Raw genomic sequence first — 110776 nt, 5'->3', positions numbered from 1 at the left:
GCTAGTAGTTTGGTTGCAACCATAAGAGGGGATCAGAGATGCTTGCAGTGCCAGGCACAACAAGCTTTTCTACACAATAACACTGTTGTCACGAGCAGATTGCAAACAACTTTCAATTTGCTTTCTACCGTTAGTATGTAGCCTATGTCTTAACACATTGCTCTGTTAGGCTTACACTTTTATTGTGTATTTCTTCAAGTAAAAGACAAAGGTCATAGTTTTCTGAGGAGGGGAAACATGACCATGTTGCTCTAAAGATCAGCGTTTTGCTAGATTGATGAATGCAGTCAACATTAATGGCACGTATAATTGCGAAACTGTAAAGCACTTAAAATGTTTGGTTACTTTAATAGGTTATTAAACTATAAAGAATATGTTATTGCAAAATGTTGACAATTACATAGTTGTTGTAATAACAAAATGTTGTAATAACATATTGTGAATTATTTTGTCAGAAATGTATTAAAATAGTAATATGTTATTTCACAGTGACTTTTCTACCGAAACCAAGTTGTGGAATGCAGTCAGTTGTAGTTTTAATTATATAATCCCAAAACAAAACGTGTGTAATTTGGTAAACTGGTTGGTAAAAGGGGCCATATGTAACATATTTACTGTACTAATAGCAGAAATACAAGCGTAAATGACCAGAAGACATCTGCAGTTCAATGACTCAAGTTAATGTTTCAAATATGTATTCTTACACATTGTCTGGAGTGCCTGAGATATTCCCCATTTAACCTTTCTTACTGTTCTGTCTATCAGTTTGCATTAACATGCAGTGTCCTCATACTTGGTTCATTCCCCGCCCCCTAAACCACCCTGGTACTAAAACGATTCTGGTTTTGTTCGGTACAGGAAGTGGAGGGAACAAGTTGTGTTATTGTTTAAATTCAGTCTTGTAAATGTTAGGCAGTATTCTACTCTGTATTGATCAGTGCTGGTGCTTTTTGAAGTGTCATCAGCTGCTCTGTCATTAATAAAGCCTTGCTTTTTAATTCTAGGGTCCATGACTGTAGCTTCCTTTAGCAGTGAGTTTTTTATCAGAGGACCAAATCTCACCATTCCTAAGCACAGTAAATCTGCCCTCTACCAAGTCTTGTTATTACAATGACCTTTGCTGCGATGAAAATGTATACATAACATAAACAGTATAAATGTGGGTATAGCATGACAAAGCATGTCAATAAGGGAGTAATATTAATTATGATAATATTTATTGTTTCTATAATTATATTTACCTTACCACTCTCACTTCAACTGTGGCTTTCTCAAGAGGGCAGCGCACAACACGTCTCAGAGATGATCTTCCATTCCTCAGTTGGTCAAGGATTCTAAGGTGGGACTGGCCAAAGCCAGAGTAGTGATGATTGCATCCTTCATGTCAAAGCATCTTTTCAACGTTTGACGAATTCCATATCTGGCAACAACTTGCTTTGTGTGGAGCTGTCACTGAGTGGCTGCCTGTTTCTTATACTTTTGTTTAATACTCTTAAATTCCCATCACTTTTTCAATAGTGGGTTTGAGGGGTCTGAGGGCATCTTCAATCGGAAGGTGAAGGATGTTACAGGTAGGTTTATACCCTGTAAGCTTTATTGCTGCAACAATGGCATTATCACTTGCTACTTCTTCCACTTTGTTCGTGATCCCATGCTCTGATGCGAGACATGTCAGCTCATGTGCAAGAATTTCTGCTTTATGTCTCTCATGAATGTCAAAACAATCAAAAAGATGTGAAGTCAGGGTGAAATCCTCCAAAAAATGGCTTATGAAAGATATGTAACTGATATTGGAGTTCAATGTCAAGCAGTCAGATGTGATTTACATTTATGCATTCTACATATTTTCCTCCACACATGCTCTTGTTTCCTCATATAATCTGGTAACATGTGTGCATGGTAGAGTTCACTGGAAGGATGTAGAAAGGCTCTTTTCACCTGCTCTGGTAGCTTGACCAAGCAAAGATAACAAATAGTTAATCGTGCAAACCAGTAGTGCGAATAGTGGACATTACAAAGCTAAAACGTTCACAATCTTGTCAGTCGGTGCTGAGGCTATAAAAAAAGGGGGCAGGAATAGGCAACTTTGATCACATTTGGTAAAATGGGCTGTACACATTCAAATGAGGGCAGGAAGTGAAAATATATAAAGCATATCATTCAATGTATTAAAATGAGACGACGACGTGACCTCAGGTCTTCCAATCAAAATCAAAACAGAGTGATTCAGACTGAAGTGTCTAACTGAGAGACAAACAAAAAAATAGACAAGATAAGTTCTGACAGCTTTATCACAAATTCAAAATGTACTGCTTGATTAAATTTAGAAAATATTTCCCAACTGTGAATTTTTAAATAACTGCAGTTTTGGAATAGTTTTTGGAATAATACATTTATGGTTGTGTCCTTTCTATTATAAAATTGATTTGGAAAATGCCTTAGAATATGCTGCAATCCCCACTGAAGGCAGGTGCCAGGTTGGAAAAGACAAAATACTATTTGTTGACTATTAAATGCAATGTTATTAATATTCTGGCACATGGCCAGACAACATTTGGCTGGCACAGGTAGCTGCTGAATTAGCATGTTTCATTTCAACATTTTGGCTCTCTTGTCAATGAGATTCAAGCTAAAAAGTAGCTATAAAAACAAAACAATAAAAAATGTAATGAATTAGTTTCAACTGACTTTATGGCTAGTCTTGTATTTATCCAGTTCAGAATCATTACAGTCCTCTTCATCTGAATAAAAGCTCATTTCTCTACTGAAGGTTTTTCAGTCACATCATTGCCCTGGCCTGTTACTGGCAGGGATTCAATATGCTTGGATAACTGTTACTGTGCAGCACTCGCATGACTCATAATGATTAACATTTACTTTTTCAATTCAGATGCTAACCCACATCCCATATCCTAAACCAGTGCCAAGTAACCTGAAAAGGGCTCTCTGTCCTTGTTCCGACATCTGTTTGGCTTTCACTGCCTCTTTCCAGCTTCATATGAAGAAAATAAAATATGAAGTATAATTCCTCCCTTTCTCAGTTACTCTTGTGCTGTTGGAAAATCCCAGCTGCCCCAGGTATGGTATTTGCACAGGAGGCATCACTCAGCTATATTCAGACTCAGACATGTTCACACAGGTTTGTCACTTCATAACTATGCTATGGAAATGTTTCTCATAGCAATAAAACCAACAGCTTACTAATTATTAAGTCTTCTGTATGTCAAATTAAACTTTGAACTGAATTGTTTCCAAAAGTAAATATGAAATAAGGACAGTGATACCAGTCAGCCACAAACTACTGGCAAGAGAGTTTATTTCTGAGATGGTGGAGGAAAACACCCCCCCCAACTCACTCATTTTTTCTGTTTTAGTGGAAGTCAGTTAAATAAGTAGACCAAACCCAGCTGCTATCCCAATGGTGTCCATTCCTATTGAGAAAGTGGAGAAAGGTAAACAGTGTAATTAATTCACTTAATTAATTCAAACTAATTATCATATTAAATTATTTTATATTAGAGAATAAAAGTGAAAACTGAAAATAAAACCATCTGTCTTCTGTTTGCTGCAGAGTAGAATATTTATTATGGGTGAAGCAGGTGGGCTGAAATATATTCTCCTGCTCTGCAGAAAGGGGATATTATGCTTTGTTTTGTGAGACCTCCAAACAAAACCCATAGGTGTAATTGTATGTTTTCAATATAGTGCCAGACTCAATTTCATTAAATAGAGTAAAAAGGCATATAACTCAGGCTAGGCCAAATAATATGATTGGAGTACTGAGCACAATAACTGTGTTTTGATATATTCTCTCTCACACCTCGTAGGCCACCCAGGAAATACTATCAAATTCTCTGGGTCACGTTATATCCTTTTCAGATAGAAATTCCGGGTTTGTTCCAGCATTTTGCACATTTTATACAAGCAGAAAACTGGATTTCTGACAAGCAAGCGTTTACAGAAATGTTGGGTTACAGTGATGTAACTCTGCTTTTGCGGCTCTTAATTTTGGCAGACATTAGTTTTCTTGCTAATAACATATATTGTTATACAGTTTGGGATAAACTGTTGAATTAAAAAAAATATTGGGGGCCTTTCGTGAAGACAAAAAGTCGGCATATGAGTCAAATTTTGGTCAAACTGGCAGCATTCATGCTTGGTCTGAATATTAATTTATTTGTACTTTAACAGAAAAAGTCATATTGAGGCTGGGGTTTCATTTTCAAGTGATCCCTACAATACAGACACCACAACCAAGAAGTATAAAAAAAAATACAGAATAAAAAAACCAATTGAAATTAAGAAAAATATATATTTATCATAACTAAGATCACAAATCAGCAAGGTAATGTGACAGTAGTGTTATCACTTGACCATAGGCTCTCCACATAACCACAAAGTTCTAAGTATACATGTTAAATTTTGTGTTAACCCAATTTCCACAAAGACAGTGGGATCCCACATGGAAATAACCTATATAAACATATATGTTTAAATATAGGTTTTGATATATGTTTTTAATATATGTGACATATATAAAATTGGCCGTTTTCCTATATTATATGTACATATATACACATATATGTACATATATGGGTACATATATGTACCTATATAGGTACATATATGCACGTATATATGTGTGCATATATGTACACATATATGCACATATGTGTACATATATACGGGCTTATATGTACCTATATAGGTACATATATGCACGTATATATGTACCCATATATGCACATATGTGTACATATATGGGTACATATATACGTGCATACATGTACCTATATAGGTACATATATGCAAGTATATATGGGTGCATATATGCATGTATATATGCACCTATATGTTTACCTATATATTAGTAAAATTATTAAAATCCATAGCTACTATGCAAAATAAATAAAAGCCCAAAATGTAGAAATGTACATTTATTTATTTACTTAAGAACAATCAAATAGAACAAGAACAAAAACAAGACAAAAAACTGAATAGAAAAAAAAAACTATTTATCTTGTTGATCTTCTCAGCTCCGTGAGCTTTGAATTGATAGATATGCCTATCTGCCCTCGGCTGGCTGCCGGCCACTTCTTCAATGTAGCTTCTAGAGAAGACAAAAATAATTAGACAGTATAATAATAATATAGTGCTTCATCAGGAACCCAAAGTGCTTACAGTACAGCTGCGACTGGAGACATATTTTGGATAAAGGGCTGACCATAATAAAAAATGTGTCATGTAAACACGTCAATTGGAAGATTCTGATTGGATTCTGCTAAATCTGAAAGAAATTCTGATTGGAAACATCACCCCCCCTTTTTGGGGGGGGGGCATTGTTCTTTCATATGCACACGTCCGTCATGGGAACTGCATTGTTAACAGTCACACAGTCAATCATGTGCATCCAAAGCAGAGAAAATTCATGGATAGGAAAAATGTTCCACTCTCGAGTTTTTTGTTTAGCTTAAAACACAGGTGAAGTACAACTTCTGCAGTTGTTTTATGGAAATTAAGACCGCTCTGCGGATGTCAAAATGCTATTATTCTGAATAAGGCTTGGTGCATGTTTATGCACGTCATGATTAGATTATTTGTTTCCATGTAAACAGATTCAGATATTCTAATCCCTCAAATTTTTTATCTGATGTAAGAAACTTTGCACATGTAAACATATCTAGTTGTCAATGGGCTGCACTTTTATAGCATTTTCCTGCACCCCCAAAATACATTACAATGTCCTCCCATTGACCCATTCACACACACATTCCACCCGCGAGCTGCCATGCTAGGTTTACTCGAAGTGCAATAAGATCAAGCAATAAAATCAAGCAAATCAATAACCGGTATAGACAAAATAAGGCACAAACACAGGACAGAGGGGATTAAGGTGAAGGAGGGGTGAATATGATTATTTAAGAACACTTCAGACGACAACAATATGCCATGAGGTTATTTGCAACACTATATGTTCTACAAAATAGAGGACTACACACCTTACAGTGCAATACCCCAGCAATGTGGCTTTAGAAGAGGAAAGGTAGGATCAAGAAGTCAGAAAGCGATGAATTAGTATTAAAGGTGCCAAGCAGATACAGTAACAATAATTGGTGCTCTACTTTATGCAGTCTCCATTGATGCCTAATAAATTTTGTTACAAGTAGGCTATGGTTAAAGTGGTGAACTTATAAAGTCTTAAAAGTTTGGTTTTCCCTTCTCAATGCATTATGCATTTACTCACCAATAATGGCTGCCTTTTTAATTTGGTCAAGTGCGACCAGCTGGTCCCCATCCCCTCTGGTTGGCTTCCCACCTTAAAGTAATATTTCAAAATTATTATGAAAGGGGTGTAAAATGAAGGTGGAGAAAGCAAGAGTTTTTTTTATATACACATCATGTTTTCTTGAGGTGCAAGGAAATACAAAAATGCCAAGTAAAAAAGCGATGGTATGCCCGCACACACATAATTTATTCCACAGAATATGACTGTTTTTTTTTTTCAAGGACAGAAGAGATTAGGAACATGTTGTTTTGTACCATTCAGGTTGCTTTTCAGCAAAGTCTCCAAATCAAAGGTGCCCAGCAGGAGATTCCGCACCATGGCAGTAGCAGAGGGGGCAAGGCGGGCTGCTTTCCACGCTTCTGCCTGGCAAAACACCCCAGAGCCCTTTATAACTTCCATCTGAAAAATAATTTCACATCACAATATACATTTATTGGCAATTTTTAGAAACTTTTTCATGTTTCATATTGATTCTTATGCTTAGCTTCCCAATAGTTAATAGGTTTTTATGTATAAATGCAGATTAATGATATGTATAAATGCAGATGAATGATAAAGAAATGAAACAAATTAATCACTGCCCAAAACGTTATTAAAGGAGAGAAGGAGGAGGACAGGGTGGGGGGAAAGGAGGAGGTTGGATGGAGAGTAGGGAAGGAGAAAAGACAGTGGGTGGAGAGGAGTGAAGGGGGGCAGGAGGAGAGGATGATTGTCACTTATAACACTAATTGGCTCCTACAAAGCACACAGTTTATACCCATCCTTACTACATAATATGTTATTCACCTGTGTTTTCGCTGAGGTCTCAGCTGTTGCTGCAGTCTTGTTAGAGAAGAAAAACATTGTTAAACTCTTCAACAATTTTATAAATATGGGGCAAGTAAATTACATATTACCACTAACTATCCCAACATAAAAATCCCTATAGCTCAGTTGGAGCCTTAAGTAAAATCTGAGGTATAAAAGGGTTACACACACCTGTGGTGTCTCTCGAAAGCGCTCAGTCACCATGGGACTCTCTTTAAAGGGCTCGGTGTCCTCTGGGCTCTGTCTCCTCTCTGGAGTCTTAGAGAAGAAAGAAACATAGTCAAACTCAACAATTTCTATTCATCCAAGCAAGCCACTATAGATTCTTATTTACAGGGGGGGGCTTGAAAAACATTAAACATGCCAATAAATTAAAGTTACATGCAAAAGTAATCAGCCAAACATAATAAAAATCCATATAGCTCTGTTTGAGTAACAAGTAAAATAAATAAATAAATAAAAATGCAAGGGGGTTACTCACCGGTTGCATTTCTCCAAAAGTCGAGAAGGAGGAATCTAGATCCTCCACAGGAGTCCTTCCAGTCTTCTTCATAGAAGAAAAATATAGTTATTCTCTTAAATAAATTAAAGTGTAAATACATAAAAAATTAACACTATCAATCAGCCCAACATCACAAGTCTCTCCAGTTCTGCTTGAGAAACAATTTTAAAAAGCAATGAAAATCAGAGGAACTTACCTTTTGAGCAATAATGGCGATGTCACTTTTCATTTGAGGGATTTCTAGAAAGAGGTTATATAAATAAAAAACTATAATTACAACCACTAGATCAAAATAGCACCCAGCAACTCAGTGCCCTTACTCTTCGAAAGACATTTCCTGCAGGTGTGAACTCAAGCTAAAACCCTCCAAAGCCCATTGATAAGGCTCTGCATAGGAAACCTGGTTGTGAACGCAATTTTCTTTCTCCAATTTCTCCCAAATTCTAATTCCCCAGGGTTTTTTTCTGGAGCCGATTGCCTTCTTGAGCCGTTGAAGGCAGAAAAGCATCATTTATTCTCATGAACTGTATGTTCTCTAGGCCATGACTTTTGTTAACCCTCTACAAATTCCTCCAGAAAGAGACAAATAAATATAAATCTAATTTGAATCTTATCAACGGCTATATGAGCACACACACTACCTCACCAGCTAACAACATATTTTGCCAAACACGTGTTTCAGCCCATAACATTTCTAAGTTTACACTTCTCTGCCACCGCAATATCCATCTCCAGAAAAAACCTTGCTAATAAATATAAAAATTAGGAATACTTACGATTGATGATAATGTCTTTCAGACGTGCATTTTCATTTTTAAGAGAATGGACTTCATTTCTCAACTCCTGCAAATTTCTTTGCATTTGGTCAAGTTTCCTTCTCTCCCACATCTGTTCATCCAGGTGTTTTCTAAATTCAGCAGCTGTCTACGAGAAAGAGACAGAGAGAAGAACAACAGCTAATTGTTATATAACTTATTTTGTAAATGGTTGATTCTGATTGGCTGGGAGGATGTCACGAGAGGTGTAAGAGGAAGGTGGCAAGAAGTCTAGGGCAGAAGTCCCTCCACTTGGCTATATGTAACTGGTTGTCTGGCCTCCTGGTGGTTATTCCTTACTTAAAACATGAAACTTCCTCATCTTGTATGTCATGTAATGTATGTATGTAATACACCACACAATGGATGTCATCATTTAGGCTACCTTTTTCTTAGAGGGTGGTACTATGTCCTCTTCATCCCCAATACGCTCCTCCTCTTCGCTGGCCCGCTGGGAGGGAGAGAGAAAGTGAGAGGACAAAGTTGCCTACTGTGCCGGTGTCATACCTTGTTACAGCTACTGGTAATGCACTTTATTATAAAAGTCTTACTTATCTTTACTGTATTGCAATGTAACAACACACACTGGATGCAGACTGGTAGTGTACCTTGTTCTTTGAAGGCCTGTCATGATGCGCCTCATCCTCCTCCTCCTCCTTCTCCTCCTCCTCCTCGTGGTTGTATTTTGAAGGACATCTCTTTTTATTGTCAACCTTGACAGAGAGAAACAGACTGACTTTTAGCCCAACTCTTATTAACTTACGTTACACCACCTTGCACATACATCTTGTCAACAAAGCACATGAAATCATCATAGATGACACAATTACAAACCTACACACATGCCTACACATTAAGAAACAAGAGAGAGAGGGGGAGATCATTTAAGTAAAGCACCAATTGGTGCAGTCAGTTACCCTTTTCTTTGAAGCCTTCTCAGTCTGCCCCTGATCACGGTACTCCATCTCGATCCCACGCAGTTTAATTTGGAGAGTTTTTTCAAATTCTGGTGCAATAAAATTAAAATGTTATCATGAACTGCAAACGTTTGTCTAATCATGCTTAACGTTACCAAATCTAACATTAGTCCCAATTGGACTTCGCTTACATTAGCAAATTATGTAGCTAACATGAGCCAGAAAGCGAAGCTATTGCTAACCAGGGACCTAGCAAGATCCATTTTAGACTTCTTTAAGAGCGAGAAAAAACATTAAATGTGGTATGTAACTACATAACGTCAGATAACGTTAGCATGTAACATACTTGCCACGTCAATAATTCTTGCTCGGTGCACCGGCCAGGGTTGGCGGCCTTTTCGCCATTCCACCAGCTTCTCGTTTTTTTCAGTCCTTTCAAGAAATGTTTTTACTGAAAAATTCCGGACACAGTCGAGAGCCAAAATACTATGGGCCCCTCTATCCTCACCCTCAGTCCATTCAAGTAGGACATAGCGGATCTCCAACGCTGATATCGCCATTTTTACGCCCAGCCGTTATCTTTCGGCGCGAAAGATAGTGTGCTGGGCCGCATGCGGATGACGTCATCAACTACGCGACGCTGTAGCGGCTGATCGGTGGCAGCAGAGTGGAGAAATGCAATTTAGACGCAATTAAAGAAAAGCAATAGATATGGATCCAGTACGTTACAAAAGGTACCTCGTTGACGACGAAGCACCCGTTCCAGAAAGAACAAAGAGAAGACGTAAACGAAAGTAAGTCTTGTAACAAAACGTACTAGAAGCTAGCTAGCTAAATTAGCCAGCTAACAAAGCTACCAGCTACAGATCATTTCCTATATCATGTAAACGCATGTGGCATAATTCCCCTTAATGTATGTTAAGTATGTTTGTATAAAGGTAAAATGTATCTTTCCATGTCCACTGTACCTTTCCATGTCCAAAGTAAATAAATAAAGAAAACTGTTCAAGTTGGAACTCTAGCCAGGAAAATATTTCACTTTGTGTGTTTTGAATCTACAGTCTTAAAGGTTTCACCTCATGAATGGAATTTACCTGCTTGGACTTAATCAATCAGTCATATCAATCCTATTATATTGAGTGATGCATGAAGTGTTTTAACATTACCACAACATTTTTGTTAGGGACATTTCTGAAGATATGGGTGATGATGAAGAAGCTGTGGCCTCTTCTTCTACAACTCAGTAAGTAGAAAACACGCACACCAAATTAAATACCAAATAAAAAAACCTACATATTTCTTGCTGAATGATTTTTATTTTTATTTTAGGTATCTCACCCAAGAGGACAACCAAGATGACCCGGTGTCTACTGCTTCTGATGACACAGTAAGTGGCTAAAAATGGCAAAAATATTAAAGTTAGGTGTTTTTTGTTTTGTTCGTGCATGTGCATGCACACTAGTTAATGTAAATCATCATAGATAATTCCACAACCCAATTCTTCCTGATGTTGCTTAAAGTGTCAGAAAAATATACATGTGGACAAAAGGGGGCATAAAATTAATTTGGAGAAGACTGTTAAAAAAAATAAACAAAGACACTTGAGCCTTCAAATGCAAGTGGTTACCAACCACATGAAATGGTACATTTGTATGAGTCTGTGCAAATTTGGGATTGCTAATCCAATGTTTTAAATTCACAGATGAACCAACCCATACCTGGCCCTAGCTCTTCACCTGGGGAGCCAGTAGAGGAACATCTAGAAGACCCCACAAGTCCAACTTTAGACCAGAAACCAACAAAAGAACAGGTGGAACTCCTGCTGCTGGCATTAAAACTCAAACATGGATTAACAAATAGAGCCTTGGAGGACATCATGCATCTTATCAACTTTATTGCTGGTCCTGGTGGGGAATTGGTTAGTGGCTCAAAGTACCTTTTCTACAAAGCATTTGATTCAGTGAAAGACATATTAGAAGTACATTATGTGTGCAAGAGTTGCAAGGTAAGCATGCAGGAAGGTCCCTTTAATGTCAAGTGCCCAGTCTGTGACCAGGACACATCAAAAGCGCATGCACAAAAAGACCAGTGTTTTTTGTACTTGCCACTAAAATACCAAATTAAAAAACTGCTTGAGGACCACCAATTAGGGAAACACCTGAAACACCGCTTTGAGAAGAAGGATGCCTCCATCAAAGATATATATGATGGACATTTATACAAAAAACGATCACCCCTTGCATCACCAGACAGCATATCACTGACTTTCAACTGTGATGGAGTGCCAGTGCACAAATCAAACACAAAAAGTTTGTGGCCAATTTTGTGTACTATTAATGAACTGCCAATACAGCTACGTGCAAAACATGTTATGCTTTGTGGCCTGTGGTTTGGTCAAAACAAACCAAATATGAACACTTACATGAAACCATTTGTCGATGAATGCATAGAGTTGTACTCTAATGGTCTTATATGGGAAAGTGAAAGTGGGGAAATTGTCACAAGTAAAGTACTGCTTACTACCATGGTGGCAGATTCAGTTGCTCGGCCACTGATTCAGAACTTTAAACAGTTTAATGGTGAGTTTGGGTGTTCTTTTTGTATGCAGAAAGGAACAAGTGTGCTAAAACGCAGGGGGCGTGTAAGGGCTTATCCCTATGAAAAAGCAGAGTTGAGGAATCCCTCCCAGACTGATGATCTGGTGGAAGAGGCTCTTGCTGGAAACCCCACTAAGGGAGTGAAAGGGCCTAGTATTTTGTCTTGTCTACCTGATTTTAATATCATTGATGGCTGTGTTCCAGATTATATGCACAGTGTGCTGCTGGGTGTAGCAAGAAGCATCACCACGCTGTGGTTTCATTCTGAAAACAACCAATCGCCATGGTATATCGGACACTCAACAGAACAGATTGATGACATTTGAACTTCTATTAAACCCCCCTGTAATGTTTCCCGTGTCCCTCGCTCAGTGAAAGAGAAAAAGTTCTGGAAGGCACACGAGTGGAACATGTGGTTGTTTTATTACAGCATACCAACATTGAAAGGGGTCTTACCTGAAAAATATCTGAAGCACTGGTTTAAGTTGGTAAAGGGGGTTTCTCTTCTACTCGGTGAGAATATATCACCACTGCACATATCAGAATCTGAGGGGTTGCTAACAGAGTTTGTTCAGGAAATGGAGACCCTTTATGGGATCAATAATGTCACTTTCAATGTACATTTGTGCCTTCATCTGCCCAATACTGTGAGGAACTGGGGTCCCCTCTGGGCACAGTCTGCATTTGTGTTTGAGTCATACAATGGGATCATTTTAGATATGATAAAGAGCAGCCAGGGAGTTTCTCTGCAGATAATGAAAACAGTTTGGCTACAGGTTGCATTTCCATCATTTTCCCAAAAAACCATGGTGGCAGCTTCTGATGATTACTTAGCTCTCTTAGAGTCTTTTTCAGTTGAGAAAAAAATGGTGCAGGAAGTAAGTCGCTGTCATGGTGTTACATCTCTGGGTAGGCCTAAAATTTGTATGATCAGAAATGATGATTTTCTGGCCTTGAACAGCATCAGCAACCTTGAAAATAGAGTCACTGTGAAGTATTTTTGCAGAGTAGTGGTTAATCTTGAAATAGTTCATTCACAAAACTACTCGCGTACTTTTCGGAGAAACTCGTACACTGTCATTCTTTCTGATCGAGAGGAAAGTATTTTCTCTGTGAAGACATTCATTGTCTGTGATCTGGGGCAGGGGGAGACATGTTATGCAGTGGGGAAGTACTACCAAAAAGTGAAACAGGACATCTGCGGTCAATTTAAGAATCCTTGTTATTACGTCCCTGTAAGGAAATGTCTGGGGCCTTTAGTTGCTATACAAGCATCTCAGATAAAAGAAAAGTGTCTGTTTGTTAAAACTGTGAACAGAAATGTTGACATTGTCTTCAAATTCATTAACCACAGTGAAATGCTCAGATAGATGTGGGATGATGATGATTACCTGAATGTATATTCTATGTACTTTTCTTTTGTTAGTTTTTTTGCTACATTCAGACTGTAATGACCTTTCAGCCATATTCTGGAAAATGCATTAAGACAATACAGAAAACATTGCATTTGGTGGATGTAACGGTGAATGTGTGGATGTGTATGAGCTGTAATGTGAATCTGGAAGAGACTTGAAATTGGAAAAAAGGCTTGATTGACAAAAATAAAAAAAACACAAACCATTTTGTTATACATTTCCTTCTTTTCCACTATTGACCTTGTAAATGTTTCAGGAAAACGTGTAGACATCATAGCTTTCCATCTCCTCTCACTTAAGTGCCATAGTTAAATTCCATAACATGCCAATTAGATGTGATACCCATTTCACGTGTTCGCACATACATAAGTTCTAGCATAATTTTTTTTAGTTATTTCTTAGTTATTGCCTTGATAATAGAAAATATGAGCTAGGCATCATGTATGACAGTTTCCAAAGTGAGATATGAGCTACAAAATGACCAGATCTTGCCATGAGCTAGGAGACGTATCTTGTATGTACATATAGGGCTTATATGTGGATATAAAGAAGCAATACAGGAGACCTATATGGCCTGTATATGCACATATATGCACCTCAATTTTGCCTATATGTGGCATATACACGCATATATGCAGCATATATATTATCATATATGTGCATATATGCAGCATATATGCAGCATATATGTGCATATAGACTGCATATAGGTTACATATATGCGCATATATCCTCATATAGGTTCTTTCCATGTGGGATAGGGCATTTGAGAAACATTTTTTATGACATTAATTCATTAATTTACAAAGGGTGCTTAGAAGTCCTCCAAAATCGAAATGTAATTCTATCATAGATTGCAAACATGCAGTAATATGTACACCCGCAATTCTATTTGAACTGAGCATTAGTAAATTATATATTGCACTTGATTGTTAGATGTGTTTGAGGAATTCATGTGCAGGTAACCTCCTGCCTTATGAGGACAGGAGAGAAAGGCTTGGCTCACCAGTTGATCATGTTTGATAAAAGCCCTGACAAACCCAGATTATGTGTCTCAGCCCAGAGGAAGTGTCTGACTCATTCCAACGTAGAAGAAAGTTGATCTGGTGGGAAATAGGAGGGGCCGTGCCTGAAGGCATTACTTTCGTAAGTCGACGATCCACTGGTAACTATAAAACCAGCTACACAAAACCAGTCCTCCATCTTCAGTTACACTCTATTTTGAGGGTTCTAATTTCCATCTGAAGATGTTTTATAGATACTATCAACAAAATGTAAACAAACTTTCAACAAACTATCTGTTAATAAACAACTGCTTGCTAAGGTTAGGGTTAGGTTTAGAATAAGTTTTACTGTAAAGGTCAAAGTTAGGGTTAGGATAAAGGTTAAGGTTAGGGTAAGATTTAGGGTTATGAGATAGTTAGTTAATTAAACTTTTACTGATAGTCAGTAGATATTCTGTACAGAATCTACAGACACTTTTGCGACTCAGAATGTAGTGTAACCTTACATTCTATTCCCCAACCACACCCATACCATCAGACTATAATTGCTAAAATCAAGCTTCTTTTCACAGGTTTCATCCAGTCCTCTTCTTTCAGCCATTAAGGATTTTTGCTAAAATATATTTTACCAGCAAACCTGGACAGTTGCACAAGATAAATGACAAAATATAACAGAATCCATTAGTGTGGGGATCCACGCTAATGGTTATCTTAAAGGTGTGTAATGTAACAGAAGAAAGTACAGTGTCTTGGATTCTCTCTACATGCATTTAACTTAATTAAAAAGGAATTAGTCCAGGTACAAAAATAAGTAAGTAAATAAGTAAACCCCCAAGTTGCATTGGTTAATTCAAGTAGGTAAGTAGAATCAGATGTGTAAATAATTGGGTACCAAATGAAAGGATGGATCCTAGGAAGAGAGTTTGAGGCTATGTAAATAAAACAAGAAACCCAGACATTTTGATGTTACCCATACTGATCAATGCAAAACACACCATGCTGAGAGTAAAGGAGAGGACTTCAGGAAGAGGGTGGTGTCAGCACATCATTCTGGGGAAGGTTTCTTCTCCCAAACAAATCTCCCTAAAAAAATATTCTCTTCAAAAAAACATAATATGCTAACCAATATTTTTTTACAATGTGCCCTTAATACGTTTCCCATTATCATCATATATTATCATTAAAAAAAAAATAACATGAATCCAACCTCAGTCCTGATGAGAAGACATTGTATTGCGTAAAGTTACATAGCTATCTAGCCCTCTGCCGAGCGTAAAAATAAAGGAATATGAACATTTGCCACGGTAGGGGTGAGGGCAAAATGACCCAGAGCAGGAAGCACTGCCCCTCCAGAGTTGCAATCTTTTAGATTATGAGAATATATATATATATATATTTTCCTATTCCTTTAATAATTGTTCTGATGTACTAGGTGTTGGTTTGCGTGCCAATCCCATTTACATGCTATTTCTGGGCAATAATGTGTAATACAAATCTTGTTCCTTTCTCTTTCTTTCTGTGATGTGCAAAAGCTAAGTTCATTTTTTCACTTTGAGCACAAGACCATATCAATGATAAGCATGAAGGGAAGCAAAGAGATGGGACAAGCAGAAAGTATAATGTGATAGTCAGAGAGTGACAGGCCTTGCCCTATGCTAACCCTAAATGTCAGTTCTATCCCACTGAACACAGAGGGCTCTGGGGATCTGTCAAACATAGACATTGCACAGACAAGAGTCTAACCCAGCAGAGACGTCAGCTTTAAGAGCAGGGGAAAGGTATGTATACTCCCTGCAAGTAGATGTGTTAATGAACTTAGTATGATGTTAAAGATTCTATGCTATACTGCCTTCTTTATCCTTTTGTTTTGAAAATGTTTAAATCAAACATTCTTAAAAAAAAAAAAAACTCTACTATGCAAGAACTAGCTAAAACCAAAGTCACAAAGGACACAGTATGATAACATTTAAACATTTTTAGGATAAAAACATGTTTCTCAATAATTCACAACCCATCGTTTTCTGTAAAGAGCTACTTAATGAAAGGATATTGTGTTGCTTATAACAGCCAGCCAAGCATTAACATAAAAGTAATGTAATTTGCTCTACTAGAAAATAGCTACTAATGTTATGTACTAATGTAACCAGCTATGCATTTATAAAACTTGTCTTTTCAAGCCATTCACAACTAGCAAAACGGATTCAGCCATAAGGTTGTTTTGCATTTGAGTTCTAGATTTGGTTATTGGATGATTAGCTTAGCCATGGTCATGTGCTTGCCATGAAACAAAAACTGAATATGGCATGGCAACTAGGTACGGCATATGGTAATATGGTAATGTTTTATTAGCAGAGTTATACAAATAGATAGCTAGCTTTGTGTGTGTTTTACAATAATGTAAGCCTACTGTAGACAGACTTCAAGCATGGAGCAGCATGCATAGATGTCAGAAATTCCAGTGAAGTGGGTTTTTGGAGCAGTAAAATGTTCTTCACTGATACCATGACCATTAAACCATAAAGGGAACCCTTATTGGGGACCCTTAAAGGGAACCCTTATACTACACATTTTAAAGTAATACGTTTGCTTTCCAGAAAGCCAAAATATTAGCCAGTAGGAAAAGATCTTTAAGCCTGCCTAACTGCTAGTAACATTGAAGTGTGCTCAGCACTGGCATAACTGTTTAAATAAGGCCATGATTTGTTGGCACAAACATATAACAAAAGATCCATAGACCTACTCTTCAACAATCAATAGGTATATGATAATTACATTTGTATACATCAGAATGTCACTAATTACTTTTTTTTAACTGGGTGGAAATGACACATTTGCTGAAATTACACAAACTTTAAAGAGAAAGAGTAAATATTTATTCACACAAAGGTAATCACTCTACAAAGACGAACCTGTACGTGGTAACTAGTATGCAATGTGCATTATTTAGTGCACATCAAACCACACCAAGACCTAAATTAGAAAAACATTTAAACTGGGAAAACCATAAGACGCATTATTGTCATTGATATGGACACCACCATACTGAGCCATTGTTAAACATTGCCTTCAGGCATTTGCTACTATAGCAGCCTGACTGCCTTCTCAAAGTTTTCCCCCTCTATGCCATCCCTCTCCTTTATAGACAGCACTGTTGTGTGAAAGTCAGCTGGGCCAACAACTGTGCTTTGCCTCTCCTTCAAATATAAAATATGGACAACAAACACATTTTTTTACTATCCATATAATACATGGTTTAGTTTCTGGCATAACAAAGGACCACGATGCTGTTCTTAGGTACAGCAATTACAGCAATTTGAAACATGTCCAAAAGAAGATCAATGAAGACCTATGCTTGGCTGACAGCCAACTGGCAGACTGGTGCCAGTCAGTAGAAACATGCAGACTATGGGGTAACACAGTGGTGTTTGACTTCAATGGAAATGAGGCATAACAGCTCTTATAGGGGAAGTTCCCCAGCACATTGGAAAGAGCACATACAAACAGCTTATTACACATCCAGGCCATAACTTGTAGGTTTTACCTTTTTTATTTTTTATTTACAAAGGTTCCAAACTGCATTTTTAAATTGAATTATCAATGTTGCAATTTACATGAAATTAAGTATATTTAAATTAGGGCTGTCAAAGTTAATTTAAAATACTTAACGCTGTTAATATTTTTATCGCCGTTAATGCCTTTTTCATTTTTAACCCCCTGCGCCATCCAGTGAGTGCTTGACTTTAGTGAGAGCTGACAGGATCGCTCTACTCACACGTTTATTGTTTATCAGTAACTTTTTGGCGGTTGACTTGACCTTTTTTCAATATATAATTGGAGTGTTTGATGTCGTGAATAGTGTTTACTTGGCACTAGTTTTAACAACAACAGGCTAAAAACTCGTTAGTAGGCTACACGTGCGTTTGTGCAATGTATGTGAGGAAATTAGAATTTCTCTCCTCGCGGCCCGCACCCCAGTCTCACTACAAAAACCGAGAATGCTAGCCATGGTTCCCCTAGCTCTGTTGGATGAATCCACTTGCTAACACTTTTCTTGTATAACATGGTAAGTTTAAAGTTTTTGCTACTCTTTGATAAGCGTTAATTTTTCCACCAAAGCATATTCTCATAGTGAAATTATCAAAAAACTGTGCTCCCCGTGAATTACAGATGTACCCTGATTTAATGTTTGTAAAACATCTCTAGCTACCATGACTAACTTACGCTATTGCCTATTCATGTAGCATACCTCATGCATTTGGCTGAATTTGGGAAAAATGTAATAGATACTTTATGAAGTTTTTGATTGTGGCTAACATCTTTCAGGAAATCTAATGTTTACAGGCATTCACCTGAACCCCATTCTAACCACATTGCAGCCTAAACATCAAAGGACAATAACTTGACCAGCTTAGGTGTGATTCAATGGGTTAAATGCCTGCACCCCATATAGCTGCCCAGATAAGAAGGGCTGATATGTGTTCTATCCAAGTCAAGCACAGTCCATAACTTGCAATAAAACAAAGTATGTCTTTACCAAAATGAACTGGTTTTTAAACAGAAAAGAGTGTATTAAGGGCAAAATTTGAACAATTCTAAAATTGCGATTAATCGCGATTAACTACAGAAGATTATTTTCAAGATTATTCCAATTATTTTAATCGTTTGACAGCACTAATTTAAATAGATGTATAGCATTTGTTTTAAGTATGGAAATTGGCATCCTCCTCAACACATGCTGTAGTATATGGAAGCTGTCTCGAATTGATACTCATGAGCTCCTGCATTGTCCTGTTCCTTTTAGTTTACCTTTACCCCTCATGTACCACTTTCCCTTCTACCCATCATATGCATTGACAACCCCCTTCACCGGTTGCCAGTTCTTTCTTTTGTTGAAGCTTTAATAACCAAAAGCCCTACAAGATTGACTCTAAATTGAAACTGATTAAAGATGTTTGATTGACAACGCATCTCCTCTTTGGGGAGTATGCAATGTAAAGGTCAGGTCATCTTTCAATCCTAACATGTTACAAAGTGTGGGCAATAATGGAGGATTTATGAATCTTGAAAACTAGGTGGAATAAATAAAGTTGGTTTTAGCGCATTTGTTTGGATGCTATTTCAACACTGTAAAGTTGAAATAACACTCTGAGATGGTTCACGTCATGATCGGCTCCACACCAGGTAGATAGCCTGTACACCAGGTAGATAGCCTGTACACCAGGTAGATAGCCTGTACACCAGGTAGATAGCCTCTACACCAGGTAGAAAGCCTCTAGGCCAGGTACATTTGCGTTGAAGAAATATGTTTCAACAGGGCGGAAGGCCAATGTAAATCTTGCAACAAGTCAAACCAAACAAATGTCTTGCTTTGGTGGAGCTTCAAAAAGTACTCAGAAAGCAGGCTTCATCATTTCTCTGAGAAAACAAAAGTTCCAGGAAGATTATAGTGTGCAGTACTATACTACAGCAATTTTCTCATCCTTCATCTCATTTTCACCTACATATACAGCTGTAATCCTTTAGGCATGCCAAAACATCTCTTTTCTTCAGTGTTTAAACAGACAAGTTGTATTAGCTTCATTCGATTTTGTGAATAGAGCAAACACTTCTCTCTTCTTTTCTTTTATGTTCATGATTTTGTCTATTTTCTTCAATGTTGTAAACTAACATGAAAAAACTGCAAAATGTTTCCTATCCAGTCAGAAAAAGTAGTGATTAACAAACAGAACACCTAGCACACATTCAAGGCTTTTGTTGGGGGAGGTTTCTTGAAAAGTTACTTCCAGTCAAAATCTTAACGATGGAAGCTAGTGGACCATTCAAACAATTTTTGAAATACAAAAGACCTCCAAAGAGGCATGACAATTTTGAAGTATGGCCTCACAAGACTAACATGATAATAATAACACAGTCATCACCTCTAGGCTGGTCAAAAAACTCCATGACCTAGGGATCAGCCCCTCTCTCTGCAACTGGACTTTGGACTTCCAAACCAACAGACCCCAGTCTGTCAGGTTAGACAACTTCACCTCCTCCACCCTGATACTGAACACTGGTGTTCCACAAGGCTGCTTGCTGAGCCCCTTCCCATACTCCCTCTTCACCTCTGCGTTCCTGTACACAGTTCCAACATCATTGTCAAGTTTGCAAGACAACACCACGTTGGTAGGCCTGATCAGTGACAATGACGAGTCAGCCTAAAGGGAGGAGGTCAAGTGCCTGGCGGCATGATGCACTGACAACAACCTGGCCGTCAATGCAAAGAAAACCAAAGAGCTAATTGTGGATTACAGGAAGTCAAAAGGCTGCAGTCACGCCCCAGTTCTCATTGATGGCACTGAGGTTGAGCGGGTGCCCAGCTTAAAATTCCTGGGTGTCCACATCTCCGAGGACCTCTCCTGGTCCCTCAACACCTCAGCCCTGGTCAAAAAGGCACGGCAGCGCCTGTACTTTTTGAGGAGGCTGAAGAAGGCCTGTCTGTCTTCAAAGGTCCTTGTGAACTTCTACCGCTGCACACTCGAGGGCATTCTGACTAACTGCACCACTGTGTGGTTAGGTGGCTGCACCATAGCTGACCCGAAGGCCCTGCAACGAGTGGTGAAAACAACCCAGCACATCACGGGTACCCAGCTCCCAGCCATCGTAGACCTCCAGCGCAAGCGGTGTCTGCACAGTGAGCGCGGCGTCACCAGGGAACCTTCGCATCCATGCCACAAACTGTTTGCACTCCTTCCTCTCATTTCTCACACCAGCAGGCTCAGGAATATACTTAATACTTGTAAATTTTCTGCCCTCTTCTATTTGCACTTCTGGTTAGACGTAAACTGCATTTTGTTGTACTGTACTTGCTCAATGACAGTAAAGTTTAATCTAATCTAAATCTTATCTAATGTCCATTAAAAAAGGCCAGGAATTTTAGTTTTTTCTTGCGAGATAATTACACAAAAATATAAGTAGGAGGACAAAGAGAGCTGGTGTCAGCCAGACAATCCACTAATTATCAGAAAATACATTTATGACAACAGACTAAGTCAGCATGAGTTATTTATATTACACACTTCTGGAATGCAAGATATCGGTCTCGTTGCTCCTGCCACATGGAATGAACGTTTCTGCACCACATGCTGTCATTACTGGTGTCCCACAGGACTTGGTTGAAGGCAGTTCCTTTTCCTTTCTACACCAACTAATTTGCCTCTCTGACATTAATGACAACTCCTTTACTCCTCTTCCACATCTGACAAAAGTGTCTACTCTTCCTCCCAAGAAAGGCTGGATTTTTCCAATACCTTTCATGATCGACGAGTCCATGGTATCCCCTCCATTAGTGCAGAGAACCTTGCATGTCAGTAGAACAGAGTTTCTCAGACTTTTTGTGCCAGGGACCATAAATGCATGGTCTTCTTCCTCTGGGAACCACTTATTAAAAAAAACATTTTGACCAGGAAAGGAATAGAGATAGATTCTCATTTTCATGCAGCTTTTGTTGCTCAGGATGCAGTTAAAATTAATGACTCTGGACAATGCTAATAATGCTAATTCTAGGCAGGGACGGAGTTAAATAATGGGTTGTTGTAAAAAATGACTCCATGGGCCAACTCAGGGTAAGCAACATTTCACCCAAATTTAAATCTAGGTTGAACTATGATTTTAATTGTATGTGAACAATAAAATACTACCATTGAAAATAGGTCCTAATTAAAATACATCAGCCATGATTGTTGTAATAATACTGTAGAAAGTTGACATGTCTTGTCCAAGCCAGCAGGTTATACAGAAATATAAAAATACCAATATACAGATTACATGGATTAGAGTATATACATTTTTTAGGTTCCACTATTTTGTGGTAAACAATTTGCCATGTTCAGTCTACGTTTAAACTTTTAATGTTTAAAAGAAGCTTCCCACCAGATACCATCATGAAAGCCCTCTGAACTGCACCATGTCCATAGTATTTATATCATCACAATTACGTGTATACTGAACAATCTAATCTTGTGCCACACCATTAGCTGTCTCCCACATAATTTCTGTGAATTGACAGTATGTCCAAGCAGCCCCTCAGCTGCAACATCAACGGAGACCACCCCGACGTCTCATTAAGCTGAGCAATCATTCAACTGAAGAATTTCTGCACAAACTATCTGAAAGCATCTCAGGGAAGAGCATTTCTATTCTTATTCTCACCATCTTTGTAACAGATTAGTCAAATGATCACCTTTTCTCGATGGCAGTTCTAATGCAGAGATGAGAACCACCTGGCCAGATAGGCAGCTCCACACTGACTCTCAGCACTGGTGTCTCACTGGGCTGTGCTCAGTCCCATCCTCTACTCCCGGTTCACACACTACTCCAACATCATTAAGTTAGTTGACGACACCACCTGCATTGGCCTCATCTCCGATAATGACGAGACAGCCTATAGAGGTGAGAACCCTGTCATCATGGTGTCGGGATAACAACCTCGAGCTCAAAGTCAGCAAAACGAAGGATCTGATTGTTGACTACATGAAGAGAGGACAAGCCAAGCCCCTATCCACATCCATGGGTTTTCAGTGGAGTCAGCAGCATCAGGCTCCTTGGGGTCAACATTGACGACGATTGGTCCTGCTCTCCCAATTCTTGTCAGCGCCGACTAAAGAGGTTTGACTTGGACTCCAGGATACTCACCAAAATCTACAGGTGCACCATCAGGTGTATCCCTGACTGGCTGTATTACAGTCTGGTATGGCAATTGCACTTCCCTTGACTGATGCTCAACAGAGGGTGGTCAAGACTGACCTGCCAGCTCTGTAGGACTTGTACACTCAGTTGTAGAAGGAAGGCCCTGTGCTTCATCAGTGAACTCAGTCAAACAAGCCATGAACTGTAATCACTCAGTCGATCTGGCAGGAAGTCCAGGAGCATCAGGTCCACAACAAAAACGTTCCCGGGACTGCTTCTACCCCCAGGCCGTAAGACTGACAGATTTTTGAGCATCCTCCCACCTCCCGATTCCAATACTCATCAAAATAGGCCACTACATTTGCTCCCATTTACTTGGACTACACACCGGTCCCATTACACTTGGTACCTTATACTTACTCCCCTAGTCACCTTACACTTACCCAGGATCAATGAACTTGATATTCTGGTTGGTGCCATTATGTACACAATCATTGTACTGAATCTATTGCACATGAAACCTCATTTATTACAATGGTTAAGTTGCACCATTGCACAGTAAAATTGTACAATTGTTATTATATACATATTATAATGTACTACTGCACAAGAGGAAATGCCATTACCTGCTGAATACTGAAATCTGCAAAAGTCAGACAGTATTACCACTTATCTTTTTGTATTACTTGTTTATCTTCTAAGACAATTTTTTTATTCCCTGTATTTCTTGCATCTTGATTACTTACAGTATTGAGGAGGTTTTTGTAAATCAAGAATTTAATTACCAGTAACACTGTTGTTAATGTGTAATGACAAATAAACTTGAACTTTACCCATTGTTGTGTTATTGATCCACCACAGTCCCCTCATGTCCCCCAATGTTGCAAAGATCTTAATAGAAATCATGGAAGTTAAAAATGTCCCAATTCTTCCATGGCCTATATATTCACAATACATGTCACCAACTTATGTTTGGCATGTTCTGGATCAACAGACCTCCTTTGGCCATCAGAAACAGCCCAGGCATTTTTATGAACGTTAAACTGTGTCCGTATATGTCAAATGTAGACATTCATAATTCAGTTCTACTACACAGTCAAAGGATACAATCCTGGAGCTCATACATCAAACAGAAACCTATTTGTTCTTGCATTGTTCCAGGTTTCTCATTAGCATTACAGGTAGTATGAAACTCTTGTTCAAGTGACCCAAGCAGTAAAAGCTTAAAGCAGGAACCCAGAGGAGAATGAGGATATTAGGGGATGTGGAGGCTGATGAACTCTTGACACCCAGCCAAACCAAGCCATTCACACTGCAGTAAATGACATGTTTATGGCTGCCCATGACTGCACTAGCAGACATTTCTTCCAATGTCAACAAGGCTTTTGTATATTTAAAATTGCTCACAGCAACATGTACAAAATGGGTAGGATATTAAAGTGGCCCACATTTTCACTGTAAACACAATTCATAGCACAAAGAAAATCTAGATTTATGGACCTGTTTATTAAGTTATTTTAAAATCTGAAAGCAGCTTTAATTATAAATGTTGTTCTATAGAATTGTATTTAATGTAATCCTTTTACAATGATATACAGTACGTACTCTGCAAACCTTTATCAGAAGATCCCTGAACACAAATGGGCCTCTTGTTACGGGAGAGGATCAGTTAATTACATGACAGAGGCATGCACAAAGAAAGTGCATGGTGTTTTCTGAAGCATATCATCCTGGTTCATTTATATAAGCATAGCTAACAACTAGAAATATTTAGATTGGGGATCATGCTTCAAATAAACAACTGATCCTGAATAAGGAGAGGTACATAAATGACTGGCTTAACACATGCACACAAACTGCATGGATTATTATATTTTTTACATTTCTGACTCCATACACAACTAGGAATAACATTGCATTGCAGGTAATATCACAAAAAACATTTGTATCTGAAAGAAATGACAGGAAAGAAAAATACAATTAATGTTTTCATTAATGGATAAGCATTTCAGTAATTAAAGGGGAAAGCAAAGCTGACAATTGAGAATCCGTAAAAATTGGCCAGGTAATATTCAATACAATTAAAATGTAATTTCATGTAGCACTCCCAGTATAGATTATATGCACATCGATCAAACATTAGCATCATTGTACAAAAAAAAAATCTGGTAAAAACAAGAGCACTTTGCAAATATATATTCATATTTATACAATTCTAACTGTATTTACAAACGAGTTGTTTGAGTAAATTAACTGACTGAACCAACATAAACATTACATACAAGGTAGGAATATCCCTTGGTAATCTGTGGATTTGGTCTAAAAAGCTAAATGCTTTCATTTGTTGTGGATGGAACATTGTAAAAATACAGACATGATTCTAACTCCAATACATCCAATGAATAATTCATTTCAGCTCAGTCCTGTCTGTTTCTCTCATTCCCTTTGAAATGCCCATATTGGAGACATAAGTCTTTCCTTTGCTTGCGCAGATTGGGACATACAAAGACAATCCCAGCCATACAAAGTTCCCCAAAAATATTACATTTCCCACCTCAACCTCAAGTCAAGAGAACTGATCCAGACCTGACCCTTGACGCCTTTTAGTTTCAAAAGTCAGTCATGTATACAACGTCACTGATGTGTTGCTTAGTCTCTAGGAGAGTGGGAAGTGTCATTACCGGGACAGTGGATGACAGTCATCTGAGGGTAGTGAGGTATCAACGCTTTTTCAGGGCCACCCCGTTGGAGTGGGGAGGGAACTTTGGCAGGCAGGGCTCCTCAGCCCCTGCATCGTGGGAGAAAACAGAGTCCTCGCCCGAGGAGCAGGTGGAGCTGCGAGTGTCCGGGTAGTTGGGGGAATACTGGTCTAGAGGCACAAACAGCTCCAAGTACTCCTGCAAACACGATATGAAGGCATTCATGGGAGAAGACAGGACAAACGGGCCAGAACACTCATATCTGGCTTCACATTTTGCACTGAAATACAGATAGTTGGCTTTTCGAAACCTTCAGTGTAAAGTCCTTACAGTAGCACATGGATGTGAGTGTGTTAGTTCTGTTAACAGTTGACATGTTACCAGTTCAGTGGTGGGGCTCACCTGGTTGGACGTCATGGCCAGGGTGCGGTCCAAGTCTTCCACCAGCTGCTTGAATGTGGGGCGGTGGGAGGGAACAGCATGCCAGCAGTCCCTCATCATCATGTATCTGTGGGAGTAGAAAGAGACAGTACTTAGACCACAGAGAAGAGTTATGAGAACAAAAAAGGTAGTCAGATAATTCTGCTGGCTTGTCTGTCTTTCAGTTATTAAAGAACAATATCTTGGCTGATGCTGCATTCCTGAGGTCTGTGATAGACCTACAGTATCCAGTCTAATGCTAGAACACTGAGGAAGGAGGCTTACAATTCATGAGTGCAGGTGGATGGCTTGTCCATACGGTGGCCCTCCTTTAGCAGCTTAAACAGCTCTTCCACAGGGACTCCTGGGTATGGAGAGCCCCCCAGGGTGAAGATCTCCCACAGCAGCACCCCAAAAGACCATCTGCAGAGAAAGTGGTACGGAACCCGTCCCATAAGTCAACACATATGGCACATCTTTCCAGGCAAGTGCCCAATTTCTGCCCATTTCAACTAATGGTGTATTTAAAAAAAGTTAGCGATCCACACTCACACATCACTTTGGTGGGTGTATATCCGGTCAAATAGAGCTTCTGGGGCCATCCACTTGACTGGTAAACGACCCTGTGGGTTAAACGTGTTAATTTCCTAACATGCATTTGCTACATCGGTGATCGAATAGGGTAATTATAGTCCATTATAATATTGAATCGGTATGGCTCATGTATAGTGGGGTGAGAAAAAGATTTTGAAACTAGCATTTTCTGTATATTAACACAAATGTTACTTAAAATGTGATCTGATCCGGTTAGATCGCGTGCTAAACCTTTACATTACATTAGCTCATAAACCCTTTTGTTTGGAAAACGACTACAACTAAGTAACCTTCTATTGCACCTTCAGCAGCATAACATTTTTGAAACCTACTGTAAAAGCTGCAAGTAAAGACGCCTGGTGATAGGCCTGAATATCACAGGCAAAAAGACCCCAGAATAGACCTGGACTGCCAGAATACTAGCAGAATATGACAATGCTGAGGCCCTAGAGCACAGGTGTCGAACCGGTTCCACAAAGGGCCGAGTGTCTGCAGGTTTTTGGTTTTTCCTATAAATTGGTTCCTAGTTCATACCTACACAACCAGGTGAGGGTAGAAACTAACCAATCAGTGACCTAATTAACCAATCAAGTACAAGGAGAGAGCAAAAACCTGCAGCCACTCGGCCCTCCGTGGAACCGGTTTGACACCTCTGCCCTAGAGCAACTATGCGCAGCAATCACAGACCAAGTCAGTGACTGTCGAGACAGCTCACTTTGCTGAATGCAAAGGGATTTGCTTAAACATACTGTGCATTTCCAACAGATCTCTGAAGTAGAAACTGAATTCGTTTTTTTGCTAAATGTATATGGGCTTGGGTGTTCATTGAGAGAAATGGCTTACATTTTGTCACTCTACACCAAAAAAAACATTATAAATTAGGAGTATTACAATGACATGCCTCAATGTAAGGTTGTCTAAAATCTGTTATACAACGTTTTATGTTCAAACACTGCTCAGTAGGCCTACCTTATCAGGAAGCGTGACACTAACATAATGCACTGGTTTTTAAATGTTTTTAATTTGGAGCAACTTCTAAAATGTGATTAATTGTGATTGTATAAATCCAAACAGCTGCAATACAGGGCCACATTTTTTTTTTTTAAAGTGTCACTGCACTTCAAAACTCATGGTTCCATGTAGATCACTTGATAAGATCATAGAGCTTGCAACACCAGGGTGGGTGACAAGTAGGAACATTTATGCATTCAGTGCTGTAAGTTGCTTTAGATAAGACTGTCTTGCCCAAGGGCTTAAATGCTTTTTTTAAATGTACTATTGAAAGGTTGATGCTCATGGTTGAACATTTGCTTTGCAGCTAAAAACTGAGAGGGAATTTAGAGAGGCCTATTAACAAACATTGATAGCGGAATTGCTTGAAGCACTGTGGTAAATATGTTCATTACCAGTTTGATATGATGCTGATTAACTGATTAGACATGAGGTTCACATTCGATTTATTTTTAGGAAAAAGTATGCTGAATTTCCTCATTAAATAAATAAATAACGAATGCTTGTGTAATTGTGAAATACAGATATAAAGGGTTTACAAACGTTAACTCTTTCTTACCACTACAGGTAATTAGTGGCATACTTACATTGGTAGTCTTTTTATAATAGTCAATATGGTGGATATCTCTGGCCAGGCCAAAGTCTGCAATCTTCATTACATTGTCTTCCGTCACTAGCACGTTACGGGCTGCCAGGTCTCTGTGGATACACTGCACATCGACAAATAACAACTAGGTCTAGTGACCCAGAACACTGATTGCATCTTTTCATTGCTGTACTCAACTGTGCTGATGTAGGTTGAGTCAGATCCTGATGTTACCTTCTTAGAGGACAGGTACTCCATGCCACGGGCAACCTGGTAGGCACAGGACACCAGGTCCTTAATAGACATGTTCTCTATGGGAACCTGGTCAGGGTTGTAGCAATACTCCATGCCTGGTGGACGCCGTGCTCTCAGATACTCCCGAAGGTTGCCCTTGGAGGCATACTCCACAATAACATAGAGAGGACCTGGAGAGGGAGTGAAAGGGTCACTCACCATTTATCCAAAACAGTGCCACAACAATTTATATTCCAGCATTTTCTTTCTTGGAGGATACAATCCATGGTTTGTTCAAATACAACTCCACATTCTTTTGCTTGTTTGTCTAACCATAGATAATGCATCCCACAGTGAGGGCTTACAGTGCAGTACAGTAGAGAGAGGCATCCAGCTGCTGATTTGATAAATAAACTAATCAAGCTAGCCAAATAGCTTTAGTTGCTAACTACATGAGCTACTCTACTTGTGCATTGCTTGAATAGACTGGGTCCAACCACCATTTACAAAATCAGCCCTATAAATAACAAGTATTAAGATCATGACATGACACCTTGCTAGTTATTAAACCTTAAGCTCTTTTGCAGCAGTCCGTTAGCTTGAAGCATATAGGAATAGTTTACATGTACCAATTTATTGAAATGTCAACTACTTAATCTCATGTACATAAGTATTCAGTCTCTTTATTCAGTATGTTTTAGGAGCACCTTTGGCAGCAATTGATGCTTAGACTGTTTTTGGTAGTGTTTATGGAGTATTGTGTGAAGATCGATTGTGTGCAAAATGTATTTAATCATTTCTAAATGCAAGAAAGTTAGAGGGCCCGACTACATTCAGACACCCCTGTAAACATTTCACCCATCTAGCTAAGGAGTTTAAAATGTTTCTTCATCGTGAAAGTCCCACACTACATCTTTACGCTGTGAATTATAATCAACAGCTGCATCTAACATGCCAATAAAACAGAAAATTTTATCTGGATAGCTATTTGGTGATCTGGGAAAAACACCATTACAAATCACAGAATAAAGACACAACAAAGCATAAAACAAATGAATAATAAAAATAATGATACCTTAACAATTGCACTTAATTTGTAGTCAATATTCTAACCATTATCAATAGTCAATGCAAAGATTTGACAACTATTTGACAAATACATTTTACTGATGTTATTCCTATCTGGAAATCCATGCAGAATTAATGTTTTGAATTAAAAGGTGTAACAAAAACAGCCTACTTTGATTGTGTTTAGGTCAGAGAGATCTGCAATGTTCACAGCAGGCTAATGTTCTTCCCCAGCAAAACACAGCACATGGTGCCAGGGCTTGTCAGTGAAGATTTGAAACATATGGAAACCCTTGGCAGCAGCTGTGTTCATCACAAACTGAGAGCTCAATGTCAGAATTCCATACTCATGCCATGCATATTTTTATCATACGGTTTTGAACATGCAATGCTTTTTGTGGTTTTGCACTGGAAGAATCCAAAAAGTCTCAATACACTTTAAAATCACAAATGTCTTCAGGAATGATCTAAACATTCACAGCTATTTAATGGTCTGTAATTATTATTTATTTTTTTAAAGAGGTTGGTTTAGCCCCATTTTGGAAATTTTAGGTGCTTCAGATTTAATTTCATGTCCCTATACAGTTGTGCTCAAATGTTTGCATACCCTTGGTAATAAATGTACTATTTGTAAAGAAAACATGAGTGAGCAGGCAAAACATGTCTTTTATTTCTTATGGGATTCACATTCAACTGTAGGTCATAACAGAATGGCACAATCATAATACAAAATGGCAACAAATATATATATTTTTTTTACATATCCCCTGTTCAAAAGTCTGCATACCCTTAGTTTTTAATACTGTGTATTGCCCCCTTTAGCGTCAATGACAGTGTTCAGTCTTTTGTAATAGTTGTCTATGAGGACCCAAATTCTTGTCCAAATTCAAAGTCTTTGGTCGTCTTGCATGAACCGCACGTTTGAGATCTCCCCAGAGTGGCTCGATTATATTAAGGTCAGGAGACTGTGATGGCCACCTTCACTCTTTTCTATTCTAACCACCAGAGGGTCAACACGACCTTGTGCTTAGGGTCATTGTCGTGCTGGAAAGTACAAGAGCGTCCCATGTGACGCTTTTGTGCAGAATGCAAATTGTCTGCCAGTATTTAACATGCTACATTCATCTCACCATCGATTTTCACAAGATTCCCTGTGACTTTAGAGCCCCCCTCCACTTCTTAATAAGTGAATGAACAGTACTGACTGGCATTCACAAGGCTTTGAATATCTTTTTATATCCTTTTCTATCTTTATAAAGTTCCAATACCATGTTACGCAGGCCATTTGACAGTTCTTTTCTGCTCCCCATGGCTCAGTATCTAGCCTGCTGAGTGCATCCACACGAGAGCTAACAAACTCAGACTATTTATACATAGACATTCATTGCAATTTAAAAAGCTACAGGTGTGGGAAATACACCTTTAATTTCCATGATCACCTGTGTGTGTCATCTTATGTGTCTGTAACAAGGCCAAACATTCAAGGGTATTTAAACTTTTGATCAGGGCCATTCTGTTATCATTATGATGTGTTTTTGCATGATCAGTCATATTTTCAAAATCAATGCCTCCATTTCACAACTTTCTGCAATCTGTGTTAGGCTGTACATCTGCAATATTTCCAAATTTTTATTTTTTAAATGCAGGGTCAAGTTTACCGCTTCACTCAACACATATACCAGGAAATAGTTTAGTAACTTTTTTTTAGCTAGCTATAAAAATAAATTGTTTGCAAATAGCCATAGCCAATTAACTAACTCAAACCAGTTAATTTGCCTGCCAAAGTACCCATACAAAGGAGGAGGGCAACAGGCCGCTGTAGTACCATCAAACCACTACAGCAAATTTGATTCACAGAAGTGTATCGTGTCATATCATAACATAACTTGTTATAGCGGAGTGGCATGATTTTCCTCTGTTTGGCTCTGTTATGACGCATCCGTTCCAGGATTCTCTTAAAAAGGTCTGCTGGTGTGAGGAGGGGGATTGGTGGTTGGATATACTGTACTATAACACAGCTGGGTTTATATGCATCTAAAATGTAGTAGGCCATGCTGCTTGTGAATGTATTCACACGCTACTTTAAGCGTTTAATTAAATTATTATTTTGGTAAGACAGCTGTGCCAGCTGTCTGTCTTGTAGCCTCTATTGCCAATAATGCCTTATTAGTTTATTTAGTGTTCATGGTGCATAGCTGAGATAAAGCTATACTTTTCTCGCCAACTCGTCACCTCAAATCACACAATGGTCTCAGCATTTGAACTTTGATTCTTCTGGTAGAGTGACAATAATTCAATAATATTTCAAAGCTAGAACTGAATAAAAATGATATCCCTTGCTGATTTAATCTGCACCCTCAGTCACTTAACCCAGCAGTCGGCTGTGATACTGAGTATAAAGTGTATGTCTGTGGCATTGGATGAACTGTCTAAAGAGACCCAGCTTTAAAAGAAAATAATGACAAAAATATAGCATTTGGATTTCTTTTTTACTGACGTTATAGGTGTTAACATGTTGGTGCATGATTAAGATCATCCTTAACATATCATGTGAACACTAAGATTTATTACCAGGCAATTAAAGATTAGTAAATGTATCCATGGAACATCAAATCAGTTCAAATGAAGAATGTATCTAGTAAAAATTATTTATTAAAATGATATGGAATCTAACTAAATTGCATTTATTAGTTCCTCTAACTGAGGAACTAATAACTATCGTACAAAATAGTTTCAAACTGAAACTTATTTCTTCATTGTATTAAAAAAAATTATACAGTACATATCACATTGTCATGAAATGTAAGGATGTATACAAATCCCTAGTTCTCGGGTTTACTAAAGGATGTCTGTGCATTTGTGTGAACAAAGGGCGTCTGTGCATTTGAGACCTACCGTCCTGGGTGCAGGCTCCCAGCAGGTTAATGATGTTTTTGTGCTTCCCAATGATCTTCATCATCTCCATCTCTGAGATCAGGTCTGACAGGTCTTTCTCTGTAGCGTCAGCTGAGGAAAAAATATAAAATTAATTTTTCTTTTGACTCATTACAACATACAATAAGCATTAACGGCCATGAACAAAATATATACTTTTTAATCAGTTATTTTGCACTTCTGCTTGCATTTTCATTTCATTATTCAGCAAATCAATCCATCATTCAGTTTTATTTTGGCCAAAAGTGTATTAACCTCTAGTTTAATCAGTAGTCAAATGTTTTGTATTTTGTTATATTCTTAGCAATGAAATGACTATCAAACATTTATTCTACCAACTTATTGGATGCATTTGCAGATTATTGGGTTGTGTTTAGGGTTGTCTTTGAGAATAGATGTTTTGAGCACCTAAATACATTCTGATAATGCCATGATAGAGAAAATAAAAAATCTAATGATCAGTGCAAACTTTACAGATGATATAGCAAATTTTTTTATCTAACCTCCTGTGAGTTATTGCGACAAAACATAATTCAAAACAACCCAATAAAAAGCAAATGCATCCAATGAGTTTGTAAATTAGCAAGTTTGAGACTGTCATAGGAATTCTGCCCATCTTGTAGTAGCAGTTGTGGCTTTCTGATGAGAACTGGTTTGAAATACTGCCCAACAAGCAGTATGAGACCCAGCCATGTGCCTAAATATTAGTATAACAGACAAACGTACATTTCAGCATCTTGACGGCCACTTTGGTGACCCTGTTCGGCTTCTCTTGGTCTAGCCCTAGAGCCTCTCCCATGACCACCTGGCCAAAGCAGCCTTCTCCCAGGGGCTTCCCCAGCACCAGCCTAAGAGAGTTGAAGGACAAAAAAAAAAAGACAACAGCACGTGAGAAAAGTGTGATAGACAGGGAATGTTCCTATTCAATTGAGAATGACAATGCAATCTGTATTTTAGGTGCTTTTTAATAATCTGCATACCTGTCCCTGGGCAGTTCCCATCGTGGGTCCTGAGGCAGTTCGTACTCAGACACCCCAGTCAACATAGGAGAGCCGCTGGAGGAGAGGCGAGAGGGGCGCACCAACATCACTCCAGAGTGGAGGGAGGAGCTAGAGTCTACCGAAACCTGGATAACAGAAGCCTGGCATTACTCTCTTATAGTGGAACCAGGATTGGAAAGATAGAAAGTTGTCCAGTGTGGACAGAAGGGGACCATGTGGTAAACCCCCAAAACTTGACTTATCGTGCTGGTAGACCGAATTGTACAACCAAAACAACATTAATGCCACCAGAAGCAGAGAGTAGGTTGAGGCAAAAACCTGCCCTCTACTCACCAACTTGCCTTGACTTTAGGGAAACAAAACTAAAAAGATTTCACAAGATAATGAACACTTCCAATTTATAAGGGATTAAAAATACTTCTAATGGGATGAGAAAACTACAAAAGACCTAGCAAGAAAAGGTATAGACTTCAAACCCCTATCTACTTTCTGTTACCTGTCTGCGCAGGGGAATGCTTTTGGCCAGCTTGTGGACAGCCAGCTCACTACTGAAGTCAGTCTTCTTGGACGAGCTGCGCATCTTGAAGATGATAGCCACGGCCACCATGACAGCAATGAGGAAGAAGCCCACACAGTAGATCAGCACCCTCCAGGTACGTTTGGTTGGTGGTGGGGAGCGGGGGACTGCTGGATGACGGCAATGCCATAGGGGCGATGGGACAGGGGGCAGCAGGTCAGCCATATAGGGTCACATCACAAGTAGAGGTCCATGCATTCTCAGATACCAACACAACATGGCACACACCAGCATGTAATACATTCTGAATACACGCGCACACACACCCACAAACACACACGGCCCTGATACATTCACAAAGACCACTCAGCTGACATGTACAGAAAAGCAGAGCCCTTGACACCACTGGCACAGAGCACAAACTCCTATTGTGGCACAATAATTGCTTCTTTCAAGCATAGGGTTTCACTCCACATTCTTTGCCAGTGTGACCAGCAGCCATATTCGACTGACAACGAATAACCAAGTCCAAACCCAAATAACAGAGCCTTATACAAACTAAAAAAAAAAAACAGTAAAACTGATACACACTAAAACTTCAGTTTCCTAAAATTGGCACTCATTTTGTACTTGAAACAGCTCTGTTTTTCTGGACAACTGGCAACATCACAGACCTACAGAAACATGCCACTGCACACTTACACAAATCTTTCAAACATACTGCTCATTCCTTGAATATCAAGTTTAGGAAGACAAAGTGAATGTATTCAATAGTTTAACTTCAGCTACCCTCTTAATTTCCTTTTGACATTGAGTTCCTTGTCATTCTGGCATACAATTTCTCATATTTTGCTTTAAAAAGAGAGAAAGTACACAAGAAATGACAACTTGTATTCCTGAATCCACTTTTCTCCATTATCTCCAATTCAGATCAGAATCAGTGTATCATTGTAAAATTGATCAATAGATTCAAATTAACCTATTGGACATCTCAAAGATCAGAATCATACCAACACCAGCAACAAGTGAGCTGCTCGTGTCTATAGACCAAATGACAAAAAACTTGATATCTAGACAAACGCTCAGCAACCAGATAAATTTCCCTTCCATTACAGTGGGCCAATTACCAAAGCTAGCCATAAGAGCAGGCTTTAGTCCTCAGCATGAAATGACAACGGGATGTCATTTGCAGTGCTTATAAGAAAATACCAGCCTTACACAAAGTAATATATAAACATCAAATGTAAGCCAAAAGGAAAAGAGGGCTGGGAGAAACACAGAGTAATGCCAAACAAACCCATCTGAATTAAAAACTTTAGTTCAGGTTAAAGTTAATCATTAAAGGGATATTTTACCCAAGTTATAAAACTACATTGATTTCCTTATCCTGAAAGAAGTCTATAGACCAGCTCTGACAGCAGTATGTTTTGGCTCTATTTCTCTAGCATAGTTTTCAAATGCACATATACAATCCAAGTCTTGTTACCATTATTATAATTTTTCCATTAGAAAGTTTGTCATATTTATGAAATCCGACAAAGGCATGTCAAGATGATTAAACGTGTGATGCAAAAAATAAATAAAGAGCTGTTAAAGTTAACGCATCAACGTATATGATTAATGTAAAAGTTAACGTCATTCTTTTTGCTGTCGCTGTTAACACTAACCTTAAAACCCATCCACAGTGCATGTACAACTCCGTACAATGCAACCCATAGGTGATACATTCTGCACTGTGGGCAGCATTGCAGTACCACAGTGAGAGGCATCCAACTGCAAAATTGATAACAGATACCTAAAAAGCCCTTTTGCCATAGCCATGACTAATGTTGGGGGTTGTCCTTGCATACTGCAGCAAGGGGTGCACACCACAAAATAGCTTGTTAGCTAAAGAGGGATTTCAATCAAACAAAAATGTGACAACCAATCACATGGATAAAAAAATCATTACAAACTTTATTGAAAATGTAATAGTTTATCATTATTAGCTTTGTAGCTGGCTTCAACCAATACAAACAGGCTGTAAATAATGACCAGAAAGACGTTTTCAACATCGTTAGCTTCAAACACGGCTCCAAACTAGCCCCATCTTAATTGGTGCATGCACAAGAAAGCGGTCAATGTCTAGTCCTGATACCTGGTTTTGCAATTGCATTTGAAGTTGGTTGCTGGAGTCTGACAACAAGAGGACCAAAGAAGAGCCAAGGATAGTCAGGCTAAATTCACACTGAATTAAACACTTCAATGATTTAGACAACATTCTAATATCTGTACCAGGATTTGGATGGGATTTATGCCACATATACTAAAACAAGAACATTTGGAAACAGTGCCAGGGATACTAAAGCAAAGCATGCATTTCTGTCAAACCATGTACATGAAGTGCTCATTAGGTAAAGGAAAATGAATGTCATTGTAATGTGTGAACTATCCCTTTACTCACTTAAACTGTTTTATTGTTATTTGTTTCAGGGTATTGACACTTATACATTCTGATCTTGGTGTAATGTCAGTTGACTTACAGTTGATGGGTTGTTTGGCATTCTGTGACTACAAAAACCAGAAGGCAGAAAGGAATCAGTTTTCAACATGGACCATATTGTCCCATCCAGGAAAGATGATGGGACTGGAACCATGCTGACAGGGGGAGCAGGAAGGTTAGTATCATCAATTGGCCTGGCTTCCACACAAACAGACATCCACTTGCTCACTGAAGTAGGCTCACATTCAGGGAAGTGTGGCAGTGGTTAGTCAAACCAAAGTGGATAGGAGGAAGGGAATGGAGGAATTGGAGGTCAGTAGAGAGAACCATTGATACCTTTGAAAACGGTCAACCATGCAGACTGATAAGAGATCCCGATAGAATTGCCCGCCAAGCAGGTATACTCCCCAGCGTCATCAAAAGACACATTCCTCAGTTGGAGGATTTCCATTTCCTTGTCCGTGGTGTTAAGGCCAGCAGTCTAGAATAGAACAATAGAAGCAGACCCAACAAGAGGCCCAGAGGAAAAAAGGGAGACATGAATAAAAGATTCTGAAAGAGAAAGACTTCTGCTAGAGTAGGGGGCAGGACAGGGTGGCGTTCATACCCCCATCTCAGTCCAGAACCACTAACCCCCGTCTCCCACAGATTAAAAACCCACACCGGCATTACGGGGCGTTTCCAGTGTTGTCCCACCAGTCAGTTTGTGGATGAGCAGGTTAAGTAGAGGAGACTGCACTGCAGTGCTGAACCTTTCACTGGACCATCACCATTTGAAGAGGAGCAGGGACAGACATCATACCTAGTCTCATCTCTACATGCAAGAGATGGGCTACATGGAAAACCCCTCAGCAGAGCACACATTCTTGAGGCCACACACTTGCACCAGACAAACAGAAGGAGCTCAGGAAAGAGAAACATGGAGAAATACATCTGAAAAGCAGACAGCAGGAGAGACAAGGCAGTGGTAACATCAGAGCAGAAGACTTTGAAGAGTAAGGGAGTAAAAATAGTGGCAGTGTTTGGCAAGACAGGCCCTTATTAGAAGGGCGATGGAGAGGCATGGGACAGGAAAGGGAGAGCAATCCAACATAAACTAAAACTGAAACACACTCAACCACTCTGCTGGGAATTTTCCATTGCTTAAGTCACCGTCAAGAGCACCGAGGCGGAATAGAGGGAGGGAATGAGGGAGGAGGGAAACAGCTGAGGTTGTCCCTAAATAATGCCCTAGTCCTCCTGGTGACCCTAACAGACCCTGGCTGAGGCTCTCTGTGTGCTCTGAGCTGCTACGTGGGGCGGTTACCTTGGGCCTCATGCCTGACGACGGTCAGCCAGGCCGACTGATTGGCCTCTCCTATATAATTGGACACTTTACATATATACTCCCCGCTCTCCTCCTCAGTGACATTGTAGAGGGTCAACACCTGAGTGTCCGAGCTATTGACCCCAGAGTGCTAGGAACAAAAACAAGTGATGTGCAACAAGAGGTCAAAATGAGTTTGTCACAAATGTTTCAATGATCAGATTGAGGAAGCAAAACACTGTTGTCTCTGTTGAATGAGATCACAATAACCTGTTAGCATCAACTTTCCACTGCCAAGCATTTTTTCTTTCAAAATTAGATGGATCAGATCCTATAAAAGGGATATTACAGTGTATTCGGAAAGTATTCAAACTTCACATGTCCACATTCTTATGTTAAAGCTTTTATAAAATGGATTAAATGTGTTTCTCATCAACCTACACACAATAACCCATACTGGCAAAGCAAAAACAAAATAAGTATTCAGACCCATTGCTAGGACACTCAAAATCAAACTCTGGTGCATCCAGTTTCCATTCATCATCTTGATTGGAGTTCACCTCTAGTAAATTCAATTGATTGGATATGATTTGGAAAGGCACACTGTATACCTGTATACATGAAGTCCCAGAGTTGAAAAGTGCACGTGAGAGCAAAAACCAGACCGAGGTCAAAGGAATAGTTTGTAGAACTCTTAGATTTGGGGAAGGGTACCAAAACATTTCATTCTTAAATGGAAGAAGTTTGGGCCCAACATTCTTGCTAAAGTTCGCCTCCCGTCCAAACGGAGCAATCGGGTAGAACGGCTCCAGAGTTCCTGTGTGAATAGGGGAGAGCCTTCCAGAAGGACAACCATCTCTGCAGCAACACCAATCAGGCCTTTATGACAGAGTGGCCAGACAGAAGCGACTCTTCAGTAAAAGGCACATAACCCGCTTGGACTTTACCTAAAGGATTCTCAGACCATGAGAGACAAGATTTTCTGGTATGATGAAACAAAGATCGAAGTCTTTGGGCTAGAATGCCAACCATTGGAGGAAACCAGGCAGAGCTTCTCACTTGGCCAATACCATCCCTACAGTGAAGGATGGATGTGGCAGCATAATGATATGTTTTCCAGAGACAGGGACTGGGAGAAGAGTCCTGATAATGGGCAAAAATAGTGTAAAGTACACATAGATCCTTGATGAAAACTTTCTCCAGAGTTCTCATGACTTCAGGCTCACTTTTCAACAGGACAACAACCCTAAGTACACAGCCAAGACAACGTAGGAGCAGCATCAAGACTGTGTGAATGACCCCGAGTGGCCCAGCCAGAGCCTTGACTAGAACCTGATCAAACATCACTAGAGCAAACTTAAAATGTCAATGCAGCGACATTCCCTATCCAACCTAAAAGAGATTGAGAGGGTTTGCAGAGAAGACTGGGAGAAACTTCCCTAATTATGATGTGCCAATCTTGTAGCGGAATACCCTAGAAGGTGTTTCACCAAGGTACTGAGTGAAGGGGTCTGACTTGCTTTGACTGGACATTCAGGTATTGCGTGTGGATTAAAGATGAAAACAAATTTACTTCATGTGTTTTCGATTAAAGCTTTCCAATAACAAAAAGCAAAAGAGGGTCTGAATATTTCCCCAATGTACTGTATTATTCCTCCAGGTATTACATCGGATGCAATCTCTTACTCAACACAGACGAACACCTTTTGTCCCAGACTGAAAATAATACTTGATGCTATTTGGTGTGTACAGTGTGGTAGGAAACCCAGTCAGCGCACTACCCGCTCCTACCTTGAGAATACGGACGTAGGGTAAACCATCAGGACCTACGCGGCTCCCGTTGACCTCGATGTGTTTCAGCCACTGGATGTGAGGCTGGGGGTCACTAAACACCTTACACTCAAACTCCACATCACTACCCACCACAGCGGTGCGATTGGCTGGCAGTCCCGCCTGCAGTATGGGTCTGTGGGGAGAACGCTCTGCAGCAGAAATGCGATGACATACATCAATACCACTACTCAAACAGAAACCTACATTTATTATTGCAATTCAGAACAGAGAATCCTAAATGTCAGGCAAAAAGACCTTACATATGGTTTCACTTGATTTAACAGCAGTTAAACTGTACTTGTTGCCATCAATAACTTTCCTGCACTTCACTACTTGCAACTCTTCATCTGCAAACCGCTCAGATCGCCATGTTTGATGAGTGCTTTCACCCAACAGCTGATTTTTTTGGGGTCATTGTCCTTGTGTGAAGGCACACAAAATACTCCAAAATACTGAGAAACAGCCAAAACGTCTGTAAACACGATGCTGACCTACTTTGTGAAAGAGCTCCAATTTTCTTTTAGATCAGACCACATCACACTCTCTCAAAGATTTAGATGGGTTCAATTGGGCCATTTTGTTATCTTTAACTGAACTTTCAAAATCTCCAGAAGGGTGCCAATCATTTCCCCCCCCCCGACATTTTTATGAAAGATTGCAGAACTCCAGATTTGCCCGTTTTTTCCCACAGTCATTGTATCACTTTCTTCGCTTCCAAATTTTAGTGAGGATTGATGTGAACAGGGTACATTTCTTTGACTGGAAGTGTACATAAAATCACCATGGAAATGCAAAATCCAGATTAGTGGTCATTGCAAATGAGCTTTTCTAGCTCGTGGAGTAATGAAGGGTTAATGTCATTTGAAAACATTCATACCTTATTTTTCACCAAGGGAATGTTATCCGAACTACTTTGCCAACTGTGTAATTGCTGCCATTTGGCCCAAACGACTGGAAACCCAAGCATGCAGACAAGTTTTAAGCCGCTTCACTAAGAGAGAAGTGTTTTCTGGGCGCCATTTTGTTGATTGATAATTCCACCAACCGTACTAATGAGGCCAGCATCTGGCAGGGAAACAAATGTTCAGGCTTCACTTGCTTTCCCGATAAAGAAATCAGTGTGGCGCGCTGCACACATTTAGTATAATTACACTCCGTCTACAAAATTATCTTACAGCTGATCTGGGTTGGGGAGTGAAGTCATGCCAACATATCCCCCTGGCCCAAATATCCTAGGAGACACTGCAGTTTGTTCAAATGGACATAACTGGACATTAATGATTTAATAAATCTTAGGCATGACTAGCAAACTTTTTGAACAGCAATGACCCAGAGAAGATAGACTTACCAACAACATCCAGTTGGTAAGTGTGGTTGATGCTTCCATGTTTGTTTTCCACTACACAAGTGTAGTTCCCCTTGTCAGATGGAACCACAGACTCCATGATGATGGTCCACATGTGTTCTCTGACCTAAACATTGGAAAACAGGAAGCATAAAGTCACTTCCAGGTGACAATTGGTTCAATCAAAGCACTAAGACTTAAACAGATCCCCAAAACCCCATACTTTCACAAGACACTACTACCAAACAAGAAAAAAAATTGTTTTTAAAGCCAGCATTCAACAAACAGCTAGAAGTACATTTCTGGAATTATTTTATTTTTACAATGGGCTTTACATAAACCTTAAATAGCAACTTTCATTTGTTGTGCTCCTAGTAACTTCCTAAATTTTTTGAAAATAATAACCAGTGTGTAGTAGAATGCAGATTGAAAGATGTGTTATATAATTTAATATCCATAGGAAGGAGGAACATTCTATCAGGAAACCATTTCCTATGTTGTATAAAACTGGATTGTGATCCATTGCTTGAGGCGTAGTACATGAATTCCCTATTGGAAACATATTGGAGCTGGTATGGCACAACATGTTCTGAGGAAACAGCCTATGCACATCTGAGGCAAAATCCGGTTCTCTATATTACAAGTTATAATTTTTCCTTCCATAAATCTGCCAAGACCGGCAATGTGTGATTAAACTAGAACAAACTTCTCAAGCAATGGCAACATCAAACATGCACACACATGAATTACAGTTTTCCTAAATTAGCTCAACTGTACAGGGATTCTTCAGCTGCTTCTGGCCAGATGTGTTGTGCTTAGGTTTACACGTGGTCTGTATTATTTCCTTCTGCTGTCCCCATACATTAAGACCATATGAACAATACAGCCACGGTCATTAAACTAAAGCGCGGCATGGTGGGCAAGCACCATTTATAGATGTCCCTAGCCGCTCACTAGACCTCTGCACCATGACTGAAAAGAACAACAGTCAGATGGTAGTGTGCGGTCAGGCTAGGTTGGGCTAACCTGGGCCCGGGTAGAGAACACAGGCAGCTGAGAGGAAACTCCTTAATCTGTCCCAGCTGGGGGGCCTGCTGAGGACAGGGCTAGACAACACCTTGATGCTAAGAGCAGATGCACAGGGCACTGGGCCCCTACAACATCCGGGCACATCCAATACCATGTGAGGCGCAAGCCGACATACAACCATCTACAAACAATGTGGTACGGATATAATAAACTTTCAATGCAGACTGTAGAGTTTACAGACGCTATTAGCATCAATAAAATAAAGGAAAAATGACTCAACACCATATCCATTACAGTTCGTACTGTCCTCTGCAACAGTGAGTATTTCGGTTTTGATCTCGAAGAAAAAGAGGGAGAATGGTCTAATATTAAACTTAAACCTGCAGAATGTCTCCGGCCTTTGTATTAAACTAGTGACAACATTTGCTTTTAGAACTTGGTTTAGCTATACGCAGACAAATCTTAAAAAACAAATGTATTAAAGGAGAACAGCCCAGCTTGATCCTGCCTCTTATACTGCTATCCTCAAGGCATGTTTTAGTACAATCATCCCTTTGTGGCATTGTATTTTGCCTTGCATTGTTCCACATCAAGGTGTTAAATGTGCTTGCTTTCCTCAAACGAACGGGTCACCATCAAACCAGCACTCGTGGGTTGCAGTGCAATGTACAGTATGGCCTTTGGGCAGCATATTACTTGGGTGGAAGTACAGAGAGGGGGTTTACTTTGAAGCCCCCAATTCGCTGATCCCTCTTGAACTCCTTGCCGTTCTTGAACCACTTAAGTGTTGGGGTGGGGTTCCCACTGGCCTGGCAGCGGAACTTGACAGTCTTACTGGCTGGGACGGCATGCAGTTTTTTCTCCATCTTGTCTGGCTGAGCCCACTGAGGGGCCATTGCTGGGGACCATGGAAAAGACGACAGAAAAGTTAAAACTCCTCACAAAAGAATTGCCAACAATAATGGGTACAAGGTTTAGGAACCTTCCTATGACCACACAAGCTGTACAATTCCCATGTTTGCAAAAACATTATAAATGGGATTTATTGGTCCTGTGGACCAACATCAGTGAGCGGAGCCTGCCATGCCTGTGGGCAGACGGCAGTCACCAGTACCCAGCCAATCACACCTGACCAAGTTGATTCAAGGTGATTCAAACATTAAATGTTTCTGAGACTGGAAATGGCCAAATAGGTTTAAGTGCATTTGTATGTTGACACTTACGTAAAAGCTTTTGAATGCTAGACAGCTTTGCCTCCTCTGAGGAAGTCTCATCCTCCTCGTCTTCATCTTCAGAAGATGCCAGGATATCAGCTAGTGAATAGGAAAAGAGAACAACTACGTATGTCATAAAACTTGAGCATCCACCCATTGCAATTCATTTGTTTCTCTCTAAAGACCCTTACAAAAAAGTATTTCTTGAGGCAATTGTCCCACAAGTTCAGTGCACATTTGGCATGAACTAAATGGTGATAAATATTGCCAGATGTTTGTATATTTAACAGTCCTATGGAGTTCTGGCAAAGAATTCTGTCAGGTTACCCATATAATCAGTTGCATACCTGGGGCAGCAATATTTCTTGCTACTAGTGGCAAACAAAAGTCTATATTTGTTGTCAGCTCTTCACAGCTACCTAACAACTTTGCCAGCAATCAACAAAAACATTCAGATGGATAGCATTCCATCATTCCAGAGCTTTTATGAGGGAAGCCTCTAGGTTTTCCTTGCAATGTAATCAATTTTGTGAGGACATTCTGATCTTCCCAATGTAATTAGTGGTTGTGCAAGCTACTTTTATGACGCTACTAAATTATGGTGATATACTATATATGCAAGCCTCAGCTTCTGTTTATGGCCTTGAATTTTATCACTGATGCAAATTGTTGCACTCACTGTCGGTTATGCTTCAGTTGGCCAGGAGTCACTGACATCTAGAAGAGCCAGACAATGGTTTATGTTTTATATAAGCAAGTCATAAAAAAACATCCTGACTGTCTAACAGAAAATTATTTGGAAGAAACACGGTTTTAATACAAGATGGTGCTGGAAATACTGCAGGCCCTTTTGAAACTGGATTAAACTGCTTTTGAATCTTGCTCCACACTCATGGAATGCCATTGAGTTGTCTAAGTTAAATATTTTAGTGCCTAGAAGGCATTTTACATATAAATTATATTTTTATTGTCAATTGTGATTGTTCTTAATATATGTTTTAGTTCCATTTCGTATGCGTTTTCTGTTGTAATACAGGGCACAGCTATAAAACAGACCTTGGTCTCAGTTGATTGATCTGTATAAATAAAGGATGAATATAAAAATCTTCTTGATGATGGCCCTGCTGTGTCCCATGATACATCCATGCTACTTTCGTATCCATCTCCTGAGCTGTACCATCCAACTATACAATCCTGTAGATCTCCTTGTGGACCAAGCCCTTAAGTAAATCCTACATGAACAGCTAATTTTATTTAATATAATCACTTCATTTGATATCAGGTGACGGTAATTACCTTGGGGGGCAATTACTATCATAGAAATTATACATGTTATGTAATTAAATATTGATCTTACATAACTTTACTAAAAGGTGAAAAAAGTCTCACTGTCTTCATTTTGGCATTTAGATGCACAAAAGTTATATCTTCAGTAACAGGGTGTATACGACTCAGTAACGGATGTCTACTGCATATGTTGTAATCCTTTCTTGATTCCTGTAGAATATTGAATATATATATTTATTTATTTTTGAGGTTTGTATGAAGTGTATTGAATGTTATATTTTGAGAATCATGTTCACCTTCAGTAATGTGATTTGTTTCACAAAGGTAAACAAAGCAGGGTATAATATGCATATACTTTAAGCTTAATAATGTCAGAAGAATGTGTTTCACAATTTTCCCATAATTGTTTGAGAGATGTTCGCAAGTCAATTTTGTTGCAACAATTTGCCTCAAAACTAATTTGCATGTGAAAAAAAATATAAAAATAGATCTTGCTGCAATTCCACAACAAAATTGCCAAATATTTGCCAAAATCCTGTTTCTTTTCAATAAGGGGGACAACGGATTTGAGCACTCACCACAAAGGTTTGTAGATAGACCCTTACCTGTAACATTGACAGAGAAGTAAGAGCTGTGGTTGCCAAAGGTGGTGCAAGTGTACAAGCCAGAGTCGGCCAGCTCCACGCCCTCAATCTCAAGCTTGCCATCCCTTAAACGTGTGTGCTCCCCATCCACTACCACTGCATGCTCCTTAGTCCAGTTGACAGGGTACTTAGTGTTACAACTCAGCTCCAGGCGGTCCCCAGGGTAGAGGGTGAAAACCTCTGCTTGGATTTCCACAGATGGCATATGGATAACTAGGAAACAAAACAGAGCATAGTGAAAGCGGAGTACCTACTTGGACGTGGATGTGTCGCAAAGTGAGACATGGTTCATCTTTCATTTGCGGTCAAGCTTGCAGGACTCCAGAGTAACAATTTCCACTGGTGGCACTGGTTCCACTGGGTCTTTAAATTTTCACTTATTTTTGAACATCGCAATAGTGCAACCAATTAAAAATGTTACTCAAATAGCCTTCTAAAAAGTCGCAAAATGTGAGCATTTTGTCGCAGTCTGAAGCCCCAACCTGTGTATGTGGAATTTGTTTAAGGTCAAGCAGCAATACCTAAAAGCAATTATCTTACTGATGGACCATGCAATGGGTGAGTGTTGGCTAATTCTATATTTCTCCTCAATAGAAACTGCATCCGCACTCAATTTCTTCTTGTACTCTTTACTTCCATTAAAGCTACCTGCTAAAAGATTCTCAGTGATGTTTACCTCTTCCCCATTTCTTCTGGTTAGTCTATATATGTTTACAGATTCATTAAGCAGACCGTGGAATTACAGATACAGTCTAAAATGATACAAAAAATTTAGTTCACAAAACAGCAAACTGGCACCAATCAAAATACAAAGATGAGTGGGAGGCCCCGGTGCACAACTGAGGAAGAGGACAAATACATTAGTATTTTGTTTGAGAAACAGACACCTCACAGGTCCTCAACTGGCAGCGTAATTACCCGCAAAACAATGTCAAGTCTCAACGTCAACAGGGAACAGCCAACTCCGGGAAGCTGGCCTTCAAGGCAGAGTTGTAAAAAAAATTAAAATCATTGCAGACTGGCCAAATAATAGAAAAGATTAAGATGGATAAATGAACACAGACACTTGACTGAGAAACACTGGGGGGGGGGGGGTCTACGTTTCAGGTGTGCGGACCAAACGAAAAGACGTTGACGCCAATCTATCAAGCATGGTCGAGGCAACGTGAAGGGGGGGCTTTGGTGGTGGTAAAGTGGGAGATTTGTACAGGGTAAAAGGGATCTTGAAAGGAGGAAGGCTATCACTCCATTTTACAACACCATGCCATACCCTGTTGACAGCACTTGATGGGCACCAAGCCTAAGTGACCCCAAACTTTTGTTTGTATGTTTTTATATATGTGATAAAATATGTAGTCAACAACAAAATTAACTGAATATCAAAATAGACTTTTGTCATGGTTTCATTTCATAACCAATGTACTGGAGTACTGACAGGCAAAACAACTTGTCACCGGCAAAATACTTACGCCCCTAAAATACCCATCATCCACATTCGGTGCAGGCTTATTGAATGCCCTTGTTTACATTTACAGAGCTGAAAAATTGAGCTGCAGTGTCATTCCCACTGCCTTCCTGCCTATCCTCTCCCTTAAATTAAATCCCACTCCGAATTAGTCAAGGTCCAATCCTCAGGCAGGCAAGCTCCATGGAAGAGGAAGGTGGAATTTGATTAGAAGAATGAGAAGGGGGGGCTGTATGACAGAGCTAGACACCTGAGCCCTGTTTTCTATGACTACATAGTCGTCCAGGGGGAGGGGGTAAGCCAATTACATTGACACATTGTCCATCACAATGGTGTTGTCTTTTTGGTTACAAAGGCACACAGCATCACAAGCTAAACTTGCAAGAGTCTTACTCTTTGAGGACCATTTGTTGAGCAGATGTTGGAAAAGCCTTGTAGAACAAAGGAAACTTCCTCTTTAAGATAGGACAGCAGGTTCCAATCACAATGCCATGTCATTTTAATTTGGAATTCATAAAAATACAGCTATTGATTTGTGGCAATCAATCAAATGAAAATAACCCTAGGCCCACACAATATTTACATACAGTAATTCTCTTGAATTGTAGAGTAATGTATTGTCATTCTGGAACAATGTTTTTGGACAAATTAGTCAAATGCGTATATGTTTGGGCAGCATATGCCCCATTACGTTTGCAGAATACCGAATTCCACATTAACACCCTCATGCCAGTGGTCAAGCCTGGTGTTGGTAGGGTCATGGTTTGGTAATACCTTGCAGGATCATGACAACTTGCCAATAAGGAAGGAACCATGAATTCTGCCTTGTATCAGAGAATTCCCAGCACAGCTGGGTCATGCACCAAGATAACGATCCAAAACCCACAATCAATTCGAAATCAAAATGATTCAAGAAAAACAACTTAAGGGTTTGGACTGGCCTAGCCAAAGTCCAGACCTAATCCCCACTTATATTGCAGCAGATCCTCAAAGGTGCAGTAAAAACCGTTCTGCGAGGAGTGGGTCAAAATGACTCCACGACTGATCAATAACTACAGGAAGAGTTTGCTAGTAGTCATTGCTACAAAAGGTTTGAATCTAAGGGAAAACATCAAATATATAGAATATCAACATCTTGTTTCTTCCCCTGAGTTTGCTTTAATCTAATATTAGGTTTTGGATAAAGATCTGAACATTCAGTACTCGCAAAAATAAATATCTGCCAAAACTTTTTCAGAGAACTGTAACTGCTGCTGTAAATTCCCATGTCCCCCCAGAAAAAACTGATGAAATGAGTTTCCATCACATATTACATTTTGTCACAGAAACTGTATATAGCAATGTGTCCCCTGTGGCCTTGCTACTGGAGCTCAAGTCAACAGTTTGTAGAAAGTGCTGCCTGAATAGCCTAAATTATAAGTTTATTATGAATGAGATCAAGGTTTATTTTTGAAATGGTAGCTAAGTATCCATTATTTCATAAGAGTAAGACTTACGAATTTATTGGAAAAGAGTACCAAGCTCATCACTGTGAACCTTTCCCATTCTGAAGTTCATAACTTATTTCATAGGGGTCACAGAGGAAGGAAAATGACATCAGTAATGCTAAGTGTACTTTGATATGACGGTTACAATGACATTATCTGTGAATAAAATAATTTTCACAGACATTTTTCATCAAATTATTTTAGAGATAAAAAGGTTCTACGCAGAACAAACAAATTGTGTCAAACACTGGCACACACACTGCAGTGCAAAATCTATTTTCTGCATCTTTTTACCACTTCGTAACAACTACCCATTAGTGTACCTATATTCTAGAAGAGCCTTGACGTACATTTAAAATCCATACATCCCAACCCCTATGATTACGAGAATATTACAAACATCTAAAGACTGCTTAGTTATGAAGCAATGATCTTCAGGTGGATGTTAAAAGTTTTGGCGTTGTGTAATATTGAACCTATACGGTTCCTGTTTCCAAAGAAGACTGCTACTTGGGGTATTCATAAAAAAGTGAAGACACAATAGTACACTGTTACTTGTAACATATACTAGGCTCTTCCTCCAACCAGGGAGCACACCCATATACTACACCCTCAGGACAACATTAGCAAAACTGATCACAGTAATCCCTCTCTCAATCTCAACAAAGGCCTCTCAACAATACAGGGGAAGAGGGAGTATGAGAGCAAGAGTGTGTGCACAAGAGAAAGAGGGGAGGAGCAAGTGAGTGCCTGCAGCGGCAGGTTCTAGTGCCAGTTGCCATGGTGACCCCAGTTGGGCCTAGTAAAGGTATTTCCTGGATCACAGATGTCTGACAGCCCCTTAATCCAAGCAGAAAAGGGGCCAGGGGGTAGGATCAACTTTCTCCTTAAAAACAAAACAAATGTAGACTTGGGCTATAACATACAGGCTCCAACACAGTGTGGGGTCATGATCATGCTTTTTATTTATTTTTTATTTATTTGTCGTCATCCTTTTAAGACAATCAAGCTGATAATTTAGCTACAACATAAGTATCCCATACAAGCTGGGGTAAATGTATTTGTCACTTTGTTGTGGAGCAAAGTCAATCAAGGCTTATGATTACTAAGATGACAAATGGGAACCAGTTGCGTCGTTAACATCACTAAGCAGACATCCATTTTATGCATAACCTAATTTCATCTTTTTTTCCAAATGGGAGAATTAAATGGATAGCATTCCTAAGAGTGACAGAGAACGTCTGTCAAACAATTTGGCTAAATTACATAAGTGGCAAACTGTGTAGCAACGGCATTCAACACTACTCAAAACATACTATACAGTTTAGTAAAAGCCGAATGCAGTCATCTATTCATCATCCATCAATTCCTGCCATTTACTCATTATGGTAAAGCATGTCCCCTCAGATAACTATAGCAAACTCAAAATTAGAGGTGAACATACAAGCAAAGTAGTTAGATTTACATGAGGAAGCTGTGGCTGTGTTAATCATTCTGCTTCAATGATGGGATTAAAGACCATATTTTCAGAAAGCAATCCAGCTGGAATAGTTCTGCTCACATTCTTTTTACTTCCAACCATTTGGAAATATTGATTGACATCCCAGAAAATCAAGTTAATCACACAAAAACATAAGAGAACCTGAATAGTAAGCACACAGCACAGGGCTCCAAACAAAAAGAGGTATCAGTCTGAGGGCAGAACAGACCAGAACAATACTAGAAGTCAGTCTATAGAATCTGTTCTGGATTCCAGATAGGAAGCAATATGTCGTGTGAATGATCGTTGGGATTTCCTGCTCTTTCCTCCTCCAAAAGGGATGGTTGAGTGCAACACAGAGACACAAGTTAAAGCAGGACGATGGCATGAGCAGACAACATTCCCGGTGGCCAGACCCCCACCCACTGATTGGACCCCTTACTCAAAGTGTTAAGAAAGGGTTGATCATTACGATAGACAAAAATAAAAGACTTGATAGAACAACACACGGTCTTGTAGCAAACCCAAAAACAAACAAGGGAGGAATGAACTTTGCTTAACAGCCCTGTAGAAAATAATGTTAACAATGTTATCTGTGCTCGACTGGTTTTTCTCATGGCTGTAGCTCACAAATCTTGCTGCTGTGATTCCACATAAGGATTTAAACAAAAACAAAAATCTGAGAATAAAATAGGACATCATGTGATCGTTTTCTATATCTCGATTAAATGGAGAAGAGGGGGTCCTAGATAGCACCTGGCCATTTGGTGATTAAATTGTTCCTACACTTCCAGCCAAATATGCATAAGGTGCAGTGGAACAAAATGTTAAAACTTGGTCTATATTAGCTAATAAGAAAGTCAAAATTCAATAGGCATTGGCTTATTCTGAATAATTTGTGATACGGTCACTCCCACTAAGGCCAACTTTGTATGGTTATTGTGATGTATATTCACTACGTCAATAGCCTGGGGACAAAGATAGGTGAACAGAAACAATGCATTCAGTTTCCCACTGCAATATATCCCCAGGTATGTCATCCTATCTGTAAGAAAATACACTTTTCTCAAAAACCCTTTTTAGCTGACGAAGAGCTCCTAGTGGACTCATGGGTGTTTCTCATTCTTTTTCAGCAGCTCAATTATAGTTTTCCTGGCAGTAAGCACTTCCTTCTGTGGCAAAGAAATACCTTTTCATGACAGAGTAGAAGACAAGAGGCACAGAGACATCTAGCTAGGTAGTGGAACTGCCTGGGCTGTAGGCTAGAGATGGGAACCATTTACTCCCTCCCTGTTTCAGTGGTGGGATAAACACAGCCCTGTCTAGTTTATTTTACATCTTACAGACCAAGAGACCCTCTTTCATAATCACTCCAAGTGTAATGCTAGCTTTTACCATATTCCTTTAGCAACAATTTACTTCCGACTCCGGAGTGTAAACATCCAGAACTAACAAGTCCAGGCAGCCATAATGCTATTGGAAATAAGCCAAAACACACAAATTCAGTGGCTCTTCTTTTAATCATTTGAGCTTATTAGGTTCCCTACCTATAACTTAGTTGTGAGGAAGACACTTTAAATTTATAACTCGTATCACAATTTTGAGGACCCGTGATTCGACTCGGGTTAGATCATTAATAACTTAGACTCTCATTCTACTAATGGCGATTCATACTTCTCGTGTATCTGAATTAAGCAGAAAATAAGCAGCACTGGCTGCATGGCAGTGCAGCTCATGTTATTTTGCAGTGTGAAAGAATCACAACACCCAGTGCGCAGACAACTTACATCAGCTAGTGACTTAACAAATGGGGACTCACATGGGTGTAGTGACTGGTGACTCGAACAGAGTGCAGAGGACTTAGGACTCAACCTCGATATTAAGTGACTCAACGACAACACTGCTATTGTATGTAAAAATATAAGGAGAATTTGGAAGATGAAATCGATATAGATTTAATCTGTGTGATAATGATTAAAAGAAATAAACTATACAGCTCCAGAAAAATTTAAGAGAACTTCCTCAAACTCAAGCTCACTAACATTAAGTAGCTCCGGAAATAATTAAGAGAACGCTGCACCTTTATCCTTTCCTTTCCAAAAAGCGTTCAATATGCAGTGGTCTCTTAATTTTAACCCTTCTGTTCCTCACTCAAAACCTTCCTTTTCAACTTTTTGGAAAGGAAAGAAAAAGGTGCAGCGGTCTCTTAATTATTTCCGGAGCTGGATATACAGAAAAATATATTCAGATACTAAATAAATATCCTATTTAAATCCTAATTGCTATGCAGTACAGCAGGTTCAGCTGCATTATTGTTTTGAGTCCAAATGCCATCCAGGTGCATTTGGACTCCCTTCCAGGAACCAACCAGGAGAAACCCTACTTAGATTCAGAGGGAAGCAAGCAATGGGATGCAGGGTGATATACAGTTTGCAAAAGTATTTATTGGTTGTGTGAATATAGTGAGCTAGCAAACCTCTGCATGGGACAGACCACTGAGATCATATCACATTTGTTATGTTAGGGGTTATTCTCATTTCAGGAATGGGATAATATGGCAGCCATTTTAGTCAAGTAGAAACCCACCCCTTATTGGGAAACCCACCCCAAATTGGGAAACATTGCCTTATGTGATGCAACCCACATTGTCTGTTTAAAGAGACCCTCAAATCATAAATGCTCTGCTTGCCATTATATAACACATTTACTGGTTGAAGTTCTATATTGTTCCCAGCCGTGCATGTACAGCAGTGGGCTGACAGCAATGAAGGAAATGTCTGAATGCAATGTTGGTATATTGGCAGGTAATTTGAAAAAATGATGGCATTACCACAACCAGGTGTCTGACTGCCAATCTTTTTAGCTTACAGGTGCTGGTCACATAATTAGAATATCATCAAAAAGTAGATTTATTTCAGTAATTCCATTAAAAAAGTGAAATTTGTATATTATATTAATTCATTACACACAGACTGATATATTTCAAATGTTTATTTCTTTAATTGTGATGATTATAACTGACAGCTAATGAAAATCCCAAATCGCGGAAAATTACCATGAAAAAGTTTCACTTTTTGAATGGAATTACTGAAATAAAATCAACTTTCTGATATTCAAATTTTATGACCAGCACCTGTACATTCCAATCCCTGCACTCCATGTCATGTCATCTTGAAATATGAACATCATTTTATTAATGAGCTTGAGGAGAACAGACGATTTGATCCAGATTGGATTTAATTTCAACTCACAATATAATAGTCCTAAACAGTGAACAAAGAATGTTTTCATTTCAGCCATCAGCTGATTCTTTTTGCAGGAATTATGGACAATTGACAAGATTCTAATCCTGACCTGCCTTTTGACTCAGTGATCTCGAGGCCCTACATATCATTTTAAGATACAGACATAAAAAGCATATTCCTTATTTTAAGGGTCTGAGATGAGGGCCAGTGAAATATAAGGATTATAATTCAAAATTATGATTGAGGTGACGCACTGGAAACAATAAAAGTGTGCATGGCAGGGAAGCCCTTACCTTCATTAGGGATGGCAGGCCGGGCCTGGATTGGTAGAATGTGTGCAAGCAAGGCCAGAAACACAAGCATACTTTGCACTGCCAACATCCTTTGGGGGGTGTTACAGCTGTTGACCACTCTGGGAATGGAAGTCCATCTGGACCTTTGGGGCATCAGCACTGATCCATTCACTGTGCCAAACTGGAGAAAATAAAACATCAAGGTGAGACTGCGCTCATGTCAGTTGACACGTCAAAACAAATACATTTTGATTTAACTTTGCATTAAAACACACCATACCTAACCTTTGACTGGTAGCATGCAGAGCAACACTAGCCTAGACAAAGTGTTCACAACAGTTTGTCCATGTGCACCTTTGATGAATCAAAGAGAAAGTTTAAAGATTTTTAAGGAGCTTAGGGGTTCAAATACAATCCTGGTGTATACAAATAAATTGGCATGATATAATATCATGAACTGTACATAATTAAGTAAAATACCAAGTAAAATACCAAAAGGAGGTGAGATTCAAATGGTTTCACTGTAATACACCAAGCAGATAATTACATGAAAAGTATGAACATTTCATCTTGACAGCCCTAGAAACAAAGGAGAATACACTCACCTAAAGGATTATTAGGAACACCTGTTCAATTTCTCATTAATGCAATTATCTAATCAACAAATCACATGGCAGTTGCTTCAATGCATTGAGGGGTGTGGTCCTGGTCAAGACAATCTCCTGAACTCCAAACTGAATGTCAGAATGGGAAAGCAATTTTGAGCGTGGCATGGTTGTTGGTGCCAGACGGGCCGGTCTGAGTATTTCACAATCTGCTCAGTTACTGGGATTTTCACGCACAACCATTTCTAGGGTTTACAAAGAATGGTGTGAAAAGGGAAAAACATCCACTGTGCGCCAGTCCTGTGGGCGAAAATGCCTTGTTGATGCTAGAGGTCAGAGGAGAATGGGCCGACTGATTCAAGCTGATAGAAGAGCAACTTTGACTGAAATAACCACTTGTTACAACCAAGGTATGCAGCAAAGCATTTGTGAAGCCACAACATGCACAACCTTGAGGCGGATGGGCTACAATAGCAGAAGACCCCACCGGGTACCACTCATCTCCACTACAAATAGGAAAAAGTGGCTACAATTTGCACGAGCTCACCAAAATTGGACAGTTGAAGACTGGAAGAATGTTGCCTGAGTCTCGATTTCTGTTGAGACATTCAGATGGTAGAGTCAGAATTTGGCATAAACAGAATGAGAACATGGATCCATCATGCCTTGTTACCACTGTGCAGGCTGCTGGTGGTGGTGTAATGGTGTGGGGGATGTTTTCTTGGCACACTTTAGGCCCCTTAGTGCCAATTGGGCATTGTTTAAATGCCACAGCCTACCTGAGCATTGTTTCTGACCATGTCCATCCCTTTATGACCACCATGTACCCATCCTCTGATGGCTACTTCCAGCAGGATAATGCATCATGTCACAAAGCTTGAATCATTTCAAATTGGTTTCTTGAACGTGACATTGAGTTCACTGTACTGAAATGGCCCCCACAGTCACCAGATCTCAACCCAATAGAGCATCTTTGGGATGTGGTGGAACGGGAGCTTCGTGCCCTGGATGTGCATCCCACAAATCTCCATCAACTGCAAGATGTTATCCTATCAATATGGGCCAACATTTCTAAAGAATGCTTTCAGCACCTTGTTGAATCAATGCCACGTAGAATTAAGGCAGTTCTGAAGGCGAAAGGGGGGTCAAACACAGTATTAGTACGGTGTTCCTAATTAATCCTTTAGGTGAGTGTATACTAGTCTTAGAAGAATGATTAGGATACAAAAAGGTGAATTCCTAAAGAGATTTTTGAAAGACAAGAGATAAACAGCCAGGCAGAGCTCATGTCAAAGCCAAGGGAAGGGCATTTCAAACAGAGGTGAATCCCCATGGCTGTGGATGTCTGACTGAAACTGAGGGTGTGTCGTAAATGGGCGTGCATGCACATCTGCTTACCCCATCACCCTGTAGCATCTGGCCATGGAGGTTAACTTGTCCCTCACCCACATAATCCCCTTGAGGAATTTGTTAAAGACTCCAAAAACGAGGCTTTTATGTGACACCTCTGCGGAGAGGCCGTCAAAAGATAATTTCCACACTCAGATTTAGCACAGTGGGTTTTGGCACCAAACCCAACACAACCCCCAACTACCATTTGTTTTCAGGCATTTCAAGTTGTCTAAAAGAAATGCTTGTTACGGAGTGCTTGCATAAGAGAACTGAGAACAATAACTTCAGAATAACACAATTTAGTCTTCAGATAATACTAAATTACTTTGTAAATTTTTCAAGAGGGTTTTCCTAAACTAAAGTAACTGCTACTGCATATAACGTATCTCACAATATTTTGTTTCCCCTATAGTGTTTGAATGCATTTTATAAAACATTCCTAATACTCACACATGGTTCATCTCAAGGTGACAGAAGAGGTGGCTCATGTTACCATAACTGTCTCACAACATATTTGGAAGTTCTCAGCAAAATGTCTGACTTCTTCAACCAAAACCTTCAATCAACACCCCCCCCCCCCTTTTTTTTTTTTTTTTTTACAAATTCTTGTGTCGTTGGGGGAAATAATGCAATGGTCTCTTCCTTTTCTCCACTCATCTTTGCTCACATAAGGTCAAAAATTTATATTGCAAGGTATTACCCATTAAAGACACCTTTGGTCTAAATTGTTGTATTGATACGTGCTTTGTTCTGTGAGCTTCCTTCTGCCTGGCAGCTGAAGTAAATAGTTGCAGCCTGACCACGCACTGACTCACTGCTTACGGGTCTGTGATGACCACGCTCCCTTATCCCCCTGAACTCTCTGATCCAACTCAGCGGCCGGAAAAACAGTGTCATTTTTTAAAGTGAAATTGAATTTATTTAGGTGAGAGTACAAAGAACCTTTTACAGTGGAGAACAGAAGGACCTTTAGGCCTATAACACTTATTAAAGCGTTCCCGGATTAAAGGGTAGAGTTCTGTATGGCAAAATACACTGTAGGACCGTAGTTTGGCTAGTTCAGTATGATGTTTCACAGTAGAGCACATTTACTTCACTAAACTCTGTAGCAAATTGCACTCTACTACACTGCACTAAACTATAGCCTACTTTGCTGTACTTGTGTACTCTTGGGCTGTGCTGTGACATCCAAACTTTAATACCCTTGAATTGCTTTGCTTTTTTAGTACAAATCAGGGAACAATTATGTATTTACTTACCGAAGTTAAATACAAAACAGAATTCAAAACTTACATTGCACTATATTCAGTCTTCATGTTAACCACATGCATATAGCTAATTTCAGTGTGCCGCAAAAAGCGTAGTGTTCCATTCTAACTTCAACGCACCTTCGCATTCCTTCAGCCCCAATGATGAACCCAATTAGATTCTTTCCTCTAGCCAGGAGGAGAGAAAATTTGGGTAGAAATCTCTGAACCGAACGGAGTAGAGGGGCCCCTTAATAGTGCAGCTGTAAAATCATGGCAAGACCAGTGTTTGAAACCTGCTTACGGACTAGCCAATGGTGCTACTGAGGGTGGTGCAACTGACCAGCAGGGTTGTTTTTCTCAGACAGCAGACATCTTTTCTTTACATTCTACCCAGGGAGGATGATAGCCTTATGTAGTATCAATTAGGGGTGTCAGGCAGTAGCTAACAAGCATGAGGGTCCAATCACACTGACCATAGCTAGAGATGAGGTTTGCTATACAGGATCCAGTATTGCAGAAAATCCGATACTGGCTAACACGACATCTGGCGAGTGTCATATTACATGCTTTTGATGCCATTTGGACACAGAAGAAAACATATTTGTGTATGAAGTGCAATTGCTACAGCTTGAATTGCAAGAGTTTAAACTGCTTATGAGCCTGCTGGTAAATGTTTCAGAAAGGCTTTCTGTGATCCCTCAGTTTTTGGCAAGTGGCAGCCACAGAAAATAACCACTGAAAGCAGTTCAACGCAATCATCACAGAAGTGTGAGGTTCTCTGATATGCCCATTTGGTGGCTTATCCCTCAACCTGATGCAACCATAAGCAGGTAAAATACGCCAATGCGTTTTTTTACCTAGATAAGGGTAAAAAAAAACAAAGTGTTGACAATAAGGCAATAGCGCTCTCTCACCTTCTGATACATGGTGGAATTTTCTAAATTTTATGAGCTTGTGAAGTGCAAGAAAAAGCACAGAGCATTGTGAACCCATGTGGCCCTCCACAACTACCTTCGTACCACTTCCAATAGGGACCAGCAACTACAAGAATGGAGACAGGTGGAGCAAACAGGGCAAAGTGTGTTGCTATGGATGTGCGTAACAACCTCAAGGCCTACTTCCTCACAACAGCTGGTCAAGCAGCTTTCAAGGATGCTACTATCACGTGTGGCCTACAGAGACTGACCACACAGTATGTTGGGAGAGTTGTTTGGAAAACACATTACGCCAATGTCCCTCTTCCACTGGGAGATAACGGTCATGTTGTTAGCAGCACAATTTAATAAAGACTGTACAATGAGTCATCTATGATGATTTTATCCCTCTGATCTGAGCATATCATAGGTTTAGATAGCAATCAACAGGCATGATAGAATACCAGGATAGAATGTAAATTGTTTCAGAGATTGGAGCAGTATCAATAAACCAGATAATTAGTGGTGATTTTATTTTTAATCTAGGAAGTGAAGGCATACCATGATTCACACCAGATAGGTGTCAATGCATGCCCATACTGTATAGGCTACATTTTTACTAAACTTTTTCTGAAAAGCTAGCTATACTCTGAACGGGTAATTATTTATACAGAAAATACTAATCACACACAGACACACCTAGCCAAGATAATCTTCACACAATTATAAAGCATTCACAATTATAAAGCATTCATAAAGCCCAGCAAAAAATCTCTGAAGCCCTATAAGCTAAGTTATTAAAGGGTTGGTTCTAAATGACTCATCTGACAGTACAATATTTAGGCCAAGTATTGGTTTATGGCTTATTCTCACAGCAAATGGCCTAATGGCTTTTTTGTTGAAATTCCAAGTGAAGTTACACTCACAAAAACAAAAAAAAGCAGTGCTTATTTAAACTCCAACCCGACAATTTATCAAAGTGATGTGCAGACAGCATGACCGATGACAAACCAATGGTTGTTCAATGGCTTCAATGTGCTCCATTTTCAGTCTTGTGACTTTCAATGCTGTGTAATCAATGTAGCATGATGGAGGGCCAAGCCATCAATGGTACTCCCATGGTATAAGGATCAGAATGGGCCTGACACACTGCAGTACTTGTTTAAAGTAGGATACCATCTCTGCCAGCTTGGCAGTGGTTGGTAGTGTGACGATTTAATAGAGAAAAACTTGGTTGACAACTATGCAAAACTAATTTGTGCAATGCCACTATGTTGAAATACTAACTCCAAAAAAAGTGCTTTACTAGACTTACCACCCATCCATTTCTCCCTCCCTCCGTTTCCTTCCACATTCCATCCATCTGCCAAACAACAGTTTAAAATTGTGCTACACTGCGGTTGGCTTCCACAGGGCAATGGCAATTTGCTTTGAGAGATGCACACGAAGGCGTAACCCTGTATCGCCCTCTCCAATACACCAGAAGCCCATTGCAGAGGAAGTGGATACTTCTGCATGTTGGTGGAGACTTATCAATCCATTGGGTGGAAGTCATTAAACAGTGGGACACAGTGATGCCACCACTCACATAACTGGTACGGGGGACAGACAGGCAGACGTTGGAGAGAGAGGGGCCTGGACAAATGGGGAGAGGAGTCCAGGAGGTCACAAACCACCTGTAGATTGAGACTTTGGGCACGGCCCTTCCTCTGGACTGTCTGAAATCTCCCTCCAACACCTACAAGCAGATAGTAGTCTAGCGCATATGCCACAGGATTTGCAGATATTTGCAATTGAATGTAATCTAAATTAACATTTTCTCAATTTCTACCATGCAGAAAATAGCTCATTTTACATAAAGGTTTGCTAAAAATAAGATAAACACCTGAAAAAAGGACTCATCTGCACAAGACTACATATCGTATTTGGAATATACAGCAAGGAGGACAAGTATTTGATACACTGCCGATTTTGAAGGTTTCCTACTTACAAAGCATGTAGAGGTCTGTACTTTATACCATAGGCACACAAGTATTTGATCACCTACCAACCAGTAAGAATTCTGGCTCTCACAGACCTATTAGTTTTTCTTTAAGAAGCCCTCCTGTTCTCCACTTATTACCTGTATTAACTGCACCTGTTTGAACTCATTACCTGTATAAAAGACACCAGTCCACACAATCAAACAGACTGCAACCTTTCCACAATGGCCAAGACCAGAGAGCTGTGCAAGGACAGCAGGGATACAATTATAGACATGCACAAGGCTGGGATGGACTACAGGACAAAAGGGAAGAAGCTTGGTGAGAAGGCAACAACTGTTGGTGCAATTATTAGAAAATGGAAGAAGTTCAAAATGATGGTCAATCTCCCTCGGTCTGGGGCTCCATGCAAGATCTCACCTCGTGAGGCATCAATGATCATGAGGAAGGTGAGGGATCAGTCCAGAACTACACAGCAGGACCTGGTCAATGACCTGAAGAGAGCTGGGACCACCGTCTCAAAGAAAAACATTAGTAAGACACCGGGATTAAAATCCTGCAGCGCACGCAATGTTCCCCTGCTCAAGCCAGCACATGTCCAGGCCCGTCTGAAGTTTGCCAATGACCATCTGGATGATCAAGAGGAGGAATGGGAGATGGTAATGTGGTCTGATGAGACAAAAATAGAGCTTTTTGGTCTAAACTCCACTTGGAGGAAGAAGGATAAGTACAACCCCAAGAACAACATCCCAACAGTGAAGCATGGAGGTGGAAACATTTTTTGGGGATGCTTTTCTGCAGAGGGGACAGGACGACTGCACCATATTGAGAGGAGGATGGATGGAGCTATGTATCGCGAGATCTTGGCCAACAACCTCCTTCCCTCAGTAAGAGCATTGAAGATGGGTCGTGGCTGGGTCTTCCAGCATGACAACGACCCGAAACACACAGCCAGGGCAACTAAGGAGTGACTCCGTAAGAAGCATCTCAAGGTCCTGGAGTGGCCTAGCCAGTCTCCAGACCTGAACCCAATAGAAAATCATTGGAGGGACCTAAAAGTCTGTATTGCCCAGCGACAGCCCCGAAACCTGAAGGATCTGGAGATGGTCTGTATGGAGGAGAGGGCCAAAATGTTTTCAGCTATGCCAACATTACTATTCTAGCTGTGAAAATCTGCAAAAAGCCAGCAAGCTTGAAGCTGGCTCATGGTCTACTCATGTATATTACTGTATTGAAAAATGGATGTGTTGCATCATTGACTGAAATTGTATTCCTGTTCCAGATATTAGTTAGATTTTATTTATTAATAACATGACTGGCCATGCTGGCAATAAGTAAGCTAGCTAGAAGCAAATATTTAGCTACGATAACTAACCCACCATCACCTCTATTTACTTGCTTGCTTAGCTAGTTAGATAATGCTGGTGATAGAATATGCAAAGGCTAAACAGCCTGCTTGCTGGTTTTTATTTAAGACTCATTTCGACAACAAGCCATTTGATTTACGCTGTACTTTCTAGCATCTGCTGATCTGACCAGCTAAAATTGTGCGCGCACAAGTGCACATGTCTGTGAAAAGAAATACACACACATCTTATCCATCAACTGTAAGTGTAATATGGAAAGAAGTATTGTGACAATAGTTGTATGCATTGTTGTTTCATCTTTTGTTCTATTTTTATCTGTAATCGGCATTGAGCATTTAGTTCACAGCAATAAAGACTGCATAACATTTTGAAAGTTAGTTAGGATTACAGCAGGCAAAATACATTTTTAATTTAAACTGACACAATGTTAATGTTATGGCCTCACTATCCAATTGTAGCTTTTGGATCAATTTCTTTGTTGGATCATTTCTTGACAGGTAGTTCAAGTATCCAATTGGCTCATTTACAATTTTGACCTAGAAGCTTTGTCTACCAAAAAAAAACATCACCTCAATAAAAAATATCCATATTGGTAATTCTCTACCTAGTACACAAGGAATGGGACTTCCATTGCAAAACGCACTCTGTTGCACCACCCTTAGAAGCCTGACCAATGATACTTGAGCGGTCTGGTTTTTACCCAGAAAATGTGATAGACACTTTAATGGTTCGCAGGTGGGTGGCAATGGCAACGTAACTGTCCCAGTTACAGACATTTTTTAAATCTGTGCAATCGGAGTACAGGGATTCAAAACTTACGCAAACAATATTTTTTTTAAATGAAATATTTCCCAAAATAAAAATGTCACCTTACAGTAATTGATTGTAGTGTCAGTGTTTCAAAATGAAAGACCAAACAGAACTACAGTTCAATGGACTATTCTTAAGTCAGTAATATGAAAGAATTAGTAAGCAGTCTAAAATGTTTTGCTGATGTGTCCACCAAATGATACAAAGCTCAATAACATTTAATATCCAACCCCACAGGATACCGGTAATACTGGTAATCAGACTTGAATATATCCACGAAGACCACTAAAACATACATATACAACATACAGCAGAGCACTGCAGTACAGCACCAGCTGAAGTACTGAATTAATTTCAAGTATTTTCATATTTCATTACCAACTAGTGCTACAACTATGGACAGTAAATGTAGAATCTAATCAACAGTTCGAATTCAGTATCATGTTAGGTGCACTACGGTTTTCTTAGCTGTCAAATAATTTACCCATAATCTTCAAACAGTTCCCTTTCAATATCTATTGATATATACGACGTGCATTTCACAGTAATTCCATATTTTTTTCATTTAGTTCTATACATATAGGTCAAAATCCACAAGTGGAAGGAATTTATAAGTAGTCTACTCCGTTTCATTAGTAAGTGCTACAGGATTCCAGTACCCTAGACGAAACGTGCATTGAGACCGGACAAAGACAGCAAGCAAAAATATATTTACGAAGGTACATCTATTCTTCATAATAAATCAGTTTAGCCTATTTCATATGGCATTGTGAGAAGCTAAACAAGCTAGCTTGCTGGGCTCCTCTAAGGACGATTTTTCCTCCTTGCAATACATAGAGACCTTGTGAATGGGAGTGGGATCGATGAGTGTATCATGTTACATAAAGGTGTTTGCTGCTTCAAATAAAATCAACATACATACATAGATGTACACATTAACTCTGTAGCAACTTGGTCATTTTCATTCATACCATGCCATGGCAACTTGCGTTTTTTTGCTTTAAGGCTGCTCAAATGAATCTTTACCCCATGGCAAAATGAGTAAAACAGATTAATTTAAAATCTCTGGAAAAGGTTGGAATTATAAGATAAAAAAATATTACAAAGAAGGCGACTAATCCTTCACACTGAGGGAAGGGAATTTTAATCGTAATATAGGCACAAGCTAAGCGGGAAAACCACAAAAGAAATTCCAAAAAACATTACTGAGAACTAATCTTATCTATTCTAAAATTCCTGGCGTTTGATGAGGTGACTGAGCATCCATAGATGGTAATTGCCCCACCTACCCCACATGCTCATCCTAACCAATTTAGCACATGACAAAATTTACATTACAAGTTAAGCCTATATTGTCAATACAATTTACTGGGGGGAAAACATCTACAAATATCTAAAGTATCAGTAAAATAAAATGTGAATATGAAAAGATAGCCGAGTGAAAAATAGTAGCCTATAATTATTTTCAACTAAGATTACGTATTTTTCCAATGTCCTTTCAGCGTCTCTCGTGAAGCACATGATGAATAACTAACATTGCTTTAAGTAATGTTAGATACGTGACTAGTAAAAGTAGGCCTATTTCTAGCGGGACTTGTGTTCATTATGATTTCACCTCCCCCCCAAAAATGACTTACCTTCTTGAGTGGCGACGAAACTTCCAGTGTAGAAAAATGTCGGATTCAGAGTCCGAGATTTGATGTTAAAACTTTTCAAAAGATTTCCAAAGTAGTTTATTGTACGCGATCCTGTTAAGATGCTTCGAAAGCAAACGATAATTTCACAACATGTTTACTTTTTCAGTTTACCCTCAGTTATACTTGCCCAAACGAAAACAATGAGTAATAGTCATCAAAAGAAACCTTGCCGAGGAGAAGAGCGTGCCGCAATTCCACACCGTAGAACTCCAACGTCACTGTAGTAGGTGAAAACGCAGGGGGGAGGGGGGATATAGAATAGACCCACATCAGTTAATATGATGTGATTTATTCGACTTCTACCTTTCTGCAGAAATGACTGAATAAAAATATTTTTAAAGAGGACAGAATTAAGGTTCGTTCGTCGTTTTTCATGAGTCCATTAGTCAAACCGACTCCGATGCCCAAAAGTTCCTTTAGTAGGGTTTAAATGTGCGGAAGAGTCTAAAGTAACGTTATTTGTTTAATTGTGCTGTCACGTCTATATAATGTCTCTCGACTCAAACAACGACCACCCCCGGGCAAATGACTGCATACAGTGCAGATAACGAGATTCCGGACTCGTGGAAGCGTTCCCTACCATCGCTGCGAATCATTCAGATTAAACCTGGCTCTCCCTACCATCCGAAACACCTCTTTCCCTGCAGTTAGCACACACAAAAAAACAGACGTCCGTCTTAGACACGCCTATTCATTGCCCCCGCCCAGCGTAGCGTGCCCCACAGAAAGACATCTAATTGGCCCATGTTTTGGGGTAATGGCAGGGCGAAACATACAGGAGGGAATCTGTTAAGCTCTTGTCCCTTACGGAAAATACAAACCTTTGAATTATGTCTTACTTTTGATCAACAGAGCGGCGTGTCCGACCCAGATTAAAAAACAGTCATAAGGCCGCGATTCTGGTGCCTCTGAAGGGAGTGTTTCTGACATCTAAAAATATTGTCCACAACCAACTTCATCAGTTGATACATGACTTCAACCAGTTGAATGGTCATCCATTATGCTCATGATTTCAACCTGGTCAGTTAATGAACCTGGAAGTCCAACATAGCCCTCAATGGCAATGTCCATGCTGAAAATGCATCTATCCTGCGATTATACCCGCCAATAACCACAGTTTTCAGCATACTGTTTGCATTATAGGATTAAAGTTGTACATGCATTATGGTTGTATATGCACACTCGACCACACAGTGCACCCAAACAGACAACACATTTCAGAGTAATACAATGTCCACTAAACTACATTTCTGATTCAGTTATTCATTTTATAACATACAATATATGATGTTCTTTTGAATCCTCAGTGTTGATGATCTGGACTTTTCACAAACTCCCAAATCATGGTTTAATCCTAGCTGGCAAAAGGAAAACATCTCTGCAGGCATGATTGCACTGTATGTAGTTAGTCCTGTGCAAAAGTCATAAGCTGTCTGACAAAATTGTTTAAAGTCATTTATCTGTACGTATAGTAAATTAAGGCACCTTTTATCTCCCATTTACTCTTGATGTTTTAAAAGGCCACTGAATAGGGGGTAGTAGGGAAAAGAGGGCTACACAAATTAGAAATAAATGTAAATGGTTTGGGGGTGACCAAAAAAACTGTGTGGGACTGGTGGTAAAATAAATGAGCAAACAACCTCACAACAATCTCAGCTTCTCATTTTAAATTGCTTTTCAATGGCACAAGGTTGGCTGTTACAAGCACTGTTTAGAGACAGAAGGGAGGGAAAAAATACAAAATCAGTTTTCAAAAGGAGGTTTACAATTCTAGTCTAAAAGGATATTTTCATTACAGTCTAAACACAGCTAACATAAGCAGAAGGGGATAACATTGATTGTATTACAGTCCCAAGCAACAAGTGCACACATTTTAACAAGAGCTAATCTATGAAGCCAGTGCACAGGTTCTGGTGGCACAGGATAGCTGCAGACCTCTCCTAATGGCAGGGATCCCTCCTCCTCCAGTCTTCACATAACAGGGAGGTATGGTTTATTAAATCAGAGCTGATCTCCTTGAACTGCGAAGTGGCACTTGTTTTATAGGGGACAGGGAGTGAGATAATTATCCCCACAGGTGCCATGGGTTAAACATTATTGCCTTTTTTTCGAGTGCCGGACGGGGCTGCTGCTGGACCCCAAGCTCCACACAACTACTGACCCTTCACATGACGTAGTGGCAATGAAAAAGCATGTAGGGTTTGAAGAACCCTACATCTGACAGTAGTTTAAATAATGTGATCATATTTATATAACAATTGAAATCTTTGATGTTCTGGTGAAGAATTGCTATGTTTCCTTTCTCTGCTTGAGATGCACATACATGTGAAACCATGGCAATAACAAGCTAATCCAGTGTGTCACATCTAAAACCATTGACAGGAAATGGATGGTGAACATTTGAGATCATCAGCACTAAAGAGCTGCTTTGATCAAACATAAAAGCCACTGCTCTCTCTCTCTGATCGATCACATGTTGTATTTAGGGACTTCACATGGCCTTTGATGACATGTGACCTCTACCCGTGTATTCGGTCTAATTTAATTTGCAACACATGGCTGATAATTGAGGTTTTCTTAATGTCACATGTATAATCACATATAAGCATAGATCAAAAAGGGAGGTCAAATATATTATTCTATAGTATTATGAATTTATTATTTTAGTGACTTTATATTAGACCAAAGCACAAGTATTTTTTATGTACTTTATTTATAATGTTGATGAACACCCCCCCCCCCCAAAAAAAAAGATCCAGAATATTAGATGAAATTATAATTAAATGTAAGAATCTGTTTCCAAAAAAGTTGGGACACTGTGTAAAATGTAAAGAAAAACAGTATGCAATGATGTGCAAATCATTTAAAAATAGTACCAAGACAACTGCATTTTGTTTATTTGCATTTTACGCAGCGGCCCAACTTTTTAGGAAATGGGGTTGTGTTTGCGGTGCCCTCCATAGGTATTGGGGCAATAAAGTCAAAGACTTGGTTGAGAACCAATATAATTTGTTTTTGATTGTTTTTGATCAGTTAAACCATTTAAAGCTGTTATTTGTTCTTTCTTTCCCAAATCTGCCTTCAGTGTGTTTAAAGTTTTATCTTCTTCAAATTTAAATAAATATCAGATATTTCAAGAAAAAACCTTCCAACTAAGTTGATATATGTGATATTTTAAATCTTTGTATTTGCTTTTAAATTCAATTATTTTATTATTTTGTGATTATAATACATCTTACCTATGGATTTTTTCCATGCTACTAGCCCAGTTCCTTTTGTTGTACAAGAAAAGTATCGCACCATATTTCCTGTAGTTATTCCTGGTCAAATAAAAATGTATGAACAACAAGGGGGTAAAAAGAAAAGTCTGTTCTTAGCAGGTTGTGGATACCCTAGGATGGGAATCTCAAGTGTGTGGCAAAGAAGGGATTCGGGTTGATGGAATTGTTGGCTTAATACAACAGAGGGAGAATGAAAAGTGCCATTAAGGAGTAATACAACTTAAATCCATGTTATCTAATGTTTTATGAAGCATACCCCCAAGAAATAAGTATCATCTAAGTTTCTGAACTTGCACTGTAAGCCTTTGATGTATGCTTCCTTTGAGCGTTTTCTGCTGCACAATGGTCCATGCGTAGATACTGGTTTAGGATAGACTACGTTCTCTTTACCCTTTCCTTCCTTTCAAAGTAAGGAAATAGTCTGGATACTGTTAAACCCATGAATGCCTTCTGCCAAAGTAAACCAAAGGGAGGTAAAACCACACATCAGCATGAGAACAGAGAGTATAGTTGATGCTCACTACCAAGAATATCTGACCCAGATTGGTTTGCATGCTATTTCCATACGAGCTTCTCCGCATCTGAAAGAGATGTTTAATTATGCTTCCCTTCCATTTGCTTTCTATTGTCACTGGCCAAGTACAAATATCCTTTTTTTCATAAGCAAAAAAAGACTCTGTCAATCTGGTCACTATACCCAAAACAAGCCCTTATCCATCCAATAGCAATGCATCAATTCCTCACACAGCCCCCAAATCCATTTACCAACCTTACTTTGGTCTTTGACATCTCACTGTTTGTGGCTTTCCGGGTCTTTATGCAGGCTGTTGTCTGAGGCAGAGTGAAGACCCTTTTGTGTCAGGCCAGTTCTGAGTGGCCTGGAGGAACCTGCTGGGCTCCAAACCGAGAGACAGGAATCCGCATATAAATGGCCACCTGCTGACAGATGGTCTATTTACTACAAACTAATGGTCAGGACCATTAGGACACAGATGTAAACCATTATTACAAATGTGTTATAACAAATGTGTTTAAGTGGAGATTACCAATGTGAACATATGTTTGCAAAAAGTTTTTCCTTTATTCACAATTTTTGGAATTGCTTTCATTTTGGAAACAATTAACGACCTGTACACTGAATTAATCAAAGTTCATTTTCATTTATAGACAATTTCTATTTTCCATAAATAATTTTATAAAGGAAATAAATTCCACCTGTGGGCAGGATTCAGAATCAAAAGTAAAATTAAACATAATACTGTACTTGAAGAACAAGTGTTTCAATTGGTAGACACTGTGAAGAAATCAAATACGCAAAGTCTACATGATGTTTAAATACTGTACACTGTACCTTTCGTCCACCTAGCCATCTTAAGATCAATGCACTAACTGTAAGTTGTTCTGCTAAATTAATCAAATGTATAATGTGCCCCAAAGAGACTACACAAAATATACCTTTAAATTGGAAAAACTAAACACTGACGTTTTTGCTCTCAGCATCTGTGCCAGCTGCCCTAGAATATCAGTTAGGCTTACACAGGTCAAAGACATTAGGACTAACGAATTGACCAGCACAGGTAGCACGCCCTTTAAGGGCTTGAAGAAAAGTACCATAAATGAGAAAAAAAGGAAAAAATTGTGCTGTCCCAGTCAGGAGAAAAAAAGATCCTTGCAAAAAACCAAATAAATCTTAAAATGTATTTTATTTTACTGAAGGGGGGATTAAAAAAAAAAATCCCTGCACTAAAATCAGAGCCATTTAAATGGGTGAGTTAAGTGACCTAGTGGCATTATACTGTACTTCAGAATTGGCTTTAGTGACAAAAATTGAAAATAAACATCAAAGATTTCCAAAAAAAAGTGACAAAATTGAAACTGGGGTTTGAGTGAAAATGTACAGGTCAGTAGATCTCAAGGAACAGGATTGGCAAAATATGATCTACAGACACATTGGTTCACCTCTTAAAAACAAAGAGATTCAGAACTACTTCCTCTTAGAACACATTGAAGTACAGGATATATCAAATAAAGGATGACTACTGACATAACGTCATCATGTTAGAACACTTCCAAAAGTGCCTCCTGGATTATGACAAGCCATTGTTTTGTGTTATATAATGGAAAGTTAGTTTGCTAGCTAGCTAGAAGCACCCAGTCAGTGTACTCGGATGATGTTTGGAAAACCTGCCGAGTGGGCCAAAGCAGGAAGTACTATTTCCATACAGTTCTGATAATTTACAAAAAGCAAAAAAGTTGACACCTTGTACATTTATCTGCTGTTGGGAACAACACATCCAATGGCTTTATCAATCAAGGACAACTGGGACTACATATAAAATTGACTCATTGTGCCGGTAAAACATTGAGGATTTGAAAAATTAAATAAAACATGGTGATTTTCTTTTCCAAATTCCATTAGTACTTCTGTACACATTCTGACATTATAGAGTGGGTTGTTTATCAAACAAATGTCATTCCCTTACTCCTTCTGGCTAAAGTGTGTGAAACAAATCTCACTGACCTAGAAGTCTCTCAAACTTCATACAAACCAACCGAGTGAAATCCCCCTTTAAGGTGTATATTTGTTGTAAAGTTGGCTATTTTCACAGCTGAAATGTTGTCATTAAATTCCCTGTAATAAGTGTAGGTCACATGGTTAAGAGGCCTATAAAATATTTGGAATTAGACATTGTCCATGACCCAAATGTTGGGATGTTATCCTCGCAGTCAGATAATTCTAAGATCCTACAACATGCATGGCCAATTGGCTGTCTGTCTGCAAAAACTGAGCCATTATACTGTTGGATGTGATCAAATCTTACCCTGATGTCTTCATCCATCTCTGTGATGCATCATATGAGGTAATGCTCCTTTTGTTTGGTAGTCATACCTGCTGGGAAACATTGGCATACATTTATGTGAGCTTCCTACAAATAAGTTGCAAGCTGGGTTTAGGTAATATCCCTGCAACAATTTATTATGTACATTGGCTTTTGTACAGTCTGTTTGTTGGCAATTTCCATCAGGATCTATGGGACATTCCCTGCAGTCATTCTTCTTTGGCATTCTTATATATGGTCAAGGATTTCCACAAGCTACTCAGAGTTAATAGAGGTGTAATCCACTAAGGCTTGTCTGATGATCACCTGGGGTTAAAATGCTTAACTTGTTAAAGATGCAGTATATCACAGATGAAAACATTAAGTTAAATGTCAGCAGTACACTTGTACAGCAATAAATTAATTTGTACATGTATCTTAAGTTATAAACTTCACACTGAGCATCTATTTTCTCATAGCAGCCACCTTTTATATACTCCCAGATTTTTTGTCTTTGTAAGATCAGTATAGTATATAGTTTCACTGGTTATACATCTTTTTAATATTGATGGCAGATAGGAATCATTAATAAGAAGGAATAATCATGAATAAAGTCTCCATTAACACAAATCTGTTCTGTGATAATACTGTAAAATCTAAATTAAAATGCTGGTCCCTTTTAGTAGCTGGGCAATGACCAGTTAGCAAATAAACAGCTCTTTCAAATTCACTGAATCTATCATGAATTGTTTTACAAGGCTTAATGTTTGGTTTTGTTATATCTGTTTTTCATCACTAGTTAATTGCCAACTGTTGGCAGCTAACAGCTTAAAACTGCTATACAACATCCCTGAACAGTCAACAATTTCTACAGTAAAGACCTCCAGGCATCCCCTACCGATCGCCCTCTAGTGGCAAAAGTAAGAATTGCAGAAAATGTGCTTTCACTAAGGAGAATATAAATCATAAAAATAGAGGTACACAAAAACAACAAAAATATGAGCGTGATTGAAAACACATTTTTGGGGTAAATAAATGGAATAAAATGATGGAAGTGAATACCGAAATCAAATAATTATGTAAATTAGTAAAAGCTGGGAGTTTTAAGGATGCCTGACTTTAATAGAAGCCTATAGTGTCTGTTGTTTTCAGTGTGTTAAGCAAATAAATAATTTGCTTAAAACACTGTAATTCATTTTCACAGTGTATTGAATAGTAATCAATTCATGAACATTTATTAAAATTTTTTAAATAAGCAGAAATTATTATTTATTTCATCCCGAATCTCTGAGGCACTGCCTACCTTATCTGAAAAATCCTGATGTAACCAAACTAGAAACTGAAACATCAAATGACTGAGCAGACCAAGTGAGCCAATTCATCTAGGTGGGTTAAATAAAATAAAAAAGTTTAAATCCTGAATGCTGATTAGCTGATGAAAAAGAGCATACCACGGGTATGACATTACAGTAATTACAGCAATGCAGACCTTTATTCTAGTTGTCGATTTGTTGAGGTAATCTGAACAGATTTCTCCCCATGCTTCCTGAAGCACCTCCCACAAGTTGGATTGGCTTGATGGGCACTTCTTATTTATCATACAGTCAAGGCAAAATGGAGTGATTGCGTATGCAGTGATTGAATTTTTCGTTGGTAGTATCCTGGTAGAAATTGCCAAGATCGTTGACTTCATTTAGAGCAGTATTTTGGAATGACAGTAGAATTAACCAATCACTAAATTGTCTTGTTAATAGGTGGGATAATTGTATGACGTCTCACCGCCATCTGGAGGACCTAAGTATACGTCACTAATTCAGAGCCAATAGCCAGCCTTGTCTTGTCTTCTCAGGCTTGATCCTAGCTTGCTGGCTAGCTTTTTGCACTGTGTGTACATAAGGATGGTGATGGCCCTGCTGTCAGCCCTGACTTTGATCTCAATAAAAAAATACATTTCGGATTGAAAGTCAAAAGAAGAGCTACATGAACCTGCCATTATCAATTTCATAAAGGGCAAGGGAATGGACTTTGTTTTTAAATGATAATCAAAATGGTGAGTGGACCTTTTGAACGAGGGGTTCGACCAGGGATCCATACAAGCTAGAACCGCCACTGCCCTACATAATGTAATAACATTTGTGTGATTTAATAAAAACTTTGAGAAAACCTTTGACAGCTTAGCTTATTAAGAAACTAACAGTAAATACCTTTTAAGATTTTTACCAAAAAATTATGCTGGTCAGGTTCCCTTCATGTGCCACCAAAAACTCCAGAAAACCATGGCCCAACCGTGGCAGTAAGTAAGAACATTACTTACCGCCTTGAAAGTCTCACCCATTTAATTTAATACGGAATGTTTTTTTTGGTCAAAATTAAACTACAACTCAACTCAAATGTAAAATGTTGTACTTGCTTTTGTAATTGTTAAGTGAAAGCCTATTATATTTAATGTGCTTTTCAAGTTGTGAATGATGTTTCAGTTTGAGAGCTGTGCTTTTCATTCTGAAAAACATAAAGTCAGTTATAAGCCTCTCCCCAGCATCCAATCTATCAAGCTGGCTCTCAATCGCCTTGACTGGGCTCCCTTGGGAGAAAGTTAATCAAACATATCTGTATGGTAAAATGCTGCATTCTGATATATATTCAACAGATATCTGTCAATTCCAGCACATTGTGGCCTAAATATCATTAAAATGGTCCACAAAAAATACAGTATGCAACCCAGTTTCCACATCGCTGTTTCTTCACATTGGGGAGGGGGCATTGACTCTCAGCCTTGCACACTTTGTTTTAGCTAGACATTGACAGAAATGAAGGTGAACTGAATTGTAAATATTAGTAAACATTTGTGCATTTTGTTAGCAAATGTTTAAGTCTAGCTAACTAGCCACAGCCAGGTGAACATATTTTCTACATTTGTTTTTAATTTAAGTAGGCTAGTTAAATGGGGGGATAGTAATCCTCTAGCCAGTTAACTTTTGATTCTATGGGCCAATAATCATTTGTGATTGAATGTTTTAAGGCTTGAGCATATATAGGTGCTTTGTTTGCGCTCATATGTGAAAGCAATTAGCACCCCACCCAATTAGCAGTTGTCATGCCCACAGACTACTCAGTAGAGAATGCTGTGTTGACGATGAGTTCTGCGCACACGCAAGCAAAACCATGTACTTTAGCTAGCGATTTAGTTTAGCAAATAAAAAAAAAAGAATTCTGGTTGGCTTATAGCTGGCGACCAGCGATTTCACAAGATGAAACGCTAAGGTTCAGCTTCATACTGCACAGATTGCTTTTCCACATTATATTGTGATTGGAAATGATTGGGAGTGATGCTTCCACAGCGCGTGGTCGCGGTGGGTGTACTGTGACCTTTTCTTCATTGCAGCCACAACGACAGGCCAGTCTCGATGATTACTGTAACACATGTCATACCCTGAGCCACGCTTTATTATCCTTTTTGATCCAGAAAATACAATTCTAAATATATTTCTTGAGGATGCTATGATCACAGTTCCTAATTCAAGTATTTATAGCAGGGTCTGAGAACATGAGGAACTTTAACTTTATTTGGAACACATGTTGAGGTGTATCTGACACCTTCATTTTAACACCCCAGATTGCGACAATGCTGATTGAGGGTGGCAGTAGCCCCTGGAGCAGATCCTGTGCAGTCTTCAATCACCAGCTAACCTCAAAAGTCAGAGGGTATGATTTCCAACATCACTTCAATCACCAGACAACATGCTGCTTTGAAGCGGGAGTGGAGTTGAATTAGATTATGTTAGCTTTCTGAGGAGCAGTCCCCTTAGATTTGATTATGATGCCCTTCTCTTGTCCCAAAACCTCTCAGTCAAGGCACATTAGATAATATGGGGCAGTCTTTCATGCCAGCATCTGGGAGTTTGCTCACTTTTAAATGTGTGCCCATCTGCCAGCCATTTACCTGATTACTTTAGGCCCACAAAGAAACGCTCTGCTTTGGTCAAGCAGCTGGGAGACCAGGGAATGGCTGTGTAGAAAGTTGATGAAAGGAGAGCTTTTTCAGTAGCTAACATTACAGCAATCTGACCTGTCTAGTTCAAATACACAAAAGCACTTCTCAAAAAACGGTGTCCAACGAGGAAATATAAAATGTATTTTCCATCCAGCATGGGACACATAAAATTCATATTATATTGGTTTAAGTTAAATAAATAAAACATTATTCAGTTGTTTACAGTATTTTGTTACAGAATTTAAAATCCAATGAAAATCATTATGCATGGCCTCATTGTCCTGAATTTCATAAGGTACATTTTGTTCTGTTTGTAATGTTAAAACTCTGAGACTCACAATCAAATATTGTAAGGTAACATTGGTTAGATTGGTGAAAAATTTTACATGTTTGATTATTTAACCCCTGTGCGCTGGACGTTTCCAGTTTACACCAACTAAAGAAATAGCCCTAACAAGAGCACTGTAACCTTATCATTGACCTCAACCTGTGAACCATTAAATTTGCTGTCACATGTTTTGGATTAAAACCCTACAGTTGAAGTATCATTGGTCAAGCTGTGAATGAAGAAATATAAAGAAATGTATAGATAGGTAACATCCATTTGTTTAGATATCTCAGTAGGCTCAGTTGGATCAATAATCAGGTTATTGAAGCTGCGTCACACGACCAAGTCACTGCCAAGAAAAGGCAGTCTCTCAAAACTCAGCACTCAAAGGTGACTTGTGAGAAAAGTCACAGAGGCCACCAATCACTCTATAGTAGAGTAATGGTGAACCGGTCCACAACAACCTAAGCACAAAGTGAAAGGAACATTGGAGTAGCACAGGAACAAAAAGATGAATGACCTGCGATGGCCCAGTCAAAGGCGTATTAACTAACCTGAACAACCTGGAGCAAATCTGCCAATAAGAATGGGCCAAAATCACCTGACACTGTGTTAAAAAGCTGGTAGATAATTGCCCAAAGACTAAAAAACATAATTCCAAAAATACTATGCACAAGTAGATCATGATGAAAAGGATTTGTTTATTTTCTGCCAGCAGGTTCCTGCTGTAATCCCCTTACAGGCCACCTGGTCGTCCCTGTCGATCTGGTTCTACATTTGGATTCTGCCTAAAGACTCTGGACACAACCCACCTGTATTTATAGACTCGCTAGTCATCTGACCTCACAAAGATATTAATGTGACTTAAAAAGATAATGTACTTTTATAATCTTCACCCAGAACAGCCAGAAAAGGACTGGCCCCTCCATTCTAGGTTTCTTCATTGGTTCCGCTTCTAGGGAATTTGTCCTAACAACTGTGCATTAAAATTCTTGTAGTTGTTTGCTTTTCGGGTCTTAGGCATGGAATATATATAATCCCTTTTTGACAACTACTAATGTAAAAAAAAAAAGCTTTAAAAAATAAATGGGATTGATGTTAAAATAAACATGATTGAATGTTTGGCTGTGGGCTGAGTGGGGGGGACAGGGGAAGGCAGCAGTGGACATAACCCTGCCCTCCCCCAGACAGAAATTGATTACTTTTGTATAAATCCAAAGCAAGCACTCAGAACACTACAAAAATAAGACCAGTATGCCGCGACCATTTCTTTCCTGACCATTTTACAAATCAGGTTTAGCCACTATTAGCCAGATTGACCCAAGTATGAGCTGTAGCTCTCAGTGTCTAAATATCTCGGCAGCACGACCCGTCAGTTGGCAGTCTGATTGTATATGTGAGTAGTTAGTGCTAATCTTAAAAAGCTATTTCAGTATAATTCTTTGTCTTTTTGCATAGCTGACTAACTAGTAATGTGCAGTGCTCTGTATTATAGATCTGGTCTTGGGAAAAGGCTACTTAACATTGACACGCTTTGCACTGCATGTGGATTCACTGCTATTGCTGTTTTTTGACAGCTGACACATGCGATTGTTTGTGTGACATTGAAGTGTTATATAATGAGGAATAACTGAATGCCCGTAGCATCTGCTGAAATGTCCACGGAGTAAAATAGTCAGTCTAAATTCAGTTTATATGCCTTTAACACCACAGCTGTCAAGTACAGTACAACGAAATGGAGTTAGCATCTAACCAGAAGTGCAAAAAGAGGGAACAAAATGTAGAATTATTAAGTATAATGATGTATAGATGTGCAATGAAGGCAAATGGAAGTCCAAATGGCAATTCTAAATGTGCACTGAAGTCCAAATGGCAAATTGAAGGTATCATGTGCAAATGAAATACATCCTTATCAGACTTTGTAAAGCAGTTGAGATCAGCTCATGAAACAAGCAGACGATAAAATTTGAAATGTATTGTTGGAATTGGATGATTAAGACCCAGGGCTACTCCGAAAAAAAGTTTCAGTTGAAACAACACTAATTATTGTAGTTCAGTTTTGTTTCAGTTATTGCATCATGACACTACCTCCTTCATTATCCAAAAAATTATAAAGAATGCATACTAAGGTAAATGATTAGGTATGAAAAATGGGGTATACGAACCCTGCTGAACTACATCTTATGAGAAAAGGCATCTACATAAAACATTACACATCCAATATTTCTTTCTACCCAGCAGACTGCATTGAAAAGATAAAAATAATAGTTTTTCTATCCAGCCTCATAGGTTTCAGAAAGCATCAAACCTACACAGATGTAGAAATACAGCAATTAAGCGATTTAGTTTGTAAATTTACTGTGATTCATTGTAAATTTACTGTAAATTAACCATGTTATGTTTTGTAAAAAAATAAATAATAAAGTTAGTCGCTGGTAGATTTCTACAATGGCAGGGGAACCAAAAGGTTAGTTTTCATCTATCTACATTACACTGGTTCTCAACCAGGGGTACTAGGACCCCGGGGGTACTCTGCCTATCCACAGGGGGTACTTCAGAACACTCATGACACCATAGGCTTACTAATAAAATTAACCTGGAGGGGGTACCTCAGGCATGCTCCAAGCAGAGCAAAATTCTGTTTGTGGTACAGTAACTGAAAAAGTTTGGGAACCACTGATCTACAATATAAGGAACAGTTCTTATAGCAACAGTTACATACAGACCCTTGTAAATACAGACCTTTATCTTAAAAAAAATATTAGATTTTTCATTTATTTACCAAGATGTACATAGGAAAATACATACATTGACACAATATACTATACATCAATATATGTTTTTTTTATGAGGAATACTATTTAAAAATTCAGAATCAAAAACAAACAAAAAGAAATACAAGTCAGGGACCAGGTAGAAGATCAAATGTTTGCAGTGCTCCAGATAAGAGAATGTTGTGTGTGGACCAATAGATTGTAAGCAAACTTTTCTGGGAAGCAACTTGCAAGGAACATGCTGAGGCGTTAGTCTACAACCTGTGTCCTTGGGCTGCACTTGTTGCAAAAAAATTTAAAAAGATCTGGCTGAGCTGGACATCCCAGTCACTGTGGGGGTTTCAGAAGCTCCTTCAAATGTCCATCTGGTGCTAACTGATATGGTACCAGGGACTTATTGTTTGGGTGGCCCCAGAGGGAAGGACAGTACTGGAGAAGTAATCTGCAGACCTCTTCATGATCCTGCTCTGCAGCCTGTTTCATGTGCCAACACACAAAATACTAAACATTGTAAGTATTAGAATTACAGTACTGCCATAGCTACATCTGAATGTTACCATTATAGTTATAGAATTATTATTGTTTATCACTGACTAGTACCGCACCTTATGTAATGGGGAGGATCCATCATCATCACATATCTGGGGATCTGCCCCATGGTGAAGGAGAAGCTGGACCACATCCAGATGTCCACAGTAGGCAGATCTGTGAAGAGCCGTTGCCCCACCCAGAGTCTGGAGATTGGCACATGCCCCGCTCTGAAGAAGTAACTTACATACAGATTCATGCCCACTGCGACTTGCATAGTGCTGAAAGAAAATCACAACCATTCCACTGATAGTTAGAAGGCTCAGCTCAACTCAGCTCAGTGTAACAACATACAGGTAACATTTTAGTTGTAACCTAAAGGTTACATCCTCACCAGAGCAGTATAATTGGCAGAAGCTCTTATGTTAGGGTCCACACCCTTCTTGAGAAGTGACTTGACTCTCTCCAAGTCTCCATCCATTGCAGCAGACCAGATACCTGTAATACAGTATCACTCAAATTAATATTAATTAATAAGAACTCCTTGTGTACTGAGAGACTGTATCTGTTTGAATAATCACATAATTGATCTCCTTCAAATCAGGTCAAATCAGATAGCCAGGGCCGTGCTTGGCATGGTTAGTAAACCACAAATAAATAGATTGATAATGCCATTATTGCCCCCAAGTGATTGTATTGTACAATGTTTATCAGGCATTCATTTCCTAAGCAGGGATGAAATGTCCTATACAGGTAGTTCCAAGTGACTTTTCACAATATGTCAAATGCAGAGAAAGAATCCCTAATGAAACACAAAAATGAATCCGTAAAACCAGCTGACAAAGTTGATGCTATAGCGATACAAGGTGCCTTGGGAAATGGAAATGAAATTTTGAAACTAATCTAGTTAAGCGATGATGCATTTTACAAGACTTCCTAGGGGCCATGCTAACAGAACAAATGATAAGATCTAGAATGAAGGGACTTTTCACCTCTTCTTAGGATATGAATTCCTGGTGAAGACTGGAGTAGAAACGTTGAATAATAAAATCACTGGAAATTCTCTTCGGCACATGCATGGATTCCATGTACAGGTGCTGGTCATATAATTAGAATATCATCAAAAAGTTTATTTATTTCAGTTATTCCATTCAAATGTTAAACTTGTATAATGTATACATTCATTCCACACAGACTGATATATTTCAAGTGTTTATTTCTTTTAATTTTGATGATTATAACTGACAACTAATGAAAACCCCAAATTCAGTATCTCAGAAAATTTGAATATTGTGAAGAGGTTCAATATTGAAGACACCTGGTGCCACACTCTAATCAGCTAATTAACTCAAAACACCTGCAAAGGCCTTTAAATGGTCACTCAGTCTAGTTCTGTAGGCAACACAATCATTGGGGAAGACTGCTGACTTGACAGCTGTCCAAAAGACGACCGCTGACACCTTGCACAAGGAAGGCAAGACACAAAAGGTCATTGCTAAAGAGGCTGGCTGTTCACAGAGCTCTGTGTCCAAGCACATTAATTGAGAGGCGAAGGGAAGGAAAAGATGTGTACAAGCAATAGGGATAACCACACCCTGGAGAGGATTGGGAAACAAAACCCATTTAAAAATGTGGGGGAGATTCACAAAGAGTGGACTGCAGCTGGAGTCAGTGCTTCAAGAACCACCACGCACAGACATATGCAAGACATGGGTTTCAGCTGTCGCATTCCTTGTGTCAAACCACTCTTGAACAAGACACAGCGTCAGAAGCGTCTTGCCTGGGCTAAAGACAAAAAGGACTGGACTGCTGCTGAGTGGTCCGAAGTTATGTTCTCTGATGAAAGTTTTCATTTCCTTTGGAAATCAAGGTCCCAGAGTCTGGAGGAAGAGAGGAGAGGCACAGAATCCTCGTTGCTTGAAGTCCAGTGTAAAGTTTCCACAGTCAGTGATGGTTTGGAGTGCCATGTCATCTGCTGGTGTTGGTCCACTGTGTTTTCAACGAGCCTTCTACCAGGAAGTTTTAGAGCAATTCATGCTTCCTGCTGCTGACCAACTTTATGGAGATGCAGATTTCATTTTCCAACAGGACTTGGCACCTGCACACAGTGCCAAAGCTACCAGTACCTGGTTTAAGGACCATGGTATCCCTGTTCTTAATTGGCCAGCAAACTCGCCTGACCTTAACCTTATAGAAAATCTATGGGCTATTGTGAAGAGGAAGATGCGATACGCCAGACCCAACAATGCAGAAGAGCTGAAGGCCACTATCAGAGCAACCTGGGCTCTCATAACACCTGAGCAGTGCCACAGACTGATCAACTCCATGCAACGCCGCATTGCTGCAGTAATTCAGGCAAGAGGAGCCCCAACTAAGTAATGAGTGCTGTACATGCTCATACTTTTCATGTTCATACTTTTCAGTTGGCCAACATTTCTAAAAATCCTTTTTTTGTATTGGTCTTAAGTATATTCGAATTTTCTGATATACAGAATTTGGGGTTTTCATTAGTTGTCAGTTATAATCATCAAAATTAAAAGAAATAAACACTTGAAATATATCAGTATGTGTGGAATGAATGTATACATTATACAAGTTTCACTTTTTGAATGGAATTACTGAAATCAACTTTTTTATGATATTCTAATTATATGACCAGCACCTGTATATACTTTGGCTACCACTAACACTCGTCAATACAGGAATTGCCCATGTCACTGTCGTCCAGATGTTATTATACCAAATGATGCATAAAAAAGATCGAACACTTTTTGAATACACGACATAGGATATTCGGCCAATTAAAGCTCCTCATTCAACACAACCTGGCTTATGAAACCAAGCTCGAAAAGGCAGTTGAATAAAAAATTTGTTTTATTTCAAGCTGCTCGGTGCAGCGTTTAAATTAATGGAAAAATATACAGTGACATGGAAAATTCTTTTACTGCGTAAAAAACGTACATCAGAATGAAAAAGCATGTAATTATCTACCTCTTTCGAAGTCCATTTCATCCAATGTTTGGTGCGCACTGGGGTACGAAACTTGGTGGGAACAGCTCCCAGTCCCACAATGATGGACCCCAGACATTGAAGTCGGTCTTGTAATAATCAATCGGAATACCTTATTTTGCATGTATTTCTGTCTTCCAAAGTTTGTAGCGCTGGCATGGCATGAAGCTAGTAAAGGAAAACATTCTCAGAGGATGACACGATTTTGTATGTATTGCTAGTAGTGGGCTTCGAAGACCTGCTACTGTAGCTAGCTCACTAACGCGGCAATGCTCTTAGTAAAGCTAATCCTCGTAGCTACTTGTCCTTACAAAACAAGACGATTCGAACGAATTTCTCAAAGTAACTACGTTTGAGTTTAGCTTATTCTTTTGCTAATTACCCGTAAATTCGGAACTATTAATCATCTCAAGTATGTACAAGAATGAAGCTATGCATAATACAACTCGAAGTATACGTGCTGCACATTATTTTCAATATAATAGTTTGCTCATCAACGAAATTAATATACACACTATCATTGTCTGGCACTTTTATTTTGACAACGTGGTATACTGAAGTTAAAATGGGCATGCCCACTGTCTTAAAGGCACACTTGCATTTCAAGCCATAGAAAGTGCCGAAACAAAAAGACAAAACAAAATGATAGCACTACTGTACAATACAAAATATTGAGTCTGCTTTTCTGTCAGCGATGCTTGCCTTGGTTTTAACAAATAAAGAAGCATTCTTTCCATCATTGGAAGCACTATCACAACCTTTAGTGAATAGACCTACTTCCACTTTAAGAACACTCCAGTGAGTCTGTTGCTCTCCCTTGGCCTCATGCCACACTGACAATGTTGACAGCAACCTTGTGACAGTAGTACCACCACCCGAAGGCAGCAGCAACAAGACTTCTCATCCATTCTGCAAAGGTAGCCTTAATTCATCTAAGCAGCTCAGGTCTATTTAGGTTTAATAAGTCTGTTGGTTCCTATGTGGCCCTTTGTCTGACCACCTTGATGCAGGTTGTCAAAAAGAACGTGTGACTTAAAAGTTTGCACTTAAATATATTACAGCTGCAAGAACATCCACGTCTTTGAAATAGTTCACAGTTCTTTTGTGTATTAGCCTTTCAATTCTTGTATGTTAGCCTTTTCACAAAAGATGAGCAACAATGAAACTGGTATTGGAGTAATTTTAGAACGTTTGTGAAAAGATACCAGAACACAGTGACTTTTGTTTTAAGTCATTTATTGAATGAAATGTTTGTGTTTGAGTGCATTAGTTACACATGAGGAAGATAAACCCATCCAGTCTTTATAGACAATAACTTTTATTCCATATTTCTTCAATTCAGTGCTATATCAAAATAAATATTCCTTTTCTTTCTTACAAGTTTGAAAACTATTTCCATATTCAAGGTGCAGAATTTGTGATCACTGCCTTCAATATCGTGCCAAAAGAGTACTGGGAAATAGAATATAGAGAGAATATTACATCTCTAATGCTTACGCCTACAGCCAGAAAAACATCAGCGTTCCAATCACTGTTAGTATTCAGACTTTTAACATGCCGACATTCTCAGGAACTGACAAGAGTTTGTGACAATAACAGTCCAGGAGAAACCTTTACAACTACCACATTTTGGAAGCACTGGATTTAAAATACATTACGTTACAAGCAACATGTTCCACTTGTTGATTTCCTACAAGTGAGTCAAACAAAATTACACTTAGACATAAGTGTGCAAAGCATCATTTCAAAACATGATTAAATGATATGCTCAGTTAACTGGTTGTCTCTTTGAGAGTGAACTGTGTTCCTCACACAAATAGGAGCCAGAACGACTTGTTCTTGACAATAACACAATAAAAACTACATTTTAACTTTATTTGGATATGATTAATAAAATGTTATAGATTGACAAGGAGCCACACACAGTGAAATGCATGCAACTATAGATTGATCAGAAAGGGCAAAACAAATCAGGAGGTAGGTTCATAGAGAACACCAAATAGAAATCAGACATCTTATCTTCAGCAATATTCAAGGAAAATATTTCATTGCATACTTGAAATTCTGTTGAACATAGAGTCATAAATGTAATCCACAGCATAATTGTGTGGTACAGAAACAGCAAATTATTTGGCCATTTTCATCATGCCACAGTATGGCTTTGGTTTAGAAAATCATAAAGCATATCTTTTCATATTCCATTTTGTACAGTCACACATCATGCCTACGCTATACCACAGTATTAAGGGCCATTCATCTTTACTTAAAACTTAAATGCACTTTGATAATCTTTGATGTTCAAACATCAAGAAGGTTTGTATACATCTACAAACCCTAAACTCATACATTAGAATCTACTCTGGATAAGCTACATAAATAATTTTATTTTGGTTTTGGGGAAAAATAAGACAATAACACTACATACTGTAACAGAAACGGATAACCCTGGGTATGATCTAGTGCAAGAGATTTAAAGCTAGTTTACCAGGTGGAATGCCAGGGATGTGCATAAAACTACCTGTATTGCATAAGGGTCCAGAAAGCTTGATTGGCTGGCAAATGAAGACCGTTGCCAGGCGTCCATGAGGTTAATCAACCGGAGCCCAAGAGGAATGTGCATGGTTGAGGTGAAGAATTACCTGACACTCTGAGACATGTGCAATGCAGTCAGCATCTCTTCAAAAATAGCACCCTTCACATTTGACCCTCTCAAGTTGGCCTCTTGAAGGTCACAACCAGAGAGATCACAGTTCTGTGAGGAGTAGAACAACAACCAACTCTAAGTATCCTGAGTACTAATCACAGTATTCTTGATATCAACTTTAGTTGTCATTGTAATGCAACTGCAATAATACTATCATCTTAAAAATGTGCTTTATGGTATCTGACCGTTTTTACAATTTGTTTACTTTTCTTTTTGTTATTGTGAAAGTCCTCTGCTTACCTCAAGATCAGTTCCTGCCAAAGTTGCACCCCGCAGGTTACAATTCTTCAGCTTAGCATTTTTTAGGGTGGCCACACGCAGGTTAATCCCAGTCATTTGACTTCCTTCCATGTCAACACCTTTCAGATTGGCACCTAATAAGACAGACATTTGCACCAGAAGTTATACAGGTTTTTTTTTTTTTTTACATACAGCATCTCACAAGTGAGTACACCCCTCACATTTTTGTAAATATTTGATTATATCTTTTCATGTGACAACACTGAAGAAATGACATTTCGCTACAATGTAAAGTAGTGAGTGGGGAAATAAGTGTACATTTGCTGTCCCCTCAAAATAACAACACGCAGCCATTAATGTCTAAACCGCTGGCAACAAAAGTGAGTTGCCAGACATTAATGTTTGTGTGTTGAGTTATTTTGAGGGGATAGCAAATGTACACTTATACAAGCTGTACACCCACTTTACATTGTAGCAAAGTGTAATTTCTTCAGTGTTGTCACATGAAGATATAATCAAATATTTGCAAAAGGGGTGTACTCACTTTTGTGAGATACTGTATATTCATAATCAAATGAACAAGTTCATATACCTACAGTTTCTTGTTTCCCAATAAATTGTCTTTGCGTTGCCACTCAGAAAAGATTCAATAATTAAATACAAATATAATCTTTCATTACACCCCACACACCCCCATATCCATGTTTGTATACTTAAAGTACAACCTGCCTGTTGGATGGTCCATAGGACGTATGTACTTATAAACAACTCTGCATAACTCCAGAAGATGGAAATGTATTTCCCCATTAAGCGGATTGAGATTATATGATTAGTAGGCTACTCTGGAGAATTATCATTTATGACTGTAATGTCTATGTTATAATATGCAATTTCCTAATGTAGCACATTTTATATGTTTGTATTTGGAAAGTTTGCTTGTCACGCCAAGCTGCAGCATAGCATAGTGGTCAGTCTAACTCTGTAACTCAGGAAGATCTAATACACACCCCCATGAAACTGATTGAGATCAATGGTTAGGCTAGTATGTTAGGTAAAGCCACTAACGTAGGGGGAAACATGTTTACTGATGCCTTGTTTTTCTTCTACAAAAAAGTTTTACCTTCCAAGTTAGCCTTTAATCCAGATGGGTCCTCAAAATTGCATCCTTTAAGAGATGCCCCCTCAGCATTTGAACAGAGCATCTTGACACCCTGCAAGTTACCACCCTGAAACAGAAATACAGAAACAGACCCTACTGAATAATACATTTTTAAATGTTCACATGCAGCAAGAAGTAGGTTCTAATGGCTAATGAAAGGGTTGTGAGCTCACATCAAGGTTGGCCCCAGAAAGGTCAGCCCGCTCCAGGTTTGAACAGCATAGGTTAGCATGACTCAGATTGCAGCGACTCAAGTTGGCCATTTTGAAGTTGATGTAGCGTAAATCGAGGCGAGAAAGATCAGCACCACTGAAATTAAGACCCTTTTGGACCAAGAGAGTTATAATTATTTTAGGTAGACTGCATTTAGTGTTCAATAGCCTATTGTTCTTTGTGCAAATATGTTGTGTTATACCTGACAACGGAGCTCTGATTTGGTGGGGGTAGCCAGCAGAAATCGAACAAATTCCTTTCGAGAGATAGGAGAATGGTCTTCAGGAGGCTGGTTATTCTGGAGATAAAGATGGGTTGACATTAATCAATAGCTGTAAACTGTATAAAAAAAAAACAATTATATATATATACACATGTTTTTTTATTCTATATTTTAAATATGCTTGTGTGCTTGCATTTCATCCTTATGGCTGTGAATTATTCACCTTTATTGACACTTCCAATTGCTCAGCAAGCTGCTCTATTCCAAAAAATCGAGCCTCTTCCAAAACCCCTGAAATACATTCCATTTGCTGATTACAGACAAAATTATTTCAAGATTTACAAAGTGTAAATACTGTAGTTGACATGCACAACACAAGTAATCACAAACATCTGTGAGCCTTATTGTAGAATAAAGGTAATGAATGCTCTGGAAAAAAAAACATGCTACTCTTACCAAGTAAATTGATTCCTTCATTGATAATGAGCTGGCCATGTCTCAGATAATTAAGAATAGGCTCAAAATACTCTGGGCTGCGATCAATAAGGTAAGCACCACGTTCATCCTGCTTGTTACCCCATACATCTGTTAAGCAAGAAGGGGCCATCATTACAGGGATATGATAAGAGAAAAGGTGTAATGTATAAGGTTAGCATTGTCAGAGGTGGATGATTTACCTTTCTCCCGGAACATGTGCGCAAGCATGCTCTCTGGCTCTTTGCTAACCAGGGTGCTTCTGTAAGAGTATGTGTGGAAAAAAATAATGTAGATGGCAATAATATTGACAGAGATGTTCATGTGTGACTTTCATGTTTAAGGACAACTCTTCCATTGTTTACCGTGTGGTGGTGAAGAGACGACCCCCAATATTAAGGGTCAGCCAGTCAGTGTGTGCCCCAAGCTGATCGTCTGTAACCCTAACAGCATTCTGTGGGTCTAAGATAATAACAGCATTTACAGGGGTAATTCACCACATAATTCCTCAGAACCAAATGGTTTCCAAAGGACACAAAAGAATGAGAAGACTATAAAACTCACCAACAAAGGGGTCTCCCTCTGAGACATACAAAACATCATCATCCCTATAATAAGGAATAGTATAGAAAAGTAAACATAATACTGGCAATAGTAGGGATATTCCAAGTTCATGAAACTTGAAGGAAATGTACCCTACCTGATGAGTGCTATGTCATCTATAAGACCACCTTTTCCATTGTATAAATTACAGGCTTTGATTCCCAACTTATTGCTAGCTACAGATAACAGGTCAGCCAAGGTCCCATACACAGCTACAACCTAGAATAGGAAAAGAGTTAATGTCAGAAAACAGAAAATTTGGGCAAACCTATTCTCAGATGCTAGTAGCTCTTAGAAGCTCACCATGACGTATACAGTTATAACAGTACAGATATTATAGTTACAATGATAACATTCTGACTTAGGCAATTACATAGAAGAGGTGTGCAAGACCGGGAGTTCGATAGTGAATGCACCAGTTTTAGCAGCATGTGTCTCACTTTAGATAGTTCTGATAAAAAGGTGGTTGTTCGCATCACTCAGCAGTGTTTCCACCATTTGTTATTCCTGTGGTTCAATCCCTTGCCCATGCTCAAGTTAACCCACCCCAAGTGCTTTGCTTCTCTACTGTGAAAATTAATGACCTCCTGAAGCTTCCTTGCATCCAGGTGGAAACCATCAGTAAGTACGCCACCCAGCGTGGAACATATGCTGCTAAATCAGCAACAGCAATGAGATTATAATTTTCTCATTAAGGAGAACATTTGGCCTTTCATGCAAAGCCTTCCAAAACAACAGAAATCCTGTTTTTATTCTTTGTGTTATAAACTCAGTTGTGGGAATGCCAAGCCATCATCCTGGCGAAGAATGGCTACTTTGAAGAATCTAAAATATAGATGTTTTTGGATTTGTTTAATACTTCTTTGGTTGCTATATGATTCCATGTGTTATTTTAGAGTTTTGAAGTCTTCACTATTATTCGAAAATAGTAAAACGAAAGAAATACCTTTGAATGAGTAGATGTTCAAATTTTGAAATAAAGGCTTTAACGTGTTAATGCACATTTTTCATACGTTTTTTTTTATATTAAGTCGAATACAATATACAATTAAAGTTCTTGAACACACAACTAAGACCTTGAAAATGCTTGAATTCGTTTGGTTTATGAGTGAATAAATCCTGCAGCATATTAAAGGACTAATTCTCACAGGCCTACTAGCACTGTCAGTAATGACGACCTACACGCATAGCAGGGTGAAAAGATTTGTATTAAATATTGGGGGTCCACTGAAAAACCGCTGTTCCAGCTAGTTAAATATCTACATTTGTTCCTGTTCTTAGTGGACTAACTAACTAGCGTTAGCGTGTAACATTAGCTAGCCAACAAGACACATTCTAAATAACGAATTACAATAACTATTTTGCTAGTGTAGCTAGCGTTAATCTCGCCCATCAGACAACTATCACTCCGTCGCAAGATGAGGACACGGATTAGCAAATGTTCTGTGTAAACTAAGCTAAATGTACGCACGCACCTTGCCATTTTTGGAAGTTCCGTTCACAAAAAGTGTTACTCTTCTCATTCTGTGAATGAAAATGCTCTTCTAATCCTAGAATAACTAACGTTGATCGTAGACTATCATTAGCTAGTTGGCACACTTTACAGTGCGACTCTAACATACAAATGTATCTATTATTATTATTATTAATAATAATAATCTTCTTCCTCCTCCTCATCTGTTTCCTTTTCGGTAGTACAACAGTGAGCAAACAGAGGTTTATACTGCCACCTACTGTACTGGAGTGTGTTCTTCTTCTTCTTTGGTGGGGTTTAACGGTGGTTGGCATCCAACGCTATTGGTGCATTACCGCCGCCTACTGTAAAAGGAGTGTGGGCCAGCTTTAGGGAGGACCTAAATTCTCAATACCAACCCAGTTTCTGGGAGTGTGTTCACAATTAAACTTTTTTTCCAAGATTTAAGTGCACTCATTACACTCTTTCTGAAGTCCTCTGAGATCTCCTTTCTTCTCGAAATTGTGTGTTTTGCATTGAACTGTATTGGTAAAATCAAACTAACAAGATTTCTTGTTTCTCTTCATCAGTCCCTGGGAAAAAATAAAAATAAAAACCTTACAATAACCTGGTTGCATAAGTGTGCACACCCTCTTATAACTGGGGATGTGAATGTGTTCAGAATGAACCAATCAAATTCAAACTCATGTTAAATAGAAGTCACTACACACCTGCCATCATTTAAAGTGACTCTGATTAATCACAAATAAAGTTCAGCTGTTCTAGTAGGATCTTCCTAACATTTTCTTAGTTGCATCTCAGAGCCTTGGTCCGCAGAGAGCTTCCAAAGCATCAGAGGGATCTCATTGTTGAAAGATATCAATCAGGAGAAGGGTACAAAATAATTTCCAAAGCATTAGATATACCATGGAACACAGTGAAGACAGTCATCATCAAGTGGAGAAAAATATGGCACAGAGACATTACCAAGAACAGGACGTCCCTCCAAAAGTGATGAAAAGACAAGAAGAAAACTGGTCAGTGAGGCTTCCAAGAGGCCTACAGCAACAGTAAAGGAACTGCAGGAATTTCTGGCAAGTACTGGCTGTGTGCTACATGTGACAACAATCTCCAGTATTCTTCATATGAATGGGCTATGGGGAGGGTGGCAAGATGAAAGCCTTTTCTTACAAAGAAAAAGATCCAAGCCTGGCTGAAGTTTGCAGAAACAAACATCAAGTCCCCCAAAATCACATGGGAAAATGGGTTATGGTCTGATGAAACCAAGGTTGAACTTTTTGGCCATAATTCCAAAAGGTATGTATGGTGCAAAAACAACACTGCACATCACCCAAAGAACATCATACCCACAGTGAAGCATGGTGGTGGCAGCATCATGCTTTGGGACTTTTTTTCTTCAGCTGGAATCAGGGCCTTAGTCAGGTTGGGGGGAATTATGATCAGTTCCAAATACCAAGCAATTTTGGCACAAAACCTTCAGGCGTCCGTTAGAAAGCTGAAGATGAAGAGGAAGTTCACCTTTCAGCACGACAACGACCCAAAGCACTTATTCAAATCCACAAAAACATGGCTTCACCAGAAGAATATTAACATTTTGGAATGGCCCAGCCAGAGCCCAGACCTGAATCCAATTGAACATCTGTGGGGTGATCTGAAGAGGGCTGTGCACAGGAGATGTCCTCGCAATCTGACAGATTTGGAGCACTTTTGCAAAGAAGAGTGGGCAAATATTGTCAAGACAAGATGTGCCATGCTAATAGACTCCTACCCAAAAAGACTTAGTGCTGTAATAAAATCACAAGGTGCTTCAAACAAAGTATTAGTTTAAGGGTGTGCACACATTTATGCAACCAGGTTATTATGAGTTTAAAATTTTTTCCCCTTCAAAGATTTCAGTTTGTTTTTCAATTGAATTGTTCACGTTATAGGTCACATTAAAGGTGGAAAAAGTTCTGACATGATTTACAGTCCCTTCTGTGAATGAACATGAACGCACTACTGAGTTTTTTGCCACTGATCAACACAAGAAAGTCCATAATGTGGACTCAAAGTGAAAACTAAATCCAGAACTATTTCAAAAGTATTATAAATAGAAAACAGAAAATAATTGATTGCTAAAGTATTCAACCCCTTTGCTTCTGAATGAGCTATTATGCAGTCAATTGTCTTCAGAAGTCACGTAAATAGTTGAATGTAGTCTACCTGTGTCGAATTATTGAATAATTATTTATTTTAGATTAAATACACCTATCCCTGTATCTTCCACAGCTGGTTAATACGATTCCTAAGAAAAAATACATAATGAAAACGAAGGAACATTCAAAGCAAATCCAGATCTTCAAAAGCACCAATCCGGAATGGGATTTAAAAATATTTCCAAGGAATTGAATATCCCCCGGAGCACAGCAAATTCCATTATTAAGAAACAGAGAAAAGAGGCACAAATGTAAATCTGTCAAGAACAAAAAAACTAGAATTCAAACAAGAAAGGCTCTATACAGCGAGGCCAACAAAAGGCCTAAAGGAGTTATAGTCTTCAGTCTTGGCTGAGCTGGGAGACACTGTGAAAATAGCCCAAGTGTTTCACCAAAGTGGCCTCTACAGGATAGTGGCAAAAATAAAACTATTTTTGGGGATATAAAATCACATCAATTCTTACCTAGAGTTGAGTAGAAGGCATTTGGGAGACACTGAGATCAAAGAAATGGAAGAAGATTATATTGTCTGTTGAAACCAAAATTTAGCTTTTTGGCCTAAATACTAAGCATTGGTGTTCACCATCCTGTGAACACCATGCCTGCAAATAAGCAATTCATGCTACCATTAAGCATCATGCAATTGAGATGCTTCCCTGCATCAGGGCCTGGAAAACCTGCTGAAGTGTGCAAGAGACTTGGAACTTGGGAGAAGATTAATCTACCAGCAGGACCCCAACCTCAAACATACAGCCAAAGCCACACTGGAGCAGCTTGAAAACAAAATGGTCAGTGTCCTGGAGTGGCCCAGTGAAAGCATGGACCGCAATACAATTGAGAATATGTGGAAAGAGTTGAAAATTGCTCTTCATCAAAGGTGTCCAGATTGAGCAATTCTACAAAGAACAATAGGAAAAAACGTTTGTGTTCAGATGTGCAAAGCTGGCAGAGACACATCCGAATAAACTCATGGCTGTAATTGCTGCCAAAGTTGCCTCTACTAAATATTGACAAAAGGGGGTGAATACTTATGCATCTACCCAAGATGTCAAAAGAAAGACAAACTTTGCATTTTTAGTGAAAAAACTTTCTTGAAATACCTTAGCAAATTGATATCTTACAAAATAGTTGCAATACTAGAAGTAGAGCTACTTTAAAATAATTGTTTTGGATTCACACTCCATTCCAGTTGGTGGCGGTAATTTACAAATAACTTCGTTGCCAACCCACCATTTAAAACCACTGAAACAGACGTGAAATATCCTTGTTTAGGTATATGTTGTAGCTGTTTTTCTATTTGAAAACTGTGGTGTTTATTTAACTAACCACATTGTTCCTGCTGTTAACGTTAATGTTACTCGTCGCAAGTGGAATGTCTGTTCTGAAACAACTTTTTTTCCATGCAGCTGATGGATGAAATCGTATACAGTCGAGCAGAGCTATGTTAATGCTAGCAAGGCGTACTAGAGTTTGTTGTCAATTTAGTTTCAGATAGCCCGGAGAGGAAGATGTTACCACGTTTGCATGGGCAAGATTTAACCAAATTTGCGTGGGCAGCAACACCTCGTTAGAATTGAGCATAAGGTTACTCCAAAAACTCTGTTATATAAGCTTGACACTAACTTGGTAGAACACGTAGTCCTGCTAATCCTTTGCATGTAAACAGTTCAGCCAAAAAAACACCTTAAAATACATTTGCTATTTGCTATTGTACAGGATAGTGCACATGAGAATGTTGTCCGTGGCTGTTTACAAACCCGGTGGTTTTAATCCTTAATGCTAATATCTGGTATTTTTAAACAATGCGGCACGAGCGGGTGTGGTATGACATCACTTTCTACTGCTCTCTTATTGTGTTGGTAAGCAGTTTATATAAGTAGTATTGCATCTCGGGGGTTTGTGATATATACCCTGCTGTGGTATGACAAAACGTTTTATTATATTGGTAACTAGCTTTTCATTGCAATAAGGCCCCTCACGTTATTTGTTTTGACAATCTAGCAAACTAGAAATATTCGTTTTTTACTAACTACCTTACTATGTTAATTTTAATGTGTTTGTAATTACAATATAATTCTAATGTTATAACTAGCTAGGTAACTGTTTGTTGTCTTGTCACGCTCCAACCACTAGTAATGGCAGAGGATGGGGAGCTGAACCAAATTGGGAGCCTGACCGCCTCATCTGGTCAGTGTGTCCGGCAAACATATCGGAGTTGTGCCCATTCCCGCAGCCTGTTGGATGGGCTGCTTGGCCTGAGACAGGGTGGCATCCTGTTTGACGTAGTGCTTCTGGTAGAGGCCAGACCCATTAAAGCCCATCGCATCCTGCTAGCTGCTTCGTGTGAATACTTCAGGTAAGCAAATCTTCCTGGCTTTCAGCAACCCCTTGGTAATCTACAGGCATATTATGTCATTTTCTCCCCTATTTCCAGAGGGATGTTTGCTGGAGGGCTCAGAGAGACACATCTGACAGAGATTCCAGTGCATGGGGTGACCTACACTGCCATGACCAAACTGCTGGATTTCATCTACACATCTGAGCTTGAACTTGACCTTGACACTGTGCAGGAGGTCCTAGTTGCTGCAACTCTCATACAGGTATGTCATTTTTCAGTCATTTGTGAAGTCTTATTTCTTAGGCTTTATTTCACAGTTTACCTTTTGCGTTTGATCTTTTGTAGATTGAGGATGTTATTGGCTTCTGCTGTGACTTCCTTTTCTCCTGGCTGGATGACAGTAACATCCTGGAGGTTGACAAGTTGGCTGATATGTTTGGGCTGCAGCAGCTGGGGGACAAGGTGCACTCTTACATCCTCAGAAACATTCAGACGTTCTCTCGCACAGAGGTGTACCGCCAGCTTCCCCCAGAGAAGGTCTTCAGTGTGCTGAACAGTGACAAACTGGAGGTCAGCTCAGAGAATGAAGTTTATGAGGCAGCTCTACACTACCACTACAAACCAGAGCAGGTGGAGACAGACCACGTGTCCCTCCAGGTAAGACAAGCAGGTTAGTCAGCCTGTCTAAATTTGAAGCATCATTTTGTTTGCCCTCGGTGTACTGAAGTGTATTAGCGAGATAATGCATGTCTACCATTGGCTATTTGTAGTAAATAAATATGCAATAACCTTGTGTCATGTTTGGTCATAAGAGATTAATGGCTGGTGACTGGCACCATATTGTCAGAGCCATTGTGTGTCTTGTGTGGATAAGACATCCTCTCTCTCTCACCCAGGAAAACCTGAGAATGCTGGAGGCAGTGCGCTTTTGCCTAATGGACAAACAGGTGTTGCAGAGACTTTTTGGGCGCCTGAATCAGTGCCCACTGAAGGACTTAGTTTCATCTGCACTGCGTTACCATGAGCAGGAGCTATGGCAGCCTGTTCTGCAGTGCCCTCTCACCCAACCCCGCTCCAGCTATAAATGCATCCTGTGCTTTGGGGGGATGTTCTCCTCTGGTTCGCTGACTGAGAACGAAGACTTGTTCCAAGTTTACCACCCTAGCTGGGGTGAGTGGAGGACACTTGTGGCTGGTCAGGCCCACCGCATGTCAAACCAGGGCATCGCTGTGCTTAACAACTTTGTTTATTTGATTGGAGGAGACAAGAACACCAGTGGCTTTCGAGCAGAGACTCGATGCTGGAGGTGAGACCAAATAATAGACACACTGAATACTTACCTAATCATTAGGCCTGCTGTTATAACCTACTTGGTTTCTGACAGATGTAATTCTATTATTCATCATACACATCAGAATGTGGTCCCTGACAATGAAATCATTCACTGTAATGTGAAAGTAAAGAAACTAAAGTAATTTGATAATCAGAACAAAAAAGTATGTATTCCTTTCCCAACATTTTAGGCTACAGGTATAAAACAGACGCGTCAACTCTGACATCTGACGGGATATCCACAATATATTGATCTACATCTGTTCTAGCAATCATGCTACTATAAAGAGATAGTTATCAACTCTCAGTCCAGTGTGGGCAGGAAGCTATATTGTGCTTTGATGGGTCAAAACTGTTGCAAAGTTCAGCTTTCCAAAGGTTTTTTTTTTTATCAGGTAATAATGTTATGAATATGTTCTTATTTACAGCAATGACCTTTTCATACTTGAGGTTCATGGCTTTAGATGCAAGCACGTTTATTTATATAGCACAATTCATACTTCATGCTTTACATGAACTTCAACATCCCGGTATATCAATCCTCGCTAGGGTGAACCTGTCAGTCCCTTTGTGAGATAATCTTTGCATTGATGTCTGACCCCGATGTGTCCTGGGGGACATTTATGTCATGTCTGTACATGCATTTTAAATTCATCCTCAATGAATTACAGTTCCCATAACTGTTTACTGAACCACCCCGGTATCTCAATACTCACGCTCCAGTGCTTGGATAAACTCGCAAGTCCTTTTGTGAGAAAATACCCTACATCGATGTCTAAACAGCAGCACAAGAACTTGCATTATCCGTCATCCGCAGATTGTTATATTTACACAGGTTATTCCTCTGATAGCACCAGAACTTGCGTTACAGAGAAACGATTGGTAAAAGATAAGGGAATAGAATAATGAAATAAAGATAATTAAAAAAATATAAAAATACAGCTTTTTATAAAAGCAAATAAAACATCAAAACAACAGCATAATAATAAAACATAGAATAATGAACAGTGCGGTTATTTTAAGTGCTCAGTAATAGGCGCATGAAAAGAGAACCTGGATTTAAAAATGGATACGTTTGGGGCACGTCTAAGATCCAAATATAAATATCAAACAAAACAACATTTCAGAATGCCATTTGTAATTCAGTAGTATAAGATATGTGGTCAGGGGTCTGAATACTTTGGCAAGGCAAAGTAAACTCTTATTTGCTCTGAGATCTGTTCGCTGCTGACTGTATCTCCGTGAACAGCCAAAGTAGCCTTTTATGGGGGGGGGGGGGGGTGAAATTACTGCTGTGGATATCTTTGCAATTATTTAGAATAATTGTAATTGGCCATTTATTAGCATGTCATATTTTTTTCCTATTCTGTCATAAATGAATCAGAATGCCTTACTGGATTCTATGTACTGATACTTTCCTCTCAGATATGACCCTCGCCACAACCGCTGGTGCTCGATCAAGGCCCTGCAGCAGCAGCACGCAGACCACTGTGTGTGTGTGCTGGACGGACACATCTACGCCATTGGGGGGCGTGACTACAGCAATGAACTGGAGTGTGTTGAGCGCTATGACCCGTACACCAACACCTGGGAATATGTGTCAGCCCTCAGCAAAGAGGTAGGCTCATGTGATCAATCATTTAATAAAGACAGTCTTGCCCACAAGAGGGTGCTACGTGTTCACTGAAATCTGTTTATTGGTGTAGTAACCTCTAGAATATGTAGTCTGGGACTTTTGCAATTAACAAAAAAAATTAACAATATTCGGGGATCCTTTTTGGATCAAATGTACCACATTTACAACCAGCAGCTGAAAATCTCGGAATGCATCTTCAAGATAAATAATAACATAAGGACCAGCTTACCATGCGTGATGGTAGGTCTAAAATGCTCTAGAGTGTAGGGAAATATGCTTGTAGGTCTTTTGTGTTTCATTGTACACTGACCATCACTCTAGACTCACTGGGCCATGGCTCCGGCTTGCCACTTGAGTCCTCTTCCACTCCTCCATGATGACATCACCGAGCTGGTGGATGTTAGAGACCTTGCGCTCCTCCACCTTTGAGGATGCCCCACAGATGCTCAATAGGGTTTAAGTCCGGAGACATGCTTGGCCAGTCCGTCACCTTCACCCTCAGCTTCTTTTGCAAGGCATTGGTCGTCTTAGAGGTGTGTTTTGGGTCGTTATCATGTTGGAATACTGCCCTGCGGCCCAGTCTCCGAAGGGAGGGGATCATGCTCTGCTTCAGTATGTCACAGTACATGTTGGAATTCATGCTTCCCTCAATGAACTGTAGCTCCCCAGTGCCGGCAGCAATCATGCAGCCCCAGACCATGACACTCCCACCACCATGCTTGACTGTAGGCAAGACACACTTGTCTTTGTACTCCTCAACTGGTTGCCACCATACATGGTTGACACAATCTGAACCAAATAAGTTTATCTTGGTCTCATCAGACCACAGGACATGGTTCCATTAATCCATGTCCGTAGTCTGCTTGTCATCAGCAAACTGTTTGCGGGCTTTTTTGTGCATCTTTAGAAGAGGCTTCCTTCTGGGACGACAGCCATGCAGGCCAATTTGATGCAGTGTGCGGCGTATGGTCTGAGCACTGACAGGCTGACCCCCCCCCACCCCTTCAACCTATGCAGCAATGCTGGCAACACTCATACGTCTATTTTACAAAGACAACCTCTGGATATGAAGCTGAGCACATGCACTCAACTTCTTTGGTCGACCATGGCGAGTCCTGTTCTGAGTGGAACCTGTCCTGTTAAACCGCTGTATGGTCTTGGCCACCGTGCTGCAGCTTAATTTCAGGGTCTTGGCAATCTTCTTATAGCCTAGGCCATCTTTATGTATAGCAACAATTTACCATGAGGTGCCATATTGAACTTCCAGTGACCAGTATGAGAGAGTGTGAGAGAGATGACACCAAATTAACACACCTGCTCCCCATTCACACCTGAGACCCTGTAACACTAACGAGTCACATGAATCTGGGGAGGGAAAATGGCTAACTGTGCCTAATTTGGACATTTTCACTTAGGGGTGTACTCACTTTTGTCTTGCCTACAGTCAAGCATGGTGGTGGGAGTGTCATGGTCTGGGGTTATTTTGAGGGGACAGCAAATTTACACTGTTATACCAGCTGTACACTCACTACTGTACATTGTAGCAAAGTGTCATTTCTTCAGTGTTGTCACATGAAAAGATATAATCAAATATTTACTAAAATATCTCACTTTTGTGAGATAATATACATATGTATTTGAGATATACTGTAGGGGGGAAAAAAATCAATGAACTAATATATTGCATTATTTGAAGAGAGATGAAAAAATATAATAAATGAAATGTTGTTAGTCTAATAAATGTGTAAACTTTCAGATGTTTGTGGATTCGATTTTGAGTGAAAAGTAAATAACAGTACATTTGTTTGAATAATCAAATAGGTGTGCTTTTCCACCCTGAATGAGCAATTATTCTTTGTCCCGGTTGTGTAACGCTGAACATATTATTTTCCTACCGAGGTGTATGCACATGCCGGAGCAGTCTTGGATGGCAAGATATATATCACTTGTGGGCGGCGGGGAATGGCGTACCTGAGGGAGACACATTGTTATGACCCCCAGCACAACCAGTGGGTAGATTGTGCAGAGAGTCCTGTGGAGCGGGCATGGCACGGCATGGCTGCAGTCAATGGACGAGTCTATGTCATTGGAGGCAGCAACGATGAACAGGGGTACCGCCGAGATGTTCTTAAGGTATCATAACTCCACTTATAAATCTGGTTCCTAGTTAGCTGAAGATGGCTATCAAGTCAAAATAATGTTAGCCTGCCTGCATAGAACGGACAACCGGTCCTTTTAGACAGCAACTACGCAAAAAGAACCAATGACTAGGTTGTGTCTGTGGCAACGTTACAAAAATAACTAACAAGCAAATTTTTCCTGGGCTGTATATTGTTGCGGAATAGTTCAATTGTATGTGTTTACTTATAAATGTAATGTTTTAATTAAAATAGAAATGTCACTTTGTATGTTGGAAAAAACAGAATTTCTACTTTACGATACCAGAGAAATTACTGTTCTCAATTTCGATACCATGGCAAAAACATCTTATACATTAATAGTGTTTGTTTTTTAAATTAACAATTACTATTAAAGCATAATTTGTGTTTTTCAAAAACATGAGAGTCAGCAAATACATGAAACTAAGGTTGTCAGTGTTAAGTCTCTGACAAAGCAGAATTTATAATGAAATTAGATACTGTCTACTTTAGATAACTACTACTACTTTAAAGTTTTACTCCACATTACATGTACTGAGATACATTACTGAGATACAGTTGTGCTCTTAAGTTTCATACCCTGGCAGAAATTGTGACATTTTGGCATTGATTTTGAAAATATGACTGATAATGCAAAAAAACTATTTTTTTTAAGGATGGTGATCATATGAAGCCATTTATTATCACATAGTAGTTTGGCTCCTTTTTAAATCATTATGATAACGGAAATCACCGAAATGGCCCTCATCAAAAGTTTACATACACTTGAATGTTTGGCCTTGTTATAGAGGTGACACACCGGTGAAAATGGCAGTTAAAGGTGAGTTTCCCACACCTGTGGCTTTTTACTAATTACAGTTAGTGTCTGTAAATAGTCAATGAGTTTATCTCTCACGTGGATGTGCTGAGCAGGCTGGATACTGAGCCATGAGGAGCAGAAAAGAACTGTCAAAAGACCTGCGTAACAAGGTAATGGAACTTTATAAAGATGGAAAAGGATGTAAAAAGATATCCAAAGCCTTGCAAATGCCAGTCAGTTCTGTTCAATCACTTGTTACGAAGTGGAAAATTCAGGGATCTGTTGAAACCAAGAGAAAGATCAAGAAAGATTTCAGCCAAAACTGCCTTAAGAATTGTTTGGGATGCAAAGAAAAACCAGAAAGAAACCTTTACTGCACCAATGCCGCAAAAAAGGCTGGTTACAATATGCCCGACAACACCTTGACACGCCTCACAGCTTCTGGCTCGCTGTTGTTTTGGGTGTGTTTGAGCTCTAAAGGCACTGGAATCTTGTGAACATTGATGGCAGGACTTTCCAGCACGACAATGATCCTAAGCACAAGGCCAAGTTGACCCTCCAGTGGTTACAGCAGAAAAAGGTGAAGGTTCTGGAGTGGCCATCACAGTCTCCTGACCTTAATATCATCGAGCCACTCTGGGGAGATCTCAAACGTGCCGTTCAGACAAAATGACCAAAGACTTTGCATGACCTGGAGGGATTTTGCCAAGACGAATGGTCAGCTATACCACCTGCAAGAATTTGGGGGCCTCATAGACAACTATTACAAACGACTGCATACTATCATTGATGCTAAAGGGGGCAATACACAGTATTAAGATCTAAGGGTATGCAGACTTTTGAACAGGGGTCAGTTCATAATTATTTTATTTTTTGCCATGTTTTGTTTGATGATTGTGCCATTCTGTTATGACCTACAGTTGAATGTGACTCGGATAAGAAATAAAATACATGTTTTGCCTGCTCACTCATGTTTTCTTTACAAATGGTACATACAGTGAAGGGAAAAAAAGTAATTGATCCCCTGCTGATTTTGTACGTTTGCCACTAACAAATGATCAGTCTATAATTGTAATGGTAAATTTAACAGTGAGAGACAGAATAACAACAAAATAATCCAGAAAAACGCATGTCAAAAATGTTTTAAATTGATTTGCATTTTAATGAGTGAAATAAGTATTCCACCCCTCTGCAAAACATTATTTAATACTTGGTTGGCAGTCACAGAGGTTGTTGCTTGTAGTTGACCACCAGGTTTGCACACATCTCAGGAGGGATTTTGTCCCACTCTTTGCAGATCTTCTCCAAGTCATTAAGTTTTTGAGGCTGACGTTTAGCAACTCAAACCTTCATCTCCCTCCACAGATTTTCTATGGGATTAAGGTCTGGAGACTGGCTAGGCCACTCCAGGACCTTAATGTGCTTCTTCTTGAGCCACTCCTTTGTTGCCTTGGCCGTGTGTTTTGGGTCATTGTCATGCTGGAACACCCATCCATGACCCATTTTCAATGTCCTGACTGAGGGAAGGAGGTTCTCACCCAAGATTTGACGGTACATGGCCCCGTCCATCGTCCCTTTGATGCAGTGAAGTTGTCCTGTCCCCTGAGCAGAAAAACACCCCCAAAGCATAATGTTTCCACCTCCATGTTTGACAGTGGGGATGGTGTTCTTGGAGTCATAGGAAGCAATCCTCCTCCTCCAAACACAGCGAGTTGAGTTGATGCCAAAGAGCTCGATTTTGGTCTCATCTGGCCACAACACTTTCACCCAGATCTCCTCTGACTCATTCAGATGTTCATTGTCAAACTTCAGATGGGCCTGTACATGTGCTCCTTTTAAGAGTGTGCTCCTAATCTAAGATTGTTACCTGTATAAAAGAAACCTGGGAGCCAGAAATCTTTCGGATTGAGAGGGGATCAAATACTTATTTCACTCATTAAAATGCAAATCAATTTATAAATGTTTTGACATGCAATTTTCTGGGGTTTTGTTGTTGTTATTCTGTCCCTCACTCTTCAAATAAACCTACAAAATCAGCAGGCGATTAAATACTTTTTTCCCCTCACTGTAGATTACCAATTCTCCAAGGGTATGCAGACATTTGAGCACAGCTGTACATTGGTTGAGGTATTGTACTGGCAATGATGATGGTGACTACTTCTTTGGCACAATCAATGCTCTTCTGTGCAATTATTCTTTAGCATAATCAATGCTCCTGACTGTGTGAAAAAATACCATTAGTATCGAATATTACAGAATTGGAATATGTATTGATTCTCGTGACATCCTTATTAGTATGTTTGAAACCTTTTCATAGCAATAAGGCACACAAGGCTGTGCGGTATTGTATTTGCAGTAAAAGGGAAATGGGTTGAACAATGTCATTTACTTGTGACTGGCTTCTTTTCCAGGTGGCGTGTTATAGCCCAGGAGCTAACTCTTGGTCTGTGGTGAGTCCTTTACAGGCTGGTCATGGGGAGCCAGGCGTGGCAGTGCTGGGCAGCCGCATCTACATACTGGGTGGGCGCTCACATGACAAGGGCAACCGTATGAAATATGTGCATGTGTACAACACAGAGGAAGACCTCTGGGAGATTGGGACAGCGTTTAAGGACCGCATCTCTGGCTTGGCAGCCGGCGTGGTGCTTCTATCCCGTGCTGTGATTGATCAGGCTAAGACCTGGGAGCAGCGCACCAAGTCGTCCTGGGAGGAGGCGGATTTGGACAACTCTGAGGACTCGAGTGATGACTGACTGATGTGGTCTTGCACTGCGGAGGACAATAGAGAGTTGTTCAGACATTGGATTGAACTGAATCTGAGGACATCTTTTTCTTTTGCATGTAAGGCTAAAGGAATCCTTGGGCTATTTCCGTATCTTGTTTGATACCGTGATGATGGGATGGTAGTCTTCTACAGACATGTTTTATCCACGCTGTGTGCCTCTGTACCAAAGTGTAAACCAAGGCCTTTGTGTTGTGTTGTTGCTCCAACATCTGATCTTCTGTAACCCTCAGACTGTGCAACTTTGATCTTAACATACACTACTGTTCAAACGTTTGGGGACAGAGAAATGTCCTTGTTTTCAAATATTTTTTTTTTTATCCATTACAATAAAATCTAATGGATCATTGTAGACATTGCTAAAGTTGCGAATGACTATTGTTACTGGAAACGGCATTAAATAGTACCCACAAAACATCAGTCTCCACGACAACAGTGAAGAGGCGATTCCGGGATGCTGGGTTCTTTGCTGAGTTGCAAAGAAAAAGCCATATCTCAAACTGGCCAATAAGAAGAAAAGATTAATATAGGCAAAATAACACAGACACTGGACAGAGGAAGATTGGAAAGAAGTGTTATGGACTGACAAATCTAAGTTTGAAGTGTTCGGATCACAAAACTTTTGTTAGGCACCAAATGGAAGTGCTTGTTGGAGTGCTTGACACCATCTATCAAGCATGGTGGAAGCAATGTTATAGTCTGGGGGTGCTTTGGTGGTGGTGAAGTGGGAGATTTGTACAGGTTGAAAGGGATCTTGAAGAAGGAAGGCTATCACTCCATTTTGCAACCCCATGCCATAACCTGTGGACGGTGCTTAATTGGAACCAATTTCCTTCGACGACAGTACAATGACCCAAAGCACAGCTCCAAACTATGCAATAATTATTTAGGGAAGAATCAGTCAGCTGGTATTCTGTCTATAATGAAGTGGCCAGCACAGTCACAAGATCTCAACCTTATTGAGCTGTTGTGGGAGCAGCTTGATTGTATCATACGTAAGAAGTGCCCATCAAGCCAATTCAGCTTGTGGGAGGTGCGTCAGGAAGCATGGGGTGACGTTACTTCAGATTACCTCAACAAATTCACAACTAGAAAGCCTTGCAGACATTTGTCAGTAATTGCTGAAAATGGAGGATTCTTTGATGAAAGCGAAGTTCGAAGGACACAACAATTTAAATTGAAAATCAACCTTGTTGATATAGTCATTGACAACCTAACCTTTCCCATGACTATTTTCTATTCATTTTGCTACATTTACTATTCAAATACATTTTATGTATGTTTTCTTGGAAAACAAGGACAGTTCTAAGTGACCCCAAACTTTTGAACGGTAGTGTATGTCCTCTCTTTATACAGAGAGGAGGAGAAGATGGTCCTTTGTTTTGGGAAGACTTAAAAAAAAAAAAGATGTATGAATATTTGACCCAGTTCTCAAAAGTACCAGTGGCCAGTCTTTTGCACTTAAAGAACATACTCCTGTAGAAAATGTGATATGTACATTTGTTGAAACTTAGGGAAGTTACAGATTTTCGGTCTCCATTGACTAAAGATCCCATATGTCATTTCTGCTACAATCCAACAATAATTTGGCATTATTCTAAGGTAATTACTTTGTAAGGCCTAAAAATAGCTATAATTATAACAGTATAATTCTAAATATAATATAGATTTTTATTTTTCTGTTATTGCACTCATGAAGGTAATGGACTGTTAATTTGCCAGCTTGAAAACTGATTGTATAGTTCTGTAAAGATCTTATAACCACTTATTGTTACTAGATTGGAAAGGCATTTACTCATCTTGCACTTTAAAATGGTAATTAATTCTTATTCCCACACTGTGCCTTGTGTTCACTATTATACCTTAGACATTGTTTGTAATTTGTTTAGAAGGCCCTTTCATTATGTGCCTCATATGTCAGTGGGGTGGCAGGTCACCTAGTGGTTAAAATGTCAGACCAATGATTGAATGTTTCCAAGTATGAATCCCCAAGCTGACAAGATGCAAAAAATGTTGTTTTGCCCTTGAGCAATGCACTTAACTGTAATTACTCAAGGGTGCCAATCTCTAATAGCTGATCCCCTGGCTGTGGCTCCACTCTAATGGTGTCTCAGGGAGAGTGGGATATGCCAGAAAGCACATTTACAATTTGCACAACACATTTTGGACATTTGTGAAATTGCAAATGTAAGAACCCACCAAATTGTTATCATCACTGTTTATGAAGTTGAAAGAAAATTCAGTTTAAATTGTTGGGTTGAAAACATTGTCATTCTACTGTTGGTACACAGTCATCCAGGAAAAGTTACCACACAACAGTAATAAGTGCAAGGTACCATTGATGCTTTTTAACAGAGCAACAAACAGTTGTAGAGAATGATTTAGTGAAAAATGTGTACTTTATTATGTCAAACAATGTATTTAATTCCTCTAGATAATGAGATTTACATAGTTTTGGCCAGTGGCTCAGTCCATCCCCTCAAGGTGGTTCTGGTTAGCTTAGGCCGAGCATTATCTCGCCCAGTCTCTGCTAGTTCCTCTCCATTTGGTTCTATTGCCCATTGACTTAATGAAGCTTGACTGCTGCTTTCCTCTCCAGGGCTGTTTCATCTGCATCTGTAATCCCCCATCATCCCCCAGTTAGTGCTCCCCTCTTTATTTCACACTGTCTTGTCAATCCCTGCTGTGTCGTTTGGTGAGGTCAGCTGATGCACCCTCTGGTTTTGGACATCCAGCACAGCTTGCACAACCTGCTATGTTTTCATGGCATCCATATACGTCAATCTATTCATTCTTATACCTCTGGCCATCTTGGGGACAATAAAGACATATGTCACATTTTTGGCATTGTCAGAGAGAGCTGAGGCATTTACGTACTTTAGGGTGTAAGTCGATTTAAAGCTCTTTGCGTGCCCATTATCAGTTTTTAAAACCCGGTGGTGCTGTTTTGTGTTAATGCAGAGTGGAATGGTGGCTGCGTCTTGGGTGTTGTTAATAAGTGTTTGTGCTCGCTGTTGTCTGAATCCTGTCCTGTTCTACTGCAGAGTATTTGTGTGTCAAAGGAGAGCCAATCTGTCATGTAATAAGTCATTTGGCTGGTGATGAAAGAGTCATTTTGGGAGAGACCTGGGTCGGTAGCTCTGCACTTAAAGGGTCCTGCTGACCATTTGATATATCCCATCTGTCAGATGAGGGAGTGGGTCTGGCCTGAGTCCCATCCCCAAAACATGACACCTCAAACCAGTTTACACCCATTTATGCTTCTCAATGGCTGCATTTACACAGAGAGAAAAATAAGATGTTTTTTCCACTTGTTCTTTGGACTGATCACATTAAATAATTTTTTAAAGCTGTAAAATTGGGGAGCCAGTTTAAAAGCGGTCATAATGACCTGGGTGTCTAACAATAACATCAGCTTGTTTTCTGATTGATATCACATGTACATATTAGGCTGTAAAAATGGGCACAGTATCAGTTCTAAACTCAACATATGTGCTGCTGTACGATATTTGTTGCACTGTACTTTTTGCTTAGGTTTGAGTCTTCGGTATGCCACACTGATGCATGCATTAGCTGGGTGGAGTGAGTGTTCGTCAGAAGAGGAGGGCGGGCAAAAGGGAGCCAACGATTTGCCCAACTAATGTCTCAAAGAGCCTACTAATGAATTGAGCTGAGTAAAAGCCCTTGGCAGCATTGTCCCTGGAGGACGACTCCCGCCCTCCTTTCCCAGCTTTACAGCAGTCATTAGGAACTGACATCCATGAAGAGGGGCAATCAGGCTGCTATGTACTTGCTGTTGTTAAAGGGAGCCAACTGGCCTTTTCATGCTCTTTAAAGCTCATTCAGAGGGAGAAAGATGGACATGGTATGTTTTATTACACAAGTGGGTAAACCTCAGCAGGTGAATTCACTCCCGTGGCCTGAGGCACAATAGGGCAGGGTATTTAAAGCTTGCTGAGCCAAAGGTAACCTGTGTGGTCCTTGTAAGGTCAGCAAAGGTAAATACAAACAAACAGCACAGTAGGCAGTGTTGCTCTGGCATCTTAAAAAAATGCAGAAACACAGATAGTGTATTATAATGTGTACGCAATAGAAGTGAAAAAGTAATTGGGCATAACGGAGTGTAATGTGGTTATGCTAACATCCTTAAAGATGATATCCTGAATTTGCTCCCTCCTTGTGGGTGTTGGCTGAATTACAACGCACTACTTTCACTTTTGGTCGATCAGATCACAAAAGCTATAAAAAAAAAAAAAAATTGTATTTGAAAAGCTATTCAGATGGTACAATGACCACCTACATTATCCTGTGCTTGTTTCCGAGTTGAACAGAAACTGTTCAGCAGCAACAACAACATTTTAAAATTACTAGGGATTTAGTTTCTTTTCCATTTGCCAAGAGAGGTTGGTGACCAATAGAAATTCAGCATTCTCAGACACTTTTGTGTCCAAACCATTATTGGTGAGGACATTTTATGAAACACTTATTTTACTATTACTGCAGATATGGACATGTTCTTATTACAAGGCAGAAGCTCTAGATAGTTCCTCTTTAATTATTGATCCTAAAAAAGTCTACATTTTTAATCTAATCCAAGAGAATCATACCCATAGAAAACAGCTGGTGGTAAAGTATCTTTTACCCTGATCTCCCAATAAGTTAAATTGATCATTACATGTATTCAAAGCATTTTATGTACCACATCATACTTTAAATGTAAATCTAGACTTGATCAGATATGTGTTGCAGATACCATGTATGTCCATCCATCCATCTTCTTCCGCTTATCCGGGGCTGGGTCGCGGGGGCAGCAGTCTAAGCAGGGTGTATGTATGTGATGTATACAAATATGGGGAACAGTACTTTCAAAAGACATTGTGGACTGTGTAGTGTCTTGTGCCCCAGTTAGTGCCCAAACTGTAGATGAATACTTTGACATATGCATATATCTTCTTTATTCTTTAATTCCATACAGACCACATGGCAACGTCTTTACATTTTTTTGTATTTTTTCTTTTTTTTACAAAAATAATTAAAAGAAATTCAGTGTATACATAAAATAAATAGACAAATAATAAACACACATCTCATTACTAGAAACACATACATTTTAGCCAGAAGTGATGTCAGACATGTCCGCATCACTTATCTGGTAGTCATTCCAAAGAATATTGTCTCTGTTTTATTATTTTCACCTCTTATCTCTGCTCATGTTCTCCTGACCCAGGTTCTTGTCTTAGCATAGCTTCAGCAAGCTGTAGCATGGTTGTGAGCTCTGAATCACCAGTCAGTAGGGTGTGATGGTGGGCTTGGGACAGACAGAAATAATGAGGTCAAACCAGTCCACAATTTCCATGGGAACAGATCACTAGAGGAAATTATGATGGCATAACAGTCGTTATTAGGCCTCAATCGGTCCCCTTTAGGGCTACAGTTTTTTTCTTCTGTTTTAGGAGAAACACTGAGGAAATCACCAGCATGAGTAGGAGAAGAGTGGGTACTGGCTCCACTCCACGTTGCCATGATGATATCCATGGTGCACAGCCGGAGTACTGTAGTCATTTGGCAGGTGGTGAGGGGGAGGATACTGGGCAGGGCCGGGGGTGCTCCACTGGCCCAACGTCTGCTCTGTGCTGTATGGAGTGTAGATGTGGTGGCTGAGGACACCTGGCTTGCTTGCTTGGGCCATGGCCATGTTGATCACCCCCGTGTAGTCCTGATGGAGCCCTGCAGGGGGTTGGGGGCCACAGGGAGATTGTCCAATGTCATGAGCAGAGGGCTTAGTGGCCTCATGCTCTGGGACTGTAGCTACATCAGGGACTCTGGACTCAAAGATGGCCTGGCCAGATCCCCCATTGCTGCTGCCAATGCTGGAGGATGGAGATGGAGACTTCCCATATTCATGGAACCTGCAAAGAGAGAGAGGATGGTCAGTATTGCCTTCACATAGGCAGCAGCATTTCTCCTTCTCCACTATAGATCCTTGTAGATCTAAGGAATGCATTTTCAAAATGTCCCTGTCTCCTCCATTTTAAAGGACATGAGGTCTTGGCCCACACCTGCGGAGTACCAGGCTTGAAAGACCAATTGCTGTCCCTGTCCAAAGTCCTCCTGGTTGTGTTGCAGATCAAGACAATACCTGACGATTTCACCTGCCACTCTGCTGACGCGCCCCCCCCCCCCCCCCCCCCCCCCATGTTGTCTCTGTCCTTGTCCATCTGGTCATGCTTCCGACCTGGACTAAGTTTAAATAGACTCTAGACTCATCCCACATGCATTTAATTAATTATTACAATTTGTACTCTTAATTCTCTGGTAGGTACCTGAAAGGCTGATATGAAGCTGGTGCAGGTACTAACTGCTCTGCGTTGTACATGTCCCTGGGTTCGGGCCCAGGGGATGAGTCTGTCTGGATGTGGTGGCCATGCTCCCTTTCAGACCCCCAGGGGGAGAAGCGCTCCTCTTTCACCACATCCTCCTCTTTTCTTTTAGGGAGCTCTGCCTGCTCTCCTTCATATCCCTCATATGATGACCTGCGGAATCCTGTAAAACATAAATGACATCAGACAAACTGCCCTCAGAGAAATCTTTACATGAATGGATGAGTAGTTTAGTCATAAAATTAACTACAGAAAGCCAATACCTGGAGGGCTGTCCTCATCAGACTCTCTGCTTAAATAATCCGGTTTCTTTGCTTTCTTCTCTGGGCATGCTGGGTTTCTGTTAGCACGCCTGCAGCAGGAAAGACAATAAGATAATCAATAGGACAATTCATTTGCTTATATTCAAAACAGGCAGAAAATTGAAATGTTATTGGGGGAAATTAAGATTCAATGCTGACAATAAAAAATAATTACCTTTTTGTATTAGTTTCTACATCTCTGAAGCCTTTTGCAAATGGGTTGTGATCAATTTTCAGCTTGGTTATCTGGGGGAAAAGAGTTGGGTTAAACATTACCATTTTACCAGATGCTTGAGTTTGAAATAAAATGGTAGTAGCTGGCCATGCCAGTCACTGCAGTGAGGCTGACCTTAGTGTTCTGGTAAGCAGTGACAGAGGTAAAGGAGGTCTCTGGGAAAGTAAAGGTCTGGAAGACACTCCAGCGTACACTGTACAGGTCATCTGCCTGGACAATGTGGAAGCGTGGGTGGTAACGGTGCATTGAATGCAAAATTATCTGAAATAGGTAGTGGGTTTGCAGTTAGTTTAGCCATGTAATCAAAGTAAAAAATTTTTTGCCAATGTTCTGTTGAAGCAATGTATATACAACTCTGGACAAAATTAAGAGACTGCTGCACCCTTTTCTTTCCTTTCCAAAAAAGTTGAAAAGGAAAGTTTTGAGTGAGGAACAGAAGCATTCAATTTGCAGTGGTCTCATAATTTTAACACTTCTGTTCGTCACTCAAAACCTTCCATTTCAACTTTTTTGGGAAAGGAAAGAAAAAGGTGAAGTGGTCTCTTAATTTTTTTCCGGAGCTGTATATATATATATATATTATTTTAGAGCCTACTTACATGGCCATGTTGGTCCAGAGTGTTGTTAGTGAGCTTGAGTTTGAGGAAGGACACCGACTGTTTCATCCAGTGGCTCCCAGGGGCCGGAGAGTCTGGATGCAGGTATGTTCGGCATGGGGGCTGCGGCTCAGCCTTCCCAGCCACTTCCCATTTCTCTTTATTCCACTGGAAAAAGTTGAGTAAACACATTAACATTACCATAACCAGGAGGGAGTTTCAGAGCACTGCCACCTAACCTTGAGGAGGCTTAAACACAAAGTGATAGTTTGACTGGCACCACCAGAGAAAGGGAGTAATACAATGGGCTAACAGCAGGGGATAGAACAACAGGAAGAGAGAATGTCCTTTGATGTCCCATGTCTGAGGGGTGATTAACAGAGGGGTGATTTGCAGATGCTGACCATTGAAAGAAAATGATTGCTAATGTTTGCTAATGTCAGCTGTTTCAAGCAAAGGATGAGGAAACAATTCTGGGTCCAATGACTCACATGATAGACATTTATAGAAGTGCAAACATACAAACGTTTCTTACCTTATACCTGAAACCATCCACAGGTACCATGTCAACCAACAAGATGTACTTTGAACATGGAATTAGTCCAGAAATGTTAATTTTACAGTGTGGAAACATTCTCCTGTGAAATACAAGGACACACATTGTAATGAAAGTAACAACACAAATGCTACTTCTTAAGCGTTATCAATCTATTATATTGTAATTGATTATGGCAGAGAGATTTTGAAGTGGCAGAGAGATCTCACCTGCCAGGTTTAGTGATAATCATCTCTGTCCCTATTTCATGAAAGGACTTCCAGAGCTCAGGGCTCTCCAAAGTCATTCGGATGTTGCCTTGGTGATAGGCGTCAGGGCCACCAGGAACAGAGGATTGCGGTGGAGAACTAAAGTTGGGCTTCATATCTAGGATACACATTGGAAACAATCACACGTAAATCAAAATTGGGCAAGCTGACAAATTCAGAAGTGAATAGAGGAGGAGCATAGGAACGTAGAGACTTAGGTAGTGGGATTTCCACTGGGAATCCAAGGTAGGTTTTGATGGTAACGTAAGAGTTTGAGGAACAGTACTCACCTCTGATGGAGTGCATTCTTAAGATGATGTGTTGGAACAAGGAGGTAATTTATCAGCGCTGCGGTTTAGTATGATCCAAATTAGTGACCGCAGTTCACCGTTCCTCCTTGGTGCTGTCAATTTTTCTTGAGCTTTCAGTATATTCCACTGGTTCCTGATGCATACATTGAGTGGTAGTACGTCCAGTGGATTTCAAACAGCAATCATTTGGGGCTCTCTAGAACTATTCAACTGGAGGATGGGGTGTCCCTGACTTTTAAGAGGAGACCTGGGATGGGAGTGGCTTAAAGAGCCATTCCCATGCTTTGAAGTGGCACAATGATGAGTCAATGTCCTATTGTGATTGGAAGGTTGTAGAAATCAAAGGGATTTAACAGAGCCTTGATACCATCCCCACAGGAAGGGAGACGGAGGAAATGCATCTTTATTAACTGCTAAGACACTTTTAAACAAATATGGACAGACTTCCCCACTGGAAGTGGCACCAAAATATGTGTAAATATCATTCACACAGATCTAATCATACAAAGAAAGCCCATTTAGTGTCCCCATGCAATCTGGTAAAAAAAAAATTTAACAATGAATTATACATTGCTAATACAAATTCTACAAACAAATTCTTAAAGCCTACAAACCATATTTTTTTAAACTTTGAAATCATCTCACAATGTCTAATGAATCACTCTGTTTTCATTTATTTTTATTAGATTTAACTAAATATACAGCACATGTTCTTCCTGAGTATCCTTCGGCCCCTAAATGGCTCAGCCTGATCAGGAGATTTGTGTACGCAAAATGGTAACTGGGCCTTTAAGATATCCTAAACAGGAGCCATGAGACTTTATTTAATGAGGCCATTTGTATTATTGGAATGAGTATATAGAGTACAGTATAATGGATTAAAATGAACAGCAGAAACTAATGTTGTTTGAACCTTTAATTAAAATGGTGATCCAATCAAGTTTTATGAACGAACAACATACTGTACATCACTTTGAACTTGTTTGCTTTAAAGAAATGCTCTCTGAATTTGATTCATTCTTACAAGAAATCTACAACAAAGTGATGAAATACACACAACATGTCATACAATGGTTGAGTAATCTTGACCTAACATGTTCTTTGCCATGTCCTCTTCCCCATCAAGTGAGGACTGTGTGTGGAGCAAATAAACTCATAATGGTGTGATAACTTACATTAGTACATGTTTTCTCCAGGTGAGTCTTACCTGAGGGCCAGTATGTTGGATATTTGCAAGAATTGGCCCTTGGGTTGTGTATTGGGGTGTCTAGACAGGACAATGCACTGAAAGATAATCTCATTAGGGCAGTTTCCCCTGAAGGTCCCAGTTTCTTCATGCAGGGCGACTGTATGGGCCAACAATTAACAGTCAGTTAGCACCATAGGGACAAGACACAACAGCCTGAAAGAGACAGAGGGAGACATTGAATACTCATTGCCCTGTATGGTTTTGAGGTCTGGGGTCCACTACCACGAAACAATTCACCAAATGGAACAAAAAACCTCTGTATACAGATTTCTGCAGTAGTATCATCAGACTAAAAATTCTACAAAATGAATGCGGAGCACAAAAAGTACTAAACAAGAGAAGTTCTGTCTGTTCAAGTTTAGTCAGAAAAGCACATTGCCCAGAAGAAGAGGTGGAAAGGTAGCACTTCCTAATCTCCTGCCCATTGTATGACCACTTTAGAGACACCTAACAGACCACCCAAGGAATTTGAAAAATCAAACATGGATAAATTCCAATATCTGTTAGGCAAAACATCTCATTGTGCACAACAGAAAATATTTGAGACTTTTGCAATAAGAAAAAGGCAACTAGTGGAGCACAAAAACACTTACCACTTTGAAAATGTTGCACATTGTTAAAACATGGTATAAAGTTA

At 39.5% G+C, this 110776-nt stretch overlaps 7 protein-coding genes across 23 annotated transcripts; 2 read left to right on the top strand and 5 right to left on the bottom strand.

Moving 5' to 3' along the window:
• Nucleotides 1–6195: 6195 nt before the first annotated feature.
• On the bottom strand, nt 6196–9254 carry LOC114839308 (unconventional myosin-X-like). Its single transcript, XM_034296502.1, has 10 exons — nt 9249–9254; nt 9019–9123; nt 8796–8861; nt 8372–8519; nt 7792–7835; nt 7575–7640; nt 7265–7351; nt 7073–7108; nt 6541–6685; nt 6196–6316 (listed from the first exon to the last, which is right to left on the bottom strand). Exons 1-10 carry the CDS (start codon nt 9252–9254, stop codon nt 6237–6239), a joined length of 783 nt encoding a protein of 260 aa, XP_034152393.1. The 3' UTR covers nt 6196–6236.
• Nucleotides 9255–9696: 442 nt separating this feature from the next.
• LOC114839378 lies at nt 9697–13483 on the top strand. Its single transcript, XM_034296729.1, has 4 exons — nt 9697–10121; nt 10511–10570; nt 10657–10714; nt 11030–13483. Exons 1-4 carry the CDS (start codon nt 10039–10041, stop codon nt 12248–12250), a joined length of 1422 nt encoding a protein of 473 aa, XP_034152620.1. The 5' UTR covers nt 9697–10038; the 3' UTR covers nt 12251–13483.
• Nucleotides 13484–24497: 11014 nt separating this feature from the next.
• Nucleotides 24498–63859, bottom strand: fgfr1a (fibroblast growth factor receptor 1a). 14 transcript variants are annotated; one of them, XM_020052712.3, is made up of 19 exons: nt 63367–63859; nt 63142–63263; nt 53185–53365; nt 45176–45427; nt 43293–43406; nt 42795–42967; nt 41044–41167; nt 39654–39844; nt 37863–38013; nt 34048–34244; nt 33537–33682; nt 33283–33404; nt 32518–32628; nt 28519–28745; nt 28322–28444; nt 26682–26752; nt 26415–26552; nt 26112–26217; nt 24498–25907 (listed from the first exon to the last, which is right to left on the bottom strand). In XM_020052712.3, exons 3-19 carry the CDS (start codon nt 53336–53338, stop codon nt 25731–25733), a joined length of 2577 nt encoding a protein of 858 aa, XP_019908271.2. In that variant the 5' UTR covers nt 53339–53365; nt 63142–63263; nt 63367–63859; the 3' UTR covers nt 24498–25730. The 14 variants fall into 14 exon arrangements, with proteins under 14 accessions (XP_019908271.2, XP_019908270.2, XP_019908278.2 ...); XM_020052711.3 differs by having other exon boundaries at nt 63142–63859; XM_020052719.3 differs by having other exon boundaries at nt 28555–28745; nt 63142–63859.
• Nucleotides 63860–76391: 12532 nt separating this feature from the next.
• Nucleotides 76392–80426, bottom strand: ankrd39 (ankyrin repeat domain 39). 2 transcript variants are annotated; one of them, NM_001303648.1, is given in 4 exon segments: nt 76392–76868; nt 77000–77203; nt 77317–77420; nt 79914–80411. In NM_001303648.1, coding segments are annotated over 4 exon segments (597 nt in total). In that variant the 5' UTR covers nt 80056–80411; the 3' UTR covers nt 76392–76721.
• A 1366-nt stretch (nt 80427–81792) lies between these two features.
• Nucleotides 81793–87239, bottom strand: kctd9a (potassium channel tetramerization domain containing 9a). The gene is made up of 12 exons (XM_010875969.3): nt 87023–87239; nt 85645–85766; nt 85509–85552; nt 85310–85406; nt 85148–85206; nt 84927–85055; nt 84694–84761; nt 84450–84545; nt 84208–84357; nt 83996–84101; nt 82876–83009; nt 81793–82683 (listed from the first exon to the last, which is right to left on the bottom strand). Exons 1-12 carry the CDS (start codon nt 87068–87070, stop codon nt 82567–82569), a joined length of 1170 nt encoding a protein of 389 aa, XP_010874271.1. The 5' UTR covers nt 87071–87239; the 3' UTR covers nt 81793–82566.
• Nucleotides 87240–90453: 3214 nt separating this feature from the next.
• On the top strand, nt 90454–103181 carry klhl22 (kelch-like family member 22). 3 transcript variants are annotated; one of them, XM_010875968.3, is made up of 8 exons: nt 90454–90488; nt 91350–91572; nt 91651–91816; nt 91900–92211; nt 92451–92860; nt 94312–94504; nt 96422–96655; nt 99892–103181. In XM_010875968.3, the coding sequence occupies exons 2-8, from the start codon at nt 91352–91354 to the stop codon at nt 100231–100233; spliced, it is 1878 nt and encodes a 625-aa protein (XP_010874270.2). In that variant the 5' UTR covers nt 90454–90488; nt 91350–91351; the 3' UTR covers nt 100234–103181. The 3 variants fall into 3 exon arrangements, with proteins under 3 accessions (XP_010874270.2, XP_010874269.2, XP_010874268.2); XM_010875967.3 differs by having other exon boundaries at nt 90465–90800; XM_010875966.3 differs by having other exon boundaries at nt 90465–91075.
• Nucleotides 103182–105732: 2551 nt separating this feature from the next.
• Nucleotides 105733–108957, bottom strand: tbx16 (T-box transcription factor 16). The gene is made up of 9 exons (XM_010875965.4): nt 108870–108957; nt 108541–108697; nt 108311–108413; nt 107779–107943; nt 107294–107440; nt 107120–107190; nt 106906–106994; nt 106586–106805; nt 105733–106171 (listed from the first exon to the last, which is right to left on the bottom strand). The coding sequence occupies exons 1-9, from the start codon at nt 108883–108885 to the stop codon at nt 105733–105735; spliced, it is 1407 nt and encodes a 468-aa protein (XP_010874267.2). The 5' UTR covers nt 108886–108957.
• Nucleotides 108958–110776: the final 1819 nt, after the last annotated feature.

The sequence above is a fragment of the Esox lucius genome, chromosome 13 (assembly GCF_011004845.1).
Source record: "Esox lucius isolate fEsoLuc1 chromosome 13, fEsoLuc1.pri, whole genome shotgun sequence".
In the NCBI taxonomy this organism is placed as follows: Eukaryota; Metazoa; Chordata; class Actinopteri; order Esociformes; family Esocidae; genus Esox; species Esox lucius.
This window is presented reverse-complemented; position numbering and strand designations above follow the sequence as displayed.

Excerpts from the sequence above, each read along its gene's own strand:
- LOC114839308 (XM_034296502.1), bottom strand. Across the intron at positions 7,641-7,791 it reads TCGCCATTATTGCTCAAAAG|AAGACTGGAAGGACTCCTGT; the intron begins GTAAGTTCCTCT and ends TCTTCTATGAAG. Across the intron at positions 7,109-7,264 it reads GCTTTCGAGAGACACCACAG|ACTGCAGCAACAGCTGAGAC; the intron begins GTGTGTGTAACC and ends TTCTCTAACAAG.
- LOC114839378 (XM_034296729.1), top strand. The coding sequence starts at position 10,039 with ATGGATCCAGTACGTTACAAAAGGTACCTCGTTGACGACGAAGCACCC. Across the intron at positions 10,571-10,656 it reads GCCTCTTCTTCTACAACTCA|GTATCTCACCCAAGAGGACA; the intron begins GTAAGTAGAAAA and ends TTTTTATTTTAG. Across the intron at positions 10,715-11,029 it reads CTACTGCTTCTGATGACACA|ATGAACCAACCCATACCTGG; the intron begins GTAAGTGGCTAA and ends TTAAATTCACAG.
- fgfr1a (XM_020052711.3), bottom strand. The coding sequence starts at position 53,338 with ATGCCCCAAAGGTCCAGATGGACTTCCATTCCCAGAGTGGTCAACAGC. Across the intron at positions 32,629-33,282 it reads GGCCGTCAAGATGCTGAAAT|CTGACGCTACAGAGAAAGAC; the intron begins GTACGTTTGTCT and ends TTTTTTCCTCAG. Across the intron at positions 25,908-26,111 it reads TGGCCATGACGTCCAACCAG|GAGTACTTGGAGCTGTTTGT; the intron begins GTGAGCCCCACC and ends TCGTGTTTGCAG.
- ankrd39 (XM_010875970.3), bottom strand. The coding sequence starts at position 80,055 with ATGCAAAATAAGGTATTCCGATTGATTATTACAAGACCGACTTCAATG. Across the intron at positions 77,421-79,913 it reads TGAAATGGACTTCGAAAGAG|GTATCTGGTCTGCTGCAATG; the intron begins GTAGATAATTAC and ends ACTGTATTACAG. Across the intron at positions 77,204-77,316 it reads CTGCCAATTATACTGCTCTG|CACTATGCAAGTCGCAGTGG; the intron begins GTGAGGATGTAA and ends ATTTTCTTTCAG.
- kctd9a (XM_010875969.3), bottom strand. The coding sequence starts at position 87,070 with ATGAGAAGAGTAACACTTTTTGTGAACGGAACTTCCAAAAATGGCAAG. Across the intron at positions 84,546-84,693 it reads AATTGGAAGTGTCAATAAAG|AATAACCAGCCTCCTGAAGA; the intron begins GTGAATAATTCA and ends CTTTATCTCCAG. Across the intron at positions 82,684-82,875 it reads TGGCAGGAACTGATCTTGAG|AACTGTGATCTCTCTGGTTG; the intron begins GTAAGCAGAGGA and ends TACTCCTCACAG.
- klhl22 (XM_010875968.3), top strand. The coding sequence starts at position 91,352 with ATGGCAGAGGATGGGGAGCTGAACCAAATTGGGAGCCTGACCGCCTCA. Across the intron at positions 91,817-91,899 it reads TTGCTGCAACTCTCATACAG|ATTGAGGATGTTATTGGCTT; the intron begins GTATGTCATTTT and ends GATCTTTTGTAG. Across the intron at positions 92,861-94,311 it reads GCAGAGACTCGATGCTGGAG|ATATGACCCTCGCCACAACC; the intron begins GTGAGACCAAAT and ends CTTTCCTCTCAG.
- tbx16 (XM_010875965.4), bottom strand. Across the intron at positions 107,944-108,310 it reads TGGATGGTTTCAGGTATAAG|TGGAATAAAGAGAAATGGGA; the intron begins GTAAGAAACGTT and ends AACTTTTTCCAG. Across the intron at positions 106,172-106,585 it reads GCTTCATATCAGCCTTTCAG|GTTCCATGAATATGGGAAGT; the intron begins GTACCTACCAGA and ends CTCTCTTTGCAG.